The sequence below is a fragment of the Sebastes fasciatus genome, chromosome 23 (genome assembly GCF_043250625.1).
Source record: "Sebastes fasciatus isolate fSebFas1 chromosome 23, fSebFas1.pri, whole genome shotgun sequence".
Taxonomy (NCBI): domain Eukaryota; kingdom Metazoa; phylum Chordata; class Actinopteri; order Perciformes; family Sebastidae; genus Sebastes; species Sebastes fasciatus.
The window spans coordinates 17055870-17187935 of record NC_133817.1 but is presented as its reverse complement, the minus strand read 5'-3'; the positions used below and the strand labels follow the sequence as shown (position 1 = coordinate 17187935).

Genomic DNA, 132066 nt, shown 5'->3' with positions numbered 1-132066 from the left:
TAAAAGAAGTCAGATTGTATAGAAGTCTATGAGAAAATGAGCCTACTTCTCACTTCATTTATTACCTCAGTAAACATTGTAAACATGAGTTTATGGTCTCAATCGCTAGTTTCAAGTCTTCTTCAATACAGCATGATGTTCATTTAGTAAATTATGGTCCCATTTAGAGTCAAATAGACCATAAAGCAGGGGATGCTTTAGGGCGTGGCTACCTTGTGATTGACAGGTCGCTACCACGGCTTTGTCTGGTCTGGGAGTTGTCCGCGTTTTCGTTTTACAACTTTAACCCTTTCACAGTGTGTTTTCAGTTCATGAAAGTTAATTATAACCTTTAATCACCTGAAAATGTCTTATTCAGCGTTCGGTTGTACTTAGCTCCACCCTCTCGTGTCACTTTCGGTTGCAAAAATCCCAAGATGCTGATGGCCAAAATGCTGAACTCCACAAACCAATGGGTGACGTCGTACGTTCTCTCCATATATAAAGGTTATGAGCTTGACCTCACAGGGGTTCACTGTCTTAGCAAAGGACTTCAACAGCGAGGATATCGCTGTTATGGGACCTCTACCACTAATTACTTGTTATATGACTTTGGGAATCCAGTTTGACTTGGTATAACACTAAATTAATTAATCGTTACGACCTGTAAAAAAAAATCCATAATCTGTGTCTCAGCTAGAACACCGGACATTTTCTGCTTCTGACAAGTGAGACTTCCTCATGAAATCCAGCCAATGGATTATTCTCTTAAAAGGAAATCTACCTGGAAATTGGAGTTTGGAGACACTGGAAAGCAATTTCAATTTCCCCCTCACTGCTGTCCGAGCTGTCATTGAAAACATAAGAAGTGATTCTGATAGGAGAGAGTGAAAGGAATTACTCTGGGATCCGGGATATCCAAGGTGAACACGGCCGGCTGTATTACTGTAATATGTGAATGTCCTGTTTTATCACACTTTAATTTCCTCAAGGGACTTTTACTTTACACCTTGTAGCCTTGGCTTAAATGAATTTATATTCCCCTGAGTGCTTCCTAGGTTCAGAATTCCTTTAAAAATATATCCTGGGTGGGGTTTTGCTGGCTGCTTTTTTCAGCCCTGAGCTTCAAATTCATGCAGACATTCGCTCAGTGCAGCCACAGTCTGATGCTGTTGGCTGCTGAGCAGCTCCACTGGAGCGATCTGGGGTTTAAGTGGCCTCCTCAAGGGCACCACAGTGGTGTTTGTTGAGGGAGCTGAGAGTGTTGCTCATTCATTTTCCACACCTAGATCTCCCCGAGATTAACTGTCCTGAAATCTTAACATCGCGAGTTCAAGTAAGAAGAATAATTCCTCTCCTCGCTTTCTGTGATTATATGAGTCCAACCAGTCCAGTGTGTGCGTGTGTTTGTGTGTGTGTGTGTGCGTGTGTGTGTGTGTGTGTGTGTGTGTGTGTGTGTGTGTGTGTGTGTATGTGCATGTTTCTCGTCTCCCTTTGTTCTCACACTCCCGTCTTACAGTCTGTCTTGTGTGTCCCACTTCATCCTGCCGTATAATGGAAGTGGGTGACAGCCACATCTGAAGTCAAGAGATGAAAGACATCATTTACAAGTCGGTGTCTGCTCTCCCTCTGTGTGTCTTTCTCACACACACACACGCACACACGCATGCACGCACGCACACACACACACACACGCGCGATATGACACAGTGCACACAGCAATGGACCATCACTAATCTAACAAAAAGCACGGCTATAATAATGTTGTTTCTTTCTTTGAAACCTGTCTTTTATGTCAATATAATATTTTGTAAACCTTAATTTTCAGCTGCATGAATTTACATTGCACTGGATTTGAGATTGGAACACCTGTTACAATAAATGCATAAATCATAATGTACTGTAAATATTCACCGTCTACCGGAAAATGCTATAAATGGATGTCACCAGTTAACTCAAAGATAGCACACGTTATGATTTACCTGTTAACACGACAAGTAGTCCATGCTGACATTAAATGGGTTGGTGCAGACGTGTATTGAACAGAACCTTCTGTTTTTTTTAAAGCATTATTAAATCTATACTGCTCTTTTGTAACCTTTGAGGGCACATTCGTTATAGGTTTGAGATGACATTTCACTTTTTAGCTTACTGAGGAAAAGGGCTTCATAATTGGGAAAGTAGTAGATGTAATATGATGGTAACACTTTATTTTCTGGGTCAGTCATTTCCTGAAGAATCCTAATGAGGTTCAAGTTTCCTCAAATAAACTACTGTATATTTGGTACTACTTATAGAGGAAATAAACATAATGTGCAATTGGTATGATTCTAATAAAATAATTCTGATTGTATAGAAGTCTATGAGAAAATGAGTCTACTTCTCACTTGATTTATCTCAGTAAATATTTTAAACATGAGTTTATGGTCTCAATCGCTAGTTTCAAGTCTTCTTCAATACAGCATGATGTTCATTTAGTAAATTATGGTCCCATTTAGGGTCAGATAGACCATAAAGCAGGGTATGCTTTAGAGCGTGAATACCTTGTGATTGACAGAGCGCTACCATGGCGTTGTCCGGTCTGGGAGTTGTCCGTGTTTTCATTTTAGACTTAGACTTTAACCCTTTCACAGTGTGTTTTCAGTTCATGAAAGTTAATTATAACCATTTTGGTTACCTAAAAATGTCCTATGCAGCATTCGGTTGTACTTAGCTCCACCCTCTTGTGTCACTTCTGGTTGCAAAAATGCAGATATCGAGGCTTCAAAACGGCAGTCCACAAAACAATGGGTGACGTCACGGTGACTACGTTCACTTCTTATATACAGTCTATGCCCAAACCCCAATACTTGTTGGAACTTGTCTTGTTGGATTAGGTAACTCACTGCAGGCCAGTTAAATGGACAAAAATGTGAAATGTGTCAAAAGGCATGCAAACAATTCCACATATATGAAAATGTATAGTTTCCAATAATACACAAAAATAAAGAATGAATATGTACTTAAAATCAATAAAGCTTTTATTTAAGGAAATTCCTATTTACCACCAAATTACATCATGTCTTTCCAGGAAACTTCCTTGGACTTATTAGCAAATTATTAGGAAATTATGGACCGCAATATTTAAAAAGTAAAAGTAGATGATTTGGTGTTCCATACTGCACACATACAGTATTTTGACCCGTTTGCAGTTATCATCATCATGTATAGGGGAATAGACTGCAAGCCGATATTCTAGGTGAGGTCTATTTCTTTAAGAAGACACACACAACCACTGACAGTGACACAAGCTTGTCATCCACCTCCTGCTTCTCCCTTTGTTTCGAGGTTTCACTCCCAAGCAAAAGAAAAAGTCTCTTTCTTCCAATTACGACAGACATAACCTGCCAGGTCTGATTGTGTTTCCGTAATCTCTGCCGTTCCTTGTCTCTGCATCCTACTGTACCCTCTGGCGTGCACAAGCGCCACGAGGGGTTAGAGTACAACCTGCACTGGCGTCAACCCTCTGCACCTTGTCTTGATGCCCTTGAGCGGTAATTGGTTGAATCCCTCCAGAATCTGACTTGAGGGCACAGAAATCCACAGCTCCCCAATCAGCCGGCTGTCAATCATTCTGCCAACTAAACTAAAGCCGGGGATAACTAACAGGCTGAGATTGGAATTTAGAGTTAGAGAGACATAAATCTTTCAGACAAGTTTGTACTCGGCCAGGTAGTAGGCTACTCTTATAGGCAGGCAATCACCAAATTGGATGATAGGGATGTTGCCAACATGGTGGTTATGGGGAAGCCCAACATCCAATTTGGCTTTCTCAGAGAGACAGGATGTGCAATTTTCTTGCTCCAAATATGTAAAAGTGACACCACTGAGACAGCCCTAATAAGAATACTGAAGAGATGTTTATCTCTGGTTCATATACAAATCTAAACATATGGGATTTAGAGTCAAATCTGTGTCTCTTATTGCAGTATTTCTAGCTAAAAAGGCACAAAATGACATCATATTTAACCCTTTAATGGTCCTCTAAACTGTTAAGAGCACATTTTGATTTGGGATATCTTAAATCAATGTGATGCCATCTCCGGCACTCAGTTCAAGTATGTTAGACCTCAAAAAAATCTCCAGGATGCACTTTAGTTTTCGGAAACAGACCGTTTCAGGGGTCGTGTCTAGCTGGTACCCAACAATTTGCAAAACTCTCGCATGATGGTTACGGTTGACCTTGAATAGTTACGGTTAGGATAGATTGTCGGGCAGCAAGTGTTGCGAGAGTTTTTGCAGGTTTTTGCAATTTGTAGGTTACCCGCTAGACACAACCCCTTTCAGTTGGCTTCCTTACAGGAAGTAAGCAGCAGATAAATCACTCTTGGAATCCTGTTTATGGTGGAGTTTTTTATACGTTTTTTCTTTTTTTTAATTTAGTTTAGTTTTAGAGGGCTTACTGAACAGAATGATGTAATTGAATACTACCAAAATGTCTGACTTTGTAATAGATTTTCACAAACATGTTCTACCAAACAATAGAGATGTCCATTTAATGTATGGTAAAAGGAAGTGTTGCAACTTTTTTTTTTCATAATAATGAATATTTCCGTGGAATACAAAGTCTGGTCGAAAACTGTTGTCAATATGATAAATATGATTTATTTCTTGAAATTATTATATCAGTATCAACCATTTTTAAAGAAGATTTCAATACACAGTCAGTAATCAAGTAAGTCTGGAAACTGACTTAGGTCCACCATAAGCTACTGTTCATACCAGACCAAGCAAGACTGTATTAGCAAATCCCCAGAGTGAATTGAATTTATTAAAGGTGGTGAAGTTATAGATTCACTTTAAGCACCAAAACAGTTGAAGACATTGGCCACCTCCCTCTGATCATTAGATCATTGACACCTCTGACCACTAAAGTGTGAAGGAAATACTTTATTTTATCTATTAATCTTTTAAAAATGCTTAATGTTTTATTTCTCCATTTTGACGCATTGCATAAAAAGATATGTAGGCTTAAAATAATTCCTTTATTTCACTTTAATAGAGAAAAATGTATGCAGATTATTGAAAATGCACTGTTGCTGTAAATGTGTATCTCTACCTTTCGGTAAATGCTCATAATTAAAAAAAAAAGACGAAAAACAAGAGAAAGAAATTGCTCTTTGTTATTTGTGCCCAAAGGAACTAAGAAATGCGAAAAAATAAAGATACATAATTTTTTCCAAATAAAAAGCAATTTATTTTGGTGGAGGTATGACTGTATCTTTCCTCGTTTCTCGTTTCCTTGAGCACAACAACAGCAGAGAAGCCTTGTGGTCAGAGAAACCATCTTATAAGCCCCAAAGTCCCACATTCGATCCTCGTGACCCCCGGTGTCCACCCTGGAGAAGTGTCCTTTTAATCACAACTCCAAATCTGTACCGGGTCCACGAGTGGCTGACCCCGCCATCTGACCTTCCTGGTGGAGGGAGGCAGGCGGCAACACAACAGCTCGGGGAGGATCGATAGAGAATTAGAAAGTTCACCGGACATTCTGCTGCCGTTCGTTGATCACACAAGAAGAAGAACAGCAGTCGACGGTAATCCCATTCAATGGTGATCAATGCAGCAAAATAATGATCTGTACAACGCAATCATTCTGATGCCTAATAGGGACCTCACTGTTATTTTTTTAAAGTAAGTGATGGTGGCACAAATTTAACCTTTATTTGTTATAATAGATTTATTGAACATACTGACTGCTTTACAAATGCCTCACAGTGAGCCACGTCCAGGAAGACCAGCTGCTCTATTTCAATAGGAAATTATCAGCATGAAGGAATGCATCCAGTGTGTTGTGTTATATAATTCATCATCCCAGAGTAAAGTGTGCTGCTGTATTTCCTAGCATAATTTGGTTCCCCTCTTCCAGCCATCGGGCGGTGGAGCCGCGGTATCGAGGTCACCGCCCGAACCAATCGTGACCCTGAGCACGGCCGCTGCTTGTCAGCGAGAGACTCACAGCTGCCAATCATGATGTCTAATCCCCTTTTTATAGCATCAAATAACTAAAAATAATAATTAAAACGAAGTATTAACACTTTCTACTACCTAAAATGACAGAAACCATCTTTGGGAAAAATATACTTGACGTGTACTTTGACTTTTTAGTTTGGTCCGATCCGCTAACATGGAGGGGGCGGGGATTTATGACCTATACTGCAGCCAGCCACCAGGGGGCGATCAAGATGTTTTGGCTTCACTTTTGGGGAGCCGTCATGTCATCCATCTTTATATACAGTCTATGCTTCCAGCAACAGTAAGAGTCCAAACCACACGACACAACTGTGTTTTGGGCAAAATGCTAAAACGCTGTAGGAATCATCGTCTCAGGAACATAAATGTCAGTACAAAATGTCATGGCTATACACCCAAAAGATGTCTGGATCAAAGTGGTGGACTGACCGACCCTGGAGACAAAAGCAGAATGGCTTAACTATCACATTTGGTCCAAACGCTGTACATTACTTTGTTACACCGCCTGGCATCATGCGGTAGACTCACGCTGAGCACGCCTCACATTAAAATTCAGATTGATCAACTCTATCCCATCATTCATTTCTGCTCTGGTGGGAGCATTGTCACACGGCACAAGTGGCCTTCCAGTTGTTTGATGAGCGTGATAATTATTTCAACCATATGTTTCCAAAGCCGAACCCAACATCGGGCGGAGATGGACCGGAGCCGAAGACACCGACAAACAGTCTTTATTGATATTCTCTTTATTCATTATTTGCTCCTTTATCTCTCGCTGTTTGCCCTTTTTTTTCCTCCCATCATCCTGGCCATTCCTTCAACCACACTCCCAGTTGCCTCTCTCTCGCCCCCAACCCCCACCCCTATCCCGCTCACTTGATTATGTGGAGCCAGAATCGGGGAAAGTGTCACTATGGAAACAGGGGCAGAGGCAGTGGAGGGCTCTCTATTATGGGAGAGAGGGGGAAAGAGACGGAGAGAGGAAAAGACCGAGAACTGGCCAGTGCTGAGGAATCCACGAGTGGTCATCTGGCTCCAAAAAGCCAGGTAATAAATTAATCTTATACACCTGTCAGTGGTGGGAGCACACATCTGGGCGATATAATGTTATCCAAAGCCCTTTCCTGAGCCACAAGCCTCTTTTTTTCTTTTTTTTTTCTGTGTTCGTAAATCCTCACATTTCTTTTCATTGAGTGAGAAAGCTGTAACGCACCAGATGTGATGAGATACGATCAGTGAATGTACAAAACATGAGCAACAGCCTTTTGATATTGAGTTTCAGCCCCATACTGTCTGAATTATCTTAAAAATAACTCACTAGCTCATCTGCGTATCTTTATCTACATCTCTTCTTCTGAGATTTGTATCATTTTAATAAGGGAAATCAATAAAGGATGGTGCTTTTTGCCTGAATTTCAATGCCGAACCATCATTTAAGTCCACAATAGAGCTGGAACGATTAGTCGATTATTCAATCGAAGCAAAAAAAAACAGGAAAATATGTGACACATTTCCCGGTTCTAGTTTGTTCAAATGTGAATTTGCTGCTTTTCTTTATCGTATATGACAGTAAACTGAATATCTTTAGGTTTTGGACTGTTGATGTGAGTACGTCAAGTTGGACTTAGAAATCATAATGTGCATCTTTCCCTTTTTTCTGACCTTTTATCTACAAAACAATTCATTTGTTGATTGGAAAAAATAATCAGATAATGAAAATAATTGTTAATTGCAGCTTTAGTCCACATCATGTAATGTCATCACACAGATTTGGCTTTTTTTCTGAACCATGAAACACAGAAAATGTATGATGTTTTAGCAAAACAACAAGCATATTCTGTGTAAAAAACTAATGATAAACGCCTTGATTCCCTTTGTCACCCTTGGAGTTTGAGGAGGAGGAGGAGGAGGATGGTGAAGGAGAGACGAGAGACAGGAGGGAGCAGGTTATAGGAAAGGAGGAGGAGTAAAAAAGGAGGAGGGGGAGCAGCATTGGAGGGAGGTATAGTGATAGTGAGAGGGGCTGAGACAGTAGCAGAGCGAGCCAGAGGCAGGGAGGAGGCAGCCGAAGGAGCAGCTCTCCTCCTGAGTCCTCCATCCCGGAGAAGAAGAAGACAGAAGACCGGGAGAAGTCGACAGTCCACAGCCTCACTGCTGCATCACAGCAGTTCCTCAAGTTAAAAACCAAGACGTCTGCTGTGAGGTACGTTAACACTGTCTTCTTTTGTGCCTTTTATCTCTCTGCTCGTCCTTTATCAGGACTGTGGACCAGCAGCAGTCAGGCGCTGGGGGTGTTATAATAAGTAGTGTGTGTGTGTGTGTGAGTGCAAAGATCCTGCTGAGGCTTTTCAGCAGCAGGTTGCTCTCTCTCTGTGTGTGTGGATATCTGTGTGTGATGGAGCAAAATAGGGTCTGATTTATCAAAATGTCAGCAGAGATGTAGCTTTCTTTGACATTTTGAAAGACTGATAACATTTCGTGCAATCAGTCATTCTCAGCACAGTGTGACCTGATGTTACAAAGGACACTGAAATCCCCCCTCAGAAACTTGATGTTGTTTTCTATTCTTCTCAACCTTTTACTCACAGTTGGTGTGCAGGACAGAGACTCTGAATCACAGAGACTCTAAAGAATGACTCACTCGCAATGTGCAGATTGTACCAAAAGCTTGTTGTAACTCCCATATGTTGTTAGATGTGAGATTTCACAGTGAATAATTGATCATTTTTGCACAAATTCACACCTACTTTTTGATCAGTTCCTTTTGGATTTTCTCCATTTGCTCCATAAAAGCTGCTCATCTATCGTAGCAAATGAACTATATCTTTTAAGATGTCTTGTACCATCCCTTAAGTGTTAAGAAATAATGAATGAACACAGTTTACAACGCAACTACGGTCATTAAAATACATTTTAAAATGTGACAATCACCCGTTTTATGGCTCTGCGGCTAACAGACTGTTTCTTTCTCTGACCCAAGTCTCCCTGAGTATCTGTCAACCACTCTCTTCATTAGTGCCATTAAGGACGGTCTAATGTTATCAGGCACACTGGCCGTATTGATCTGCTAACCTGTTCCCAGGGGGGCAATAGCCCAGACAAGTCTTCATTTTTAACTGTGCTCTTCACACATTCAGCAGATAGCATTTGAGAACAGAGTGGGGAATTATTGAGTGGACTAGCGCATAGAGGGACTGTCTTTGTGCAGATGTCATGATGTCATACTAACTGGACCCTCTCCGTCCTGGTTGCACAGTAGAAAAAGGTCTTAACATTATAGAGAGGAAGTGAACTGTCCTGTGATAACAAAGAACTGAAGTGTGGTGGTAATTTGTGCTTTATTTTTGCGGATAATTTCAAGTAAAATTCCAAAAACTGAGAAGAGCCTTTGTTTTTCAGTGGTATTGTGGTTGTGCTTTGGCTGCATAAACAAATGATGTCATGTCCTTTTTGGGTGCTTTTTCAGCAAATTAATGTTCACAAAGAGAATGTTATATTATATAACATGCATTTAAAAACACAGAATGCATTTGACTCTGTTGAATATTTGTGGGATTGATCACAATATTTAGTAAGTAATTCTGTAATTTCCATAATTTCCACAGAAGAGCTTTTTTTCAAGAGCTTTTTGCCGCTTTGTTCCTTGCAGTATAATTCAGTATTAGCATTCCTATCTTGTTAGAGAAAGTGCCTCATTATTAATTTTCAGTGTGAATCATTCGTTGTGTAATCTTACCTCAAACAGTGTTTATTTGCTTGTTTTCGTCTGTGATTATCAGGGATTGTGTGTTTTGCATAATACCTGTTGATAAGACCATTAACTACAAGACTATCCTACTACATGTCTTGATTGAGACGACGTATAATTGTGATATTCAGCCCGTCATTTTGCAGATTACAGACATTATCCTGCTACTTGTTAATCCTATGATTGAGGATTAACACACACTGTTTTAATATATATTACTAGGGCTGCAGTTTAGCAATTACTATTAGGCTATTTTCATTATCGTTTAATCTGAAGATTATTTTCTTGATTAATTGATTCATATTTTAGTCTATAAAATGTCAGAAAAAGTGAAAAATGTCCTTTACAAGTTTCCAGAGCTCAAGGTGATGTCTGACCAACCCTCCCAAACCAACAGATGATAAAAAAACAGCCAATATTGACACTTGAGAAGCACTGATTTTTAGGCACTTTTGCTTAGAAAATGACCTCATAAGTAATCGATTATCAAAAAAGCTGTTAATTAATTTTCTGTCCGTCAACTAATGGATTAATCAACGTCTTGTTTCAGCTCTGTTTTTTGCATTGCATACTACAAAGCATGGTACACTTGCAATTGTTGCAGTGGTGAGGTCAGACTGTACTAAGTAGTCCTACAGTAGATGCATGTATTCATGTGCCTGTGGGCAGCATCTGTGTATGTGTGGATGGCAAAGAAAGTATATGGAGATCAATGCAAGCAGCTGTTCTCTCTGCACTTCAAACGGCGCTCTGTTGTTGGCGCATCAATGCTCCGACAGGCCTCGCGCAAGGGGATCAAAGGCTAATGAGACAGCCATCGCACAAACGCACCCGGCAGACCCATGAATATTGATACGGCTCAGGAGAGAGATGGAGGCAGGGTGTCTTCACTCGCTCAACAGCAGCCTGAAAAATTAAAGAGGGGCAGGGGGGGTGAGACTGTACGCTGGAAGGACTTTAAAATATCGGCAGAATGTGTGGTCACTGCTAAACAGGCTGTCAGATCTCACTTAGAAACCTTAAAGGTGTTTCAAATAGCTTGTCTATCTATATTTAACATTTAAGATGCTTTAAGTACCGTAGCTCAACTCGACTTACTGTTCAGTGAGTGCAACTCTACAATATGTCCAAACTCCTACAACAACTCCCACACACCCATGTCCAAAAACTGATATTGAGATTTCTGTCAATTATCAAAATAGTTAGCTAGTTATTAATGTTTTGTCATTTTTAAAGCCCTTGAAAATTTGGAGTCAAATCTTAAAGGGGACAGTGTGTAGGATCTGGCGCCATCTAGTAGTGAGGTTGCAGATTGCAACCAACTGAAACTTATCCTGCGTGTAGGAGAACTACGGTGGCCGACGTGAAAACGTGAATGTCCCTATCTAGAGCCAGTGTTTGGTTTGTCTGTTTTGTGCTACTGTAGAAACATGGCAGCCGGCTCCGTGAAGAGGACCCGCTCCGTATGTAGATATAAACGACTCATTCTAAACTAACGAAAACATAACGATTCTTATTTCCAGGTGATTATACACTAAAGAAAACATACTTATTAATATTATATTCCATTTCTGTCAGTAGATCCCCCTAAATGTTACACACTGGTCCTTTAAGTATTTCTCTGACCTTAAATACTGAAACAATTAAAGTTAGTTTTTCTTAATTCTTAAATATTATTTATTAGGAGTTTAACACTTAAAAATGTATCTTATCTGCTTCATCTGGACTTTATTGGTGTGATTGTGATCAGATTTGACTGACAGCAACCAAACAACCATCAAATTCAGATTCATATGTTGATAAATCCTGATTGGTGCTCTGAAATACGTGACATCACCTTTTTCCAGCTGAGCCCCGCCCACATATAAACCAGTAAGACATTTTTTTTTTACAAATTTTAAATCCCCAAAATCTCTCATGTGAAACAATCACAACTGTTTTCATGTCTCACCCCATTACTGGTAAGAAGCTGATTGGAAAATGGAACAAAAAATGGTATTCAGGGCCTTTAAATTGTTTATATCATTGTTAATTGAATATCTTTGGACAGTGTGTGGATTAATGGGGATTTTTAGCGATTTAATAAACCAAGCGATTAATCAAAAAAATAATTGGCGGATTAATTGATAATGAAAATATTTCTATCTTTATGCAATATTTCTCTTTATACATGAAAACAGTTGAAATAAGAGGACAAAATCCTCATCTAAATGTCCCGCTGGCTCACTTTCATAAGCAAACATGTTTTCAGTAAACGTCACAGCAGTTGGTAACCGACACGAACCGACAATATTTGTCTTCTCCTCTCTTTATAATGTCTGCTGCGACAGATACCGCTGAGTGTATACGATCGCCTGAAGGTGATATGTCCCCCACAAAATAATGCATAGTGTTTCTTACCTCAGGGTGGTTGTATCGTCTGGCAGCACATGCAGTTAACCTCCTGAATGTCACCGGTTTGTTTCTCCCAGTGGTCGACGGCTACATGACATGTTGAAATTAGCACTCTCTCTTCCATTATCTATCTAAACATTGACAAGCACCACCCACCTTTTCTGGCTAAGTGTGTACAAAAATACAAGCCAAAGGTGTTATTTAGGATTTCACTATCCGATAGATCCAGCTGGAGGTAAAGAACAGAATGACATGTTTTTCTGGGTGTTATGTCATTTCAGCCCATTTCAGCTGTCAACAGGCAGGCAAATAGACACTGGGAGGAGGACAAGTACAGCGGCAGGCAGGCAGGCTGGGAGAGGGAGACTGATGCGGCAGGAAGGCCGTCCACAGTACGTGGGCGACTGTGCCTCTATCTTGACTCGGGCTCGTAAATCAAGCCTCCCCTCCGGGGGCCTATCTTCCATCCTCAGACCTTCACAACAGCTTGTTCTCCAGCCTGTGACGAGAGGGGCTGTTGTCACAGTAGCTATCGATCGTGTGGGATGAGTTTGTCGGGCCGGGGGATTTCACCCATCTGAGCGTGGTCACTGAAGTGTCCCGTCTCGTCTCTGTGTCTGTCTGTCTGTGGGCTACATGTTCTGTCTTTTACGCCAAGTCACTACGACTGTCAGCTGCATCTCACTGAGTTTCTTTCTTAAAGAAAATCTCGGAGAGATTCCAAATGAGTGATTCACAAACTTAAAACAAGTACTGGAGGCTGTTTGGATGAAATTATAACATTTATAGACTGGATCCTTTCAATTTAATGAACTGCTGGCGACTCATCCAAGGTGTTTCCCTGCCTTTCATCCAGTGCATTCTGGGATTGGTTCCAGACTCAAGTGGTACCAAACAGAAATAAGTTGATATAGAAATGTAAATTTAAAGGAACAGATTGGGAAAATGGGAGAAGATTGATGCCACTCTCATATTGTAGGCTACAGTCGTAGACTGTAAGGAGTGGACGTAGTCACCGTGACATCACCCATTGGTTTATGGACTGCCATTTTGAAGCCTCGAGTTTGGCATTTTGGCCGTCGCCATCTTGGTTATTTGCAACCAGAGGTGAAACGAGAGGGTGGAGCTAAGTATAACCGCACTCTGAACAAGACATTTTTAGGCAAATTAACCAATTAATCAATTAACTTTCATGAACTGAAAACACATAAAAGCATCCCCTGCTTTATGTTCTATTTGACTCTAAATGGGACCATAATTTACTAAATGAACATCATGCTGTATTGAAGAAGACTTGAAACTAGCGATTGAGACCATAAACTCATGTTTACAATGTTTACTGAAGTAATAAATCAAGTGAGAAGTAGGCTCTTTTTCTCATTGACTTCTATACAATCAGACTTCTTTTTGCAACCAGATGAGTCGCCCCCTGCTGGCTGTTAGAAAGAATGGAAGTTTAAGGCATTTCGGCTTTTCAGACCCGGAGGTTGCCCGGGAGTGGTATCAATCTTCTCATCTTAATTGTGGGAAGAAAGCAAATAAGCATATTTCAAGTTCAAGCACATTAAAAGCACATTATAGTTAAGTAAAACTGGATATTTTTTTATTGCTGATAATGTAAACAAAATTAACACAATGGCAAAAAACTGACAACAGAACAAACACACCTACAATATGTTTGTGGTAACAGGCTCATTAATCATGTTGCATTATTCACTTAAGAGATTATTTGTAGTTTAATCTCTCTGGGTCTGTTGTTTACTTTGCCACACTACAGTGCATATGCAAATGTATTTTGGATGATGTTCAGATACCAGGGAATGTGTTTACACGGTGTGCTACAACATTAGTGCGAATCAAAGTAACCCCTATGCAGAGAGGTGAATAATTCTCATTATTTGCAGATTCTTTGATCCGTTTGACCTATAAAACAAACACACAAAAAAAAAACTTAAACACAATAATATGGTATTTTTAATTCCTTGGTTTTGCCCCTGTTGCTTCTGGGTTCATACATGACTAGACTGACAAGATGTTTTAATGACTTCCTGGATGAGAAACTAAATTTAAATCAAATGCAAATTTCTGGATAGTGGCTCTAAAAAAAGCAAAGTTTAACCCTGCACAGTAATGGATTTCCAATAGTATTCACCCCAAAGTCAGACTACGTTAAAACCAAGTAGTTTCATTATTCAGCAGCGCTCACTCCACCCTTTAAAAGCCAATTAGGTGAACGTTTCATGGAAATCAGGGACGGCGTTTTATCTCCTGATGTCATTTTGAATTCAAGAGGGAATAAATTACACAAATTTGACAGTTCCAAAATTAAAGACCCCAATCCATCTGACACTCCTGTCAGGTGAATACTTAACAAGATAAAACCCACAATTATGGGATTTTATTTTCTTTATTTATTTTCCACGAGCATATCTTTCCTCTGCTTCTTTTTCATACAGCGAGATGCGACACATATTTAAATGCTGATATCTGATTTATGGCGTGGAAAGGTGTAGTTTAATTATAAAAGACAGCTATGTCAAAGTAAGGTTTAGTGTCTCATAAAAAAAAGTTTTTATACACGGCTATCTAAACTCCTTTAATCACTGAGAGTTACTGAAAAAGAATCAGTTCTGAGACAGAAATGAATTTCACCTCACCAGTCTCAGGAATGAAAATGTATTGAAAATGATAATAGCGGTAATATTGCGCCACCGTGTCACCAGTGCCTCCTCGTTCTTTGTCCTCAGGCGGTTTCAAAGCATTTCTTCATCTTGTTTCCTCACCCTGAAAGCCTAGTTTGTGAAACTCCACACAAGAGCACTCCCACTCAACCTCCCAGCCAGCTGAGAGCACTTGAAAGCAATTTTCTTTTAATCAAGTTCACTATAAAGGCCCCTCTGATGCCAACCTCAGCAACACTACCATTTTGTTTTTTTCAGCGCCGTCTCTCTCTACATTATATTGATTTCTTCATGAGCGGTATGAAACTCTGTTTACTGACATAATGAGAATTCTCTTTGAGTTTATTGCTCTTTCAGGACAGATACAAATATAGGAGCGCTTTTAAGTGGAGGCCTCATTTTTCTAATATCCGCATCTACTTCTGGGCAACAAAATGGTTTTCAACATAATCAGTGTTGCTGCACTGCAGGTCCATGATCCTCATCTGGACATGGTTTCTTACATTCCTTAAACCCAGGAGTGAAGAAGTATTCAGACCTATACTTAAGTACCAATACATGTAAAAATATATAATAAGTACAGTAAAAGTTATGCATTCAAAATCTTACTAAAAGAACAGAAGTATCATCAGCAAAATGTACTTTTAGTTTGAAAAACTACTCATTATTAGGGCCGCAATTTAAGATTCTTTTCATCATCAATTAATCTGCCAATTATCTTTTGGACTAATTGATTAATCATTTAATCTATGAAATGATGAAGGTAGTGAAACACGCCCATGAAAATGTCCCACAGCCCAAAGTTACGTCTTAAAAGTGCTCCATTTGTCAGACTATCAGTCCAAAACTGGAAAAATAAAAGATATTTCATTAACTATCCAACCCGATACCACGCCAAAGCGTGTAATAGACGCACCTGTCCACCAGAGAGCAACGTGTCAGTGTCACGTTTTGTGTCACCGAGGCGTGAATATTACACGTGTGTATGAAGGTACAGTACCAGCAGGGGGTTACAAAGGGGCAACGAAACCACTCGCTTAGGTTTAGGAAAAACATCATGGTTGGCCTTAAAATAAGTACGTATAATACATCAGTATGGAAAACACGTCACAAACGTCACTACAAAACATATGTCAAACGTCACTAACGTAATCCACCTCCCTGCCCGCCATAAGCACTCCTACTCACTTTTTATTCTACGTCACTAGCTCTGCATATTTATTCAGATGCAGTTAGTACAGACTAAATGGCCTACAAATGACATGCCTATAAAGCAAGAACGCTGTGTCAGTCATACGCCTTTTTGAAGAAACAGCATCAAATCCTCACATCTGAGAGGCTAAAAACAGCTTTTTTGTTTGGCATTAATTGCTTGACTGAAATGATTCATCAGCTATTAAAATAGTTGCTGATTCATTTTCTTTCCATCGACTAATTGAATAATTGTTGCAGCTATACTCATTATATTATTGTAGCTGATTGAATTGGAGCTAGTATTAACTACTTTATATAAGGTTAATCTTTAACAATGCATTGCATTTTATGAGGTGTGTTTTAAATGAATTGTAATTGTAATGTAAAGTAACTAGTAACTAAAGCTGTCAGATAAATGTCATCAAATAAAAAGTACATATCTCCCTCTGAAATGTGGAGTAGTATAAAGTAGCATAAAAGGAAATAATCAAAGTACTCCAAATTATACTTAAGTAAATTTAGGTTCATTCCACCACTTGCTTAAACCTCATTCTTTTGAAGACAGGTAGTTTTTTTTTTTAGTCAACTCATGCACTGCCTTCTATCCCTGATGTGCTCAGGCAAAGACGTTTCTTCTGTATCATATTAGTGACGAACATATTTCATAACCATTTAACAGTCACTGACCTTGAGAGTGATGCTCTGAATGGGATATGCATGTAACCCTGCTGCATTGTTAATTCAGGGAACGTCTCAACAAGAGCACCTTGTTTGATACACCTTGACTGCAGACATGTACTGTAGCTAACATAACAATGCTGCAGTGCGGCGTTAAAATACATGTTGCTAAATGTTCAATTCGTTTTTGAGTTTAGCATGCAGGTCAATGACTGTTAAAGGGACTGTTTGTAAGAATCAGAAATTGGTTGTAACAGCGACACCTATGGCCGTTAAGTCAAAGAAAGTCATTGTCCTGTTGCTCGCGCTCGCCCGTGTGCACGCACAACATGAATGTGAGCAAGCATCCGTCAAAACACTCTAAATCTCACCTTCTTGGCAGTAATGTTAGCTGCTCATTAAGTTGTGACTTTATTCTCGTAATATTACGCCTTTTTTTCTTGTAAAGTTGTGACTTTATTCTCGTAATATTACGACTTATTTTCTCATAAAGTTATGATTTTATTCTCGTAATATTATGTCTTTTTTTCTCATAAAGTTAGGACTTTATTCTTGTAATATTACGCCTTATTTTCTCGTAAAGTTATGAATTTATTCTCATAATATTACGACTTTTTATCGTAATGTTATGACTTTATTCTGTAAATCTCAGATGTTTTTTTCCTCAATGTGGCCCTAATACTCCTTCGTACATTTGCACTTTGGCTCACACTGCATTAGAATTATATACTATATACTTAGACTATAATCTGTGTTACCTTCATCACAATGATCAAATGTTTTGTGGCTCCAGACAGATTTATTTATTTATTTTTTGCCTAAAATGTCTCTATTGATAGTAAAGATTGCTGACCCCTGGGTTAAGCCAATCAGAGGCAGCGTAGGGCGGGTCATACCTTGTGTTGCCATGGTGTTACTATGGTGATATGTCGAGTACTGTTTCCTGTCGCTATGGCTTCCCCGCTAACTACCAACCGACAATGACTTTCAGCATCATTAATTAGCCATGTGCTTCTGCTCGTTTAGAGAATTGGCGTTTGTTTTCGAGTTAATGGTCTTAGCTTTTCGTCCAACGGGACATTTTGCGGACTATTGCGTTAACAACGGGACGGTGACTTTGATATGGTTAACTTGGTAGCAAACAGTTTACACTCCCAGCGACACGGAGCAACATGAGCATTCATTAGGAATCGTGTTTCTTGCCACATGGTGAATGTAAGTCTAATATTCACTCGCCTTTTAGCTCCGTTTGTTGTTTCCACCAACTTCTGAAAACAATATATGTGACTCTTTGGCTGCAGAATGCCATGTTTACCAGCCAGCTAGTAAACATGGCTATTAAACATAGCTAGTAAAGCTAGCTGCTGTTTTGGTCTGCTGCAACCAAATATTATAGTATGAGAGAGGTGTGTGTGTGAGCGAGCCAAAACAGTAAACATGTCTACCCAAACATGTCATTGCATTAGGGACAAATGTTTGTTCAACCTCTGAAACTCCAGCCTTGCACATATTTCACCTCCAGGCTGAAAACATCAGTTTGGTTTGGCTGGAATGAGATGAATCAATCAATCAATCAATCAATCAATCAATCAATCAATACTTTTATTGCCATGTCAACCCACAGTTGATTGGAATTTGTTTTGGTGCAGTGCTCATTAAAAACAGACAAAAGACAAAAGCACACACATAGTGTACATAGGAGACAACCATCTACATTTATACAATCATTCAGACCAATAAAATCAACCTAAAATACTGTGAAGAGCCTTGTGCTATTGCAACTTCCCCTAAAGTGTCTAGTGCAAAACATCCCTAAGTGTGTGTTGGCTGGAGCACAATTTCCTTCTGCAAAGAGCCTATGCATTTGAGTTTAGGTGCCTTATAGCATCAGGGTACGTGCTGTTCCTGAAGTGGGATGTCCTACACCTCAGACTCTTCCATCTAGAAGAGATAACTAGCAGGGTGGGAGAGGTCAGCAATCACCTTTTGCGCCCTGTGGCTGATCCGTGTGGCATAGATGGAGGCCACAGATGGGAGTTCACATCCTAGGATTTTAGAGGCAGTTCGCACCACTCTCTCTAACTGTCTCCTCTCCAATGATCCCACAACACTGAATTTCTTGCTGTTTTCCTTTTGTACATCTTCCAGGTCAAGAGGACATGATGAGCTATGAAGACTGTAAGCTGTGACTGAATCTCAGAAGACTGAACACAGAGGTGAGCCTCACTAGCTACTCTACACTGTTTCCTGTCAAACATTAATAACAAAGGTCCTTGAAATGATGGATGGTAGCCCAAAGTTTAGATCAGCCATTATGAAGTGTGAGCAGTATTTGATCTGTTAGAGATGACAAGACAAGTGACCCCTCAGTGTATTTATGGTCTTTCATAACAGTATAGTGTTCTGGTTATGGCCTCAAGGTTTCAATTTAGTAGTCACTTGAACATGATCTTCTGCAGATAAAAACAGAATGAAGATTTAAAAGACTAAAAGATTTCAGTCCTAGTTGAGGTAGCGACAGCAAGTGTGATTTCACACTACAGAAATACAACAGAAAAGCAGCTGCTGTATCTGCTTACAGTGCAGCCAAACAAACTTGTGTTGTTTTAATAAAGAGGTCAGTCAATAAAAGCTGCAACCACAATCTGATTTCATGCTGCACACAGCGGATGTAGCAGGACGCAGTAAACTTGGTTACCTTGCTGAGGATTTGGATGTTCACTGTGTCTGCTACTCCTTTCATTACTCCCTGAAATATATCAAACTGACGTGCTGACAAAAAGATGCAGAAAATGTCTTGTTTTGTAGACACATTTTTGATTAATGTTTGCGGTTAGCACTAGACGCGTTGACAAACACAATGCGTTTCCCTTAACTGCTTCACAATCAGCCGCCAGCAGGGGCCAACTCCTGGTTGGACAAAGAACTCTGATTGTATCAAAGTCTATGAAAAAATTACCATACTTCTCACTTCAAGATTCAAGATTCAAGATGTTTATTGTCACGCCGGTTGTACAGGTACAAACGTGTGAAATACTTTTCGCTAGGAAGCTCCATTAAATAATAAATTATATTACATTTACATTACAATTATAAAAGGAAATACTTTATACAAGGGCATATTAAGAACATATGTATTAACAATATATACAGTATATACAGTATAAGAAATATTTTTGTGTAAGAATGTGTCAAATTAATTATAGATTTAAAAGTCTGATGGCCTGGGGGAAAAAACTGTTCCTCAGTCTGCTGGTGAGAGTCCTGGGGGTCCTGTATCTTCTACCAGAGGGCAGGAGGGAGAACAGGCTGTTGTGGGGGTGTGTCGTGTCCTTAATGACCCTCAGGGACTTCCTGAGGCACCGCTGGGTGTAAAGCTTGATTTATTACCTCAGTAAACATTGTAAACATGTGGTCTCAATCGCTAGTTTCAAGTCTTCTTTAATACAGCATGATATTCATTTGCTAAATTATGGTCCCGTTTACAGTAAAATAGACCATAAAACAGGTTTTGCTTCAGGACGTGTCTACCTTGTGATTGAAAACTCAAAACGGCAATCCACAAACCAATAGGTGACGTCACAGTGACTACGTCCACTAATTATATACAGTCTATGTTCACAATAAAAAGCCACCATGTGTTTAGCCAGTTGAACACCTTAAATGTGAAGCAGCAGCAGTTAATGTTCAGTTTGCATTAGCAGTAACTTCAAACATCGATACACAGAGATGTCTCTTAAAAACAGTACTGCTGGATTACATGCTGCACTCACCGTTTCTTATGAATCGTGGGCAGGTAGGCAATTTGAATCCAGTGCGGAAATGGCGGACTTTGCCACTAAAGCCCCTTTCCCTCTGGACAAAAAACCCACTAACACCCACTAACATCTGGCTTTTGTCTTCAGTGGGAAAGGTTACAATCTGCATTCATTCCCCGGACAAATGAGTGCAGTAGTCACTTGATTTCATGAAATGTATAACTTTAAGATTAATAATGCATTCACTATTCATTGAATTTATCTGTAGATGTGGAAATACTAGAGTGTATGGATGATTGGGAAAAAGTACGCCAACCAAGTGGAAAAGGTCAGAAACTAAGAGAATGGCGATCAATACTCCACAACTATAATCCTCACCCAGCTGGACTTAGCTGGACTGTTCTTTCTATGAATTTTAAAGTGGTTACACATGTAACCATCAGAGAGGCTGCACATTTCACTTCCTTCTTTCACTCCCCTGCTGCTGCATCGATCCCCAAGAGGAAACCCTGTAGTGCCCATACAGGGTTGTAGTCAGATTTCTACACTGAGAGCTTCAGCAAAGTAGAAGCAAAGTGCCTGCAGAGACTCAGACTCCAGCAATAATGACTGTTTCCTTCAGTGTACAGCCTTTACAGACCAAGTAGACATTTACATTTAAAGCATAAAACAAAATGTGGTTAATTCAGAATCAACAAACAATAATGTGGCTTTTAAACTAAAAAATATAAACTGCAATAGAAAGAACACGTTCACTTGATTAAATGTGCAAAAACATTAAAGTAAATTATAACACTCACATGAATAGTACTGTTTTTAAAAAAAAAAAGCTTATAAAGAAAATGGTTAAAATTGCTAAGCAATGTATATCTACTAATCAAGAGGTAATAGTTTAAGCAGAACTATTGTCCCATAGAAGTATGGAAATTACATCCTACCCTGCTGCCTAATGTGTTTTAATGAAACCTCCAAAAGAACCACTTTAAACTGGCGGCAAAGAAGGCACTTTAATAAAAACAAAAAATGAATAAAGCCCTGAAACATCTAATAGATATTAAAGTGCATTCCATGTGGAGCAGAACTTTTTGAAAATGTGAGTCTAAGTGAAAACAGAATAAAAGCTTAGACGCTAATAGCTACATTTCCTTGACTTTTCCTATTTTCTGCTCCAATCTTCTGTTTCAATTTCCTATTTTCCATGGCCCAGTTTATATTTAGGGGGAAAACTGCAGCGCTGCAAAAACCCGAGGTGATTACTTTCACTATCTGTTTGCATCTACCTGTTGTAATGATGATGATATGCTGAGCTCAAGTTGTGCAACAATAATGCCGAGTTGTGCAGAGTTCACCTTCCAATCTGCGTTAATGAGAAGCCTATAAATACTATTACAGTGTGCATTCAGACATCATCTGCATCTATAGAGGCACACAGTATAGAGGTGTATGAGTGTCCAGCAGTGCACTGGGCCGTCCACCTTGAGGTAGTTATACAGGAAAGGATGATGTGACTAGAATGGAATATTTGCATTTCAGGACACAAGCTTAACTCCTGTGTTTTGTCCCGGTTTTAATGATGGTACCCTCACTAAGCTCAGGTTGCATCGTATCAGTGCTGACCCTCGTGGGCTGAAGTCTGGTGACACCTTCCAATCCGTGTTAATGAGCTGACTCCACTCCGTCTACGGGTCACGGTGATATTTACAGAAACCGTTGTAGCGGCAGATATCCACGCCTCCCCGTGGCGCTCCCTCGCCTCATTTGCATAGCTTTCAGACTTCCCTTTTCTCTCTCTCCCTCTTTCACCGCTCTCGTTGTGCTCCTCCGTGATCGACAGGCTCCTTCGCACTTCTCTTCAGTTTGTGTCGCACATGTTAATTAAAGCCTCTAATTAGCTTTCCCCACTAAAAGGCCGCATTAAATCAGAGTTGGAATGGCAAATGATTCCTGGCATTAGCATAATTGTGTTTTTGAAGTGTAAAGATTTGGGCATTAGGGATGCTAGCACGCGTTTTTGTTTCAGTGATTTGTTGTGTTTTGGGGCTCAGGGCCCGAGGGGCCACTGGAGGTTGGCTGTGTGGGTTTAGGGGCCCCAGGACCTTACAGGGGCCACACACTAATGAGGCCTGCTCCTCTCTGATGGAGCGCATACAGGAAAAACAAACCTGTGATGTGGTACCCTCGGGTGGTCCTGAGAGACCGGCAGAGCGGAACAGGACGCTGGTGGAGAGTGTGTGTGTATGATAGAGAGAGGAGACAAAAGGGAGATAAAGTTATTACTATTTTTATTATTATTGCCAGAGATTGGCGTTTACCCTGGCTTTTGCCCAATGCATGCTGGGATTGGCTAAATGCCCCAGTGACACATACAAATATGGAAAATAGCTTGATGTAATGATCAATGTGCATATTTTCACATAGGACTGCATGAAAATCATTGAATACACAGGTGGTATAATAATGAATGAAAGAAACACTTGTATAGTACCTTTTCACAGTAAAATATGAATGTGTTGTAGCTGACTCCTACAGGACATAACAAAGCTTTTAGCTTCACATAAGATATTTTATAATTGACTATTCTGGTATGTGGTGTTCAGGATGATACAGTAGTCCAAAATTGTATTTCCACACAAGAAATGATGCCGTTCCCCCCCACTCCCCCGGTCATCTGAAGTGCAACAGATTGTTATTGTTCTGACTAATTGTGCCAAGTAATCACGTAGAGCTTTTCATGTAGTTGTTGCATCTTTAAAATTATTCTGATGGGATAGGATTTCTTTTGTTTTTAGAAAAATGAGACCATCCAGGTGAAAATTGGTTTGGATTCATGTGGGAAGGGGGAATTGGTGTAAACCACATTGTCTTTTTTTAAGACAGTCAATTTTCAAATCCACCCACAGGCGCTACAAATTGTGATTAATAAAACACTAACAAACGATTCTACAAAGTACAAGTATGATGCATTGATGACATTTTGAGATTTGGGGAAGTGTTACCTACAGTTATCCGGGGTCCTCCCCCAGAAAATTTTAGTTTCAGAGACTTTGTTTCCTGCATTCTGGTGACTAGAAAATAAAAAAAATAATAAGTACACTGCAACAGCATTTTTGGTTAAATAGGTCTACTTTTAATTTTACTTTTAATTCTCAGGAGAGAAAACTGAATAATTCACCCCTGTGGTTTGAACTTTTTTGAATCTCTGGTATAAACTAACTCAGTTTTCATTCATTCATTAATCTTTTTCCCCTGCTTGAGTATTTCTTTCTCTTAGTACTCTCCATTTCTCTCTCCGTCTCTCACTCACTGAAGGTCCTTTCAGACACAATGCGACAACGGCACCACTGCGCTCTGAAACCCGTTATTTCCAATGGCTTGCGCCACGCCGGCTTTGCTGTGATGTGTGGCGAGCGCGGCTCAAACCGTGCCGCCGTGTTGCGAGCAGCTCTCCTCCGCCGGGAAAAGACATTTGGTGTAGCTCTATTGCCGTCACGCAGGCAGTGTGGCCCAGATGTAATACCAGCCTAAATAACCTTATATGTGTCCATCAGCTGTATTGAGACGTTTCCATCCAGGTGGAACGATTATTTCAAAATGGACCTCCTTGTTAGTGTTTGTGAACACACAGAGACTCTCATGCCCCGGGTCATGTCCTCTATTACAGTGTGATATACCTGGAGTTACTAGTGATTAGTGCCATGCACATCCTCAGCCATCAAACATGACTGAAACTGTCACCATCCCATGAATCGTGCCTCGGGGTAGACATGATGTACTTTTCAGGAACTTCCTCTGGGCGAACTCACTCGCTGACTGCTGTGGCTAAATTATTCAGGGTGAACTTGTCTACCCAAAGGCACAGTGGTGGAACAGTGACAGTTTGGGGGTTGTGTGATAGCTGAAAGTGTTGTCATATGAGTTATTATTGAAGCGGCCACATATGCAGCAGATTCCCGCTCCAGCCTTGAATCTGCTCAAGGCATGAAAACCCATTAAGATGCACTGGAGGAAGCAGAGTTGAAGGAATGATGTGAGGCGGAAGAGGCTGCAGACTGAATTATCACCACTTCTACCCAAGCCGACTTTGAATTTGATTAATTCTAATTAAATGATTTCCGTGTCAGCAGTCGAATCAGTTCTGTTTCTTTAAAAGACTACAGTTGATTGCATAAGGGCATACTGCCATGTTCCTGAAGTGACACATGAAATTATGTGGAATGATTTTTAATGGAACAAAAGCGCTGCAATGTGTGTTTTTACATGTGAGAGAGGAAGACGGAGGCAGAAAAGCCGAGCAAGAAAACACAAAAGAAACAGAGAAAGAAAAAGAGGAGGAGGAGGAAGGAGAGAAACGAACAAGTGAGAGAAATATGGAGACTGCAAGCAGCGCCAGACACAGTTTGGAAGTCTAACATTCATTATGTCTGTTTCACTGGTGCTGGTAGTCTAAACGCAGTAGGAGATCTCAGCCAGTCAGCAGGGAAACCAAGGGCACTGCCAGAGGCTTGATTTAGCCTACAAAAAGACATTTCACCCTATGAGTCCAGGAGAAGACTTTCTTATTTTTGTTCGTCGAAGTTTTGCCAAGTTTATGTAACTACTGCTGCAAAAAGGGAATATTCCTGTTGTACGAGCTGGGATTGTTGTCCGTTGTGCCCCCTCTCCATACGCCTACGCTATCCAACTTGTTATTGTCAGCAGGTGTAAAGTTATGAGCTTAAAGTTGCAGTGAGAAGCAGAGGTCTGATGTATTTCTCGAAAAAAAAAGAAGTGTTGCTTGGTGTTGTGAAAAGCAGAAAATCACTATAAGTTCAACTGAATAATTGCTTTTATAAACAGTAATAAAAGTTGTTATGAAATACAGAACAGCAGCAGTTTAAAATGTAAATATAATAATTTAGAAATAACATTTTAGCGCCCGACATGCAACATGTAGGGATGGGGGGAAAAATTGATACAGCATAGTATTGCGATATTTTGTGTGACAATATTGTATCGATACACTGACGTCAAGTATCGATCTTTTATTATATAAACTTAAAACTTTTAAAACTTTAAAATTACTTATAAACACTCCGCCGGCCTGCCACCTGGCCGCTATTCTGTCCTTCAAAGGTTGCAGCAGGCTCAGCCTTAAAGCCAGTGAGGATACTGGTATCATATGAAACTAGAAAACGGAATCAACTGATACCAAAGTTGCGCTAAATTTTGGCGAGGAAAAACTGGCATGGCCATTTTCAAAGGGGTCCCTTAACCTCTGACCTCAATATATGTGAATGAAAACTCTGAAATGAACATAGTGAAAACTGTATCCTATTAGATAAAACAGATGTTGACAAACTGCATAATTTACAGTTAAAAAATGTACTAAATTGCAATATATTGCAAATATATCTTATCACAATACTCAGCATATCGCAAAATGTTTAAAATCACAATAAGATTGTCTCGTACGTATCGTGATAATATCGTATCATGGGCCCTCTGGTGATTCCCACCCCCTCTAACAAGCTGATGTTTAGCAGGTATAATGTTTATGTTAGTGTTTACTATCTTACTTTGGCGTATTAGCATGTTAACCTTCGCTAATTGGCACTAAACGCAAAGTACAGCTGAGGCTGATGGCATTGTCATTAGTTTTTTAGGTATTTGGACATAAATGAGAAATTCTGAATTGGACCTGATGATGGCGTCAGATGAAAAGTCAGAGGATCACCAAAGTTTTTGCAATTCATCCTGAGGGGAACATGAATGCTTGTAGCAAATGTCATGGCAATCCATCCAATAGTTGGTAAGGCATTTCACTTAAAACCACAAATGTCAACCTGCTGGTAGCACTAGAGAAAAAGTCACCAAAGTCAGATGGAGTCTTCCTCTGGGGGCCATGAATGTCTATACAAAATTGCATAGCAATTTAAGTATGTTTTTTAATATTCAATAAATGCATGATTTGCTATAAGAACTTTCATATTCTGCTGTACTTCTCTGACAGACAGGTGGTGGTTAAAGTACGAGTGTTAACAGTCACAGGTCTGTGTTTCAACATTAGATCATTAGACTTTAAATGAACCGTGGTGTGCTTACAGGTGTGCGTTTATTAGCCGTTTTACAGCAGCTCGGAAAGTGACTCAGCAAACCGGAACCGAGGACAGAAGCAATCTGTTCAGTAACCGGAGTAAAAAAAAAAAAACTTCATCGCAAGTCTGAGCCTGGGCTCTACTTTTGAGAGAAATTTAACCTATACGACAAAAGAAAAAACTCATTAGCTGAAGTTCACCATATAGGTCGTCTCTGATTATAAATGATCATTTTATCAATCAAGGACTACTGGCCTTTAAAGGTGCTCGCATTCATTTTGTGCTACTAATTCTATATTGACTATTGAGCAAATGAGGCCTATTTCTCAGTTTAACAGAGCTGATTATACGGTCCTAAAAGATGAAAAATAACAAGCAGATATTGGAGAGTGAAGTGTTTACCTTTTAAGAGCCAGTGACAGACAAGCTCGATGGAAACAAGCCGATGACAAGATGACAGGAGCAAGAATAAACTGATATTTTCATTAAAAAAATCCCGGGGCGTCATTTAAGATAGGGAGGGAGAGGCAGGGGGGCTCCAAATATCACGGCACAGATATGACAGGTAAACATACGCACACACACAGTGACACACACACACACGCTCTGCAGCCCTGATTGAGTGTAAGTGTCTGCGTCGGCGGTCAAGGTCAGCTGATAATGGGAGAGATTGAGGACAGGGTGAGGCGGCGGGGGGGTCGGCAGCAGTCTCAGGTAATGAGATTTACGACCCTGAGCTCTCACTGCGCCCCCCCTCCCCCTCACTACATCCCCCTCCCAGAGCCCCCCCACTCCCCACCCCTCGCCTAACATGATTTATAGATCTAATAGACGTCAGCGCTCCCGCCTAAGATAGAGGCTTCACATTATCACTGAGGGAAAGTCATCCGTTCAACAGGGCAAGAATACAGAGACAACTCTACTAAGATGTCCCTGTGTGTGTGTAGGCATGCCACAAACACATCAGTATGTGTATGTGCTGGCATTAATGATCTTAATTATTTAGATTCTTTACAATATTTTGCCCTAGTGCTGGGGAAAGTTACTTTTAAAAGTAATTTAATACAAACAAATGCAAATGTTTTGATACTGATTAAAGCTGCACCAGTGGGCAACCTCCGGGTCTGAAAAGTGAAGCCAACGCGGAAGTGCTTTTAACTTGCATTCTTTCTAACAGCCAGCAGGGGGAGACTCCTCTGGTTGCAAAAAGAAGTCTGATTGTATAGAAGTCTATGAGAAAATGAGCCTACTACTCACCTGATTTATTACCTCAGTAAACATTTTAAACATGACTTTATGGTCTCAATCGCTAGTTTCAAGTCTTCTTCGATACAGCATGATGTTCATTTAGTAAATTATGGTCCCATTTAGAGGCAAATAGACCATAAAGCAGGGGATGCTTTAGGGCGTGGCTACCTTGTGATTGACATGTCTCTACCACGCCGTTGTCCGGTCTGGGAGTTGTCCGTGTTATCGTCTTACAACTTTAATCCTTTCACACAGTGTGTTTTCAGTTCATGAAAGTTAATTGTAACATTAAAAAGGTCTTAATCAGCGTTCGTTGTACTTAGCTCCACCCTCTCGGGTCACTTCTGGTTGCAAAATAACAAGATGGTGACGGACAAAATGCGTAACTTAAGGCTTTAAAACAGTAGTCCACAAACCAATGGATGACGTCACGGTGACGACCTCCACTTCTTTTATGCAGTCTATGAGCTGCATGAAATGACTATGTGTTATGTGAAAGGGATAGTTTGTAGTGAATAACAGAAAATGATAATTTTTCCTCTCGGCTCTACAGAGCTCTTAAGCCTGTTGTTTTGGGTTCACCACCCGCAACTTTACCGTTTTGGTTCACTATCACCGCTTTTATCAGTAATGTTTCCAATAAAAAGCTCTAATAACTAGGCCGTACACTACCTGCTCAGCCCCAAACAGTAGACAGCCAAAGTTTTCAACTAACTGAATATAATGGAACATGTAGCAGCTTCCCCCAAATGGCCAAAAAGTCAAATTTTGATTAAACAACACAAAACTTTTAGCCAACACTCCCACCAGTGCTGCTTTGGGAGCTAAAAATATATATTTTAAGTAACAAGTTGTCTTGTGCCGCCCACTGTGCTGGACCATAGCCAAGATTGTAGAAATACTGTGGTAAAATCCGCCCATATAACGTATAATAATAATAAGTTTTGACCACCAATCAAACTCAGTATCAAAAATCACTCAATTTGAGATTTTATTAGTTTAACTGTTCAATTATGTTTTCTTTAAATGTAATCCCTTTACATTATTATCTGATGCCAGCTGTATGTAAAATAAGCCTTAAAATCCATATAATATCTATATCCTAGTCATGCCATTATTAACTATACAATAGATCCAAAGATCCAAAGCAAGATGATTGGTCCCTATAAGTTACATGTTTGCAGAACACACCACAGGTGTTTTCTTTGTTTTATCTTCCCATGTCCTGATGTTGTTATCTTAACTGAATACTGAGCAGTCTCTCGTCATAAAGATATTTGTTTGCTAAGTGTAACAAATGTAAGGAAAACTGAGGCAATTACAGTCCAATTTAAAAAAACGTAACTAAAAACAGATTGCAGGAATTTAAAAAAAGGAACATAGAGGGTGATTAGCTGCCTCCCAGAAGTAATGGGATTACTCTAACATGCCACCCTCCACGCTGCTCTGCTCATTGTGCTAACACTCTAAACAAAATGACATTCAACTGAAACAACACACGCCATTGTTCCAGTGCGCTGCACAAGCCAGCCGAGGCACAGCGGCAGTAAAGACGGAAGCCATTGAACTTGCTGCTCATTACCAGTACAACCTCTCCTGGAGCAGCAAAACAACATTCAGTGTCTGTTCAGCTCTGTTTACTGAAAAAAAAAAGCCCAACAATATGGTGACAGCCAGATTGCCTCCCAATAGATGTCGTGCTAATATTTGCACTAGGCCTGCTGTACGTGTCGGAAAAGATGGTAGATTGGATTTCGAGCACAAACCTACACACATAAACACATACGAACACCCCCTTCAGTTGTTTGTTCTTATGCAGTCTCCCATCTCGGTGTATTTTGAGAATTAAACCAATAAGCCCCCCTGCTAAGCCCGGCCCAGCAGTTATTGATGTGCTGCCTTTTTATTGTCTGGAAGCTTTTTCTGTTCATATTCACTGTGTCTGCCTTTGTGCCAAGAAGCCGTTACTTTAAACAGACTGACACTGAGGGGCTCCGAGAGCAGCTGTGGAATTTGAGGCAGTAAATATGCTGCAGATATCACATTAATACTCTGATATCTGTTTAGCACTCGAGTATTTTCCGAAATTCTTCGATTGCTTTAAAAGCTAGAACATGAATTTTTCTCAAGGACAAAAAATTTAAGGATATTTTCAGATTGCAAAACCTTTTAAAGACACATTACAACCACTGACAAACGTTTCAAGCTAAAAGAGACTCAAAGCCAGTCTAAAGGGCATTTATACAACCATATTTCAGCTTTATCCAACCCCAGCACACATCTCACGTCTTCTGTGTGCATTTTTTTTAAATCTTCTCCATAAATTCATAAGCCACACTTCTTTCTTTTAAACAATGTGTGCAGAGGAATATTTGCAGCTCATTTGAATGAAAAGAGAAATATACTAGCACAGGAAATGCAGTTTAAAACTTAGACTCCTTCCATTTTAATATCTAATTTTAAAACAAATTTCTGTATATTACTTGTAGCCTAAATATGAGTCACACTTTTTAAAACGGGAGGCCAGGAAATCATTATACTGACTCTGAAACGCCTCTTCATTTTCAGCAGCGAAGTACAGTTTTATTTGAACAGTTGAGCGTTGACTGCAAGACTATTTTGTGTGATGATTAAAACTTATATTGTAACAATAGCATTGCTTCAGTACTGTCTTACCGTACAGGCAGACATTTAAACTGCATTATATTACATTGGTGAAATGAACAACTGTTGACTTTCATCTGAATTTTAAACATATCACGAGGCTCTGACTTGCATTCCTGCTTGTGGCTGGAAATAGAAATATATGTCTTCTTGCTGTTGTGTTGTGGCGATGCAGCTGGCCTTATCACAGCCTAATCTGATATAAAAGAGCATGTTGTGTTTGAAATGTTAAATCCAGGGTGCCCTGATGGACTAAAGGCATAAGACGCTGACCACGTAAATACAACATTCCTGGTTTGAGCCCAACCTTTGCTGCCTCCTCTCTCTTACCTCATTTCCCGTCACCTTTATACTGCACAGTTATCTCTCTCGATAAAGAAAATGAAAGTGAAAGTTGGGGCGTCTTGGTAGTTTAGTGGTTTAAGATGTTGACCATATGTGCAATGTCCCAGGTACCTTTGATTGTATGCCATCCATCTTTACTCTCCCCTCATTTCTTGTCACCTCTATCCATCTAAATAAAGCAAAAAAAGAAAGAAAGAAAGAAATTATTATGAAGTATTAAGCCACAGTGGTGGCGGTCTGTTGCAAATGTCGCTAATAGAAACATATTTTTCTTGAACTTTCCATAAGCAAACTTGTTTAACCAGACAGGAGTATAGGTCGTCTATGCAAGCAGCCTGTTACGACCCATATTTGCGTTTATTGTTAGGTGCCGACCTCTAGGAGGAAGTCAGATGACGTAGTATAAAGAGCGACAAAGTCCGTGTAGGCAGGAAGTCGGAGTGGATGGATAGGTCAAACAAACACAGGTCTTTGACCCAGGAGAGCGCTTTTCGTCATGTCCAAGCCTCCCAGGAAGAACCGTGGAATTACAACTTCCGGGTCTGTAAATCAACTTCCCAGTACAAACCCTTGAATAGCCCTAATTTAGTTAATTTGGTGCTAAAAGTTGTAAAATGCACTAATGGCTGAATCCAGAGTTATTTTTGTGCTGCCATTCATGTGAATGAGCCCGAGACCGAGTGGCTGGGAGGTGGGTGTTAGAGGAAACGCTAGTACGCTCATGGTCCCCATGGATGCAGAAGATCGACAAACTGTTTTTGCTTCATGCGCCACTGAGCCACTTTCATAGGAATGAACAGGGCCCTGCCTTCAACGCTGTATCCAGTTGTCTTTATATATCTATATCCGCGTCCCGTTTTTGAAGTTACGTAGGCAAGTTCATTTACATACCAACAACAACAAACGTACTAATTTGAATCCAAACCATGATCTTTTCCAAAACCCAACCAAGTAGTTTTGTTTCAGTTTCAAATCACAACGTTAACCATGTGTTTAGACCTGCGACCGTTTCACAGCCTGCGCCTGTCAGTGGCCATATACTGTATGTCATTTTGAGAGTCATTGGCAAACGACCTATTCTGTCGTTTAGGTATGAGGACGTCTTGTGTTTAACACACATTTTACTGTAACTGTGGCTACTTTCATTAATTATTTAAGATTCAATTTATACGCACAGAGTAACAGCTTAATTAGAGAGGTGTCAGAAAAATAAGGCTTACTACATTTTCAAAAATATCCCCCGGAGGAAGCATAAATCGCCCACACACTAACATTTCTAGGAAACTGCCCTTTTAGAGATTATTTTGATGGCATTTGTACTTTATTACATATATGAGAGAAAGAGCCGATGTAAAAACAAAAAAGTTCTGCTTTTAAGACTGCATTTACATAGTAGACGCCTCAGTAGCCTGAGTCACCTGGAGCTGCTTCCCCCTGTGTGCCTCTGAAATCATATTGTATCGTCTCTCCCATCTCATTTTATCTCATCACACCCAGTGTTTCTGTGTGGGTGCGTGTCGGTGCTCAAACCCAAAGGGAAGTCACTTTGATAACAGGTGGGATAAGAAGTGCAGCCAGGCAACGGAACAAAACAGCCACTAAACCACAAAGTTTTAAACTCTCCTTCATTTCTTCCGAGATCTCAATAACAGTGTTATTTAAAGCAGCACAGAAAGGGTACCGATGCTCTTATTAATTTTGTTTATTTGTCCGCTGCTCAGCTCTTTTCACCTGAGGTAACGTTCTCGGCTGCGAGGACAATAATTGGTCCCGTTCAAGTGCCTCCACAATTTTCAGCTCAATAGGGAAAATGCACTGTTGATTTCTCTGTGGTGTCTCGGCTGCTTTATTAGCACAGAACGAAAACGGGGCATTTTTTTCCCTCGTTTTGTACCTCTGTTAGTGAAAAAACAGTCTCCTGAGCTCAACGCAGAGTACGACTATCTGGAGGTTACAGAAGTAATTAACATGCAGCCCAGAAGGGAGGAAAATAATAAACTTTAAGGTGATGCCGAGGACAGCTTTCTATTCTGGCTTTACAATACAGCATAATACTGCATTTTCTGATCATTTTCTTCTCTCCTACATCAGCCAATCTCCAAATGTAAATTTCTCTACGAGGCTAAATCTTTTGTAAATGTCACACTGATTTCCTCTACTACATGCCAGAATTTCACTTTTGATATGCAGACAGATTAATAGACACGCTCTCTAAAAAACACAGCCAGCTGCTTTCAACAAATGCATTCAAAACAAGTACAGTAGCAGCACTTCAATGCTAAAACATTACAGCTTTGTTTCAACACAGAGGAGGGCGAGTGTTGCCAGAGAGAGCTTAAAATGGCTGCTGAAAGTCAGAATACTGGAGCTGAACCAAGCCCAGCAGACGGTGGACAGGCTTGCGGTTGGATGGCTGGGTTCGAAGGCAGCAGCTTGTTAGGGTGGAAATGGATTAGCGAGAGGCACAATGGGAGTCTTAGGCGTGTCTGCGGTGTTGTGTTAAAGCCCTGCCTACGTTGCCCGGGCTGCTGGACTCATTTATGCCCAGCGGTGCATGCAGCAGCCAACCCTCACACACAGGGCTTTTCTAATTGCCATGGTTTCTTCTGCGCTTGCAGCGACAGCCTTGATTCGGCATCCATCAAAACCTGCGGCGCCGCACAATTGTTCTGTTTGTCACATGCAGCTGGTAGTGGAATTATTTCTCTAACACTGTTGTGTTATATTGTGGGAGACACTGAGTTTTAAAGTGGGAAAGAGAATTTCTGAATAGTGAGGTTTCCCTCACCTGCAGATACGAAGAGATATTTATTTTTACTGCCTTCAGAATGCTTATTATAACAACATATTTAAAGGGTGACGGGCCCTCACTAGTGAGCTATTTTGAATGGGTTTTGAGCCATGTTAGTAGTGGCATGACTACTAGTGGTCCAGCAGGGAGATTCAGCTCACCTGGTCTGGCTGCAAGACTATATAAACTGGTGGCAGTCCACCAGTTGGCTCGTTCGAGATGAGCCAAGCCTGCGCAGAATATAGCCGGTTAGATTTGTGTCCGACTTCCTCTGACGTCATGCACACGTGGGCAATGATAACCTGATGAGATCGAGGCGGCCGCAGTTTTTAGAGCCAGGCGCCGCAAGTCCGAACTTTCTGTGTGATTGTAATATTTAACACTAGATTGTAGGATATTAAATGAAGGTTTCATCTGTTAAGAAACATATCTTGTGTGGTTTATAATAATTATAATGAAGGTTATTTATATAGCACTAGTGATTCAACTTAGCCTAACATCACCTTTTTCTTACAACATATATGTGTCCATGAAGTGTCTTATATACAAGCAGCAGTTAGTCATTTATTTGCCAAAAATATATATGGAATGAAAAATGTAGCGCCCAAGACTTTTTTGCTAGAAATTCTACAACGCAATGCTGCACTTTATGATAAAAATGGCATTATGTGACACTGTACCTGTCAATGTTGAAGCAAAGGGAGGGACGGGTATACCATGCAACACAGCCCTTGTAGTTGGCACAGAAACATACACAATAAACCTTGGACAAGTCCCCAGTCTCTCACAGGACTGACACGCATAGACAAGCAACCATCGGCCTTTTCTCAGAGGCAGAAAGGACATTCTGATACGTCACATTAGTTGTAAATAATAATTAGTGATGGCTGGATTCACTTTAACACTTGAATAGAACAGAGCGATCATTAATGTCATTAGTAGCACCTGTGCTTTCCCTATTATGACAAGTTAAAAATGTCTGCTCACATTCACACTCACATTCACACCTGTAAGCAATTAACCTAATCTGCATGTCTTTGGACTGCGGGAGAAAACCGGGAGGAAAGCTAGCAGGAAAACTCCACACAGAAAGTTCATCAAAGGGGAATCCACAGAGAAAGACAACACAGTAGTGGAGGCACTGTGTGACTGACAGGTGAACTCTGGGAAATGCAGTAAAAAGACACCACAACAAAGATATCGCAACAAAGAAAAACGCTGGATGTTGCTCAGCTTAATGGTCCCAAAAATACACTCCAGCGACATTTTCTAAAGCCAGCAAATGTATTCAATACTTGGATGTGAACAATACTTGACATTCTATATTGTTGTTATTGTCAACAAAACTCATAAAAAGACCAAAACTAACAGTGAATTAATTCTACTAACAAGTATATTCTGTGTATCACAGCCTCTGTGCCATAGACTTCCATTCTGGTCCAAAAACACAACAATAGGCAACATATCCTCATACAACGGTTCGTATATCTTGGAAAAGTTATTCCTCATTTTTCGTGCATTTTTCTACAACTGACATTTACGCTCGTAACATGCATGCAATCTTTTCAAAATAAACTTCTGTCTTCACAGGAAACAACTTAGTTAGGTTTAGGCAATAAAACTACTTAGTTAGGTTTAAGAAAAGATTGCGGTTTGGATAAAAATAGCTACTGAAGTGGCGTCACTTAAGTACCGAAGTAAATAAATCAACGCTGACTTCTGGTTTTTCACGCGAGATGGGAACAGCGGTCTCCTGGATAAAAGTCGTTTGTGGATTTTGTTGCTCTTTACACTTCCTAGTTCACGATTACGTGGATTATATACAAAATTATTTTGTGGCATACTGTATATATGAATGATGGTGAACTACTTTTCGTAGGTATAACTATGAAAGGTGTATGAGAACAGCCTGCAATAAGTCACAATGTTGCAATGGGTGACCGCTTCCTTCATTAAAATGAATTTTCAACATACAACGTCCTGATGCTATAAATACTCTCTAGCGCATCAAATGCGTATTAATCCTCTGCTGAAAATAGTCCCCTACAAAATGCACTATTTCCTCCAGTTTGAGCAACGTTTGCTAAAAACAGATACAGTGCCCCGCTGTTTTAGGAGATTATGTAGACTTTTTTAAAGATAAAATTATACATTTGTCATCCATTTTTAAAGATTTACATCTTCAGTAGAAATTAATATGCTTCGGGCTGAGTCAGAAAGTACTGAGAGACAGATTAACACATTGTTGGTTTTGGGATTTCTTTAAATCTCTTAATCAGAATACCTTTCTCTACCTTTCAACACATCACCACGAGGAAAACCACAGGAAAAGTCTGAATAGTTTTCGGTAAAAAAAATCCCAATCAGGCACATTTTTGTACTAAAATCAGCCAACGCCAAATGTGTGTGTGGTCACGGCTCTAGTTTTGTGCAAGTGCAGCCTGGGTAAATGAGGATTGACAGGCCCTTAATGCCCTCTGCAGCGAATAAATGGATAATCGAGAATCCTGTTGTGACGCCCCCCCGTCCTGTGTCTGAGATGAGACACATAGCCATCTGAGCACTCCGACGACACAGCCAGAGATTGATTTTGCGCGTGTGTGTTTGTGTGTGTGAGAGTATGACAGAAAGATGAATTTATTCTCTGACTTTCATAGTATCAGTCACGCTATTTACATATTCATTCCTCATATCATAATGCGGTGACAGTGATGTTATTCTGTTGCTGCCTCCATGGTGTCAGTTTCGCATTTGTGCTTCTTGCATTGACGGTGGACCTCTAAAGAATATGCAGAGACGATTTGAATCGAACGTAAACCCTTCACATTTTGTCATCTCTGCTCTCTTACCCACTCGGAAATAAATTGATATGCTGAGAGGGACAAACTTAGAGAGCTGCAATAATTATTTTCATTATAGTCTGTTGATTATTTTAACAAGAAGTTCTTAAATTGCTCAGAAAAATTGAAGATTATGTGATACAAACGAAAGCTCCTGATGAGCTACTGAATATACTTTGTGGTGCAATGGTTTTATCAACTTCTTAAAAATAGTTCAATCCATAAAATGTATAACAAAAAAATCTGTGGAAATGTCATTTACAAGTTCCTAGAGCCTAAGCTGACATCTTTATATTGCTTGTTTTGTCCAACCATCAACCCTAAAATATTCATTTTACAATTATATGAAACATTTCTCACATTTGAGATTAAGAAATAACATAAATGACTATGTTTCTGTTAATTGGTTGATAGATTAATCGTTTAAATCCTAAAATTGAGAATACAAAACATACAGTTGGAACGATTTCTTCTGTGTATGAGCATTGCTATACTGTATTCTATTATGTTTTTCATTTATATTTTTTGGAGCAACGGGTAGGGAAGATGAAAATAAAAATGATAAATATTTAATCAATCTGTAGAAAAGCAACAACACTAATAGAAATGAATCTGATTAAAGGAAGGAAAGGAACAGCTTGTCCTCCATACATTGAATAACAGTCTAAATGAATAATTGACCAAGTTCTCTCTAAACATATGAAAAGTACAGCAGGTCTCAGTGGTTTCTACAGAGCTGACAGCTTGGAAATCAATCTTTAGGCATTCTCAGTTACCATATAGACGCCCAAATATGATGAAATAAGAAAGGTTTGTTCTTCAGAGATGAAGAGAGAGTCTCAAATGGAATAATACGTGTTGCAGTTTGCAGCCATTGATCCAAAAACGGTGCTTTATGCGTAATCCAGACACTAAATATAGATTTTTGGGTGCAATGCAATAGAATAGAATATAAATGCAAAAATGTCTGTGGTAACTCATAGGGCTGCAGCTAACAATTACTTTCATTATCAATTAATCTGACGATTATTTTCTAGATTAAACGATTAATTGTTTGATTCACAAAATGTCCCAAACCCAAAGATATTCAGTTTAATATGATATAAAACAGAAGAAAACAGGAAATATCCATATTTGAGAGTCTGAAAACAGCATTTTTTTTTCGTGATAAATTACTTTAACGATTAATCAAATACCAAAATAGTAGATTTTTCTGTCGATCGACTAATCAAAAAGTCGACTAATCGTTGCAGCTCATCACTACAGAGCTCAGACGTGTTAGCCGCTGCAGTCACCTTTTTAAGTTTTATACATTTGTCTGCCTATAAATTGCAGAATACAGTTGAATAAAATTAAATTCTTCCAACGGCAACACACAGCCAATACTAACGAGGGTCAAAGCAACAACACGGAGACAACAGATTAAACAACCTGCAGTTGTTGGATGAAAAACAGACGTTTTCCAAATCAAGAAAAGGATGTTTACTTTCTCCGTGCTGTGATCGGGAACGATAGAGAAGTGCAATGAAATAAAAGCCAGGCAGGAGGAGATAGACTGCTGGGCCAGTCACGTCCGTCTGCAATGCACTTATCAGGTGGGGATTTTCTGGAAGTGTCAGTCGGTATAGGAAGCCTTCAAGGCTCTCGGGGAAAGGGGATGCTGCGGTAGTGACAGGGCTATCTGCCTCTGACAGCCCAAAGACCTAAAACCGGATGGCTGGGAGAGATAAGGCTCTGTCGGCACTGGACACACACAAACAGACAGGACACACACACACACACACACGCAAACACACAGCCAAACACTGGCATTCACTTTGCATTAACAAATTCCCTATTGCCTGACCACTCGCTCATTCATTCACTCATGTGCACTGACACATACGCACACACACGCACACACATGCCGGCTCCCTGTCTGCCAGCCAGCGAGGCTTCCCATTAGCTGTGGTGCAGTGTGCTGGGTGAGGAGCGCTGGGGCGAGAGACATCAATTTGCTTCCTCTAATGCGCTCGCTGCCCCCACAAGACATATTGATTATTTCTTCCCCGCAAAGCGACAAATAGCAATTTCGGGGGCATAATGGAGATAGATGGTTGGTTTATAAGAAGCCCCCAAAGAAAAGTTGTAAGGGGGTGGGGGGCTGAGGGGGCGAGGAGGAGGCAGGGGGATGGGGACGCTCTTCCTCCTCCCACTTCCTCGTCTCCGTCTCTATCTCTTGAGTTTTAACTTTCTACCACCTCCGCCTTTTTTTCGCCGTCGCTTTCACACACGAGAAAATGCGGTTAAAATAAAAATGAACTAATAAAGAAGAAGCAGGGTGAAAAAAAAGAAATGTAGTGATAGATGGGTGTATCTACAAGAAGGTGAAGGTATGGCGGGGCTTTGGGGTGCACAGATGTTGAGGCGCGCCACCAATGCACATTCATTATGCGCCTCCTCCTCGCAGCGTCGCCTCCTCCCGTCTTAATGGTTGTACTGCAGAGAGCAGCTGCTGCCGCAGTGTTTGCTCTGCCTCACCCTCCGTCTGTTACATCTACTTCATATCCCCCTTGTTAGCATCAGTGTGACTGATCCGTAGGTTGCTCTTATGGCGAGATCATGAATATTTGATTCTCGGTATGCTGCGGGTCGACTCCCTACATGTTTGAAGTTCATTTCAAGTTTTTGCACGAGTATGTGGATCGTTATTGTCTTTTATAGTTAAAGAGGATGTTGTGTTATCTTTACTGGTCCACAGGCCTTTCTTACTGCATCATTTGGTCAGATAAAGAAGAAGAATTCTTGAAATGAAGGCTGTTTTTCATGTTTATTCGCTTCTGTCTTGACAAGAAGGCGTCTGCTTTTAAATCTTCAGACAGCCGAGACCTATAGATTTTGTAAATGTAGACATCAGTGTCATCATGTAGTCTGTTTGCTTTGAAAAATGGGCTTTAGAGCCGACAAGAGATTCTAAATAAGCCATAAAATATGTGTTGTTAACATCCGAGTTGAGCGTTGAGTTTGTGCATCCATATCTGCCTTCATTTATTTCCAGAAATGTTCTCGCCACTTTATCCACCTGCTACTCTTGACAGACTTCCACTGGAAACTGGAATGTGTCTTCTCCTCCAGACAGCTCGTGGTGTTCACACCGTTATATAACGTGCTGGCTGATTTGAGGTAGCTGATAGCTGCCAGCTGTAGAAGTCAGTGTTGCTGTGGACTCCAGGCGGTAAATGAGGTAATACATGTGTGCGGCTCATCAAAGGATGGACTGATGGGAAATGTTGCTCAATAGTTCAGCTGCAGACAACTTTTCCTTTCCAAAGATGATGTCTACTTGTGATAAATAAATCCATGATCTAGTCCAGGCTGTAAAAAATGATGAATAGACTTTTTCAGATTGGTAGAAACCGTTCTGACCTTGCTGGTACAGACACACTCGTGCACGGCTTCTAAAAGTGTCACCTAAAATTGTCTACAGCACCGAGTGTGTGATATGATAGCATGAGCCTCGGTTATGTGAACAGATGGTTTAAGTTCAGGCGCAAACACCCTGAGGGAGTAAGTAAGTAAATATTTGACAGTTGGTACTCTGGATGAAAATCAACTTATTTAGACTCAGCTCTGGCACAGTCTGTACGTGGGTGTAATACTGTTTAAACAAGTGTTACATTATTTCTAATATAACCTTAATCTGCCAATCAATTATTACCATATGGTTCACAGGGAACGTCCAATTTTACAAGAAAACAAGAGTCTACATCCACGCTAGCTGCCCTGTGAGGCTGTACTTTAGGCAGCTTACCATATTTTAACATGTTGATGTTAATGCCGCGCTCACGTCATATTATTCAGACCATAATTATTAGCAGCCGAGTCGGAAAACTGTCTACCTCAGCCTCCGACAGTTAACATATCTCCTAGTTGGTGAAAAATCTACAGACGTGTCAACAAACCTGTGACAAAATGACTATAAAGTCACCATTTCTAGCAATTACATTTTCATGAAATCCAATATTAACAATAATCAGCCTGTTCTCATACACTGTTGTAGCTATACCTATGAAAAGTAATGCACTGTAATTCTTATATATCCCACAAAGTCAATTTCTATGTAATCCACGTGATCGTGAATCAGGAAGTATAAAGAGCGTCAAACGCCGCATAGGGAGGAGTAAAGATCTTTTAGTAAAGATATCATACAAACGGTTGTATGAGGATACAATGCAATAATACAATTGATTCAGCAAATGTAAATTGATGCAGCACCCCTCTGAGCTGAGTTTCAGCTCATTGTTTAGCTGTCTGTCCTGCAACTGCTGGTTCACTCTCACCACTCTCGCAACATTTTCGGCTGCAACAGGTAGCTGTTTTCCACGAAAAAGCTGTAACCCACTGTACAATTGGCACCAAACAGTAGGCAGACACAGTTAGTAACTAGCTGGTGAACACAATGGAGCATTTAACAGCGACTCAGGAGTTGGTGGAGACCAAAAACAGAGCTATTAAAGAGTGAATATCGGACATTTAGCTGTCTCAGTTTCAAGGTCGTTTTATACAACAGAGCAATCATCAAAATATTCAGGTGGCAAATTGAAAAAATGTGCTTTCAGGCTGACAAACAGTTTTAAGTTTGAGTGATAAAAAACACATCTTAACTACAAGTATTGTGACTCATGGGTTCATGATCTAGATTCAAACCACATGAAGATTGACATTTACTACATTTGCTAAAGTGTCAAATTTTTCAATTGGGTGATCTCTATTCTCTGTTGTGGCTGTTGCACAGTACATCAACACCAATTTCTGCAAATGCATTGTGCTTGGTGAGCAGTGATCTTGATTCAGGCCACAGGAATGTTTTGCACTCTGAATGTGTGAAATATTGCAGGGGAGGTTCGCTGTCTTTGATCTCAGATTTTTCTCAGAGAGCTGTCGTCCTCCTTTTGCTCGAGTCTCACTTTATCACAGTTCCCTTGAATATTTCATGCATCTTATTTCCCCCCCCCTTTCAAACCACTGTCATTGTTTAGTCACCAGAAAATCTTGCAAATCACAAATCAAGACCTTGTTTAAAGCTTAATTATTAATTATTCAGCGTGTTGTGACTGAAGAGAAAAGTGAAGTCGTTGCTTGCCTGCTCTGTATGATGCAGACATGAAGTGAGCACTTTCACATTTTGTAATAGTTCATAATGCATATGCAGTATAATATGCTGTCACATTAAAAAACAACTTTTGTGGGTTTAACCTTGTGAACTCTGCAATAGAAATGGTCCGCCAGCGCCTATATTGGTATTTTTGCTTATTGTGATGTAACTTTAACTCTTTTCAAATGCTTCATATCCCTAAAATCTGTATAACCTAAGCTAAAATGTTATATAAGTCAATAAACCATAATAATCGGCAAAAGTAATGAAATTGTCATGAATTAAAAAATTATAAAAATCTGACATGTTTTTACATAACATATTAGTAAATAGACACATAAAACATATTGTTCCAAAAGATTTATAAATATAGAAACATGAACAAAATATTTCTAACACTATTTCTTGAACTATGCACATATTTTTGTTTTTGAGATATGCAAATTTCTTGAGAGTTTCGTTACATTCCGCTCTTTGTAAAGTAATGACATCATCGCAAGCGTACAACATGATGATGCAGACTGACAGAAGCCTTAGCTTTCCACTACGGATGTCACAGTGAGGAAATTCTCTCACCGGTTACTAAACTTGTGACAACACCAGTTACCGATTACACCGGACATTTTTACAAGAAAAGATGGCGCTCAATATATTTATTACACGGATGTGTTGAATACTCCATTCGGATTGGTCAATCACTGCGTTCTATGGTCTGTTATTTCTTTATAGCAGACCGTTGCTATGTATAGCAGACTGTTGCTATGTAAAGTAGCCCGTTGCTATGGGCGCAGTTCTGATGTCGGACTCTGGCGGACCGTTTTTGTGTCAAATTATTGATTTCTTAAGTAAGTAGCCGTGTAATAAGCGGGATAATGTACAGCTAGCAGGTCATTGTTGCCCCTTCAGGGCGATGAGAGACCCCTCCGCTGGGCCTCGCCCTGTCTTGGTTTCTTTCACAGCAATGACCGGCTCACTGTACATTATCCCTTACGTGGAGCGCTTACTTTGATTTTTACTGTCGGATGGTGGTGTCTGGCTTCTCCGCTTCAGCTTTCGCTGTTTTTAAACAGGATCATGCAAACAACGATCTCCACAGCCGCCCTGGGGGAGGTCCATTTTTAAAGGATTAAAGCCTAAAATGTGAATTTGAATGGCCTTTTAAGTTAACAGTATTGCACATGGGTCATTGAAACATGTTTCAAAGTTGCTAAATATGCTTGTAAATAACAAAAATAACAAAAGTCCAAATTTAAAAAAGCTTTTTGCAGGTTATAGTCCAACAACAGAGATTAGGGGGGCTCACTTCAAATATTTCATGAATGTGAATAAAGCAAGCATGACAGGCCATTTTGTTGTTTTCAGCGATAATGGATCACACCTTTAATTGTATGCAACAAGCCCGCAGTGGGCCATTAACCACAATAAATTATTTTCCAAGGCTAGTATGAAGAATTGTAAAAACGTTGACCGTTCCAGCTGCTTTTATAGCCCACCGCTGGCAGCCAGTATCAATTTAGAGTGTTAAATGAAGGTAATGCAGCCATTACAAAGTGTAACAGCAGCAACTTACTCTGCTTGCATGTAAACCGACACCCTTAACAAATGGAATTTTTAAACACCCCAGCCAATCCTCAGCAGACTAATAACGCCTCCTTCCCCAGAGAGGCGGCAGACCTAAATTATAGGAAGCAGCCCAGACAGACAGAAGTGACACAGAACCGCATGCAAAATGAGCTTATTATCCCTGTTACTGTCAATGCAGCACGGCCAAGCTGTCAGTGAACACAACAGACATGTTATATACGACAGCGGTATTACAGGAGCCGTGCCGGATAAGAGGAATGATCCACAGATGTGATGAAAACAGACAGGTGAGGTGGAGGGGAAAGAGGGGATGGAGTGGAGGACACAGGGGTGATGCGAGGATATGGGGTTGGATGGAGGGAGTAGAAAGAAGAGGAGAACGAGTGGATGTAGAAACAGCACGACGAATGGATGAGTTGTGGTATGAAAGGGGGGGATGGATGGAGGGATAGTGGGACGGAGGAGGGAGTGATGGAAGAGTGAGGGCGCTGGCTATTATCCTGCATCGATTTACTCCAGTCAGGGATGGCTGGACGCGTAATGAAGTGTGGGATCTAGGGGTTGCCGCACGCGCTTGTCTGCGCCTTATAGCTTTTCGGATGTATTGTGGGATGATGTGTCACCTGCGTGTGTGTGTGTTACATGCAGATGGTAAGGTCTAATCTGCTGTGGTTAAACAAGAAATTAGGTCTTTGTCTCCAGGATGCTTCGCTTGAATGCGTAATTGATTGACTATAAGAGACATCCCGACAAAAACCTACCTGGATGGATTATCACATTTACACACCCCTATAACCTTGAATTATGTTGGAGATATTCATAATAGTTTAGCAACCTAGTCTTGTATCTTAACCTCAAAGAACATTTTTAATTTGAATGACGCGCATTAATAAGTAAAAACCCCAAAGTCCTGTTTTAAATTCAGATCAAACCCTCTTAACACCAAAGCTTACTAATTTAAATGTAGAGTATCAGGTTGCTGAAAAAAAAAACTCATTCTGTAGTCAGGTTCAACATTAAAAGGAATTAATTTGTAATCATTATCTGCCCACTACTGAATTACATCAAATTTTAGGCATTTATAGTAAGTGAAAGAGTTGAATGAGCTCAAATGTATTAATCTGCTGCATTATAGTAGTCTTTCAAGTAAATAGTACTAGAGCTAAAACGATTAGCCGATTGGTAGTTGAAATTTTATCAGCAACTATTTTGATAATTGCTTAATTGTTTAAAGTAATTTTTAAAGCTAAAATGCCCAAAAATTCACCAGATACACCTTTTGTTCTGGTTCCAATTGTGAATATTCGCTAGTTTTCTTAATTTTCTGTGATAATAAACTGAATATATTTGGGTTTTGGACTTTTGGTCGGACAAATCAAGACTTTTGAAGACGTCACCTTGGACTGATTAATAGAGAAAATGATGGGTAGATGAATCGATAATGAAAATAATCAGTAGTTGCAGCCCTAAATGTTACAAAGTGTAATTGTTAAGCACCTTTAGACAACGTTTCTGTTGAATATTTAGCTATAATGAGCAAAAAAATAAGAAGCACAGCAGACATTTTAGGTGTGACAGGATGTAAATCACAAAGAGGAAGGAAATAAATTCAAATTATGTTCGACAAAGGGCAAAAAGTTGCCCTAAATAAAACGCCCTGTTCTCTTGTCATTCTTTCACGCCTCCTTTTATAGGTCAGTACATCTTCTTCCTTTGCACAATGTCAGCCGTCCTCATGTGGTGCACAAATCAAAACAAGCAGCGTCCACTGCAGACAGCCGAATAAAGAAAAGGATACCACTTTCCCTCATGAGGTTTTTCATGTAACATTATGAATGTTTAGACAAAAAAGAACAAAGGAGGTTTTGTAAATGCAAAACAGGAGTTTCATCAGGTTCGAGTATAGCAGAGGGGGAAATCAACAATGTAGCTGTGAAAGAAGAAAGAAGTTGTCCCTCCTTTCTTCCACTTTGTACATCCCTCACGTTCACTCTCCTCCCGCATCCCTTTTTCCTTGATTTCCCTCCCCCGGAGCCCCACACTTCCTCTCCCGGTCTAATCCGCTACTCGACATGCTCCCTCTTTGTTCTGCGACCCTGACAAGTCGTCTCGTTCCCCTGCTCCGAGGACAGCCCCGGTGTGCTGGGGATAATGGAATGAATGCTGGAATGATAAACCCCCGAGGATGCTGGGAGAAAACACAGGAGTGTGTCAACTAGGGTGATAACACTCTATTCTCCCGTGCATCTGTCGGAGGAGCAGGGATTATGGTTTTACAGGCAGGCTTTGGCGATTTGCAGCCCCTTTCTGCAGGCTGAGATGTTTACACTGGAAGGTATCGTGGGTGTCGGGGCGCCGGAGGAATATTCTCACATCTGCCTCGCACAAAGGTCTTCATTAGTTTCGAGCATTGCTTCTTGTTGTGCAATCATATCTTAGTGGACAGGTAATTTAAAGTCACCCTATCAAAGCTTACCGCACTCCTAGGACACAGAAATCCTGAGGAAATGTCACCGTATTCAAGGCTGTAGTTATAATTTGTTTTGTCCAGTAACTCAAAGGTGCACAACTACTTCACAGACAGAATTTGAAATGCTATAATTGGCAAATGTCAACAAATCCCAGGAAAAACACAACCAACAATGAATTTATCCTGCTAACAAGTATTGTCTGTGTATTCAAAGCCTGATACAGCTTATTCCTCTGTGCCAAAGAGCTCCTCTGTTGTCCAAAAACACATCAATGAGCCACACTGTTTCACTAGCTGACATTTCCCTTTATTATGATGAACGTGGGCACTGTAGTTTATTTCGAGTCGGTGTCAAATACGCTGTCTCGCTGCTGTAAATACTCACTATAGCTTAAATAAGTCTGCAGCTGAAAGTAGTCCCCAACAAATTCACTATTTTACTCCTGTTTGAGAAATGTTTGCTAAAAAGTGCCCAGCTGTTTTAAGAAATTATTTAGCCTTTTTATTAATTTTTTTAAATGAAAGTATACTGTATGTTCATGACTCGTATTTATTTATCGAGATTTACATCTTGAATAGGAACAGGAAGTGCCTGGGGCCTGAGTGCCACAGACAGGGTGGAGAAGTCGTATAGTATAGAGAGACAGACTAATACATTGTTGGTTTTGGTGTTTTTATGGGGATTTTTTGACAAGAACAACAATATAGACAGGAACTCTGGTCTTTTTTATAAAAGTATGATGGGCTACAAGCAAGGCTTGGGCGATAGTTAGATAGATATTCTCGCTGCCGTAATTTCAGCTGGGAGATCAGCTGTTCTAGCAGCGGGGCATCGTAAAACACACTCGACTCACCAAAACCGTCTTAGTTTGTCTGGTCGAAATAACCCCATTATTTCACCGAGTTAGAATGTGAAAATATGCTCCCTCTACACGCCGTCTCTCTTCCTACCTGCAGAGCAGCTGCTGAGCGGCTCTCGTTCTTCAGAGGTAGACCATTAAATTAGCAAAGTTATATTACAAACATCACCCAAAGAATCGCCCCAAAAAAAAGAACAGCGATGTACTCAGCCAATTGCTGAAAGCCGATATATTCTTCCAGTCGCCCAACCCTACTACACTCCCATCCACCACCCCGACCTCCACTAATTCCAAAGGATACTGGACAGATAAAACCAAGTTGCATTTTAATTGTTTAGGAGAGGTGAACAACTGTCGTATATAGTTATGATGCTGTTAAGTGTGCAGCTTTTTTACATGAGATTTGAATGGTGCATAATCAACAATCTAACCTTGAATTCAATCAGAAACATGAAATTACTGAAGTTCAAATGCTAAAGGTGACTGGACTTCACTGGACTTTGGAGTTACAGCAGAGATTGAATATTTTTTTGATGAGTTTTTTTTACCACTACTGGCTCAGGTTGACTTCCAGTCCAGTTAGGACTTTGAGGTTTTCAGTTATAGTTTCACATTTTCTGACAGTGAAACATTTTCATGCCTGAGACGTGGGCAGTGCTGGCCTCTGGGCAGCTCCTCTGCCTCAATCTTGATTACCCTGACAGTAATTGCTAGTGAAGAGTAGAGCCATTGAAATACTCACTCTCCATGCTGCAGATTATGATTGGAATGAAGTGTATTTTATATGTTATACCTCCACCACTGCATGCAGAGAGAATATTGAAAACTACTTTCTGTAGCTCTGGTGCGGTCGTCCTGGTCATTATCGGACGTGAAATAGGATTCAGAAGATGTCCAGGCTTTGAGTTAGGTTTTTTTTGGTACAGTGAGACGAGGGATCAATAAAAACTGATAGGTAAGCCTGTTTTGTTGCTGCAAAACAATTATCAGAGTCTGCGGCTCTTGGTAAAGATCAAGAGATGAAACTTAGCCTTTTCTAGCAACCATTCTGTCTTGTGCTATTACACCGCCGTCCAACTACTCTTGACCCCAATCTCCCAGATAGCCACACCGGCAAGGAAGGTGGACATGTTCCCTCTCTTCAATCCAACCCGCCACATACCCTTTTGACTTAGCCTCAGCCCATTTAACAATCAAACTATTCTTTAAACTGACCTTGACCACAGAAAAGGAAAAAAGATCGATGTAGTGGGGGAGGGCGCCTCATAGAAAACCCACCCTAAAAATAGAAAAGGTGGCAATTAAGTACCAATCTAATCATCCCTCTGGTAAACGAGCCCTGAAGATTCCGCCCTCACATCCCCAAGGCTTTTTTTCACACCACTTCCTCATCATCGCCGGCTATCGGCTTAATTACGCCCCCGCCATCCCCAGATAAGAGAGTGATAGCCTTATCACCACGGCTCATTTCCAAATCCATGAAATTAATAAAGTCTACCTCCCGTCTCAGTGCTGGGGCCAAACTTATATTAGCTGTCACGTACGAGAACTCGGTGAAGTAATAATTTGCGTGTTCTTACAGTTGGCGAAGAGGAAATCATCCTCTTGGAGATTAAAGACAAGGAGGGGATGGTTTTTTTGTGTTTTGGGCAAATGATATTTGGGCTGTAGTTTTTCTCCCTGATGAGGGTTATGTCTGTGTGTTAGTTTTATGATTCTTCTGGATTCATTTATCATCAGCACAGTGGCTGGATTGTCCATTTGATTCAGCTGACTACTTAATTTCCCTTAATCTCCACCTTGGGAGAACTGCTAAATTGTTTTGTTTCCCTCTGCAGTGGACTTTGTGGGAAATATCAATTAGTAGGAATATGTTGGAATAAAAGCGCTACCTGCAGACAGCCCATAAAACTCCCAGCTTGTTGTGAGATAGAGTTTCTTTATCTGCAGATCATCAATAAACCTCTAATCAAATAAAGTGGAGCTTGAGCTGCCATCCAGTCGGATCCACCTCGAGTCTATGAGCTCTCCAGCTCTCCGTGTTGGCTGCTGTAATCAGTTGGGAGACAGCTGGTTTCACCACGCTGTTCCACCTGCCCGCTCCCCTGAGTAAAGGGCTGTGCTTCACCGACCAAATCCACTCCAAGTCTCTCTCCTAGGCACTCTCCAGCATGACTGGCAGGGGTCTCACACATCGATTTCAGGGAAAAGGGAAGGTTGGGCGGACCCGTCACCGCACCGGCGCAGGCAGCGGAATGAGACGGGCTCCCACCAGGTTTGGGCCTGTCATTTATTTCTAAACGACGGCAGATGGTGGGCTTGGCGCTTGCACCATCCTCTCCATCTCCCAAGGTGCACTTCTGTGATGGATGTGGCGAATGGGAGCGCTGCAGAGAAGGCTGAGGCACATCTGCGCGGGCCGATAACGGGGGGCAAAGTATGTCTGGGCTTTCTAGCCGGCGTCGACTCGCTTTCACATATTACTCATTCCCTCACAGACCTCTTGAGGACTCACATCTTTCTGGGTTTATTTGCCTTTCACTTTCATAGCTTTGCTTTTTGCCGCTCTTATCAGCGGGGCACCTTTCTGTTTACCGTGCAGGTTTACTTTCAGTTTGACATTGCTACCTGGCTGGAAAAATCTATACAAAATTTCCTTCCAACATGAGATATACCCCATTTAAAAAAAACAAAAAAACAAAAACTGCTGGTACGATAGTTAATCATCACAGAATTATATTAACCGTAGCTATCATGAGGTCTTCAGGCTACCTACAAAGTCTGTACTTGCACAGAAAGTTTCACAGAAAGTTATCCAGAACTGGCCAATAACTTTTAACAAAGTGACATTGTATGTAGGAATGCAACTTGACTTAACTGGCTTTCATTTTGTTATCCTCATTAGATATCTATTAGGTCTCTCACAGCACTGTATTTCATTATACTGTTTTGATCAAGCTTAATTATAAAGATACCCAAGCTGCATGCACAACAATGACTTTTTACGGAAGTAACTAATTACAAGCAGCCAGTTAGCAGCTGCTACAGCCAGGAAAGAAGACACACTCAGACAGCACGTACGTGCTAGCTAACCACTACAATCAAAATGAAATTAGTTTTTCCGTGATCAAGTTTTGAGCCAGTAGCTCTGACAACATTATTAAGTCGTTTATGAAAACTAGGGCTGTGTATTGGCGATAATCTGGCGACACGATATGTATCGTGATACAAAGTATATTGCGATACTGTAAGCAAGGCCATTTATCACGTTCTCTGTAACATCCAACATTATAGCACTACGTTTTGTGCAGTCAGATCCAGTTTGCTACTAATCTTTGCATGTAAACGATTAATTACAAATCCATAGTGTTTTTGAGAATCAATACAGTATCACAAAACATGATATCGCGATACTCAAATGTACCGATATTTTCTTACACTGCTAATGAAAACCCAGAAATAGTTTTTTAAATACCTATTTCTACTTTGCTAGGTTTGCTAGCTAGCAAAGTAGTATGTCTGCTAAAATATTAAGTACTTAATTTGAAGACATATTTTTAGAAAAAAGTTAAGTCTTTAACATTGCTTTGACAATACAAGTACAATAAATGTCACATACGTTTTACTTATATTAATGACAGCTTCTTAGTTTTTGTTTGAAGAGTCATGCTTGCATGGAGACTGCTGTTTAACCATTTATGTCGGCCTTTGTTAGCTAGTAGGCTATACACTGTATATTGATCTCTTTGTTGTTGTTAAAATAGATTTTGGGGTTGCAACAGTCTGTATTTTCTTGATTACTTGTTTGGTCTGAGAAAAATGAACATCACAATATCCCAGAGCGTAAACTTGTTTTGTTTGTTTTTGTCAAACCAACAGTCCAAACCCCAAAAATATTCAGTTTACTATAATTGAAGAGGAAGAAGCTGGCACCATGCAGAATGTTTGGCATTTAGTTTTAGAAATGACTTCAACGATTAATCAATCACCTCAGTAGTTGCTGATTGCTTGACTTGAGTGAAAAATATTGGTCCCCTTTCCACCTCTGACGTCTTCAAGATCCACCGAATCGAGCTTTTACTGAAACAGTTTACAAACACACGCGCGTGTCCTACACACCATATGACACAGTGGATCCGAAGACACATTAAAGTGAGCAATCACCACATAACAACACCCTTGCAAAGGTCACTTCAGCTTCATCATCCTAATCATCGAACACCATCACTTTCCAGGATTTAGGGTTGCAGTAAAAGCATCGTAACCCGTCCAACCACATCCCTGCCCATAGACGTATCCATGGCAACAGAGACGTCGGGCTGCCCTCCGACGATGCATCTCTGGGATTCTCTGTGCGTCGCTGCAGGGTGACAAGTCAGGCGTAAAGAGTCGATTTAGCTGCGGCATTGGGGAGGTTCGCACATTAGCAGAGAGGAAATAGGAGCCAGCAAATACTTAGTGGGTGATTGGCTCCGCAATAACAGAACACCCCCTTTGGCAGCTCGTCAAGCGGTGCTATACGGATGCCATTACAAACGGGGCCATTAGCAGGCACCGAGGCTTTGTGAGGCATGTCGCTGCTTCACTTCTTTAACCCCCAGGGCTCCTTTTAGATGTGTACGATCGGCTGTACACTGCTCATCCTTTGTGTTTGTCTTTTATTACCTTTTATTTATAAGATGGATGTATAGATAGATGGATAGACAGATAGTGTTGGCATTTAGGAAACCTGAGCTTTTCATCCAACTGCAACAAGACCTAGCACTTTAAGAACATTTCATGTAACAAGTTAAAACATCTAGTACAGATTCCTCCAAAGGCCTAGTTACATCAATCCCCTTTGCAAAAAGAAGCAATTTGGGTCAAAACATGGCACACTGTGTATACACAACGCCTCAGAGGATCAGACCCAGATCTGACTCAGAAACAAACCTTTGTGAAGAGAGACTGCTCTTTCATTTTTCATATAGAGGTTCATATTATAGGTTTAATATCACCTAATAGCAGCTATTTAGAGCATTTTTAAACAGATACACACATCCTAAAAGCTTATTTTTTAGCTGTAGGCAGCACTAGAGACTAGAACTGCATTATAATGACTTCCTCACTGTAGGAAAATGTGCTTTATGATTTTTATGCCTCATGCTGTGTTGAGGAACAGTACGCACTGTGTGTAAGTAGCTGGATCTGCACAGAAGCGCTATTAATATGCAGTAAAAAGCTAACTTAACCAGTGGTGGCATTAATATTTTATCACCATAGGGTGCATTGATGCTTCCCCCATATTTCTTTTTATTGTGAGCTGTCAAAGGCCATCTAAGATGTTATAATTTTTTAAACTCGCCACTGAAACCAATGGTTGATGTTGTTGTTGATGCTGTGGAATGCACCAAATAATAATTCCATATTCTCATAGTTTTTATTTATCACCTCTACTGTAGTTATATTCTATTATAAATGACTAAATTGTTCTTGATAACTGAACTAATTAGCAGCTGCTATTCACAGATCACTTGGCTTTGAATGAATGTTAAGAATGAAGTTAACTACAACTCCCAAGGTGCTTTTTGGCAAGAAATATTCAATCACAGAGCTTGAAATTCTGTTAACAGAAGGCAAACACTGCACTGTTGAGAAAATATATTCACAATCTGCAGCTAAAATCAATTCACTTTCGGATTTTGGGTCAATTTTGGTCGAATTTAGCAATTACGACACCGCATTCAACAACAAAGCCTTTTGAATTCGCTACTGCTCCGATTCACCATAACAACGACAGCCGAGGCTCATGGGTAGTGTAGTATTTAGAGCCAGCCTGTTCGTTCAAAAAGGCGTATGAATGCCACGATAATGCGCAAGGCATTTAGCGTGCAATAAGAACGCCTTTCTTGCTTTTGGCGTGTCAATTGTACGCCATGTAGTCCGTACCGAATCCATTGTAAACGCATCCACGTAAATATGCTACGCTCAGAGCTAGTGATGTAGAATAAAAAGCGAGAAATACCGCTTATGGCGGGCGGGAGGGGAGGTGAGTTGGTCCAACACACACAGAACTTTTATCCAGGAGGCCAGTGTTCGAGACCAGTGTTGTGTTTTGTAAGTGACATTAGTGACGTTTGTCACGAGTTTTTTAGTGACGTTTGTCACGTGTTTTTTGTAATTGTTACGTTGTTTCCGTACATATTTAACTTAGTTTATGTACTTATTGTAAGCCCAAGCATGACGTTTTCCTAAACTTTTATTGCCTCAGCCTAACTGCGGACTTTACTGTAGTTTTGTTACGTATAATACAAATAACACGCGAAAAGCAGGGTATAAATGAGGCAAAAATGCGTTCTCATGACATGTCCATGTAATGTCATGCTATTTTTAAAGTGTTCCCGTGAGACCAGGTTGTTAGAGCTGCCTGTCATGCCAAACTGATGCAAAAAAACATTATTTCTCAGAAATACAGTTGAAATAATGAAAACAGACAGCCATAACAGAAATGTGATTGTTACATTGTCCTGGAGACTCTCGTGTTTCTACATTATGTTACACTGAAGATATCGTTTAAAGACAGTTTTGCAATAGAAATTCAGACCAGCAGCTCTATTGACTCTTTTCTGTGCTTACAGCTGCTGCATCCGCTGCCATTTTGACCATTCAGTGAATAAGTGTGTCTCCTGTGTAGCTAAAGCTCTAGCAAAGCAGGGGTTGGGGTTACAATACCATCTGTGGCTACTCATGCTAAACATGTATGCATTCATGGTAGAGTACCACGATTTGAATGAAAGCGTCCGCCAAATAGTGTGCGTTATGTAAAATGAGTTGCCTGCCCTGCCCCGTCCAGGCCGGCTGTGTGCACTTCAATAGTCTCCTCTACCACCCATGAGGTGGTGCACAAACACCCCGGGAGGTTTTTCTTTCTTTTTTTTTCACTTTCACAGTCCCGCAGGCGCCCTCACTGACTGGCATCTCATTAGGAGAGCAGAGCACCGTGCTCGTGTGTTCGCCGCCAGACAGGCCACGCCACAGGCTGCATGCTAATTGCAGAGGCGTAGCCAGCATGAGACGACCTTGTATGGTAAAAGAGGAAGGAGGCAGAGAAGTGGTTTAGTTTAGCGTCTGGTGGGCAGGGGGCTCTCCTCCACAAAACCGCTTTCGTCCCGACCTTGGGCAGCAAAGTCAGCCAAGTCTGATCACTCGCTGGAGTACGATCATAAAGGGAAAGTCTCATTAGGAAATAAAAAGCAGCACAGTGTGTAATGTAGGTAGTAAGCACTTTACTTATCACACTGTGTTGAGTAAAGCATCTTAGTGTGTGACATTATTCTGACATTAATTTGCTGCTTATCATAACTTTACAACAATTTCAAAGCCTTTACTTGTTCTTTTGCTTGACAACTCATTAGGTTCGAGGCTTCAAGTGAAAGTCACATTCAAAAACACACTGATAGTAATTTAGCACATCTTGGCAGTAATATTTCACCTTTTGTGACATTAATTTACAACATGTCTCGGCTGTATTACAGTTTTGAGGCTCGGGTCATCCTCACAAAGGGCGAGTAATTTGCATTGAACATGAGAAGCTACTTTGTAAACCCTGAATGTCAGTGCAGATGACACGGAAGGCTTTTTCTTTCCTTTGGCGAGTAGATTCTCGTGACTTGTGTATTTCAAACGCTAAACCCTGTCTGGCTCTGTAATTTCATCATAACCTCTCCAGTCCAATAACACAACCTTTTGGCAGCGTACTCCATCTCAGCACTCACATCTGACGGGTTTTCTAGAGCAGATAAACTGTAAAGTCCTCCGATTAAATTCCAATCAATGACAAAACACGTAAACACTTGGATGGAGAGGGAGCTGGAGCGTGTAACTGTCCAAAAAAGGATAAATACAGTTTCCTCAGTAATAGTGATAGGTGGCCTTGTGGAGGAAACATAGACTATAAGACGTGGACGTAGTCACTGTGACGTCACCCATTGGTTTGTGGACTAACGGTTTTGTATCCTCGAGTTCAACATTTTGGCCGTCGCCATCATGTTTTTTTGCAACCAGAAGTGACACGAGAGGGTGGAGCTAAGTATAACCGAACGCTGAATAAACCATTTTTAGGTGACCAAAATGTTTCAATTACCTTTCATGAACTGAAAACACACCGTGAAAGGGTTAAAGTTGTAAGACAAATACGTCAACAACTTCCAGACCGTCCGTTGTAGCGACTAGAGGTGTTCTGATACCATTTTTTCCTTCCCGATACCGATTCCGATACCTGAGCTTGCGGTATCAGCCAATACAGAGTACCGATGCGATACCAGCGTGATTAAAAAATATATGTATAGTTATAATTATTATTTAACAGTTGTTTGCTACTGACCATGTATGGATAGTGGACAGTAGTTGCCAATGGCTAGGTTTCCTAAAATCAGATCGGTGCATAGACTGGCGTACTCGCCGATATCCGATCCCGAATTTTGGGCAGTATGGACGCATTTCCGTTACTGGTATTGGCGATCAGCAATTGAGACCATAAACTCATGTTTACAATGTTTACTGAGGTAATAAATCAAGTAAGAAGTAGAGTCATTTTCTCATAGACTTCTATACAATCAGACTTCTTATAGCAACCAGAGGAGTCGCCCCCTGCTGGCTGTTAGAAAGAATTCAAGTTTAAGGCACTTCCGCTTTGGCTTTACTTTTCAGACCCGGTTGGGAGGAAACAATGGCTTGTATCTTTCTAATACTTGAATCCTGGCTAACTTTAATTTAGTTCCTGCAAATGAAGAATATAATATAAAGTATGTGTTGTGTGTGTGTGAGAGAGACTTTAGCTGCCTGTCTGTTTTAGTGCCATTAGTTCCTCCCTGCCACTCATTGATAAAGAGGCGCTGCCATCAGCCAAACCAGCCATCTCCTTCAGTCCTCATTAAAATGTCGTCATATTAAAAAATAATTTCAGGCCTCCGCTGATGAGCGTTTTATTGCCTTCATGAAAATGTTCTCACTTCAGAGTCGACGGGAGAGAGAAAAACCCTCAATGAGTAATGAAAGTGGGAGAGAAAGAGAAAGGACGGAGTGGATAAGGGTGATTTGTTGCATACTTGAGAGGATGGTCTTGATTTTTAGACCATTAGTAATTTCTTCATTTAGCCGCCCTACATAAACATCCTCTCTTTACAGTAAAGAACGTACACTGGAGAGAATAAAGTGAGTCTTTATCCTGCTCAGTGACCTGAACATAAGCTCAGAGCTCAAGAATTCCTTTATAATCTATATAATATGAATGCAGCATTAAGAGACTACATGAATTTCTTCACCTCAGAAGCTAAGTTGAAGTTACTGCCAGTTTTAATACCACACACTCTATGCCTTAGGTTCTACAGACAACATTACAATTCTCTTATGACATTTTATCCAACATTTCAGTTTGTTTTATTTATTTTGGACAGGGACAATGCACACTGATCAATATTACTGCCGCTGTAAATGTTGCAGTGTTAGCCAAAAGGCAAATTTCCAACACTTCTGCCACGGCCAGATGTTAAGCTGGCCATTAAAACAACAATAAAAACAAACAAAATGTAAAATCGTGACAGGAGGTAGCAATTCAGGCTTCATTTGCTTGATTTTTTTAAAATTAAGTTCTGGGAGGTTTGATGTTTTACATCACCGTTAAGGCCTTTGTAAACGGTGTTTGAACACTAACTAGTGTTAGTTACATCAATGCAACACAATATACAGTTTTCAAATGAGCAATAATAACTCAATCCAATTAGCTGTCAACGCTGCTGCTAACACCTACGTTTAGGAATACAAAAACAAACCGTTCAATAATGTACAAACTGAAAAAATACAAGCCTGCTAATTATTTGATGAGTTGCCATAAACATAGAAGAGGGAATTTTCTGAATATAGGCCTACTTTACCATTAAGAAGCCTGCCTTTTTCATGTATAAAATTATATATATTCTTCTATATTCTTAGGGCTGTCAAAGTTAACGTGTTATCGCATATTCATTTTAACGTCACTAATTTCTTCAACTCTTTAAGGCCATGATTTTTAGGTGGTAACAGGCTGTTTTAAAGCTAGAGTGAAGATATGGCTATCGTATGAAACTACAAAACCCGAGGAATCCATTGGTACCAACCATGTTATACTAGCTTGTTACGACGGAGGCCAAATAACGCTCCAAACTTACGCTAAATTTTGGCGAGGAAAAATTGGCATAGCCATTTTCAAATGGGGGTCAATATAGGGGTCAGCTCCACCCCTTATGTGCAAAAAAACCCAAACCCAAACCGTGACCCAAAAACCGCAATATAATTCAAACCATCGGCTTCATGACCCGTTGCACCACTACCTACGTTCCCAATAAAGGACGTCTTACAAAGTAGTGCAACACATTAACAACACCTTTCACCTTTGTAGGTCAGTCAGATGTTGCACTCGAACAGGGGATCTGGAGTTAATCTCCTACTCGCTTACAAAATGCTTCCACAAGCACTTTTTATCGTAGAGACACATGAAATGGAAAAAGCAATTTTCTAATACCACTGCAGTGGAAAAAAAAAAAACAGCAGCAGCAGAAACTTGGAGGCCATCAGCGGGAGTATAAAGGTTACTGGAGAGGGAATTTCACACATTCACACTTTAACAATGGCCTAATGAAAAGCCTGGTGTACTAATGACACCACAACCTGTATATGTTGTGCATATAAAGCTCAATAAAGACTGCTGTTGTAGAAGCAGGTTGTCTAATGAAAGTCCTTGAAACATCCAAGGCACATAAAGGATGAGGTTTAAATGGACATAATCTAACACCTATTCATCCCCATGGAGTTATTATCTGAGGTAGCACTTCTGCTCTTATTGTTTGGACTTATTATTATTATTATTATTCGCAGCTTTTCAGCATTTCCATTTTGCTGATTTGTCGCTCAGATAATGAAAAGCCACGCAACAGCATCCTGCATATACACACACACACACACACACACACACACACACACACACACACACACACACACACACACACATATTGTAAAACGGATGGGTTGATGTACAGACGCTCTGGCTGCACATCACTCCATGATGTAAATTTAATGCCACCATATGCTGATGTTTCCAGGTACCGGTGTTGATTAAATGAGCTGGTTGTATCTGATGAAGAAGTAAAGTTTTGCATCATTTGTTTATGTCGCGGCACGCTATCTCTCTCCTCCTGATAATCGCGTTTCTATTCAAAGTGGAGCAAATATAATAACATTAGTGTAGATACTGTATTCTTTCCCTGAGCTGTGTGTTTTGTTTATGAGCTATTTTAATTGTAAATAGAAAACACGAGTGCACCAGAATCAATCTATTAATGTGGGAAACCATGAATTATGAGAGGAAATTAAACTACTTTCACACACACACACACACAGAAACATGGAGAACACAAACACACGGTTCGTAGGAGTACATTAAAGTCCCAGCAGAATACACACATAACTACTTGATTGGCCTCAAGAGATGTAATATCTACGCTTTAATTTCAGATAGCAAGTAAGCATATCCTGTTACAAGCCATTACAAGAGTTTAATGCCAGGCGCAGTGTTTGTTATGCTCTCATTTTATATCCTCACTTCTTGGGATTTAGCTCTGTTTGAGATGAGATGAAAAGATTTCTGCTATTTGGGTTACAGCTAGAGTTTCTTGTCTTGCAAAATTTACTCACATGATTAAAAAATATTCATTTGAAAATAACTTCCCTGCGTCTTCCTCCTCTGTTAAGGGCTGACTCAGAAGAAGCAGTAAAAAGTTATAGAGACGTAAAGTAGATGTGTTACATCTACTTTACGTTTACTAATTGCTTCTCCCCTCTGGGTCTGGTGTGTAATACACTTTATGTTGGATGTGATTTCTTTTTAGGATGTGCACACCACTGTGGCTGCTGGACAGAAGCATTTGTTTCTTGCCTTGGCTCCGGGCTCATCTTCATATACTCTAGCCAGTCAGAGAGTTGCTCGTGGCTCCGTTTTTTTTTTGTTTTTTTTGGGTGGTAATACAGACAGAAGATGCCAAAACAGTGTTAGGTCATTACTCATCCCACAACCTGCTGAGAACTGGGCAGAAATAGAAAGCGAGCAGAAATGTGCCAGGCAAGAGAAGCCAGAAGTACCCAGACTTTAAGGGAGCTTTCACAAGCCGTAGTCCGTTTGGCTAGTCCAAATCAGAGTGAAATTGATACTTTTGGTTTATTTTGTATTTAGTCTGGTTAAAAAATAATTTGCTGAGGGGCGTGTACGAAGGGGAAAATTTATCTTTTTCATCTCAAGAGGTGCCACTTATATGAGAATCGCAGATTTGAAATATTTATGTTGAAGTATTTTCATTTCAACTCGGCACTGATCTACTGTGTGCACGAATCCCTTCTCCTCCAGTTTATGACTTTATAAACATTTACATGCAAACTATTTTTGTGGACTTATTTAGCATATCTTGTATGTTCTCTTCGGCCCAGATGTCAAGCAAACATCCGACTTCTGCAGAAGTCCAAGTCAGTCTTGGTCAGTCTCATTTACTTGTGACCATCTCAACAAATGCCCGCGCAGGAAGCCCGTAATGCCCTGCATTTTGGTTCACCTCTTGCTATTGGGTCGGATTATGTTCTCATGGCCATTGAACCGCCCTAGAGTTCACTTGGAAACGGTCCGAGACCGCCTCTTGCAAGCAGTCTCGGACCGGTTGTTTTGGTCCACACCAGAGTGCAATTACTGCGTACACAATAGCCCAAACGAACCAAACCAGAGTTTTATTAAAACGGACTAAATGTTGGCTTGTGAAAGTGCCCAAGTACCAATAAAAAAATATAAAGATACTCAACTACTTTAGTGTTACCAGCTAAAAGTACTCAAAGTTTTAAAAAGTAAAAGTGCCTGTGACTGATTATTCTATATTACGTTATTAGACTGTTGCTGATATATTAATTAAGTGTAAGTGTTAGTAACATTTTAATGTTTTAGCCGGTCTAGGGTAGAGCTAGTTTTACTACTTTATATACAGTTAGGTAGTTTAGTCCGGTGGTTCCTCATCTAGGGGTCGGACCCCTCCAAAGGGTCACAAAGTAAATCTGAGAGGTCGTGAGATGATTGATGCGGGAGGAAAGAAGAAGAAAACAAAGTTCTGCTACAGAAATCTGTATTTATGTTTTGGACTTTTCTCTAATCTTTGCTTTTTTGTGCCATTTTATTTTACCTCTTTGGACCTCGGAGAGTTATTTAAATGAAACCATCTGAGAAGTTTAGAGGGGGATTCACTCCTTGGTGCTTCAATTTGTCATCCTAAGAAGAACGACGGCATCAGTCATTTCAGTTAGCGCCTCAAAACGTGACACATGTGACAAAGCCCTCAAGTATCTATAGTAATCACGACAGGTGCAAAAGGGGGGAGTCAGGTGGCATCATTAAAGTCTGTGTAGAGAGGACGTCGGGGTGGATGGATAGTTCAAAAACCAACTGACAGCCAACATTTGTCTTTTTTAAGCATGAGCACGATCCCACGATCACAATCCATAAGTGTTTATTATTGTAGCCATTACGACAAAGCTCCCATAACCTTAACAAAGTACTTTTCACTGCAGAGATAAGCATCACTATTTCAGTTATATGTTACTCAAGCCACTGGAAGAACATAGAAAAAGTAAAGACAGCCAGTAGCTTTCTAAAAACATGTTTTTGGGGTGTAATATCGGCTGATAAATACCACGTTCTGGGGGGGATGATGTTCATTTGTGACATCCTCATTTCATATTCTCGCCAGTTGGGCATGCCTCAGTTTTGAGGTGTAATATAGGCCTGCCAAATCAGCGGTAGCCCCATTACTCATCCCCCTCTGTGCAGTCTCCTGGCTTGTGCTCCGCCGCTAATGCAGATTACAGGGATATATGAGGGCTATTTTGTTCGCTGCAGGGTGGAAACGATCACAGGCAACCCCATCCCTCTCTGATGCACGATTCTACATCTGTTCCCCCCACGAAAGCCTATCTGGAGATCCATCAGCGCCAAGCCCTTATCAGATCTGAGGCTGCTACAGCTATCGCACATCAATTATAGATGCTATGTGTAAAAAATTGGGTCACTATATCAACACGCGCTTTCGATCCTCAGAGACATTGTTTGGTTAAGTGATTAGTGGCTTGACTTTAGATACAGTCTGTGCGTGTTATAAGTGTTAAATCATCCATTTATGATACATGAGTATATAGACACAACGGCCTCCAGTGAAGGAGAATAATGTGCAACTATTGTCATAATGATAATGTGGCTCAAACTTTCTTTGTGCACAAGTTAAAAGTAGAATTAATCAAATTTTTTCATGATCTTTGAGGACCCTTGGTGGCTTTTGTTTGTGGGATTTGTGCAGGTGGAAATCCGCACAGGTATGAAGAGTATTATCATGATCGATAAACACATTTTTTTTCCCCCGCTGCAAGACAATCCGAGGTGATAAACGAGCCAAGCGGCATTATTCGCGGGGGAAAATCACCCGCGACTTAAATTCATTTCCAACTTGCTCCCTGACAGAGAACACAGGGAGATTATTTAAATTTCTATCTGTTCTGTGACCAGGACACGTCCAAAACCACACATTTAATCTTTATGCAAGTCTCTCCTCATCTGTTGGGTAAATAGACCATTCATCATATTATTGGGCTTTTACAGCTTGGCTGTTTGAGTGATCTGTCTCTCAAACAGCTTCTCTTGCTGGCAGCCCAATCAATCATTTTTCAATGAAGATGTCACAGCTCATTGTGTGGAGTGTTATCCCAAACAATTTCCACAGTCTTTTTAGATGATAAATTTAGAGCTAAACTTTTTTTTTTTGTGCACGAGGACGGTCGGCTCCTCTCAGCAAATTGTGTAGGTGCAGTATTTTTAGAGTATTTACCATATGCTTCATAGTTATAATCCTGAATTCACCCACTGTCAACACATTTCACCTCAGCGGAGACGTTAGCAGGTGCAGGAATATGCTCACTATTAACTTTTCATTAGGCATTGTAAACCGCGCTAGTCATCAAGAAGTAGTTGCTGCTCAACAAGGGACATAATTGGTTTGTGGTTAATGGCTGTTTGAAGCTGTAAGTTGTGGGTGTGTCTGTGAAATCGCAGTATGAGCTCTTTAAGACTTCATACTTGCTCAGGAAGAAGGGGAAAAAGTTTTAAAGTTTGACAGCTGAAACTCTCAGAAACGTCTTCCAGGGTGTTTGTTATCGGAGGCACTCGGCAAACAAAACATAATGATCCTTAATTCAATAACGAAGCCCTAAGATTGACTCATTAAATAACCAAACAGCCGCTGTGGAGTAATAAGGTTTTCACTCTCATTCAAGTTCTTCTTCTGTGAACACAACTCACGTCTCCTCTCCTCTGTTTTCTGTCGCAGGATCCTTCAGGAGTTGACGCGGAGACCTGCGGCGACACCGGGAGCCTGAACACCGCCGTCCACGCTCACCTGACACCGAGGATGTGTTTCAGATAACACAATGTGCAGATAAAAACACACACTAACACGAACCCTCGCTCATCATACTTCCTTCTCTTTAACCAACTAAAATCTTTTCCCATCACTTTTCTGTTTGACAAGCCTCTTATCTCCTTAGCGCTGAGTCATAGTATCACCAGATAATATGTTTGGTATCTAAAATCTTGATTTTCAAAGTATCTTGTGCAGCTTATACAATAGCTGGCAGATAAATGTAGTGGAATAAAAAGAGCAATATATTGCTCTGAAATGTAGTGAACTGTAAGTGGAAAGTATCATATAATGAAAGTACAAGTACCCAGTGGTGGTAGGAGTATTCAGATCTTTTGATTAAGTAAAAGTGGCAATATTGTAATATAAAAGTCATGCATTATATATCCTACTTAGGTGCAGACGTATTCTCAGCTAAATACTGTTCATGATCCATAATCAACCTATAATAATGCATCATAATTTAAAACATAACAGTGGTGGAGAAAGTATTCAAGTCCTTTACTGAAATAAAAGTAGTAATGCCAGACAAATACTACTTAAAGTATCAAAAGTAAAAGTACTAATACCTTATACTATAATACATTATTTAATTGAATTATTATTACAGATGCATTCACATGTATGCAGCATTTTAATGTTGCACCTGGCTGAAGTGAAGCAAATTGTATCTGCTTTATATACTATGGGGTAGATTAGTTTATAAGAGAGCATCATATTTTATAAGATGTAATATCTAAACAGTAATTACAGCTGCCAAATAACTGTTTTGGAGCCAAAAAGTACAATATTCTTCCCTGAAATGTAGTGCAGTAGAAGGAGATTGTACTTAAAATGAGTCTACTTAGTTACCTTCCATCACTGATGCTATTTTGGCTTCATAATCTGCTTCTTTTTCCTACTAAAATTTTGTGAATATACATAGAATAGAAATCACCTACTGTAATTGCGTTGAATTCTTATTTGTAGGTTAATATTTGACCAGTAACAGCCATTGAAATTATGTTGAATGTGTTGAATACACAACAAAATTGTCTATTTTTTCAAGAGCAACTGCAACCTTGCATGGAAATCCAACCCTTTTTGCAGTCTAATTAGTAAGATTAAATGTAACCTGTTACCTCACTACTCACGCCTCGCCTCATGAGGCCTCACGGAGGATTTGTGAGGATCTGCAGGTCCTTCCTTCGGTGCGTCAGCCCCCCCACCACCTCCTCCTCCTCCTCCTCCTCCTCCTCCACCTTCCCATCCCTCAGTGCACCGGAGTTGCATTATTAAACTTGTATAAGGTCATTAGCATACAAAGCAGGAAAACCTACCGCGGTGGAGTCATACATATTTATCTGGACGTGCCTGACTTGTGCGTGCATACACTCATACTGTAACCCCCGTACACACAGGCGTGACTTCCTTTCTTTCGGCTGCGGGAAAAGCTGTGAACAGACACTATGAAGTGGATGTTACTAGAAGCACGTTCACTTTTTTTAAGGGGTAGTTATTTATTCCTGCAACATCTGAAGAAAGACGAGCTGGCATTTGCCTTGAACTTCACATTAAAACATGAGAAGAAGAGAAAATGTGTGTATTTGGAAACAGAACAGATGGAGTTTGGTTAGGTTCATCAGAGCAGTTTGCTTCAAGCATATCAAATATAGTTTACACACAAAGGAATTTCAGTCGAGTAATGCCTGCAATACATATTCATATGCTGCACTCAGAAGCACATAATCAAACAGAGAGAAAGACAAACAGAGGGCATGGTCTTGCTTGTATCACCTGTGGGTTACCTCTGACTTTTGAATGTGAAATCAGCTTCCTTTCTCTCTCCTTCCCTTGTTCCCTTCCTCTTCAAATCCGCTTTTTCCTCAACCATTCTGCCTAACTGATGAGAGCACGACCCCTCCTTTCTTTTTGACGACTTGGAGTTAATATTCCTTCCTCCTTCCTTCTTCTTTTTCCTTTTCCTCCTGTGAGATTGCTGTTGTGTCTTATGGCTTTTTATTCCTACGTGATGGTAGATGGGTTCATGTAGGAGTAGAAGCCACTAAACACGCGGTGAGTTCTCAACGCGCTGGCCAACACACGCAGCGAGCTTCCTGTGGATATGACAGCTGCCACGTTCACATCAATGGTCCTGCCCATTGTCAAGAATATGCACACAGTAAAAATAGTACCGGGTAATCACTGCAGGGAGTGGCTACTGTTTCAGGTTATCTCTTCAGACCAGATTTGTAATGTGAAAAATGTTAAATTACTTAATTAGGTGGTTATTATACTTAATTGCTCTATTGTAAAAAATGGTTTTAATACAATAGAGCAGAACGGTGCTGTACTGTACGTGTGGGCCGACAAATCAATCCGAGTAAATCTGAAGTTGTGAAGAGACCTACTTTTTCCACAAAGACTTCCCACCTGCATGCTGGCTGCACGTGCCCTGAATTTCAAACTCATTCCCTGCATTCCTCTGCCCCGAGGTCGCTGTGCAAAACTGGAGCTGGATAGTTCTCAAAATAGAGATCAGGAGGAGTGGATGCCACAATTAAAATGAAACAACTAGCAGAGGTAGGTCATCTATGTTGTTTAATAATGTACAGAATCTGAAGGGACTGTCTCTTATTCTATGAAGAGAAGGTGAGAACATACAGAAACCTGTTACAGGATACTGCATGGCATTTTCATGACCTACAGAAGTGTGAAAATAAACCCTCTTTTAGAACCATAAATCATTTCACACCAAAAAATGACATTTTTGACATATTTGGAAATATTTCAAAATACAAATATCAGTTTCACTTGCTGTTACTGTCCTGTGAAAGCCATGCATCTCCAAGACAACTACTTTTTATGAGCTAAGCTTTGACGATGTATTTTTCAGAAACTCTTCATCAGTTTAAACCTGTATTAACTGTTTTTGGCCACTTGATGGCAGCAGAAAAAAAGCTCCACCTTCAACCCTGTCTCCTACAAAATTACCGTCCCATACAATTAAACTGCATTCTCAATTACGTTATGAGGGAAACGTATTTCCTCCCAGATTACAGTCGCAGTTTTAAAAATGTGGTTAATGTACATTGAGACAAAACAAAAAACTAAGGCTGTTAATCGATTAAAATATTTAATCGCGATTATTCTTATGATTGTCCAAAATTAATCGCAAATTAATCACACATTTTTTATCTGTACAAGATGTACCTTAAAGGGAGATTTGTTAAGTACTTAATACTCTTATCAACATGGGAATAGGCAAATATGCTTGCTTTATGCAAATGTATGTATATATTTATTATTTGAAATCCATTAACAACACAAAACAATGACAAATATTGTCCAGAAACCCTCACAGGTACATTAGAGAATTAAAGAAATTAGTGGCGTTAAAACAAATTTGCGTTATTATCGTGTTAACTTTGGCAGCCCTACAAAAAATGCAAACAACACTTTTAGCTCTGTTTTGGTCTCCACCATCTAAATGCTAAACTATTTTCACCAGTCAGTTTTTAGAGCTCTTTGGCTGACAAATTTAGAGATTTGTGGTTTTCACTGGATAGCAACTATATCATTATTTTGCTTTTTATAAATTCACCTATACATATACATATCTATATACTTGGGGGTTTTTTTTGGTCATCTATTTCACATATGCTCTTTGTTAGGGCTCTCTTCTTAAGCAGACCAACACTGTTCCTGCAAAGCTTTTAGCTTCCTTAAAAGTGTAACTCCGCTCAGTGCAAACCCTTAAAACTTCCGTCCACTCATAAATTAGTTCCAGGACATTTTGGCCAGCTCAAAATGGCTAATAATGGTATTTATCAGCCGTGACTTTCCGCCTGAGCTGAACTCGGTGTCAACCAATTAAGCGAGATATTCAAATGATCCTGCTCCTGTTGGGTCCAGTTGGGTGCTGTGGGGTTTGGGTTTAAATGTCAACCTTCTGTTTGTATTTTGCTGTAAAATGAGCTCCTCGCTCGCTCCTCCTGAGCAGAATCTGAATAAAGCCTAAATGGGTTGTTGTCGGAAACCAGAAACTGAATTATTAATCCCTGGATATTACTAGAATTTGACACATGCTTGCAATTGTGTGACATTACTTCTCCGTCGATATGAGGTGGATAATTATTCAAGATGAAATTGCAGTAGATCTGGTCTACTGAGGTTTAATGATTTATTCAAGGCTCTAAGTTGTTGTGATCTAATATTCAGCGGGGTGGGATGTGAAGTTTCTTTTGCTTGCATTATCAGTTTAATTTATTTTGCAGGTTCTCACTCCAGTTCTTTATAGAGACATGAGGAGGTCTGAGAGAATAGTAGAGCAGGAAAGACACATAAGAGGAGGCTGAGAGGATTCGATTCTGGACCAGCGGGAGTCCGTGGGAATCTAAAGGTGGGAATCAACCATCGTGGCATCTATGGGAAAGAGCCTGCATTATTTAAAACAGCTCTGGCATATTAAGGGAAGTTGTGTTTGAATAGATTGTTGCTATCCTCAGTTTCGCCCAAGGGCGTGTACGCCTTTTCCCTGCGTTCCCCCCGTTATGATCTGTCAGTGCTGTAAACCTCATATTTCCAAAATGTCAAAAAACTTTCGCCGAAATAAGACTCATTTTCACTTTGACAGCTGTGCCTTTTTTTTTTAAATTATGCAATGGAGTCCTCAGGTTATGAAACTTGATTGAGTTATGCAAGGTCACATAATCCTCAAGTTCAGGTAAAAACATGAAAATCATCAGAATTGGAGTAATGGGATTTTTCATCTGACAGCTGCAATAACGCAGCGGGTTTGTGTACAGTAATGTATGAGTGTCGGAGCTACTGTATCCACCTCCCTCAGGCTACACTTTCTTTCTGTAATAAATAATGCTCTTTTGTGTTCTCTGCTTCATTTGTTCCCTGTTGTAACGTCAGTGCTGCTCAATAAATTATGAATCACGTCTGTCACATGAATATCTCGTGTTTCATTTGTCTGTCAAACTCTTTTTTTGTGTGTGTGTTTCGAAGGCCACACGCAGGCACAAAATGTACACACATGAGGTCTCCAAGAGGCCTTTTCTTGTAAGTCGGGCTGTTTAACTAAAATCTCTCACTGGATTTGATAAAAACTCAGGGCAGACTGGTTTATGAGCACATCATGTAGCAAAGTAAAGAGTACAAACAGTGATAAAGCAGTAGGATTACAGCTGTAAAATGTGTTAAATTATTAGCAGCCTATGATAAATAAGTGCAATTCAAACTGACATAATTGCTCATGTTGAGTGTATGTTAATTCTCCTATAAGCCATGAAATTGCCATACATAACGACACAATTGCACGCTGAAAAATAAAGACGTCCTTCTGGCTGCACCATGTTATCCCACAAAGTTGTCTAACGGCGGGTGAGCTGAAGGATTGTTTAGGGGATGAATTGCAGAGGCGCAGCGTGATTCTTTCACTTTCTTTTCTCAGAGAATTTGGGCAGCAAAGCTCGCCTACACACACACCAGCTGTTGTCTGGGGGAATCGCCTCAGCCATCTTTTTTCTGATGAAATCAGAGGAAATCCGCAAGCAGCCCAAGGCAGACCACATATCCTCTTTTTTTTTTCTACTCCTTCTCTATTCAATAATTCTCAGTGATAGGCCTCTCCTTTGAGCACTGGCACCACTCCTCATTCCAATTAGTGAAAGGCAAAGAGGCCCCCTTGTTTGTCGGCACGCAAGCGGTAATTGGATAATCCCTGAAATTTGGGCGAGTGCACAAAAGGGAATCTGTAATTAAACCAGAAAGTCTGTCAAATATTGACACAGATGAGTCCTGCAAAGTACAGATACAGAGGATGAGTCAACATTATTGTGCAGGTTTTTAAAATTCCACAAAGTTTTGTGCACAAGGGCATATTATGAAGTTTTTTGTCCTAAAGTTTAGTTTATAATAAAAATAGATGAAAAATCAAATCCTTCCTGATATTAATACGAACATCATTTTGCATAATCCCTTTGTTTAATTAGCTTTAAATCCACCTTTAACTTGTCTCCTCATGTCTCCTCATTCATTGACGTCTCTCTTCATGAGCACGGTGGATTTACCATGTGAGGGAGGCTTAGCTTTCAGACAGACTCACCAGGTTGTTGAGAAAAGGATTGCAGTGTGTCACTATCTGCACATGATAAAATTAAATTTCCACTATGAATTTAGGAGACAGCTGCTCCTAGAAAACAAATATTACCCTATTAGAAAATAAGAACCTACAGCAACGCTAGCAGCTCTTTGAGGATGTACTTAGACACTAAATGCTTGCAAAGAGTGACAATGTCAAAGCTGATGTTTACCAGATATACAGTTTATCATGTTGAACATCTTAGCTCAGCGTGTTAACATGCTAACATTTGCTACTAAACCGAAAGCACAGCTGCAGTTGATGGGAATAGTCTATCATTTGGTCATAAACCAAAGTATTGGACATATTCATTTTGACATGATGAAGGCTACAAGAAAAACCTAAATGTCTGTACCAAATGTCAGCAATCCATCCATTAGTTGTTGAGACATTTCACTCAAAACCCAGCCCATTCTCATTCCCAGGGCGTCAAATACATAGGCTTTGACACCGCCGTCGGCGTGATACCGCACAAGGCACCCTTTAGCACCAGTATGAGATGAACCAGGCTTTCCATTAACTTCAATGTAAACCCACCCCCGCAGCAGTAAACGCTCGGAGAAAGTGCGCTAGGAGTGACGTAGTTTAAAGAGCAATCAATCCACTGTTTTTTCGGTCCCATGTCCACAACATTCAGTTTCATTTTCACTTCACAAACGTAGTAGTTTTAAGCCCAACCATGTTGTTTTTTCCTAAACCTAACTAAGTAGTTTTGTTGCAAGTGAAGCCAAGGGGCTTGCCAAAGCTCCCTTATGTGATGAGTTGGGATGAAAACGTGTTGCAAAACCCAAAATGTCAATGTCATGATGGCACTAGAAGAAAAAACATTATCATCCGGGCATCATTGATATCAAAATACCAAATTTCAAGGCAATCCATTGAATAGTTCTCGAGACATGTGTGCAAGAGAAAAAGTCAGTGGATCACCAAAGTGAACAGGATTCCTTGTCTGGGACCATGAATGTCTGTGCCGTTGCAATTCATCCTGTAGTTCATATTTCAGTCTGGACCAAAGTGATGGACCGACCGACATTGCCATCCATGGAACCATGCTTGCTAAAAAACCTGAGTCCATGTTTTTGCAACCTCTGAATGATGAAAGTTCAGATGCCTCAACAGAAGCCTACACGGCGTTTTGGAAACAATCTCTGCTCACAGTGTGACCTGTGGACGTCCCATTGTGACGACGGTGTGCTGAGTTGCACAGATTTTTCTCGCATCTCACTAAAAGCCATCGCAACGAGACGTCTCCACTCTCAGAGTCCACTTAATGAGAGTGTATCGTCAGCGTTCTGGCTGCAATTACAGTGCTTAGGACTCTTTAATGATATGTTAATGGCTTGGCTGTATTACCTCTCAGCTGCCCAAACAACATTAAATACCCTGCGGCTGATTAATCCGGCATCCACAAAAACACCCAATTAGAGGGAAAATGTTTGAATCGAGTTCTGCCAACAACAGAATAGAGGAGCGATAAAAGAAACAAACTGAAAACACATGATTATATCTTAGATATTAGGATGGTGCTGTAATGCAGTATGACTTAAGATAATAGAGTTACTTTGCTCAAGACTGAAAACGCACAGCTGTTGCTGAACACTGGGTGTCATGGGGGTCAAACGTGTGACCTCTCTGTTACATAACGCTCTCTCTAACCAGCAGGCCGCCCTTCCTGTTCGCTGCTGCTGTGTCTGCATCAAAGTCAGAGATGGAGAAGCTGTTAAAACATCTAATATGACTTGCACTAATTAAGTGCATGTCTCTTTTTGTTCTACTTTAAACCATGAAAAGGAGCTCAAGATGATTGTGAGTTGTTGTCAAATTAGTAAGATGACTCCAGGCAGAGGACAGCTTAAAAGAAAATAACGTCAAAGCAATGACTACAGTTTCTAAAAACTAACGATCTGAATTTCAAATTGTAAAAGACAAAACATTTCTCACTCCTCGACATCGCCGTCGTGTCAGACACGATTAATCGATGATGCATTTCCAACAACTCCCAGCACAACTTCACTCTCATGATTGCTGTCGACGCAGAACTCGCAGGGCAATCGTGATTATTAATGTGCAACATCTGAAGTTAAGCTCGCGAGGGGGGTGGAATTAATTTTCCTGGAGTTCCTAACGTAGACTGAACGGTGACAAAGTACCGTCGAGTCCGTAGAGGAAACAAATCGAGAAAACAGACAGGGAAGTACAAGCGGAGGAGGAGGAGAAACAATAGTCAGGTGCTGATAAGTACATTTTGTCTTGTACTGTGCTCAATCAATGTTCTGCATTGCTGACACCTGGGTATGCTATTTGGGTATTTTCTACTCCAGTATATACAGATAGGTGATAAATTAAAGGGAAAAAACAACATAAGGTGTCTCCACAACAGCTCCGATGCTCCTTGGTATATACTCTACAAATCTCTCAAACTTTACTGGTGGAATAAAACACAATTCTTCCTTAAAAATGTGGTGTTTTCATGATAGTGGAGGAGGACACTGTGGGACCAAATTCTCCCTTAGGTGTTCCTAGGGTCTTCTGGATAACACAACAAAAATACTCAAATGTTGGTCGCACTACTGACTTGTTTTTAAATATATTATGCTATATTTTCCTAGAGTTGTAAATCCAAGGTGGGATTCAAAGACCCCATGTTCACTGTATGTCAGTTACTTGCACATTTGTTGGTGAATTTGCACCACTAAAGTAGAATGTCACCTTGCTCCTGCCTCATTTAATCATATGGCTTTATCTTGAAGACGGGACCTGCGTCAAAATCTATTTGTACCACCATTGTTTCGGTTGATAATGTTCTCACAAGGTGTATTTTCCGAAATAAAGTTTCATCAAATTACCACAAACTAACTGAAAACCTGAGGCCAGGTAGTATTTCAGTATGAGAATACTTCTGCTCTCTATAATAAAGCTACCCTCTATAGTGTGCTGTGTTTACTGTGCGTGATGGGAACAGCAAGGGCCTAACAGCAAACCTTTGCCCTGATGCCCCTAAGCAGGTTACAGTGCTGTTGTCATGGAAATAATGTTCAAATTTCCATACTTTTAAAAACATCTTCACATCCTGAAAGAGCTGGCACTTTTTTTTACTTTCATACCCAAGTACATTTTACTCTCATAACCAATTACTAATTCTTCTACTGAAGATAAATAATATGTGTTCCAGTTATTATTTATATTTTTGTCGATGAAAGACTTAAAACTTCTCTGCATGTTTTCAAAAGCATTAATATAGCAGCAAACTACTATTTGCTATGTAAAGAGTAGTAATGTCTACCTAAGCAGAGAGTGAAGTCACTCTCCCTCTGTGTGTGGTTATCCGACCTTCTCTGTGCTTTATTGACATAGCCGCATCAGTTGCGGATGCCTTTTAGTGCATGTGAGCGTGCCCCAATGGCAAGCTCATGGCCGCCGCTCTGCACTGCGCTCATACATCGGTTACAGCTAATAACACCGTCCCAACCGATGGCGCCATTGCAGAAGCGTAGCACCCACCTTCCGGTTCCCCCTCAGGTTAGCACTGTTAGCGCTGTTAGCAGTTTTGCCATTGTTTGCACTGTTAGCGCTGTTAGCACCGTTAGCTGGGAGCCGGAAGCTCAGCTGTCGCCATGTTGAGAGCCGCGCGAAGGCAATAGAAATGCTCCCAAACTCGCATTTAGCCACCTTTAAGTAAAGGTAGTCATAGTATATAATTGGTAGTGGTAGCAGAAGTACCAGTGGTAATAGTACTACTTCTGATGAAAGCAACAATTTAAATGCAATCATGTCTTTGACTAATAATATTGCAACCCGTACGGCTCTTGTAATAGCGCTAACAATCGTCATTTTCTCCACCGTGAAAGCCTCTTACAGAGTGTCAGGCAGGTCTATGCTTTTAGCTCCATCTCGTCTGTCTCTTATCACCTCTCATCAGCAGGGGTGGAGGAGGAGGTTTGAAGAGGGGGGGGTGCTGCTCATCCGAGGCGAAGAGGAGAGCCAAAAGAAGGCAGCATCCTTATCAAAGGCCTGGGTGCTGAGCCTCGGTTAAAAATAGAAACCGAGGGAGATTGGCATCGATTTCTGCAGGCGTTGACGGCCCGATTGACAGCAGCACAGCGGCGTCGGGCTGTTGAGCCATCGAGGGAATCCGCCAGACTGCCTATGATGAGATGAGATGGGAAGATAACTTCTGACAAGCCCTCCACCCGCTACCCATCTCTAATCACCCCGTCTGCACACACACACATACACACTCACACATGCACACACACAGAGAAAAAGTAATTACCACATGCATGCACGCGCACACACACGCTCAGGGACGTACACACTTGCTGCCCCCTGAGCAAGTAATGGGACTTTGGCTGGCTGAGCATCCACCTGTCCGGTGTCTCCTGCCAAGCCAAAGCTCATGTGCTCACACACATACAAAATACCTCTGGATGTCCCTCCACAGCCACCAGCCACCGTCCTTAAGGGTTATCTCACTAAATTATCCTCCGTCAGTAAATAGTGCCTAATATCCATGAGACTCTCCGAACGGAAATGTCAGTGACCTTTGTTTTACTGCTGTAAATGAACTCCACTAAGTGATTACTGTTATTACACTGTCTGCTTTACTGCGCTTGGATGTTGTTCATCTCCCCGAAGTATGAGCAGTAATTCAGTCAAGCAAGTGTGCCTGGCATGTTAATATCAATATTTCTGGGATGTTGGGATGAAAATATCAGGTCTTCATCACAGGTTATCATCTTCCTGGAGTCGTTGAAGGAATAGTTTGACAATTTAAGAAATACGCTTATTCGCTTTCTTGCTGAGAGTTGGATGAAAAGATTGCTAGCACTCTCGTATCTGTCTGTAACTGTTTACCCACTGGTTCCACTCTTTATGCTAAGCTAATTGCCTCCTGGCTCCAGCTTCATATGGAACAGACCAATATGAGTGGGATCTTCTCATCTAACTCTTGGAAAGAAAGCGAACACAATTCCCAAAATGTCTAACCTTTCCTTAAACATGAAGTGCATACTCAAATGTAAAATAATTTACAGTCAGAGCCAGGATTTGGAAATATTAAAGTCAAACTCCCCACAAGTTCTCTCTGGAAACCACAAACTGCTTAAGTCAAATAACTTAACTATTAGAATAACTAAAATAAGTTCTCCCTGTAATTAGTACATTAAAGGTGCTATTGATAACATTCAGCCACTAGATGTCACATTCTCCCTCCCCCGTTCCATTGCATTTACTTCACAACAAGTCATTGCCAGGCACTTACCGCCAGTCTTAGCCATTTATCTGTTTTTTCTACACTAACTGACGACCCAGAAATACCACGTGACACCAACTTCCTTTTGCTATTGGCTCACAGGCCTTGTTAGAAGTGGGAAAATTATGGGCCTGTAAGATAAAATGTTTTATTTCTCAATATACATAAAGTTCTGGTGGGGAGATACTGAATTCTGTTTTTATTTATTTTGGGCCTAAAAGTAATGAAATTTCAATATACTGACTCTAAACAGTCAACACTACAGGCTCCAACTGATACACCATTGTAAAATCCTAATAAGTCTTTCTAATGCGCTGGTTTCTTTTGGATCATTTGCTGCACAGAACAACATAAAAACACATTAGTTTCACAAATTGCCTCTATAATGTAGACTACATTATTTAGGAATATGCAAGCAATCATTAAGGAAAAGTAAGACTTAATGTATCAATGCTGTGCAAAAATTCCATAGTCTTTTAGAGTTACTGTAACATTTGGACTTCAAACTAAACATATGGAGTATCATTATGAAACAACTACAAATGCAAAGTCTTAAAAATTCATATATAAAAAAGTATATAAATAAAAATATAGATGAAAATGACAGATTCATGGATGGGACATTTGTCACACACTCTCTCCCATCCTCGATTGTAAAATGATCCAATAAAGCCCAAATAATAATCATTAAAAGCCAAAAGTTTGACTTCTTATAATTAGGTGATTTGCGGCAATCTGCCACAAGGACTCTGTCAATCTGTCAGCGTGATCCTCCTCCTGCTAGAACCGCCTCAGAGACAATTACTGTGGGCTCCTCCTAATTAGAAACTCATTGAAATTTATGAGTGCCTGTTATGAATTATTGAGTTCTGTTTCCTGGAAGGGACGCCATTAGGGAAGTTTAAGCAAGTGAATTTCTTACAAGCCCCTTTGTCGGTGTGTTTGCCCACGTTTGGTTGGAATATATCAAGGTGTGTGTCTCCCTCTGGTGGTGCAAAGGAGAAATTGTACATTGAAGTGGTGAATGTTCACCTGTCAGGCGTGTTACAAAAAACAAAGTTTATTATGAAATATAAATACTTGGTATGGATGTGTTCACCTTAGCCCTTGTTACAGCTCCATTTCCAAGACACACATTAACAGCTTGTCCTGAATAAGACACAAACTAGGCTTTAATCTGTTCAGACTATAAGACTTAAGTGCTCATGAAGTGTGGACTTTGACATGTTGGATTTCTTTAGAAAACATCTTGTGACAATAGACTGGTGGCATTTCGCTCCTCTGAAGAGAGGTTTGGTTTTGTGGTGAATGGGGCAGACACGTCACCACTGGATCACATCCGCACATTCAATGGCTCTTTGTTTCTCCTCAGATCCAGATGTTCCTTCACTTCAGCTTTCGGAGCATCTGGGTGGCTAGAAGACAGCTTAACCAGCTGTTTCTGCCAACAGGAGAGTTAGGGATGAACTCGTTCAACAGAATCTATATGCCAAGAGAAGATTGTGTCCCTGCTATGCTTTCAAGAAAGACACAGTAATGCTAAAACAATAAGAAACATTGTATCAGAACAATTTTTAATAATTTATTTATTTAAGTCATTTATCAAGCACAAAATGACAAATGTTCACAAGTTGCAGCTTCTCAAATGTTTTGTATCACTGTAAATAGAATATCATAGAGATTTCGACTGTTGGTCAGCAAAACGAGCAATTTGAAGACTGTTTACACCAAACATGGGCATTGGATGAGAGTCAGAGAGTCCGTCAGATAAATGTGTGACAATTGCACTTTGATTGAAGAATTAGACTGAAAAAGGTTGGATTTTAAAGAAATATTTTTAATTTTGTCCCCCTTCAGTTTGAGAGGGGAAAAATATAGCATATAGTATTAAAAAATAAGTCAGTATAAGTGCTACCGCTGAGTATTTTGTAAATTACTGGTTATTTTGTTGTGTTATACAGAAAGTCATGTACAATGAGACAGATGGTGACCACCATCACCTGCTGCGAGAGCTTCTTCAGGACACTGAGAGGAAATGAAAATAGTCAGGATTCGATTCCCCGTCAGGGAATGCTGAGGTGATGTGAAATACTAGTACTTTGCTTTAACAGGCTTATTTTGGACTGGGGTAATACTTGGTTAATTTAGATTTGTGTCATCCTTTCTCATCACCATGGCTCTCTGATTGTCTAGTGGCTAGGATTCGGCGCTCTCACCGCCGCGGCCCGGGTACGATTCCCGGTAAGGGAATGCTTTGGTGATGTAATTCACCTAAACAAGCCAATTTTGGAACAAGGTATTAATTGATAAGTTTACATTCCTATCATTCTCCCACATTATCATGGCTCCCTGATGGTCTAGTGGCTAGGATTCGGCGCTTTCACCGCCGCGGCCCGGGTTCGATTCCCGGTCAGGGAATACTGAGGTGACGTGAAATACTAGTAATTTACCTAAACAAGCCAATTTTGGAACAAGGTATTAATTGATAAATTTACATTCCTATCATTCTCCCACATTCTCATGGCTCCCTGATGGTCTAGTAGCTAGGATTCGGCGCTTTGGTGATGTAATTTACCTAAACAAGCCAATTTTGGAACAAGGTATCAATTGATAAATTTACATTCCTATCATTCTCCCACATTATCATGGCTCCCTGATTGTCTAGTGGCTAGGATTCGGCGCTTTCACCGCCGCGGCCTGGGTTCGATTCCCGGTCAGGGAATGCTTTGGTGATGTAATTCACCTGAACAAGCCAATTTTGGAACACGGTATTAATTGATATATTTACATTGCTATCATTCTCCCACATTCTCATGGCTCCCTGATGGTCTAGTGGCTAGGATTCGGCGCTTTCACCGCCGCGGCCCGGGTTCGATTCCCGGTCAGGGAATACTGAGGTGACGTGAAATACTAGTAATTTACCTAAACAAGCCAATTTTGGAACAAGGTATCAATTGATAAATTTACATTCCTATCATTCTCCCACATTCTCATGGCTCCCTGATGGTCTAGTGGCTAGGATTCGGCGCTCTCACCGCCGCGGCCCGGGTTCGATTCCCGGTCAGGGAATGCTTTGGTGATGTAATTCACCTAAACAAGCCAATTTTGGAACAAGGTATTAATTGATAAATTTACATTCCTATCATTCTCCCACATCATCATGGCTCCCTGATTGTCTAGTGGCTAGGATTCGGCGCTTTCACCGCCGCGGCCCGGGTTCGATTCCCGGTCAGGGAATGCTTTGGTGATGTAATTTACCTAAACAAGCCAGTTTTGGAACCAGGTATCAATTGATAAATTTACATTCCTATCATTCTCCCACATTATCATGGCTCCCTGATGGTCTAGTGGCTAGGATTCGGGGCTTTGGTGATGTAATTCACCTGAACAAGCCAATTTTGGAACAAGGTATTAATTGATATATTTAGATTGCTATCATTCTCCCACATTCTCATGGCTCCCTGATGGTCTAGTGGCTAGGATTCGGCGCTCTCACCGCCGCGGCCCGGGTTCGATTCCCGGTCAGGGAATGCTTTGGTGATGTAATTTACCTAAACAAGCCAATTTTGGAACAAGGTATCAATTGATAAATTTACATTCCTATCATTCTCCCACATTATCATGGCTCCCTGATGGTCTAGTAGCTAGGATTTGGCGCTTTCACTGCCGCGGCCCGGGTTCGATTCCCGGTCAGGGAATGCTTTGGTGATGTAATTCACCTGAACAAGCCAATTTTGGAACAAGGTATTAATTGATATATTTACATTGCTATCATTCTCCCACATCATCATGGCTCCCTGATTGTCTAGTGGCTAGGATTCGGCGCTTTCACCGCCGCGGCCCGGGTTCGATTCCCGGTCAGGGAATACTGAGGTGATGTGAAATACTAGTAATTTACCTAAACAAGCCAATTTTGGAACAAGGTATCAATTGATAAATTTACATTCCTATCATTCTCCCACATTCTCATGGCTCCCTGATGGTCTAGTGGCTAGGATTCGGCGCTCTCACCGCCGCGGCCCGGGTTCGATTCCCGGTCAGGGAATGCTTTGGTGATGTAATTCACCTGAACAAGCCAATTTTGAAACAAGGTATTAATTGATATATTTACATTGCTATCATTCTCCCACATTCTCATGGCTCCCTGATGGTCTAGTGGCTAGGATTCGGCGCTCTCACCGCCGCGGCCCGGGTTCGATTCCCGGTCAGGGAATGCTTTGGTGATGTAATTTACCTAAACAAGCCAGTTTTGGAACAAGGTATCAATTGATAAATTTACATTCCTATCATTCTCCCACATTCTCATGGCTCCCTGATGGTCTAGTGGCTAGGATTCGGCGCTTTGGTGATGTAATTTACCTAAACAAGCCAATTTTGGAACAAGGTATCAATTGATAAATTTACATTCCTATCATTCTCCCACATTATCATGGCTCCCTGATGGTCTAGTAGCTAGGATTTGGCGCTTTCACTGCCGCGGCCCGGGTTCGATTCCCGGTCAGGGAATACTTAGGTGACGTGAAATACTAGTAATTTACCTAAACAAGCCAATTTTGGAACAAGGTATCAATTGATAAATTTACATTCCTATCATTCTCCCACATTCTCATGGCTCCCTGATGGTCTAGTGGCTAGGATTCGGCGCTCTCACCGCCGCGGCCCGGGTTCGATTCCCGGTCAGGGAATACTGAGGTGACGTGAAATACTAGTAATTTACCTAAACAAACCAATTTTGGAACACGGTATCAATTGATAAATTTACATTCCTATCATTCTCCCACATTATCATGGCTCCCTGATGGTCTAGTGGCTAGGATTCGGCGCTTTCACCGCCGCGGCCCGGGTTCGATTCCCGGTCAGGGAATACTGAGGTGACGTGAAATACTAGTAATTTACCTAAACAAGCCAATTTTGGAACAAGGTATTAATTGATAAATTTACATTCCTATCATTCTCCCACATTCTCATGGCTCCCTGATGGTCTAGTGGCTAGGATTCGGCGCTCTCACCGCCGCGGCCCGGGTTCGATTCCCGGTCAGGGAATGCTTTGGTGATGTAATTCACCTAAACAAGCCAATTTTGGAACAAGGTATTAATTGATAAATTTACATTCCTATCATTCTCCCACATCATCATGGCTCCCTGATTGTCTAGTGGCTAGGATTCGGCGCTTTCACCGCCGCGGCCCGGGTTCGATTCCCGGTCAGGGAATGCTTTGGTGATGTAATTTACCTAAACAAGCCAGTTTTGGAACCAGGTATCAATTGATAAATTTACATTCCTATCATTCTCCCACATTATCATGGCTCCCTGATGGTCTAGTGGCTAGGATTCGGGGCTTTGGTGATGTAATTCACCTGAACAAGCCAATTTTGGAACAAGGTATTAATTGATATATTTAGATTGCTATCATTCTCCCACATTCTCATGGCTCCCTGATGGTCTAGTGGCTAGGATTCGGCGCTCTCACCGCCGCGGCCCGGGTTCGATTCCCGGTCAGGGAATGCTTTGGTGATGTAATTTACCTAAACAAGCCAATTTTGGAACAAGGTATCAATTGATAAATTTACATTCCTATCATTCTCCCACATTATCATGGCTCCCTGATGGTCTAGTAGCTAGGATTTGGCGCTTTCACTGCCGCGGCCCGGGTTCGATTCCCGGTCAGGGAATGCTTTGGTGATGTAATTCACCTGAACAAGCCAATTTTGGAACAAGGTATTAATTGATATATTTACATTGCTATCATTCTCCCACATCATCATGGCTCCCTGATTGTCTAGTGGCTAGGATTCGGCGCTTTCACCGCCGCGGCCCGGGTTCGATTCCCGGTCAGGGAATACTGAGGTGATGTGAAATACTAGTAATTTACCTAAACAAGCCAATTTTGGAACAAGGTATCAATTGATAAATTTACATTCCTATCATTCTCCCACATTCTCATGGCTCCCTGATGGTCTAGTGGCTAGGATTCGGCGCTCTCACCGCCGCGGCCCGGGTTCGATTCCCGGTCAGGGAATGCTTTGGTGATGTAATTCACCTGAACAAGCCAATTTTGAAACAAGGTATTAATTGATATATTTACATTGCTATCATTCTCCCACATTCTCATGGCTCCCTGATGGTCTAGTGGCTAGGATTCGGCGCTCTCACCGCCGCGGCCCGGGTTCGATTCCCGGTCAGGGAATGCTTTGGTGATGTAATTTACCTAAACAAGCCAGTTTTGGAACAAGGTATCAATTGATAAATTTACATTCCTATCATTCTCCCACATTCTCATGGCTCCCTGATGGTCTAGTGGCTAGGATTCGGCGCTTTGGTGATGTAATTTACCTAAACAAGCCAATTTTGGAACAAGGTATCAATTGATAAATTTACATTCCTATCATTCTCCCACATTATCATGGCTCCCTGATGGTCTAGTAGCTAGGATTTGGCGCTTTCACTGCCGCGGCCCGGGTTCGATTCCCGGTCAGGGAATACTTAGGTGACGTGAAATACTAGTAATTTACCTAAACAAGCCAATTTTGGAACAAGGTATCAATTGATAAATTTACATTCCTATCATTCTCCCACATTCTCATGGCTCCCTGATGGTCTAGTGGCTAGGATTCGGCGCTCTCACCGCCGCGGCCCGGGTTCGATTCCCGGTCAGGGAATGCTTTGGTGATGTAATTCACCTAAACAAGCCAATTTTGGAACAAGGTATTAATTGATAAATTTACATTCCTATCATTCTCCCACATTATCATGGCTCCCTGATGGTCTAGTGGCTAGGATTCGGCGCTCTCACCGCCGCGGCCCGGGTTCAATTCCCGGTCAGGGAATACTGAGGTGACGTGAAATACTAGTAATTTACCTAAACAAACCAATTTTGGAACACGGTATCAATTGATAAATTTACATTCCTATCATTCTCCCACATTATCATGGCTCCCTGATGGTCTAGTGGCTAGGATTCGGCGCTTTCACCGCCGCGGCCCGGGTTCGATTCCCGGTCAGGGAATACTGAGGTGACGTGAAATACTAGTAATTTACCTAAACAAGCCAATTTTGGAACAAGGTATTAATTGATAAATTTACATTCCTATCATTCTCCCACATTCTCATGGCTCCCTGATGGTCTAGTGGCTAGGATTCGGCGCTTTGGTGATGTAATTTACCTAAACAAGCCAATTTTGGAACAAGGTATCAATTGATAAATTTACATTCCTATCATTCTCCCACATTCTCATGGCTCCCTGATGGTCTAGTGGCTAGGATTCGGCGCTTTGGTGATGTAATTCACCTAAACAAGCCAATTTTGGAACAAGGTATTAATTGATATATTTAGATTGCTATCATTCTCCCACATTCTCATGGCTCCCTGATGGTCTAGTGGCTAGGATTCGGCGCTCTCACCGCCGCGGCCCGGGTTCGATTCCCGGTCAGGGAATGCTTTGGTGATGTAATTTACCTAAACAAGCCAGTTTTGGAACAAGGTATCAATTGATAAATTTACATTCCTATCATTCTCCCACATTATCATGGCTCCCTGATGGTCTAGTGGCTAGGATTCGGCGCTTTGGTGATGTAATTCACCTAAACAAGCCAATTTTGGAACAAGGTATTAATTGATATATTTAGATTGCTATCATTCTCCCACATTCTCATGGCTCCCTGATGGTCTAGTGGCTAGGATTCGGCGCTCTCACCGCCGCGGCCCGGGTTCGATTGCCGGTCAGGGAATGCTTTGGTGATGTAATTTACCTAAACAAGCCAGTTTTGGAACAAGGTATCAATTGATAAATTTACATTCCTATCATTCTCCCACATTCTCATGGCTCCCTGATGGTCTAGTGGCTAGGATTCGGCGCTTTGGTGATGTAATTTACCTAAACAAGCCAATTTTGGAACAAGGTATCAATTGATAAATTTACATTCCTATCATTCTCCCACATTATCATGGCTCCCTGATGGTCTAGTAGCTAGGATTTGGCGCTTTCACTGCCGCGGCCCGGGTTCGATTCCCGGTCAGGGAATACTGAGGTGACGTGAAATACTAGTAATTTACCTAAACAAGCCAATTTTGGAACAAGGTATTAATTGATAAATTTACATTCCTATCATTCTTCCACATTCTCATGGCTCCCTGATTGTCTAGTGGCTAGGATTCGGCGCTCTCACCGCCGCGGCCCGGGTTCGATTCCCGGTCAGGGAATGCTTTGGTGATGTAATTCACCTAAACAAGCCAATTTTGGAACAAGGTATTAATTGATAAATTTACATTCCTATCATTCTCCCACATCATCGTGGCTCCCTGATTGTCTAGTGGCTAGGATTCGGCGCTTTGGTGATGTTATTCACCTAAACAAGCCAATTTTGGAACAAGGTATTAATTGATATATTTACATTGCTATCATTCTCCCACATTCTCATGGCTCCCTGATGGTCTAGTGGCTAGGATTCGGCGCTCTCACTGCCGCGGCCCGGGTTCGATTCCCGGTCAGGGAATGCTTTGGTGATGTAATTCACCTAAACAAGCCAATTTTGGAACAAGGTATTAATTGATAAATTTACATTCCTATCATTCTCCCACATCATCATGGCTCCCTGATTGTCTAGTGGCTAGGATTCGGCGCTTTCACCGCCACGGCCCGGGTACGATTCCCGGTCAGGGAATGCTTTGGTGATGTAATTTACCTAAACAAGCCAGTTTTGGAACAAGGTATCAATTGATAAATTTACATTCCTATCATTCTCCCACATTCTCATGGCTCCCTGATGGTCTAGTGGCTAGGATTCGGCGCTTTGGTGATGTAATTCACCTAAACAAGCCAATTTTGGAACAAGGTACTAATTGATATATTTAGATTGCTATCATTCTCCCACATTCTCATGGCTCCCTGATGGTCTAGTGGCTAGGATTCGGCGCTCTCACCGCCGCGGCCCGGGTTCGATTCCCGGTCAGGGAATGCTTTGGTGATGTAATTTACCTAAACAAGCCAATTTTGGAACAAGGTATTAATTGATATATTTACATTGCTATCATTCTCCCACATCATCATGGCTCCCTGATGGTCTAGTGGCTAGGATTCGGCGCTTTGGTGATGTAATTTACCTAAACAAGCCAATTTTGGAACAAGGTATCAATTGATAAATTTACATTCCTATCATTCTCCCACATTATCATGGCTCCCTGATGGTCTAGTAGCTAGGATTTGGCGCTTTCACTGCCGCGGCCCGGGTTCGATTCCCGGTCAGGGAATACTGATGTGAGGTGACGTGAAATACTAGTAATTTACCTAAACAAGCCAATTTTGGAACAAGGTATTACTTGATAAGTTTACATTCCTATCATTCTCCCACATTATCATGGCTCCCTGATGGTCTAGTGGCTAGGATTCGGCGCTTTCACCGCCGCGGCCCGGGTTCGATTCCCGGTCAGGGAATACTGAGGTGACGTGAAATACTAGTAATTTACCTAAACAAGCCAATTTTGGAACAAGGTATCAATTGATAAATTTACATTCCTATCATTCTCCCACATTCTCATGGCTCCCTGATGGTCTAGTGGCTAGGATTCGGCGCTTTGGTGATGTAATTCACCTAAACAAGCCAATTTTGGAACAAGGTATTAATTGATAAATTTACATTCCTATCATTCTCCCACATTCTCATGGCTCCCTGATGGTCTAGTGGCTAGGATTCGGCGCTCTCACCGCCGCGGCCCGGGTTCGATTCCCGGTCAGGGAATGCTTTGGTGATGTAATTTACCTAAACAAGCCAATTTTGGAACAAGGTATCAATTGATAAATTTACATTCCTATCATTCTCCCACATTCTCATGGCTCCCTGATGGTCTAGTGGCTAGGATTCGGCGCTTTGGTGATGTAATTCACCTAAACAAGCCAATTTTGGAACAAGGTATTAATTGATATATTTAGATTGCTATCACTCTCCCACATTCTCATGGCTCCCTGATGGTCTAGTGGCTAGGATTCGGCGCTCTCACCGCCGCGGCCCGGGTTCGATTCCCGGTCAGGGAATGCTTTGGTGATGTAATTTACCTAAACAAGCCAATTTTGGAACAAGGTATCAATTGATAAATTTACATTCCTATCATTCTCCCACATTCTCATGGCTCCCTGATGGTCTAGTAGCTAGGATTTGGCGCTTTCACTGCCGCGGCCCGGGTTCGATTCCCGGTCAGGGAATACTGAGGTGAGGTGACGTGAAATACTAGTAATTTACCTAAACAAGCCAATTTTGGAACAAGGTATTAATTGATAAATTTACATTCCTATCATTCTTCCACATTATCATAGCTCCCTGATTGTCTAGTGGCTAGGATTCGGCGCTCTCACCGCCGCGGCCCGGGTTCGATTCCCGGTCAGGGAATGCTTTGGTGATGTAATTCACCTAAACAAGCCAATTTTGGAACAAGGTATTAATTGATAAATTTACATTCCTATCATTCTCCCACATCATCATGGCTCCCTGATTGTCTAGTGGCTAGGATTCGGCGCTTTGGTGATGTTATTCACCTAAACAAGCCAATTTTGGAACAAGGTATTAATTGATATATTTAGATTGCTATCATTCTCCTACATTCTCATGGCTCCCTGATGGTCTAGTGGCTAGGATTCGGTGCTTTCACCGCCGCGGCCGGGGTTCGATTCCCGGTCAGGGAATACTGAGGTGACGTGAAATACTAGTAATTTACCTAAACAAGCCAATTTTGGAACAAGGTATCAATTGATAAATTTACATTCCTATCATTCTCCCACATTCTCATGGCTCCCTGATGGTCTAGTGGCTAGGATTCGGCGCTCTCACCGCCGCGGCCCGGGTTCGATTCCCGGTCAGGGAATGCTTTGGTGATGTAATTCACCTAAACAAGCCAATTTTGGAACAAGGTATTAATTGATTAATTTACATTCCTATCATTCTCCCACATCATCATGGCTCCCTGATTGTCTAGTGGCTAGGATTCGGCGCTTTCACCGCCACGGCCCGGGTTCGATTCCCGGTCAGGGAATGCTTTGGTGATGTAATTTACCTAAACAAGCCAATTTTGGAACAAGGTATTAATTGATATATTTACATTGCTATCATTCTCCCACATTCTCATGGCTCCCTGATGGTCTAGTGGCTAGGATTCGGCGCTTTGGTGATGTAATTCACCTAAACAAGCCAATTTTGGAACAAGGTATTAATTGATATATTTAGATTGCTATCATTCTCCCACATTCTCATGGCTCCCTGATGGTCTAGTGGCTAGGATTCGGCGCTCTCACCGCAGCGGCCCGGGTTCGATTCCCGGTCAGGGAATGCTTTGGTGATGTAATTTACCTAAACAAGCCAGTTTTGGAACAAGGTATCAATTGATAAATTTACATTCCTATCATTCTCCCACATTATCATGGCTCCCTGATGGTCTAGTGGCTAGGATTCGGGGCTTTGGTGATGTAATTCACCTGAACAAGCCAATTTTGGAACAAGGTATTAATTGATATATTTAGATTGCTATCATTCTCCCACATTCTCATGGCTCCCTGATGGTCTAGTGGCTAGGATTCGGCGCTCTCACCGCCGCGGCCCGGGTTCGATTCCCGGTCAGGGAATGCTTTGGTGATGTAATTTACCTAAACAAGCCAATTTTGGAACAAGGTATCAATTGATAAATTTACATTCCTATCATTCTCCCACATTATCATGGCTCCCTGATGGTCTAGTAGCTAGGATTTGGCGCTTTCACTGCCGCGGCCCGGGTTCGATTCCCGGTCAGGGAATGCTTTGGTGATGTAATTCACCTGAACAAGCCAATTTTGGAACAAGGTATTAATTGATATATTTACATTGCTATCATTCTCCCACATCATCATGGCTCCCTGATTGTCTAGTGGCTAGGATTCGGCGCTTTCACCGCCGCGGCCCGGGTTCGATTCCCGGTCAGGGAATACTGAGGTGATGTGAAATACTAGTAATTTACCTAAACAATCCAATTTTGGAACAAGGTATCAATTGATAAATTTACATTCCTATCATTCTCCCACATTCTCATGGCTCCCTGATGGTCTAGTGGCTAGGATTCGGCGCTCTCACCGCCGCGGCCCGGGTTCGATTCCCGGTCAGGGAATGCTTTGGTGATGTAATTCACCTGAACAAGCCAATTTTGAAACAAGGTATTAATTGATATATTTACATTGCTATCATTCTCCCACATTCTCATGGCTCCCTGATGGTCTAGTGGCTAGGATTCGGCGCTCTCACCGCCGCGGCCCGGGTTCGATTCCCGGTCAGGGAATGCTTTGGTGATGTAATTTACCTAAACAAGCCAGTTTTGGAACAAGGTATCAATTGATAAATTTACATTCCTATCATTCTCCCACATTCTCATGGCTCCCTGATGGTCTAGTGGCTAGGATTCGGCGCTTTGGTGATGTAATTTACCTAAACAAGCCAATTTTGGAACAAGGTATCAATTGATAAATTTACATTCCTATCATTCTCCCACATTATCATGGCTCCCTGATGGTCTAGTAGCTAGGATTTGGCGCTTTCACTGCCGCGGCCCGGGTTCGATTCCCGGTCAGGGAATACTTAGGTGACGTGAAATACTAGTAATTTACCTAAACAAGCCAATTTTGGAACAAGGTATCAATTGATAAATTTACATTCCTATCATTCTCCCACATTCTCATGGCTCCCTGATGGTCTAGTGGCTAGGATTCGGCGCTCTCACCGCCGCGGCCCGGGTTCGATTCCCGGTCAGGGAATGCTTTGGTGATGTAATTCACCTAAACAAGCCAATTTTGGAACAAGGTATTAATTGATAAATTTACATTCCTATCATTCTCCCACATTATCATGGCTCCCTGATGGTCTAGTGGCTAGGATTCGGCGCTCTCACCGCCGCGGCCCGGGTTCAATTCCCGGTCAGGGAATACTGAGGTGACGTGAAATACTAGTAATTTACCTAAACAAACCAATTTTGGAACACGGTATCAATTGATAAATTTACATTCCTATCATTCTCCCACATTATCATGGCTCCCTGATGGTCTAGTGGCTAGGATTCGGCGCTTTCACCGCCGCGGCCCGGGTTCGATTCCCGGTCAGGGAATACTGAGGTGACGTGAAATACTAGTAATTTACCTAAACAAGCCAATTTTGGAACAAGGTATTAATTGATAAATTTACATTCCTATCATTCTCCCACATTCTCATGGCTCCCTGATGGTCTAGTGGCTAGGATTCGGCGCTTTGGTGATGTAATTTACCTAAACAAGCCAATTTTGGAACAAGGTATCAATTGATAAATTTACATTCCTATCATTCTCCCACATTCTCATGGCTCCCTGATGGTCTAGTGGCTAGGATTCGGCGCTTTGGTGATGTAATTCACCTAAACAAGCCAATTTTGGAACAAGGTATTAATTGATATATTTAGATTGCTATCATTCTCCCACATTCTCATGGCTCCCTGATGGTCTAGTGGCTAGGATTCGGCGCTCTCACCGCCGCGGCCCGGGTTCGATTCCCGGTCAGGGAATGCTTTGGTGATGTAATTTACCTAAACAAGCCAGTTTTGGAACAAGGTATCAATTGATAAATTTACATTCCTATCATTCTCCCACATTATCATGGCTCCCTGATGGTCTAGTGGCTAGGATTCGGCGCTTTGGTGATGTAATTCACCTAAACAAGCCAATTTTGGAACAAGGTATTAATTGATATATTTAGATTGCTATCATTCTCCCACATTCTCATGGCTCCCTGATGGTCTAGTGGCTAGGATTCGGCGCTCTCACCGCCGCGGCCCGGGTTCGATTGCCGGTCAGGGAATGCTTTGGTGATGTAATTTACCTAAACAAGCCAGTTTTGGAACAAGGTATCAATTGATAAATTTACATTCCTATCATTCTCCCACATTCTCATGGCTCCCTGATGGTCTAGTGGCTAGGATTCGGCGCTTTGGTGATGTAATTTACCTAAACAAGCCAATTTTGGAACAAGGTATCAATTGATAAATTTACATTCCTATCATTCTCCCACATTATCATGGCTCCCTGATGGTCTAGTAGCTAGGATTTGGCGCTTTCACTGCCGCGGCCCGGGTTCGATTCCCGGTCAGGGAATACTGAGGTGACGTGAAATACTAGTAATTTACCTAAACAAGCCAATTTTGGAACAAGGTATTAATTGATAAATTTACATTCCTATCATTCTTCCACATTCTCATGGCTCCCTGATTGTCTAGTGGCTAGGATTCGGCGCTCTCACCGCCGCGGCCCGGGTTCGATTCCCGGTCAGGGAATGCTTTGGTGATGTAATTCACCTAAACAAGCCAATTTTGGAACAAGGTATTAATTGATAAATTTACATTCCTATCATTCTCCCACATCATCGTGGCTCCCTGATTGTCTAGTGGCTAGGATTCGGCGCTTTGGTGATGTTATTCACCTAAACAAGCCAATTTTGGAACAAGGTATTAATTGATATATTTACATTGCTATCATTCTCCCACATTCTCATGGCTCCCTGATGGTCTAGTGGCTAGGATTCGGCGCTCTCACTGCCGCGGCCCGGGTTCGATTCCCGGTCAGGGAATGCTTTGGTGATGTAATTCACCTAAACAAGCCAATTTTGGAACAAGGTATTAATTGATAAATTTACATTCCTATCATTCTCCCACATCATCATGGCTCCCTGATTGTCTAGTGGCTAGGATTCGGCGCTTTCACCGCCACGGCCCGGGTACGATTCCCGGTCAGGGAATGCTTTGGTGATGTAATTTACCTAAACAAGCCAGTTTTGGAACAAGGTATCAATTGATAAATTTACATTCCTATCATTCTCCCACATTCTCATGGCTCCCTGATGGTCTAGTGGCTAGGATTCGGCGCTTTGGTGATGTAATTCACCTAAACAAGCCAATTTTGGAACAAGGTACTAATTGATATATTTAGATTGCTATCATTCTCCCACATTCTCATGGCTCCCTGATGGTCTAGTGGCTAGGATTCGGCGCTCTCACCGCCGCGGCCCGGGTTCGATTCCCGGTCAGGGAATGCTTTGGTGATGTAATTTACCTAAACAAGCCAATTTTGGAACAAGGTATTAATTGATATATTTACATTGCTATCATTCTCCCACATCATCATGGCTCCCTGATGGTCTAGTGGCTAGGATTCGGCGCTTTGGTGATGTAATTTACCTAAACAAGCCAATTTTGGAACAAGGTATCAATTGATAAATTTACATTCCTATCATTCTCCCACATTATCATGGCTCCCTGATGGTCTAGTAGCTAGGATTTGGCGCTTTCACTGCCGCGGCCCGGGTTCGATTCCCGGTCAGGGAATACTGATGTGAGGTGACGTGAAATACTAGTAATTTACCTAAACAAGCCAATTTTGGAACAAGGTATTACTTGATAAGTTTACATTCCTATCATTCTCCCACATTATCATGGCTCCCTGATGGTCTAGTGGCTAGGATTCGGCGCTTTCACCGCCGCGGCCCGGGTTCGATTCCCGGTCAGGGAATACTGAGGTGACGTGAAATACTAGTAATTTACCTAAACAAGCCAATTTTGGAACAAGGTATCAATTGATAAATTTACATTCCTATCATTCTCCCACATTCTCATGGCTCCCTGATGGTCTAGTGGCTAGGATTCGGCGCTTTGGTGATGTAATTCACCTAAACAAGCCAATTTTGGAACAAGGTATTAATTGATAAATTTACATTCCTATCATTCTCCCACATTCTCATGGCTCCCTGATGGTCTAGTGGCTAGGATTCGGCGCTCTCACCGCCGCGGCCCGGGTTCGATTCCCGGTCAGGGAATGCTTTGGTGATGTAATTTACCTAAACAAGCCAATTTTGGAACAAGGTATCAATTGATAAATTTACATTCCTATCATTCTCCCACATTCTCATGGCTCCCTGATGGTCTAGTGGCTAGGATTCGGCGCTTTGGTGATGTAATTCACCTAAACAAGCCAATTTTGGAACAAGGTATTAATTGATATATTTAGATTGCTATCACTCTCCCACATTCTCATGGCTCCCTGATGGTCTAGTGGCTAGGATTCGGCGCTCTCACCGCCGCGGCCCGGGTTCGATTCCCGGTCAGGGAATGCTTTGGTGATGTAATTTACCTAAACAAGCCAATTTTGGAACAAGGTATCAATTGATAAATTTACATTCCTATCATTCTCCCACATTCTCATGGCTCCCTGATGGTCTAGTAGCTAGGATTTGGCGCTTTCACTGCCGCGGCCCGGGTTCGATTCCCGGTCAGGGAATACTGAGGTGAGGTGACGTGAAATACTAGTAATTTACCTAAACAAGCCAATTTTGGAACAAGGTATTAATTGATAAATTTACATTCCTATCATTCTTCCACATTATCATAGCTCCCTGATTGTCTAGTGGCTAGGATTCGGCGCTCTCACCGCCGCGGCCCGGGTTCGATTCCCGGTCAGGGAATGCTTTGGTGATGTAATTCACCTAAACAAGCCAATTTTGGAACAAGGTATTAATTGATAAATTTACATTCCTATCATTCTCCCACATCATCATGGCTCCCTGATTGTCTAGTGGCTAGGATTCGGCGCTTTGGTGATGTTATTCACCTAAACAAGCCAATTTTGGAACAAGGTATTAATTGATATATTTAGATTGCTATCATTCTCCTACATTCTCATGGCTCCCTGATGGTCTAGTGGCTAGGATTCGGTGCTTTCACCGCCGCGGCCGGGGTTCGATTCCCGGTCAGGGAATACTGAGGTGACGTGAAATACTAGTAATTTACCTAAACAAGCCAATTTTGGAACAAGGTATCAATTGATAAATTTACATTCCTATCATTCTCCCACATTCTCATGGCTCCCTGATGGTCTAGTGGCTAGGATTCGGCGCTCTCACCGCCGCGGCCCGGGTTCGATTCCCGGTCAGGGAATGCTTTGGTGATGTAATTCACCTAAACAAGCCAATTTTGGAACAAGGTATTAATTGATTAATTTACATTCCTATCATTCTCCCACATCATCATGGCTCCCTGATTGTCTAGTGGCTAGGATTCGGCGCTTTCACCGCCACGGCCCGGGTTCGATTCCCGGTCAGGGAATGCTTTGGTGATGTAATTTACCTAAACAAGCCAATTTTGGAACAAGGTATTAATTGATATATTTACATTGCTATCATTCTCCCACATTCTCATGGCTCCCTGATGGTCTAGTGGCTAGGATTCGGCGCTTTGGTGATGTAATTCACCTAAACAAGCCAATTTTGGAACAAGGTATTAATTGATATATTTAGATTGCTATCATTCTCCCACATTCTCATGGCTCCCTGATGGTCTAGTGGCTAGGATTCGGCGCTCTCACCGCAGCGGCCCGGGTTCGATTCCCGGTCAGGGAATGCTTTGGTGATGTAATTTACCTAAACAAGCCAATTTTGGAACAAGGTATCAATTGATAAATTTACATTCCTATCATTCTCCCACATTATCATGGCTCCCTGATGGTCTAGTAGCTAGGATTTGGCGCTTTCACTGCCGCGGCCCGGGTTCGATTCCCGGTCAGGGAATACTGAGGTGACGTGAAATACTAGTAATTTACCTAAACAAGCCAATTTTGGAACAAGGTATCAATTGATAAATTTACATTCCTATCATTCTCCCACATTCTCATGGCTCCCTGATGGTCTAGTGGCTAGGATTCGGCGCTCTCACCGCCGCGGCCCGGGTTCGATTCCCGGTCAGGGAATGCTTTGGTGATGTAATTCACCTGAACAAGCCAATTTTGGAACAAGGTATTAATTGATATATTTACATTGCTATCATTCTCCCACATCATCATGGCTCCCTGATTGTCTAGTGGCTAGGATTCGGCGCTTTCACCGCCGCGGCCCGGGTTCGATTCCCGGTCAGGGAATACTGAGGTGACGTGAAATACTAGTAATTTACCTAAACAAGCCAATTTTGGAACAAGGTATCAATTGATAAATTTACATTCCTATCATTCTCCCACATTCTCATGGCTCCCTGATGGTCTAGTGGCTAGGATTCGGCGCTCTCACCGCCGCGGCCCGGGTTCGATTCCCGGTCAGGGAATGCTTTGGTGATGTAATTCACCTGAACAAGGTATTAATTGATATATTTACATTGCTATCATTCTCCCACATTCTCATGGCTCCCTGATGGTCTAGTGGCTAGGATTCGGCGCTTTGGTGATGTAATTTACCTAAACAAGCCAATTTTGGAACAAGGTATCAATTGATAAATTTACATTCCTATCATTCTCCCACATCATCATGGCTCCCTGATTGTCTAGTGGCTAGTATTCGGCGCTTTCACCGCCGCGGCCTGGGTTCGATTCCCGGTCAGGGAATGCTTTGGTGATGTAATTCACCTAAACAAGCCAATTTTGGAACAAGGTATCAATTGATCAATTTACAATCCTATCATTCTCCCACATTATCATGGCTCCCTGATGGTCTAGTGGCTAGGATTCGGCGCTCTCATCGCCGCGGCCCGGGTTCGATTACCGGTCAGGGAATGCTTTGGTGATGTAATTCACCTAAACAAGCCAATTTTGGAACAAGATATTAATTGATAAATTTATATTCCTATCATTCTCCCAGATTGTCATGGCTCCCTGATGGTCTAGTAGCTAGGATTTGGCGCTTTCACTGCCGCGGCCCGGGTTCGATTCCCGGTCAGGGAATACTGAGGTGACGTGAAATACTAGTAATTCACCTAAACAAGCCAATTTTGGAACAAGGTATCAATTGATCAATTTACAATCCTATCATTCTCCCACATTATCATGGCTCCCTGATGGTCTAGTGGCTAGGATTCGGCGCTCTCACCGCCGCGGCCCGGGTTCGATTCCCGGTCAGGGAATGCTTTGGTGATGTAATTCACCTAAACAAGCCAATTTTGGAACAAGGTACTACTTGATAAGTTTACATTCCTATCATTCTCCCACATTATCATGGCTCCCTGATGGTCTAGTGGCTAGGATTCGGCGCTTTCACCGCCGGGGCCCGGGTTCGATTCCCGGTCAGGGAATACTGAGGTGACGTGAAATACTAGTAATTTACCTAAACAAGCCAATTTTGGAACAAGGTACTACTTGATAAGTTTACATTCCTATCATTCTCCCACATTATCATGGCTCCCTGATGGTCTAGTGGCTAGGATTCGGCGCTTTCACCGCCGCGGCCCGGGTTCGATTCCCGGTCAGGGAATACTGAGGTGACGTGAAATACTAGTAATTTACCTAAACAAGCCAATTTTGGAACAAGGTATCAATTGATAAATTTACATTCCTATCATTCTCCCACATTCTCATGGCTCCCTGATGGTCTAGTGGCTAGGATTCGGCGCTTTGGTGATGTAATTCACCTAAACAAGCCAATTTTGGAACAAGGTATTAATTGATAAATTTACATTCCTATCATTCTCCCACATTCTCATGGCTCCCTGATGGTCTAGTGGCTAGGATTCGGCGCTCTCACCGCCGCGGCCCGGGTTCGATTCCCGGTCAGGGAATGCTTTGGTGATGTAATTTACCTAAACAAGCCAGTTTTGGAACAAGGTATCAATTGATAAATTTACATTCCTATCATTCTCCCACATTATCATGGCTCCCTGATGGTCTAGTGGCTAGGATTCGGCGCTTTGGTGATGTAATTCACCTAAACAAGCCAATTTTGGAACAAGGTATTAATTGATATATTTAGATTGCTATCATTCTCCCACATTCTCATGGCTCCCTGATGGTCTAGTGGCTAGGATTCGGCGCTCTCACCGCCGCGGCCCGGGTTCGATTCCCGGTCAGGGAATGCTTTGGTGATGTAATTTACCTAAACAAGCCAATTTTGGAACAAGGTATCAATTGATAAATTTACATTCCTATCATTCTCCCACATTCTCATGGCTCCCTGATGGTCTAGTAGCTAGGATTTGGCGCTTTCACTGCCGCGGCCCGGGTTCGATTCCCGGTCAGGGAATACTGAGGTGAGGTGACGTGAAATACTAGTAATTTACCTAAACAAGCCAATTTTGGAACAAGGTATTAATTGATAAATTTACATTCCTATCATTCTTCCACATTATCATAGCTCCCTGATTGTCTAGTGGCTAGGATTCGGCGCTCTCACCGCCACGGCCCGGGTTCGATTCCCGGTCAGGGAATGCTTTGGTGATGTAATTCACCTAAACAAGCCAATTTTGGAACAAGGTATTAATTGATATATTTACATTCCTATCATTCTCCCACATCATCATGGCTCCCTGATGGTCTAGTGGCTAGGATTCGGCGCTTTGGTGATGTAATTCACCTAAACAAGCCAATTTTGGAACAAGGTATTAATTGATATATTTAGATTGCTATCATTCTCCCACATTCTCATGGCTCCCTGATGGTCTAGTGGATAGGATTCGGCGCTCTCACCGCCGCGGCCCGGGTTCGATTCCCGGTCAGGGAATGCTTTGGTGATGTAATTTACCTAAACAAGCCAATTTTGGAACAAGGTATCAATTGATAAATTTACATTCCTATCATTCTCCCACATTATCATGGCTCCCTGATGGTCTAGTAGCTAGGATTTGGCGCTTTCACTGCCGCGGCCCGGGTTCGATTCCCGGTCAGGGAATACTGATGTGAGGTGACGTGAAATACTAGTAATTTACCTAAACAAGCCAATTTTGGAACAAGGTATTACTTGATAAGTTTACATTCCTATCATTCTCCCACATTATCATGGCTCCCTGATGGTCTAGTGGCTAGGATTCGGCGCTTTCACCGCCGCGGCCCGGGTTCGATTCCCGGTCAGGGAATACTGAGGTGACGTGAAATACTAGTAATTTACCTAAACAAGCCAATTTTGGAACAAGGTATCAATTGATAAATTTACATTCCTATCATTCTCCCACATTCTCATGGCTCCCTGATGGTCTAGTGGCTAGGATTCGGCGCTTTGGTGATGTAATTCACCTAAACAAGCCAATTTTGGAACAAGGTATTAATTGATAAATTTACATTCCTATCATTCTCCCACATTCTCATGGCTCCCTGATGGTCTAGTGGCTAGGATTCGGCGCTCTCATCGCCGCGGCCCGGGTTCGATTCCCGGTCAGGGAATGCTTTGGTGATGTAATTCACCTAAACAAGCCAATTTTGGAACAAGGTATCAATTGATCAATTTACAATCCTATCATTCTCCCACATTATCATGGCTCCCTGATGGTCTAGTGGCTAGGATTCGGCGCTCTCATCGCCGCGCCCCGGGTTCGATTCCCGGTCAGGGAATGCTTTGGTGATGTAATTCACCTAAACAAGCCAATTTTGGAACAAGATATTAATTGATAAATTTATATTCCTATCATTCTCCCAGATTGTCATGGCTCCCTGATGGTCTAGTAGCTAGGATTTGGCGCTTTCACTGCCGCGGCCCGGGTTCGATTCCCGGTCAGGGAATACTGAGGTGACGTGAAATACTAGTAATTCACCTAAACAAGCCAATTTTGGAACAAGGTATCAATTGATCAATTTACAATCCTATCATTCTCCCACATTATCATGGCTCCCTGATGGTCTAGTGGCTAGGATTCGGCGCTCTCACCGCCGCGGCCCGGGTTCGATTCCCGGTCAGGGAATGCTTTGGTGATGTAATTCACCTAAACAAGCCAATTTTGGAACAAGGTACTACTTGATAAGTTTACATTCCTATCATTCTCCCACATTATCATGGCTCCCTGATGGTCTAGTGGCTAGGATTCGGCGCTTTCACCGCCGCGGCCCGGGTTCAATTCCCGGTCAGGGAATACTGAGGTGACGTGAAATACTAGTAATTTACCTAAACAAGCCAATTTTGTAACAAGGTATCAATTGATAAATTTACATTCCCATCATTCTCCCACATTCTCATGGCTCCCTGATGGTCTAGTGGCTAGGATTCGGCGCTCTCACCGCCGCGGCCCGGGTTCGATTCCCGGTCAGGGAATGCTTTGGTGATGTAATTTACCTAAACAAGCCAGTTTTGGAACAAGGTATCAATTGATAAATTTACATTCCTATCATTCTCCCACATTATCATGGCTCCCTGATGGTCTAGTGGCTAGGATTCGGCGCTTTGGTGATGTAATTCACCTAAACAAGCCAATTTTGGAACAAGGTATTAATTGATAAATTTACATTCCTATCATTCTCCCACATCATCATGGCTCCCTGATTGTCTAGTGGCTAGGATTCGGCGCTTCCACCGCCGCGGCCCGGGTTCGATTCCCGGTCAGGGAATGCTTTGGTGATGTAATTCACCTGAACAAGCCAATTTTGGAACAAGGTATTAATTGATATATTTACATTGCTATCATTCTCCCACATTCTCATGGCTCCCTGATGGTCTAGTGGCTAGGATTCGGCGCTCTCACCGCCGCGGCCCGGGTTCGATTCCCGGTCAGGGAATGCTTTGGTGATGTAATTTACCTAAACAAGCCAGTTTTGGAACAAGGTATCAATTGATAAATTTACATTCCTATCATTCTCCCACATTATCATGGCTCCCTGATGGTCTAGTGGCTAGGATTCGGCGCTTTGGTGATGTAATTCACCTAAACAAGCCAATTTTGGAACAAGGTATCAATTGATAAATTTACATTCCTATCATTCTCCCACATTATCATGGCTCCCTGATGGTCTAGTAGCTAGGATTTGGCGCTTTCACTGCCGCGGCCCGGGTTCGATTCCCGGTCAGGGAATACTGAGGTGACGTGAAATACTAGTAATTTACCTAAACAAGCCAATTTTGGAACAAGGTATCAATTGATAAATTTACATTCCTATCATTCTCCCACATTCTCATGGCTCCCTGATGGTCTAGTGGCTAGGATTCGGCGCTCTCACCGCCGCGGCCCGGGTTCGATTCCCGGTCAGGGAATACTTTGGTGATGTAATTCACCTAAACAAGCCAATTTTGGAACAAGGTATTAATTGATAAATTTACATTCCTATCATTCTCCCACATCATCATGGCTCCCTGATTGTCTAGTGGCTAGGATTCGGCGCTTTCACCGCCGCGGCCCGGGTTCGATTCCCGGTCAGGGAATACTGAGGTGACGTGAAATACTAGTAATTTACCTAAACAAGCCAATTTTGGAACACGGTATCAATTGATAAATTTACATTCCTATCATTCTCCCACATTATCGTAGCTCCCTGATTGTCTAGTGGCTAGAATTCGGCGCTTTCACCGCCGCGGCCGGGGTTCGATTCCCGGTCAGGGAATACTGAGGTGGCGTGAAATACTAGTGATTTACCTAAACAAGCCAATTTTGGAACAAGGTATTAATTGATAAATTTACATTCCTATCATTCTCCCACATATTCATGGCTCCCTGATGGTCTAGTGGCTAGGATTCGGCGCTTTGGTGATGTAATTTACCTAAACAAGCCAATTTTGGAACAAGGTATCAATTGATAAATTTACATTCCTATCATTCTCCCACATCATCATGGCTCCCTGATTGTCTAGTGGCTAGGATTCGGCGCTCTCACCGCCGCGGCCCGGGTTCGATTCCCGGTCAGGGAATGCTTTGGTGATGTAATTCACCTAAACAAGCCAAATTTGGAACAAGGTATCAATTGATAAATTTACATTCCTATCATTCTCCCACATCATCATGGCTCCCTGATGGTCTAGTGGCTAGGATTCGGCGCTTTCACCGCCGCGGCCGGGGTTCGATTCCCGGTCAGGGAATACTGAGGTGACGTGAAATACTAGTGATTTACCTAAACAAGCCAATTTTGGAACAAGGTATTAATTGATAAATTTACATTCCTATCATTCTCCCACATATTCATGGCTCCCTGATGGTCTAGTGGCTAGGATTCGGCGCTCTCACCGCCGCGGCCCGGGTTCGATTCCCGGTCAGGGAATGCTTTGGTGATGTAATTCACCTAAACAAGCTAATTTTGGAACAAGGTATTAATTGATAAATTTACATTCCTATCATTCTCCCACATCATCATGGCTCCCTGATTGTCTAGTGGCTAGGATTCGGCGCTTTGGTGATGTAATTTACCTAAACAAGCCAATTTTGGAACAAGGTATCAATTGATAAATTTACATTCCTATCATTCTCCCACATCATCATAGCTCCCTGATTGTCTAGTGGCTAGGATTCGGCGCTCTCACCGCCGCGGCCCGGGTTCGATTCCCGGTCAGGGAATGCTTTGGTGATGTAATTCACCTAAACAAGTTAATTTTGGAACAAGGTATTAATTGATAAATTTACATTCCTATCATTCTCCCACATCATCATGGCTCCCTGATTGTCTAGTGGCTAGGATTCGGCGCTTTCACCGCCGCGGCCCGGGTTCGATTCCCGGTCAGGGAATGCTTTGGTGATGTAATTCACCTGAACAAGCCAATTTTGGAACAAGGTATTACTTGATAAGTTTACATTCCTATCATTCTCCCACATTATCATGGCTCCCTGATGGTCTAGTGGCTAGGATTCGGCGCTTTCACCGCCGCGGCCGGGGTTCGATTCCCGGTCAGGGAATACTGAGGTGACGTGAAATACTAGTAGTTTACCTAAACAAGCCAATTTTGGAACAAGGTATCAATTGATAAATTTACATTCCTATCATTCTCCCACATTCTCATGGCTCCCTGATGGTCTAGTGGCTAGGATTCGGCGCTCTCACCGCCGCGGCCCGGGTTCGATTCCCGGTCAGGGAATGCTTTGGTGATGTAATTTACCTAAACAAGCCAATTTTGGAACAAGGTATCAATTGATAAATTTACATTCCTATCATTCTCCCACATTATCATGGCTCCCTGATTGTCTAGTGGCTAGGATTCGGCGCTTTCACTGCCGTGGCCCGGGTTCGATTCCAGGTCAGGGAATACTGAGGTGACGTGAAATACTAGTAATTTACCTAAACAAGCCAATTTTGGAACAAGGTATCAATTGATACATTTACATTCCTATCATTCTCCCACATCATCATGGCTCCCTGATTGTCTAGTGGCTAGGATTCGGCGCTTTCACCGCCGCGGCCCGGGTTCGATTCCCGGTCAGGGAATGCTTTGGTGATGTAATTCACCTGAACAAGCCAATTTTGGAACAAGGTATCAATTGATAAATTTACATTCCTATCATTCTTCCACATTATCATAGCTCCCTGATTGTCTAGTGGCTAGGATTCGGCGCTCTCACCGCCGCGGCCTGGGTTCGATTCCCGGTCAGGGAATGCTTTGGTGATGTAATTCACCTAAACAAGCCAATTTTGGAACAAGGTATTAATTGATATATTTACATTGCTATCATTCTCCCACATTCTCATGGCTCCCTGATGGTCTAGTGGCTAGGATTCGGCGCTCTCACCGCCGCGGCCCGGGTTCGATTCCCGGTCAGGGAATGCTTTGGTGATGTAATTCACCTAAACAAGCCAATTTTGGAACAAGGTATTAATTGATATATTTACATTGCTATCATTCTCCCACATTCTCATGGCTCCCTGATGGTCTAGTGGCTAGGATTCGGCGCTTTCACCGCCGCGGCCAGGGTTCGAGTCCCGGTTAGGGAATGCTTTGGTGATGTAATTCACCTGAACAAGCCAATTTTGGAACAAGGTATCAATTGATAAATTTACATTCCTATCATTCTTCCACATTATCATAGCTCCCTGATTGTGTAGTGGCTAGGATTCGGCGCTTTCACTGCCGCGGCCCGGGTTCGATTCCCGGTCAGGGAATACTGAGGTGATGTGAAATACTAGTAATTTACCTAAACAAGCCAATTTTGGAAAAAAGTATTACTTGATAAGTTTACATTCCTATCATTCTCCCACAATATCATAGCTCCCTGATTGTCTAGTGGCTAGGATTCGGCGCTCTCACCGCCGCGGCTCTGGTTGGATTTCTGGTCAGGGAATACTGAGGTAACATGAAATACTAGTAATTTACCTAAACAAGCCAATTTTCAAACAAGGTATTAATTGATAAATTTACATTCCTATCATTCTCCCACATTATCATGGCTGCCTGATTGTCTAGTGGCTAGGATTTGGCGCTTTCATCGTTGTGGTCCGGGATCAATTCCTGGTCAGGGAATGCTGTGGTGACTTGAAATACTAGTAATTTACCTAAACAAGCCAATTTTGGAACAAGGTATTAATTGATTGATTTACATTCCAATTATTTTTCCACATTGTGAGAAATCCCCTTCAAGAGGTCACATGATCACACCTGAGGCAGGGAGGACAGCACAAGCGCTCCTACATGGACAGGACACACCCCCTTCAGGTGCAATCACTTCATCCAAACGAGAGGCTATACTGCTTTGTTCCTTTTGTGACCTCAGCCATGGTGTGCAGTTCCTGTAAGTGAATTTCCTTATTTCATGTTTGATTAAATGTTAATGATTTTGTTTTTGCTTTGCAGAGCTTAAACCACACACACACACATTTATAAAGAAATCTACAAAGAAATTAAAACCTCCCTGCATTTTGAACCTTGGACTGCTGCCTCATCTATGGGTCTCTCAAACACACTCAGCCTTCTAGCCAGTAGATTTATAATCTGACAAAATAACGCAGTGTTTATAATCGTTGGTATTGGTACACATATTCATTATGCGTTATATATACAGTATAAACCCTACGGATATAAATTCACTGTAAATAATATTTGGTACAGATAAAGGAGTTACTTAGTACGCTGATTTTAACCCTCTGAGCTAGAGCCCAACAAATAAATCAACCAGGCCAATATTAGCAGATATTAGCTCATTGCAGATATATCGGTATTAGTGTATATGTCAGCAATAAATGGCAAGAAAGTGAAGTACAGAAATGCCAAAGATCTTTTGATATGGTGTCACCATTCTATAGTTTGCCCACCAGAGAGTAATGTCAAGTTTATTTTTCAGCTGTAAAACATTGTTTCTTGGCTGCTATTTTAAAGCAGAGACGTGTAAAGGAATCTTACAAAAAATGTTTGTTATGGGTTGTGTAAAGTAAAGATGTGGCCATAAACACGCCCGCTCATTCATGTTCTTACAGTACAAAGGATCACTATTTCTCAGTCACACGCGTCGGTTAATATCTCACACATCGCCGTCTTTAATGTCTGCATATCTTGTCAGCACATTTTATTGAGATTACCTTAAAATAACACTAAAATCGAGTCTTTAATTTAAAATAATCTTAACATTATGCTCTTTAATAATGGTCTCTTAAAACATGAAGCACATTTATGTACAAATTACACACAATGTAATATTTGAGTGTCTCAAGTTCATATTTACATTAAAGGTGCACCAAACAGCTTGTCCTGACATGGGAATGAACCAGACTACATCTATCATCTATCACTAAAGATATATTCTCCAAAAGCTCCCACAACAGTATGCTAGATGTTCATGTGGACTTTGAGGTGTACTCTCATGTTGGATTTTTCAGAAAATGTCTTGTGACATGTTAAACACTTGTAAGGTTTCTCTCCTGTGTGTGTCCTCATGTGTTTCTTCAGTCCTGAGCTACAGTGGAACGATTTGTCACACCGTGAACAAGAATACGGCCTCTCTCCTGTGTGGAATCTCCGATGTACCGTCAGTCGTGCAGCTGTGGCAAAACGTTTTCCACATAAGTCACATGGATTAGGCCGCTCCCCTGAGTGAGTGCGTGAATGCACCAGCAATCCCCCAGAGCTGCAAAAGGACATGCCGCATGTGCTGCACAGGTACGGCTTCTCTTTCTTATGTATCCTGACGTGCACGGTGCGCATATACGACTGTATGAATGTCTTGTCGCAAAAAGTACAGGCGTACGGGCGCTCGCCAGTGTGAATGCGCACATGGGCCTTCAAGGTTGCATTTGTCTGGAACCTCTTGCCGCAGTACGAGCAGGCAAACGGCCTCTCTCCGCTGTGACGACGCAGATGAGCTCCAAGCGAAGCCCGAGAACTAAATCTCTTCTCACAAAGGCTGCAAGCTAAGGACAGGCCGTTAGGGTTAGAGTGAATGAGGAAATGACGATTCAGGTCGTAACGGGTTTTAAATGCCTTGTCGCACTGAGGGCACTTGAATGGCCGTAGCGAAGAGTGAACAGCGTGATGACTTTTCAAAGACAAATGAGATGCAAAAGTCTTGCCACACTCCAGGCAGATGTTTTCATTGGCTCTTATGGGGTCCTCACTCTTGTTTCTCCACAGATCCAGATGTTCCTTCACTCCTTCCACTGAGCATCTGGGTGGCTGGATGGCAGCTTCACCAGCTGTTCCTGCCAACAGGAAACAAGAGAATTAGTGATATATTCACTCATCAGAATCTACGTGCCAAGTGAAGATTTTGCCCCGATGTGACTTCACAACCAATCGATGCTAAACGTAAGAATATTTTTTCAAATTATTCAGAAAATCATTTACGATGCAAGAGATGCTCACCGTCATCACCTCCCTCACCAGCTTCTTCAGAACATGGAGAGGAAGTGAGTGGTGAGAGCCCGTACTCATAGAGCTGAGAGTTTGGATCAGTTTCAATAGAACTGTCGTCAGTCTCTTCGTCATCCTCACAAATGTCTTCTGCGCTCCAGCTGTTTTCTTGCTTCAGTGTCTTCTGTTCTGCCTTTTCTTGATTTCTTCCCCGTGATTTCACTGTGTCTTGTTTGCCATCTCCGCCTCCCCCATCCATTTTCGGATCAACATGATTTTCAGATGCCACTGAAGTCTGTTTAGATGCGAGCGCGGAGAGGATAGTGTCTGACGTGAAGGTGAATGCACCTGAGAAACAGATAACATTCATGTTAGAGGCACTAAAGTGGTGCCGGTTGTCGGGCAGCAATGCAGCACTAGCCGGACCAGAATAAATGGAATGGTATTGTAAAACATTAAAAAGGGGTTGCAGTGCATCTTGACTGTAATTGGGAGAAATAGAATACCAAATTGATTGTTACTTTTAGTCAACTTTTGCCGCTTCTGTTGGTGCTGCAAAATCCTCTTCAGATCTTCAGGCTCAGAGACAAACTGCTCAAACTCATAGTCAAGAGAAGGAAAGTCCACCATGGAGACTATCTGGCAAAGAAGAAAGAGCAGATTTTAAACACAGACTGCTGCTCCTTCTTCCATTATTTGCTATGTGGATCTACATTTATAATCTGTGTTGTGTAAGAACTGATCCTGAAGAAAAAGCCATTTTAGCCCCTGCAGTTGTGTGAATCAGAAACATTTTTACTCTACTAGCCATTACTACACAATGGCTAATTACTTAGACATAATTCGTCAGCCAGCATTTAGGGAACGAGTGGATGGATGGGTGGTCAGTTTATCATCTCCCTGCTGCCTACCTCTGAAAAACTTGGTACTGGGAGGAACTCTTCCAGTCGATAGAGGAACTCCCACACCAGGATCTGCAGCGCTGTATCAAAACGAGCTCCATACTGAACTGGGAATACCTCCTTTGACAGGAAAAAGGAGATGACAAACATCATGTATCAAATATACAGAAGATAAACTCAAGTAGATACTTATATGAACAGCTTTAACCATTGAAAAACCTGAAACAAATTGTTAAAGTAAAACTCACCTTGAAAAACTTCTCTTTTTCAGATTGGTCTCTGAGCAATGTTTGAACCAGCTCCACAAATGCTGACTTTGAAATCTCCACCTCTCCATCTTGGTCCTGTCATGAAGCCCAGGTGAAGTTTATTTAAATACATACAGTATTTCCAGGTAAGCAACACCTAAAGACTGTTATCTGTCTTTCTCTGACAGATAGCTCTGTTTGATATCTAAAGCTACTTCAACATTTGACATTGTGTCCTCATATAAAACATCCTGCCATTGACATTGCTCACCTCTTCATGCATTTGGTTTGTTGTCCTCTGTTGGAAACTGTTGAGATGATCCTGTATAAATTTAGAGTCAACCTGATCCATCCTCTTTAAGAATTCAATGATGAGCTGAAAAACACAAAGACAAACCATTATGTTACCTTTCAACACAATACTCATATATTTTGACAGACTAAACAATGGATGTATTATTCTTGTGTTAAAAAAGGAGCTTTACTTTGCACCTTTTTATTTCTTGACTCCACTTTGACTGCTTAATAATAAATGACAAAAGAACAGGAAAAGATGCCCACACACATAATCTAAATACCCACATTCACTCACCCGAGCTCTCAGTCCCAGGATCAGCTGAGTCTTCTGTTTGTAGTTCAGAAGCTCTGGGACCATCTCTGTGACCAACATGATGAATTCGGCCAGTCTGTCATACTGGTCCACATTTCGCTCCCGGGCCACCTGCCACATACAGGCTGACATCAGCCTTAGTGGAGGAACCAGGAGGTGCAGGGACGACAGAGGACGACGAGGATCTAACGGTAGGTACAAGCAGGGAAACAAATAAACACATTATTAATTTGTACAGTCGCAAAACTCAAATTATAGCAATGCACAATAATATTATATTTAGCACTCAGTAGCATCTTAAGTTATATTACATCTTCTGACACATTCAACCACTGCTCTGGAATAAGGAACATCCATTACAATAATTACAGTAAGTAGGTTATAGGGATGCAATTAATTATTTCCATTGTTGATTAGTCTGACCATTATTTTCTCAATTATTTGATTACTCGTTAAGTCTATTAAAGGTCCCATATAATGCTCATTTTCAGGTTCATGTTTGTATTTTGTTTTTCTACTAGAACATGTTTACATGCTGTAATGTTAAAAAAAAAAATTATTTTCCTCATACTGTCTGTCTGAATATCCCTGTATTCACCCTCTGTCTGAAACGCTCCGTTTTAGTGCATTTCAGCGGAATGGTAATGGAATAGCGTTGTTAGGCAACAGTTTGGGTCCATATTTACTTCCTGTCAGCTGATGTCATTCACATACACTGCAACGGGAAATAAACTGGGACACATTTAGAATGTTTACGTTTAAAACTGTGAAATTGGTCTAAATATTGCATATTTGTGACATCACAAATGGACAGAAATCCTGACGGCTTGTTTCAAATGCAGAGTTTCTGAATACAGGCTGTGTGTATTTCTCCGTATATTGAACGTTTCAATACTTTCACAGTATTTATATATCACTTAAACCTGCTTTATACTATAACAGACATGACAATCTCACTTTTTACAATGTGGGACCTTTAAATGTCAGAAAACAGTGAAATATTGCTGTCGCCTGGAACCTTTAAACTGTTTTTGTCCATCCAACAGTCCAAAAGATATTTCATTTACAATGAGAAAAGCAGCAAATCCTCATATCTGAGAAGCTGGAACCAGAAAATGTTTGGTGTTTTTATTAAAAATAATTTCATACAATTATTAAATGACTCTCAAAACAACAACTTGCATATATAATTGTTTTACAGATGAATATATACAGATGAAGCTTTCTTTCAGGCTGTAATAATTTAAGTATAATGGACAACTGGAATCCAAGTATATTATTATGAAGATAATTCATATCATATAAAGATAATTAACTTGTCAAGTAGCACATTTTCTTTGATTTTATTAGACTTTATTAGGATTAATTGGTAGTTTCACTCCGAAGCAGCAGGTGACGCTAATGAGCTAATGAACTGGTTGCCTGGTTACCAACAGAGCCTAATAAACTGGTTGCCTGGTTACCAGCAGGGGTCGCTGTTTGTTGGAGTTGACAGCTGTTAGCTCAACAACTCCTCTCTGAGTTTATCCATCAGTAACGTTACATTTAGACCAAACTGAGCTCTACCGCGGCCAGGCAGCACTAAGAACCGTGTAACGTGACTAAATGTGTCGCTAAAGTCTCTTAAAGAAGCAGAACAACGTTGTTTATCAGCATGTCGTTACTCGGTAGAGTTACATAGCTAGCAGCATCATACAGACCTGTTTCCATGTCCAGAGCGCGTTAGAGAGCTGAGCTCTGATAACAGCTGTACAGTTATTCAGCTGGTAGCAGAGCTGAGAGCTCGTCAGTCAACTTGTATGTTTTATTCCATCAGACTGTTTTACATCCCTCCTAAATGCTTTGAGGATGCTGCACTTCCGGTTCCTTTTTTTTATTTTTTCAAAATAAGAGGTCAGTGAGCTCATCAAAAGTTAACATCTTATTTTGTTGACTTAAAGAATGAAGAGCAAGTAAATTGCCTGGCAATTACTGCCTGCCTCAGGTCTTTTGGGGCGAGTAAACAAATTCTTCTTTTGTTTTTTTTACTTCTGTGATTATGAGTTCTACAGTATTTTTATACTACATGGTACAAGAGTTTGTCCACTACTTTAAAGTTAAAACTGCTCCATCAAATGAAAATCTGCTCAAAGATTGTAGGTCAACCCCTTGAGAAATTCTATGAATCAGCCCATCATAATAACATATTAAGGCTGGCTAACACCATCGTCTCTGACCCCAAACCATGTTTTGAACAGTGAATATCAATTGTTACCATCAAATTGGAGATACAGGGTTCCACGATTTAATAAGGTTAGACTGAAGCACTCTTTTGTACACCAGTCAATCCTAAAACTAAATATGGAGCCTTATCCCAGATCAAATGTACGTTGAAGGGCCCTGAATATCGTCTTCTGTTATTGTAATGTTTAAATGTACGTATCCTTGTTTCTTGTCTTTGTCCTTTCTGTGATGTTGCAAATGGAGCTGTTGTGATGCAAAACAAATTTTAGAACTGTCTGACAATAAAGTATTATCGTCGTATAAGTAATTAACATTTTTGTTAGTTTTATATATGAACACGTGTATACAGTATATGTTTAAACACACACACGCAGATGGGTGACAAATTAAAGAAAAAGTGTAAAGGAAAACTATGTTTAACGTATCTTCAAAGAAATTACATCATGTCATGTCATTCTTCATTGTTGCCATGGCTCCCTGATGGTCTATTGCTAGAATTTGGCAATCTCGCCACCGTGGCCCGGGTTTGACTTTAGCTCAAAAGGTTTACATTAAAATTAAAACATCTATCTTTACTGTCTTTGTAACTAGTGTAAAAAGCAGAATATTAATTCAAACTTACTCTCGTTGTATGTCTAATGTGTGGCGTGTGTTATGTAACAGGTTGCATATAACAGTGTGTTGTGCTCACAGTGGACATACTATAACATATTAGAAATGAAGAACTGGAATAATGGCCTACATGTATTAAAGCACAAGTAATTAATTTTCATGGGTTTAAAATGAAAACAAACGTGCAGTCATCTGATAATTATACATTTGAATCTGCTATTGATTATTTCTTGTTTCTCAGTCGCACACATCCACACAAGTGAGCACTCCTTGATGTCGGTATATCTTGTCAGCACATTTTATTGAGAAAATAAAACTAAAATCAAGTCTTTAACCTAAAACAATCCAAAACATTATGCTCTTTAATAATGGTCTCTTAAAACATGAGGCGCATTTAAGTACATCATTTCGTACATGTTACACACAATGTAATATTTGAGTGTCCCAAGTCCATATTTACATGACATAGAAATGAACCAGGTTTTCATCTATCACTAAAGACACATTCTCCAAAAGCTCCCACAACAGTATGCTAGATGTTCATGTGGACTTTGAGGTGTACTCTCATGTTGGATTTTTCAGAAAATGTCTTGTGACATGTTATACACTTGTAAGGTTTCTCTCCTGTGTGTGTCCTCATGTGTTTCTTCAGTCCTGAACTACAGTGGAACGATTTGTCACACCGTGAACAAGAATACGGCCTCTCTCCTGTGTGGAATCTCCGATGATCCGTCAGTCGTGTAGATGTGGCAAAACTTTTTTCACATAAGTCACATGGATGAGGCCGCTCCCCTGAGTGAGTGCGTGAATGCACCAGCAATCCCCCAGAGCTGCAAAAGGACATGCCGCATGTGCTGCACAGGTACGGCTTCTCTTTCTTATGTCTCCTGATGTGCTCCGTGAGCATATACGACTGTATGAATGTCTTGTCGCACAAAGTACAGGCGTACGGGCGCTCACCAGTGTGAGTGCGCACATGCTCCTTCAAGGTTGGTTTTCTGTGGAACCTCTTGTCGCAGTACGAGCAGGCAAACGGCCTCTCTCCGCTGTGACGACGCAGATGACCTCTAAGCGAATCCCGATTTCTAAATTTCTTCTCACAAAGGCTGCAAGCTAAGGACAGGCCGTTAGGGTTAGTGTGGATAAGGAGATGACGCTTCATGTCTTTTTTCATTTTAAATGCCTTGTCGCAATGAGGGCACTTGAATGCCCGTACCGAAGAGTGAACAGTGTGATGACATTTCAAGTAGAAACGAGATGAATAACTCTTGCCACACTCCAGGCAGATGTTTTCATTGGCTCTTATGGAGTCCTCACTCTTGTTTATCCTCAGATTCGGATGTTCCTTCACTCCTTCCACTGAGCATCTGGGTGGCTGGATGGCAGCTTCACCAGCTGTTTCTGCCAACAGGAAACAAGAGAATTAGTGATATATTCACTCATCAGAATCTACGTGCCAAGTGAAGATTTTGCCCCGATGTGACTTCACAACCAATCGATGCTAAACGTAAGAATACTTTTTCAGATTATCCAGAAAATAATTTACGATGCAAGAGATGCTCACCGCCGTCACCTCCCTCACCAGCTTCTTCAGAACATGGAGAGGAAGAGAGTGGTGAGAGCCCGTACTCATGCAGCTGAGGGTTTGGATCAGTTTCAATAGAACTGTCGTCAGTCTCTTCGTCATCCTCACAAATGTCTTCTGCGCTCCAGCTGTTTTCTTGCTTCAGTGTCTTCTGTTCTGCCATTTCTTGATTTCTTCCCCGTGATTTCACCGTGTCTTGTTTGCCATCTCCGCCTCCCCCATCCATTTTTGGATCAACATGATCTTCAGATGCCACTGAAGTCTGTTTAGATGCGAGCGTGGAGAGGATAGTGTCTGACGTGAAGGTGAATGCACCTGAGAAACAGATAACATTCATGTTAAGCTAAGTTCACACTACACGACTTTCAAACTCGTCAGATCGCAGTACTGTTCAGACTACACAACTTGAGGTCTTGTAATCGTAAGTCTTAAAGTCGTTGTGGTTTTCACACTACATGACTGATCGGAAACACGAGGTCACACACTACAAGATCCTTTACCAGAAGAAATCCCCGATGAGGTTCCCAAACTACGTTTTGTCACACGCAAGAAATACACGGTAAATGACGTGATACCATACGCGAGACACATTGCTGATGTTGTTGTTGGCACGTTCACAAAATAGCCTCCTTCCCCAGGTTTCCCCTCAACCCGTGTCTTGCGCTCTCATTGGCTGTAGCTCGTGGCCGTAGTCCCCGATAGGTCCAGATATTTAGCATGCTAGATATCTGGAATGTGTCTGTGAGGCATCAGCGAGCGTCGTTGAGCCTCTCGGCTCGGGGAGTGGAAATCAGAGCTAAAGTTGTGTAGTGTGAACTAGGCATTAGAGGCACTAGAGTGGTGCTGGTTGTCGGGCAGGAATGCAGCCCTATCAGTACCTGAATAAATTGAGATTACAGAATGGTAATTGTAGTAGATTAAAAGGTGGTTTCAGTGCACTTTGACTATAATTGGGAGAAATGAAATACCAAATGTTAACAGATTGTTACTTTTAGTCAACTTTTGCCGCTTCTGTTGGTGCTGCAAAATCCTCTTCAGGTCTTCAGGCTCAGAGACAAACTGCTCATACTGATAGTCAAGGGAAGAATCATCCACCATGAAGAATATCTGGAAAAGACGAATGGGCGGATTTTAAACACAAACTTCTGCTCATTCTTCCATTATTTGCTATGTGGATCTACATTTTTTACGTGTTGTATGTGGTTGTGTAAGAACTCGTAAAAGATGCTGAAGAAAAAGCCATTTTTAACATTTTTACTCTACTAGCCATTACTACACAATGGCTGATTACTTAGGCTACATAATTTGTCAGCCAGCATTTAGGGAACAAGTGGATGGATGGGTGGTCAGTTCATCATCACCCTGCTGCCTACCTCTGAAAAACTTGGTACTGGGAGAAACTCTTCCAGCCGGTAGCAGAACTCCCACACCAGGATCTGCAGCGTTGTATCAAAACAAGCTCCATACTGAACTGGGAATACCTCCTTTGACAGAAAAAAGGAGATGATATAAAGGAGATAAACTCATAAGGTAGATGCATATATAAACGGCTTTAAAATTGTTCGAGTAAAACTCACCTTGAAAAACTTCTCTTTTTCAGATTGGTCTCTGAGCAATGTTTGAACCAGCTCCACAAATGCTGACTTTGAAATCTCCACCTCTCCATCTTGGTCCTGTCATGAAGCCCAGGTGAAGTTTATTTACATACATTAATTATCAGTTTTACATTCAAATGTATCCTCTACTTACAATAAACAGCGTATGAATTTCTGCACCAACAGCTGATAGTAAAAATACATACAGTATTTCCGGGTAAGCAACACCTAAAGACTGTTATCTGTCTTTCTCTGACAGATAGCTCTGTTTGATATACTGTATAAAGCTACTTCAACATTTGACATTGTGTCCTCATATAAAACATCCTGCCATTGACATTGCTCACCTCTTCATGCATTTGGTTTGTTGTCCTCTCTTGGAAACTGTTGAGATGATCCTGGATAAATTTAAAGTCAACCTGATCCATCCTCTTTAAGAATTCAAGGATGAGCTGAAAAACACAAAGACAAACCGTTATGTTACCTTTTAACACAATACTCAAAATGTTGACAGACTAAACAATGGATGCATTATTCTTGTGTTAAAAAAGGAGCTTTACTTTGCACCTCTTTATTTCTTGACTCCACTTTGACTGCTTAATAATAAATGACAAAAGAACAGGAAAAGATGCCCATACATAATCTAAATACCCACATTCACTCACCCGAGCTCTCAGTCCCAGGATCAGCTGAGTCTTCTGTTTGTAGTTCAGAAGCTCTGGGACCATCTCTGTGACCAACATGATGAATTCGGCCACTTTGTCATACTGGTCTACATTTCGCTCCCGGGCCACCTGCCACATACAGGCTGACATCAGCCTTAGTGGAGGAACCAGGAGGTGCAGGGAGGACAGAGGACGACGAGGATCTAACGGTAGATACAAGCAGGGAAACTAATAAACACATTATTAACTTGTAAAGTCGCAAAATTCAAATTATAGCGATGCACAATAATATTATATTTAGCACTCAGTAGCATCTTCAGTTATATTACATCTTCTGACACATTCAACCACTGCTCTGGAATAAGGGACATCCATTACAATAACTACAGTAAATATAGGTTATAGGGATGCAATTAATCATTATTTCCATTGTTGATTAGTCTGATCATTATTTTCTCAATTATTTGATTACTCTTTAAGTCTATTAAGTGTCAGAAAATAGTGAAATATTGCAGTTGCCTGGAACCTTAATTGTTTGTTTTGTCCACCCAACAGTCCAAAAACCCAAAGATATTTAATTTAAAATGAGAGAAGCAGCAAATCCTCACATCTGAGGAGCTGGAGCCAGAAAATGTTTGGTGTTTTTACTCAATAAAGTCATTAAATTATTAAATGATAATCAAAACTTGCATATTCATTTTTGTTTGTCCAAATACAGATGAAGCTTTCTTTCAGGCTGTAATAATTCAAGTATGATGGACAAATAATAATAATACATTTATTTATATAGCACTTCTCAAAGTGCTTCACAACACAATAAAAGCAGATAAATAAAGTAAAAGATATGGTAACTGCTAAAACAGAACACAGAAAATATCAATAATAGAAGTGGTAAAATGGTAGGACAAGTTGATAAAACAAATATACAGTATATATGGACGTAGTATATTATTATGAAGATAATTAATATAATATAACGATGATTAACGTGTCAGGTAGTGCATGCAGTATAATTTTCTTTGATTTTATTAGACTTTATTATGATGAATTGGTAGTTTCACTCCGAAGCAGCAGGTGGCGCTAATGAGCCTAATGAACTGGTTGCCTGGTTACCAGCAGGGGTCGCTGTTTGTTGGAGTTGGCAGCTGTTAGCTCAACAACTCCTCTCCTGAGTTTACCTCTCAGTAACGTGACATTTAGACCAAACTGAGCTCTACCGCGGCCAGGCAGCACTAAGAACCGTGTAACGTGACTAAATGTGTCGCTAAAGTCTCTTAAAGAAGCAGAACAACGTTGTTTATCAGCATGTCGTTACTCGGTAGAGTTACATAGCTAGCAGCGACATACAGACCTGTTTCCATGTCCAGAGCGCGTTAGAGAGCTGAGCTCTGATAACAGCTGTACACAGTTATTCAGCTGGTAGCAGAGCTGAGAGCTTCTCACTCAACTTGTGCGTTTTATTTAATAAAACTTAATATACTACCCTCCCAAATGCTTCGAGGATGCTGCACCCGAGCTAACGTTTTAGGCAAGAAGAGCGTTTAGGTAGCACTTCCGGTTCGCTTTTTTTCAAAATAAGAGGTCAGAGCGCTCATCAACATCTCATCTTGTTGACTTGGAGAGAATGAAGAGCAAGGAAATGACTGGCAAGTAGTTAATAACATTGTGTTATATCTTTATATATGCACACATAACTTCATGTGTTTCTGTGTATTGAATGATCTAGAATCATTTATGTCTGATAAAAGTGATTATTTTATTTATTCATAGTATAACACTTTGAATAGGGCCATTCTGCATAACCAATACTTTTACTTGAGGTCCCATATTATATGTTTTTTTTATTATGAAGCAGGCTTAAGTCCTATATAAATACTGTGAAAGTATCGAAACGCTCAATCCACAGGGAAATACACACAGCCCGTATTCAGAAACTCTGCATTTAAAACAAGCTGTCAGGATTTTTGTCCATTAGTGATGTCACAAATATACAATATTTAGACCCTTTACACAGATTTAAACGTAAACATTCTAAATGTGTCCCGGTTTATTTCCTGTTGCAGTGTATGTGAATGTCATCAGCTGACAGGAAGTACACATGGACCCAAGCTGTTGCCTAGCAACGCAATTATGTTGCAATTCCGTAAAAAGGCGCTAAAACGGAGCGTTTCAGACAGAGGGTAAAAACAGGCGTATTCAGGCTGACAGTATGAGGAAAATAAAGTTTTTTTTTTAACATTACAGTATGTAAACATGTTCTAGTAGAAACACAAAATATAAGTATGAACCTGGAAATTAGCATAATATGGGACCTAAGTACTTGTACCGTACTGTACTTAGCAAAAGAACATTTGCAGATTAAGATTTCCCACATACACATATGATCAACCTATAAAGCATGGTGTATTATAAATTGGAGATACAACAATATAAAAATCAGTTATGATCATTTTTACTCCTGTAAAGTGTCTTTGGGTTTCATGAAAAGCGCTCTATAAATATGTTATTATTATTAATATTGTTAAAGGCTGAATAAATCAGTATTAATAATTGAATTATAGATATTTTTATTTATATATTTATTTATGTTTTTAAATATGTATATATTAATATTTATATATGTATATATTATATTTATGTATATTTATTTATGTTTTTATATATGTATATATATTAATACTTATATATGTAGATATTATATATATTTAGATATTTTTAATTTTTTTAAGTGGTCATTCTAGCGAGTACATTTACTTTAGATTATTTTGCAGTTTATTATATTATTTGCAGTAAATTCTATTGAAGTTTAATTTTTAATGCAGGACCTTTACATGTCATGTTTTAAATGTTGATATTGCTACTTTTCCTTCAGTAAAATCTGTGCATACTTCTCACCTATACAAACAAACATCCACCTCTCTTTAAACTGGTCAGAGACCTTTTGCTGGATGAAGGAGTCAATGGCGCCATCTAGTCTGAGAACCTGAACTGCCTGGTTGATCCGGTCTTCGTCAGCCAACCAGGAAAGAGGGCTTGCCGTGATCTGGACTGAGGCGGATGAGACCAGAAACCTTTGTTCTGTCTCTCCTCCCGAAACGAGATTTAAAAACAAGAGCCTGTCCATGCGTCCTGCAAAAAACTGCGCTTCTGTTTCTGTGGGTTGGCGATCGCTGATGGATGTTTTATTAATCCGAAATTAGCAGAATTTATTCATTAGGTTTTCTAATATTTTTTCTGATCGCTACAACCCTGAGGGGAGGGAGACGTCAGCTCGGTTTTTCTCTCTCTCTGTCAGCTGCTAAATGGAAATAAAACGTGGAACTGAAAGTGGAAACAGTCGAGGTGCGTGCAATGAAAAAATCAGGTTTTATAACAATCCCTGATCTCTGTTAGTTTACAGTGACCTTTAACGCACTGCTCATATCCTGTGTGTGATATCCCTGCAGGAACAACTTGATCCACAATGACTGTAGCATCTCAAGTGCTGACTCCATCATTGGTTGTTTGCGTTTACTATTGATCCTATAGCTTCCTATATCAGACATTCAATAGGCTGCTTTGCTTGTGCAGCATTCAACAAGATGTGACTTTGTTTTGAGTTTGATGGATGCTGTTGTCATTGCACCTGAGAGCAACACACTGTCATGTCTTTATTACAGCAGGCACTTTGCCACTATAAATCAAAGTCCATGTCTAAATAGTGTGCTCCTGGCCAGCATGGTTAAGTGTCAGTTGGATGTTGTTGACACTGATTGCTTGTTGAACTACATGTACTGTTAAGTAAGTAAACTGCCACTGCTGTTTGGCACTTTCTGCCTGAAGTGGATCATTTTTCCTTGTCTAAACAACAAAATTCAGCTTAGTGGATTGAGAAACTATACCAGGCAGACTGTGGTCCAGCAGGTCAATTTTGCAGATATTATTAATAGAGAATAATAATCATAGCAAAAATCTGAAAAATCCATTACTGCACGTAGGGTTGCACAATTTGGGGGGGGGAAATCAATTTATTCTGACTGATATAGCAATTGCGATATGATTTGTGATATAAGAGGGTATGATAATTTTTACGTCATTATTCTCATTTTCACTGAAAAACATTAAAATGATTATGGTGTGATTTTTGCAGGGATCTGTACCAAAACAAAGATGTTCTCTTGAGTCTGTAGAATATGATGTGTCGACCAGGACATCTAAATAGTCATCATAAAATAGTATTTTGACACACACTTTTCGATTTCCTGGCCATATTGCAATTTCGATAACATTTTGATTAATTGTACAATCTGCAATAGAAGCTACATCATGTAGCCATCCCCCTTTATGTGAGGACCATCAGAATTAATATTTTGTTTTATTTGTCACATTGAAATATTTCCCTTTCACAAGTAGGAGTGGACAGTCTAGATCAAATCCTGTTATAGTATATGTAATTTTATTTTGTGATATTATAATCAAATTTCTGCTCCATTAGTGGCTTTCGATCTTATCGCACAATTTTCCTCAGCAGATGGAGTTTGATGTATAACAGTTAGAGAAATTGTTAATACATAGAATAACCAGATAATCATGTTTAATTTTTGCCTTTTGCATGATAAAAACACTTTGTCACACTGATGCAAATGTTATATTAAAATCCAATGTTGCCAATTTTCTACAAATGGTGTGGCTAAATTATATTATATCATATCATCAATCATCATATTGCCCAACCTTATTGACATGATTCCTCAACTGATTGGGAAAAGACCTCTGATGAAGGAATATGAACCATAAAACTGTAATGCAACCAAGAGAGCTTGTGCAGGTGTTTCATGTTACCTGGTTATTGGGTTACCTGTCTTGGGTTGTTTACTTCTTCTCTTGTGGGTAATTTGAAACACTCACTGTTGCCCGTTGACGCACAGTTATCCTCTCTGGGTAATAACGGAGCTGGATTCAAATAGTTTCAAATTGTCAGTTACATGAAATGTTGACACATCTTTTCACTTTTCTCTTCCTTCCACTTCAGGTAATGGTCCTCCAGTCCACCATCTACGCCTCCTGGCCCCGCCCTTGCAGCTGTTATCAGCCGCAGTGTGGCAAGTAGTGCAGCAGGGACTTGTGGACCACTACGGGATGCTGGAGGAGTTTGTTACCATGGTGACGGAACTGGTCCCAGAGCTGATGAGCTACAGTCAGAGGGCTCAGCTCATCCTGGGACTCAGGGCCAGGGTCAGTAATATAATCACTGTTTAATCATACTGAGGTGACGCCTGTGCTTATTTTAGATATTCGTTAACAAAAACCCGAGTTAAAGAGGCTAATTTCATTGTAAACAATATTTCATAGCTAATGACTCGATGATAAGTGACGTGAGTATTCTCTCTCTCACTTTTATCTGTGTTTATTTCATTTCTTCTCCTATAAATCAAGTGGGCAAAGTTCTTCAGTAGCTGTAGTGTCTAAGTGTCCAGTGTTACTCCAGGAGGTTTATAAACCAGGACTACTGTTTGTTTGTGTGTGTGTGTGTGTGTACATTCAGCTGGCTCTGGAGATGTGTCGAGGCGAGCACCCGGTGGACGTGCAGACCATTCAGCCACATCTGGACAGAATTAAAGCTCCCGTCAGCACTGCCAAGGATCACCATGTAAGTAAACTGTCGCTGGCAAACACACACAGCTGTTTTTCTTTCTGGTGTGGAAGGTTACTGGCCCAGTTGTGACTGATTTAGTCTCAGGACTGTTGAGACATTCATGAGACATTAAAAAACCTGCATTTAATGTCAAGAGTAGACAGTTGCTTTCTTGAATTTGTATTCAGCTAAAAATGTGGAGTACAACATAGTTGCAGGGTGGATTGGTTCAAACAAAGTGGATCTGGGGAATTAAGTGTAAGATAATCAAATGCAAGTCCTAATAATATTCATACAAAAAGAAAGTCAACAAAAAACACCACTTTTCAGGGATTCAGCTAAGGATCCACCAAACAAATCAACAAATGATCTTCATTTTGTCAGGTCGAGTCTAAAGTCATCATATTTGTGACTCGAATGTGACCCGAGTCCAAGTGATCTGACTCGAGTCCACACCCCTGGTGATCATCAAGTGTTGTTTGTTTTCCGTTCGCTTGATTTGAGTGTTTCTGTGTTCATATTGTGTGTGTTTGTATAACAGGTAACCATAAACCAGGTGGAGGAATCGGAGGTGAACTTTGTGGAGTTGGTGCATTCCTTACTAGAGGATCCCTTGGAAAGAAAATATTTTTTCCAAGTGAGACAATATGCATTCCTTATTGTGGTGTTTTGCTGTTACTCTACCGGATCTGTCTGATCCTAATTCAAAATTGTCCTGTATACATTACACATACTAAACGTATCTATCTCTCTCTTAATCTGTCTGTCTGTCTTTCTCATTTGAAGGAAATCTTCCCTGTATATTTTGGGCCAAAGTACGATGCTGCACTTGAGATGCTGGTGTGGGAGTTCATATCAAGACTGGAGGAGCTGCTGCCAGCTCCAGACTTCACACAGGTGCCATGTTTCTTTTGAGCTCTAGCTTTGCATGCGTTATCAGCCAATTATCTAATAATAAGGGGGGGATTGCAGGTCAACAGTAGATGTCACATAGAAGTGGTGTACATCATCTGGAAGCTGGGAACCTGAAGATTAATTTGAGATGCAGCTCAGCACTGTGTGTCAAGTTGTTCTAGTCATAAATCCAAAATAACAATGAATGAAGAATTAGGATAAATTGTCAAAATGTATAAGGGCTAAGAACATTATCATGGAAGTATATGACGGCCATCCCCATGCTCTAGTATGTCTCATAAGTTGTTGCCGCAATTTCTGGGTTGATAACATTTGTAACACAGATTTGGTGCTAAATTTAACCATTTTTTACCACTCGAGAATTGATAAAAATGATCGATAATCCCTCCAAAATACAACATTAAGACCCAAAGACCTTGAGGAACACCATAGAAAAAGCCATGCTGTGATTTGAAATCAAAAACTTTTGACATTTTGAGATTTCTGCAGGAACTGCATTTTTCGTTGATTGGATGGCGAGCACTTCTGTTCTGGAAACTGCTCAGAAACCCCCTTAGTGTCAATCTAGCTAGGAAAGCCATCCATCCTCTGAATGCCCTAGATCTCTAGTTTGTGGCTGTAAAGTTTCACGAGGCTGTGATTATCCTAGAGGTCACCACAGGTCATTTTATACAGTGAGGTCAAGTTTGAAAAAATGGTCTCACTACAATGAATTGGCTACTATGGGGACTAACATCATCACACAAGAATACAACTGGGCTCATTTGATCCACAAGAGCCTCAGCTTTCCAGTCATACCCAATTTATGCAATTCCTAGTGGTACCAATAAATTCCTAAGTTTTCTAGTTTCATATGATACCAGTATTTTTAATCTTCAGCCCACTACAGCTTCTTAAAGACAGTAATGTCGGTCAGGATCACCGGCGATCTCGCGGGTCTCACTGGAAGCAACTTGTGATAATTCAAATGTCTTAATTGGTCTTAGTTATCCCCACTATTTATTTGTTTGATTGTCACCAACATATGTGATAAACTAACGGCTGAACGGCATGAAATATGCCGTGTACATTAAACACTCACAGATTTTAGTGACCCTACAACCTTTTCTCCAGTGCTACTATCAAGTCCTTTATTTAGCCACACTCCTGCTGACGATCTCGCTTCTGTATCAGGTCATATTTTGGCTACGGTTACCTCCCTACTGTGTTACCTGCCCCCTCCTGTGTTGATGTGAAGCTACCTGGGGGAGGTTATCAGGCCCAGTGGGAGGTCTGCACTGCTTATTTTGCCTCAGCGTTTTATTCCCCCATCGGAATAAAATAAATGCAACACACAGAAGTGTATCTCCAGGAAAGAGCTCTGGCATTATTCCAAAATGAATCGCTGTTTTTTCAAGGCTGACTGAAGCACACAGTCTCAGTGCAGGGGCTTGCTCATCTGTCTGCACCACTGACCCAGAGACAGCTATAGAGGAGGGTTAACTGGATACAGGTGCAACACCGTGTCCCAGTGGACTGCTTCCTCCTCTCCCTTTTCTGTACCCAGCAGAGCAGCAATATAATATGTATATGCTACAATATATGGCATATCACATGCTACAATAGTCAGATTAGTAGCAGTTACATACTAGAAAACAAAAAAATGCTCATTAGTCAGTCATGCTAATTATCTCTTATGTGGGTCAGCAAGGCTGCATGAGGTTCAAATACAACGCTCCTCGTATTCCTGGCAGTAACACAAGATTATAGGAACATAAAGGGATGTATGCATGTCAGGAAAATCTGAATTAATGTGTTTTTCATTTGAGTCATTTGGCAGTATAAAAATGAATGAATGCAGGCTTACTAAAGCTAGTAACTTGTGCTCAGTTGGCAGCTTTGCTTGGAGACACTCCGTCAGTCCTGGGCGAATGTTTACAATCCTTTTTCCCGCCAGAGGACATGAAGGCTGTACTCGAGCACCACAGAAACCTCGGCCATTTTGAAGAGAAAGGTACTGTAGTCCCCACGGTTGTGTACTGTAATTGCGCAGTCGATACTGAAACAGAAAGAGATGTAATAGCAGTTTAGAAGATCAATCTGGAACAAGTCTGTTTGTCGTCTTGTCAAATCTTCCACCCAGTCCTCGTTGGACAAATGCTTAGGATTGTTTTTATACTTAAAGGAGTAGTGCTGTTTTTTTTTTGAGGTGGGGTTGTATGAGGTACTTATCCATAGTCAGTGTATTACCTACAGTAGATGACGGTCGGCACGCCCCCAGTTTGGAGAAATAGACAGGAGTTACCACACTGAATTAAAGCAATGTACTGCTGTGGACGAGGCTGGCAGCAAAACGTATGTACGCTATATTTAGAATATTTTCAACGCTTTACCTTGCCGTCAGACAGCCTTTTTGTGACTTTTGGTCACACAATAACACCAACAAACCGATCGAGGCATTGGTAAACCGATCGAGGCATTGGTAGACCAGCAACATCCGTGTTCTGCGAGGTTAAATTACTGTTTTTTTCAATGGAGTCTGGTGGCTTTGGTGAGAGCATTGATAACGGCTTCAGTTCCCCATCAGAAACATAGACTATAGCTGTGTCACGGCAAGATAAACCGGCGAAAACATTCAAAATATAGCGTACACTTAAACTGATATTGATTTATTTTAGGTGAGCCTTTCTTTTAGGTGGCTAAAATACATTTTACTGCTGCCTCCGTCCACAGCAGTACATTGCTTTGCTCCTGTGCAGTAACTCCTGTCTGCTTCTCCAAACTGGTGGCGTGCCGACTGTCATCTACTGTAGGTAATACACTGACTATGGATAAGTACCTCATACAACCTCACTTCAAAACACCAAAACTATCCCTTTAATTTCCTAAATAATGAGTCCCTAAGCAAATATTTTTTACTGTAGGTTGTTTGATCAGACAACAGAGAAAACTCAGAAGTAATTGCTTTTAAAAGGTTTTGACAGAGAGACTGAAGATGCACTGAAAACAACCATTTTTGTTTTTGCATCTTGCTAAATTTGACAGTTTTTCTTGTCAGTTGATAAATGTTTGAACCAAGCTGGGGTCTAATTAACCATATTTTTTCCCCAATTGTAGATCCTAGATTATTACCGATGGATGACTGCATCCTCTCCTCCCTGTCTCTGCCTCCTGGGACCAAACCTGTCACGAACACCACCTCACCTGCTCACAAAGATTCAGACCCTCCCGAGCACAAAGAACTCCTCGACCCTCTCTTCGACACAAGCAGCCTGGAGAGGGCGATCAGGAGGAGCTCTGAGACAGCGAGACAAAGCCTGAAGGAGATGAGAGACTCGGGCAGTCGGCAGCTGCGGGTTAGAGGCGGGAACATTTCTCAGGAGGGGAAAGTGCAAAACTCAGTTAGTGCACGGCCACGTGATGGAACCATAGACCTCACTGCGTCTAATGAGACCGCGGGTTCAGCAGCCAATGACAACAGCCAAAGCTTGATAGGAGGGCGGGTTCTCAGGAAGAGGAAGCTGAGCGGAGGCGTGGACATTCCCTCAAAACAGCCGGCGGAGGCGAAAGCTTCCTTGTAAGATTACCAGAAATGTTTTGTTCATTTGTTAAACACAAAGACATGACGCTGGGGTTTCCTATCGGTTCAGTGGGCAAGCATCCCTTTTGTTTCATATTCATCATTCGTGGTTCCATTCGCTTTTTAATCCACATTACCGATGGCACTGTCAGAAAGCACTTTGATTGGATTAGGAAAAAAAAGTGTGTGTCGATTTTAACCTTTTGTGTTTTTCCACCTTTACAGGGATTCGCCAGTGGATGATGAGAATTCAGGTGAATCTCCTCTAATCTCGATATGGGGAGATTATACAGGTTTGTACAGTTTCTGTATTGATCAGTGGATGCTACGGTGGATCAGTCTAAGCTTTGGCCTTTGACTAACTCTCCTTGTTTCATTTTAGACTCTCAGGAAGGTTCTCTCCCAGTTGTGACGGACACAAAGGTTCCCTGGTCGGACGAGGAGACTCTCAATCTGCTCGACATCTGGGGGAAGGACTCGGTGCAGCGGGCTTTAAAGGGCTGCTTGAAAAACCGTCACATATTCACGCAGATCGCTCAGAAGATGGCAGAGAGAGGCTACATGAGAACGGTGGAACAGTGCCAGACCAGGATCAAACGACTGAAGAAATGCTTCCGCAAGAAAAACAGGTGGGGTGTTAAATAAACTGTCGTCCTTCCTCTCTGCTTGTCTTTCTGTCCACTCATTTGAATTTGTCTGGGAACTGTATTTCCCTCCTTAGATGTCATAGCTGTAACTTGTGAAACAATAGAGAAAAAAGTAATTGCCTTTCTCCCTTTTCTACCACCAGAGCGAAATCCAAGCTGGAGTACAAATTTTACGAGCAGCTGAAGCGGGTACTCGGCTCCTCGGCTTCCTCGGCTGTTCCCGAGGTCACCTATGACGTCGAAGAGGCCGTCGATGAAGACAAGTCCCAAGACGGCGATGAGGACTTGCAGTTTCTTGGCCAAACAAGCCAACCAGAAATAGGTACAATCTCAGGTTCAGTTTAGGGCTGCAAAAGAAAATAGTGAAAAACACCTGTTATAATTTCCCACAGCTCAAGGTCATGTATTCATGATTGCTTGTTTTTATTCGACCAACAGTCCAAACCTTAAATATCATCAGTTTACTATCATATATGACAAAGAAAAGCATCAAATCCTCACATTGAAGAAGCTGCAACCAACGACTAATCAGTTATTGAATTGATTGATTAATTGAATAATTGTTGCAGCTCTAGTTTAGTTTATTTAATTTCAAATTTCAAATCAAAGCAGGTATTTTAGATTTTTCTGTTATTTTGTCTATACAACAGCATATTGTAGGTAAAAAAATAAAAATAAAGCCGGAGGAGGGGGGTAATATTCCAAGATAAAACTCAGAATTTCAGAGACAAAAGTAAATTTTCTAAAAACAAAAACCTGATATTCTCTGAGATTAAAGTCGAAAATTTACGAGAGAAAAAATTACAAATTTACGTGAAAAAAAACTTGAATATTCTCTGAGATTATAAAGTAAAAAATTCAGAAATTATGTAATACTGTGGGAATGCCAGCTACCGACTGAATTTTGTTCATTTAAAGTAGTTTTGTTATGGTAAGGATGGCTGAGGCGAAAGGGCCTGAAAGATAGACGCTTTCTTTCATCTGTGTTATTTTATGAACATAATGCTGACATTGGTATGCATTGTACTTTTTCCACATGTTAGATCCGTTGTGCGTTTTATTTTGCCAATGGGTTTAGATCCTAAAGATTGCTGTTCCCTCTCTGACGGACCGCCTCTGAGCGAGGCGACGGTCCTGAAACACGTTTTCTTTCATGTTCTTACTAATGATCTTTTATGAACATAAATGAATACTAATATAATTCATATATTTGCTCTCAGCAGATCACATTTCCGCAGTGTTTAACAGTGGTGTGATGAACATTACACAATTTTTCCGACTTTTTTTCTCGTAACTTTGTGACTTTAATCTCAGAGAATTTGTGTGTCTTTTTTCGCAAATTTATAGCGTTATAATATCAGAGATTATTCAAGTTTTTTCTTGCAAATGTATGACTTTATAATCTCAGAGAATATTCAAGTTTTTTTCTCATAAATTCTTAGTTATTTGTAGAGTTTTTTTCTTGGAATATTATCCTCCTACCCAGGCACTGTAATTTATTTATTTTTTTACCTACAATGGCCCTAATACCACATTGTACATATATGCTTCCCAAAGCACAAAATAAACATTAACCGTAGTATATTGTTTTATTAAAATGACAAATTCCAGTAAAATGATTATACTTGACAAACGATGTGGTTCATATTTTATTGAAGGAACTAGAAGCGTGCCGTGGACAGACTTCGAGTCGTTGGCTCTCATCAACACGTGGGGAGAAGACCAGATGCAGCAGGAGCTGAGAGGAATGCACAGAAACGGACACATTTTCTCCATCATATCCAACAAGATGGCCGCGCAGGGCTTCTCCCGAACACCAGAGCAGTGCCAAACGAGGCTGAAAAGACTGAAATCAAACTTCAGGCAGTGCTACCAAAACATGTATGCATACTCACAGCAAGAAAGAGTGAAAGGAAAAGTCTGTGATATTTGTTGATTTACAGTATATATATCTGCTCTCTTCTTATCCCTCCATGTAGCCTGAAGGGACAGGAGCAAGTCGAGTGCAAGTTCTACAACGAACTGGGATGCATACTAGTGAAGGACTTCCCTTCGGTGCCGCAGCTGGAGGAAATGCCAGAAGAACCTGAAGAGAACGACTTGCCGTCCTTCTCCCATCAGGATATCGGTAAACTCTAATGTTCTCTACTGACAGCGGGAGGGGAAGGGAGCTCAGATAACAAGCTGAGGTGCTTTTAATCACCTAATAATTATATACTGAGTGATCCCTATGAGCAATTCATTCAGCAATATTCTGTAAAAACAAAAATATATGGAAATATAAAAGCTTTCTGACGCCCTAGATGCAGCTAAGTTAGAAATCTGAATTGAATACAAAGTACAAAGCTTCCGATTATACAGTATGCAATCCTGTGTACCCGTACTTTGTGCTTTTACCCTGTGTACAACTCGTTCTTCCTGTCAAATGCAGTTAAAATACTCAATGCATAGTCTCCTAATGCCTTTTTTCTCTCGTTCTCTCTCTTTAAATTTTACACCCAGTCCATATTTTATAATTTTTATGCTTAACTGCATCGATATTTTTTCAAATCAGTTCTGTTCTTGATGTCTTTTTTAACAGTAGCAGTCTTAAACAAGTATAGTTCTGTCAAACTTCACAGAAACATTAAAAAATAATATATTTTAGATGATGAATGCTACTTTGTCAGGTCATCAGACCACAAAACCAAATGAATTGTCATTATTATTATAACTTTTAATGATTCAATAGGACTTTAATCGCATGTACAGTATATTTGAATTGATCTTTATTGTTCAAAAACTTCATCAAACAACATCATGGCATATGGAGAACAGAAATACAACCAGTAGAGAGAGCAGTGTGGCTAATAAAATAAAAATACTAGAGCTGCAACGATTAATTTGTTTAGTTTTCAACTATTGAGTTAATCGCCAACTATAATATTTTAATATATATGTTTGAGTAATTATGAAGTTATTAAATTAAGTGTTTCATTTCTAATTAAATTTAATTAATTCATTATTTTTTTGTGTGTTTCTCTTCAGAGGCTGCTGTGGGCGTTCAGGAGGACAGGAGGAAAGTCCCTTGGTCGGACAAAGAGACCGTCATCCTTCTGGAGATCTGGGGCGACAGCCAGGTAGCGGACAATATCATAATGAACATAGTTACGCCTTTTAACTTTCCTAGTAATCAGGCTGAACTGCCATCTCACTTCACTTCATCAATTCCTTCATTAGAATTGCTGGGGAAAAATCATAAATATGAGCAGCAATATAAAAGTCTAACCTTAATCTTAAGCTTTGATCATGTAGGGTGCTTTTTTCTTCCTGTTCAAAATCTCTTGAGTGTCTCTAGCAGCGGAGAGCTCCAGGAGCACAAGTACCTACATAGTTATAGCTCTCTAGTCTGAGACGACAAAGGGAATAACATGTTTTTAAAGAATGAAAGAGAAATGTCTCCAATCCCCAAATGGAGGCTGCGTGTGCATGATGTCCTCATCAGTGTTATTCTTTTTGAATATTGCCACCTTTACTAAGAATGTCCCCTACATTTAGGTCCAGCGGAGCATGAAACGCTACCCACATAACGGCCACATTTTCACCGAGATATCAGAGAGACTCGGCGTCAACGGCTTCTCCCGCAGCGCAGGGCAGTGCCACACCAGGATCAAACGGCTGAAAGCCAACTATCGTCAGTGTCAGGAAACCATGAGGTAAATGCTGCACATGAATACTCATTTTGTTTACTTCACTGTTGGCAGGACATGTGTGTGTGTGTGTGTGTTAACACGGCTGCCTTTACTGTCTGTAGCTCATCTGGGACCGACAGAGTCGACTTTAAATTCTATGATCTGCTGGAACAAATCCTGGACAAGCAGCCGTCCACATCCTCCACCGTGGTAACGGACTCCATCGAAATATCTGAAGACTCCAACGGTGAATCAGTGACTGAAACAGGTAAGAAAAAATCCCCTCATTGACTCTGTGCTGTGGATAGTAGGGCAGCATTACTCAAGATAACACTCTCTGATTGTGGGTCTACTCATACAGTTTTACACCAGTGTTATGGACATCCGTATGTAGTGTTTCAAATGTTGCGTAAATACAAAAGTACAACTAAAAACAAGCATTTCCTGCAGAAAATGTGTGTGATTACTATATGATAACATGCTGATTAGCCTTATTTTAGTGGTGCAATATTGCTCTTGAGGTTATTCTAGTGTCTCAGAACTGGTGGTGCTCGTTGGCAGGGCTCAACAATAAGGATTGCCCGCTTGCCTGAAGCAAGTAAAATGTCACGTTTGGCTAGTAAATCTAGTAACTCACTCCCCTGATCTAAAAAGAATTGTATACATCATTTTATCCGGAGCTGATGATGGAAGTAGGTAAGGAGTGAGCCGTCTCTCTTCCTTCTTATCTCTGTTGAGAGTTGCACATGCACAGTACCGAAAAAGAGTATAGAAGCAAAGAGAAGAAACGCCGGTGTTTTTTTGACAACAGCCACTGCCGCCATTTTGGACTGAAAACGCTTATTATTGTTCATCACATGCCATTTCAGTAGAATATGAATATAGAATAGAAATCATTTTGTTTTACTTTTGTATGGCACTTTTTAGGCGGACTGAGGATTTTAGAAGAAACGAGAGTCATCATAGCAACCACTTATACAGTATATTTTTATGCTTTTTATTGAAAAAATTATGGGAAAAAAACACTTCTTGGCTGAAACAAGAACAGTAACTTGTGAAATTGTGCATTCGTGCCAAAACCGGCACAGACATTGACACATGCTGTGTTTCTACTATAAGATGGAGACGTCAGCATGTCAACAGAAAAAACGGCACCTGGCTCGTGGTCCGACGAGGAGACCGTGGCGCTTATGGAGATCTGGGGCGACGAAGACGTTCAGAGTGCGATGAAGGGTTTCGTCCACAATGGACACGTTTACGCCGACATTTCGGGGAGACTGCACGAGCTCGGCTACTCGAAGACCTCGGAGCAATGCCGCTGGAAGGTCAAGTCACTGAGGAACAACTTTCGACAGAGCTACGACAAAAAGAAGTGAGACCAATCTTTCTATCAGTTCATCTGTTTCTACATATAATCTAGCATGACTCTAACGATTCACGTCTTTTCACGCCTTCTAGATGTGGAAAAAAAGTAGATTATAGATTCTACTACCAGCTGGAAGAAATTCTCGGACAGGAGGCAGCTTCTATCGATGAGTATGATGAAAAAGACGACCAAGCGGACCAGGATCCAGGTACAGCCCTCTGCATTCATTCACAAAGCAGCAACACCCGATCAGTCTATGTAACCGCTGCATCCACATGAAACAGGTGCAGATGGCGCGAACACGGCGTGGACGGAGCACGAGACAGTCGCCCTCGTTGAGGTGTGGGCCGCAGACGACGTGCAGCACAGCCTGAAAACCTGCGTCCGCAACGGGCACATATTCGCCGACATAGCGGAGAAAATGACCACCATCGGATACCAGAGGACGGCGGAGCAGTGCCACTCCCGGATCAAAAGGTTGAAGAAGAGTTACAGACGTTACTGCAACAGCTGGAGGTAAATAAAATGGCTTTGTAAGACATTGTTTCAAATAATAGTAAAAAAAAAATGAAGACCACAATTTCCACCCCAGCAGACTTTTTCACAGCTTGCATTTGATTTACGTTTTCCAGAAGTGGACGGACCACTGTGTTTCGATACTTCCACCTCCTGGCTCCGGTGCTCGGTGACAACTCTGTGTATGCTGATGTGGACAGTACTGCTGCTGAGGCCGCCGTGCAGCCCCTCATGGACAACGATCCTGACATGTGTAGGTTCAAATCAATTTGTGTCATCACACCCTTTGGACAATTCAGTGTTATTGTGCAGATTCTATGTACATTTCAAAAGATTAAAGCCCAATAATACATACGTTGTCCCTCCCCTTAGACGACGAGCAGCCGTCATCCAGCCACCTGCTGGCCGACCAGAGCAGGAAGATGCCGTGGTCGGACCTGGAGACTCGCACCCTGCTGGAGGTCTGGGGCGAAGACGACGTGCAGCTCACCCTGAGGGGCTGCCTGAAGAACCGCCACGTGTTCGAGTACATCTCTGAGAAGATGAGTGACGGAGGATTCATAAGGACGTCAGAGCAGTGCTACACACGCATTAAGCGCCTTAAACACGGCTTCCTCCATGAAAAGTCAGTGATGATATGAATCTTTTTTTCTTCTAAATACATTCAAAATTGATATTATTGTTATTGTTGTTAACAACCAGCAAGAGGCGGTTGGTTAAATGTCAAACAAACTCCAGACAATATTCTACAAATCCTGTTTTTTCTTTATCGGGCAGTATTCAATGAATATGACACAGTTAACCTTTCTATTACTGTGAAAATTGATGTCAAGATTTTAGGATTTAGGGCCTGGTATCTGAAAGGCCTTCAATGTAATTTACACGTTTTAGTTAAATGATAACAATTTACCAATCTCCCAGCTTTTCCTTTGTAAAATCAGTAGGTTATGTCAATTTATTACACAGCTTTGTTGAATACTCGATTCTGATTGGTCAACGGCGTTCTACAGTCTGTTATTTCTTTATAGCAGACCGTTGCTATGTATAACAGACTGTTGCTATGGGCACAGTTCTGATGTCGGACTCTGGCGGACCATTTTTGTGTAAATTATTGATTTCTTAAGTAAGTATCCGTGTAATAAGCAGGATAATGCACAGCTAGCGGGTCATTGTTGTGAAATAAACCCCGACAGGGCGATGCAGCACCCCGACGCAGAGCCCACGTGATGTCTGACCAATTTCTGTTGTTAAAATTTGCTCTCTGTGTTGTTTGTCGTGGAAAAAGTTTGGGATTTGGATAGGATTAGCATTGCCGGCTAAATCACAGACTGTTTTTCCCCTTTAAATTCAGGGAGGAACATAAATTCTTCAGTGAGATGAATGAAATCTTCAGCAGGGAGCTGAAAGTGGACGGCTCCGTCGCAGACACGCCAGTCACAGAGGAGCCGGATGACAGCCCACCAAAAAAAGGTGAAGCTCTACAAAAAAACAATTACATCTTTCAAAATGTGAAGTGACACCGTTTGATGCCAAGAATACTGGATCAAACTAACTATCATGCATTTATGACAGCAGTTGTGACAGCAGTAACATCAAGTGACAAAAGAGGCAGGCTTCGCTTCATTCATTTAGATTTTATTGTGAAAAGTTGAATCAAAACAGATTATAAGACAAAATAAATTAGGGTTCAGACCAAAATCAAAACACATGACAGATACAGTTTGATATACATATTGCAGAGGAAGTTAACAAATGTACCCTATATTAAAACAAACTACAACATAAGAGCTCCTACTCCAGAAACAAATCCTTTTGATAGTAGAAGCCATCCCCTTTTCTCATTATTTATAATTATGCTTTAATCTGTACAGATTATTTTTTTTTAATTATCATGAGACGTCCACTCTGTTAGCTGCCTCAGGTACTCAGTGGGCGGCCGACAGCTCGAAGCTGGCCTGGAGCGACGGGGAGACCGAGGCCCTCCTGGACATATGGGGGAGCGAGGAGATCCAGGAGACCTTGAGGAGCTGCACCAAGAACAAACACATCTTCATCCAGATCTCTGAGGTCATGATCAGCCAGGGCTACCAGCGCACTCCTGAACAGTGTCAGACCAGAATAAAGAGGCTCAGGGCCAATTTCAGACACTTCCTAGAAGGCAGAAAGTAAGTACTGTTGTTCATTGCTGGGGGTATGTGGTTGCAGAGTTAAAACTCTACATTCTTCATACATTTGTATCCTCTAAGCATGAACCTCATAACATTTGATCCACTAGTGTTGTACACATTCATTTGTGGCAAAACTTTCTGTCTCCTTATAACAAGCTCTGAAATTCTGTTTCCAGAGGAGAGAAACAGGAATGCAAGTTCTTTGAGCAGTTGGTGCAGATATTTGGCAGCAAGTACGTAACGAACTCCGACCCCCTGGCCGACGATGCAGCCGAAGGTAAGAAGTCACATTTAGGTGGGCTAGCTGTTTCCCCTCTGTTTTTATGCTAAGCTAAGCTAACTGGCTCCTGGCTCTATAGCTACCTGGTTAGCACACCACCTTGAGAGATTGATCTTCTCATTTAATTCTAGGCGAGAAAGCAAATAAGTGTATTTCTCAAAATGTCAAACTGTTCGTTTTAACAGTGTGTAGCTTTTAGAAGGGATCTACTGCCAGGAATGGAATATAATATTAATAACTATGTTTTCAGAAGTGTATAATCACCTGAAAATAAGAGTTGTTGTGTTTTCATTACCTTAGAATGAGCCGTTTATAACGCCACCGTAGTTCTCCTACACGCTTGGCACATCTGCAACCTCACCACTAGATGGCGCCAAATCCTACACACTGCACCTTTAAAAATGTCTTTACTATAAAGAATCCAAAGATCACTAACTCAATTGCCAAACCAACCTCATTTGAATTGCTCATTTTGAAAGCGCTGTACAAACAGTTAACCTTATACTAATAGCTTGTAAGTCATATTCACAATTTGATATCTAAAATTTACTTTGTCTGATCCAGAGACCTGAAAACTGTCCGTCATCGTAGAGTCAAAATCACGAGGACGCAGCAGCTGCAGATCGACTGAGGGGCATCCAGAAGGGAAAAAAAGTCATGGACACTCCAGCAGAAACTGACATTAACAGCTGTGATGTACAGTTGTGTACAGATGGCGTTTGCCTCTGTACATACTTCAAATACTTTTACATTCTTCATACACACAGGCTGTAGTGGCGTGTGTATGCGTATGTGTGTTTGTGTGTGTGTTTGCGTCCGTCCACCAGAGTGTCTTTGTGTTATTTACAATAGAGCCATGACAGAACCGTTCAGCTCAGGGCTCGAGGGACAAACATGAATCTCTGACCTGGTGTTTTTGCTAGTATTTCGTTATTTTGTACTTGAACTAAAAGTGAGCGAATCAAAGCACACGCAAAAAAGAAATACACGCAAGGCCTCTTTTAATGTAACCACAGCCTACATTTTGCTTTTTGGTCTTAATTCAGGTCTCACTTGTTAAATCTCCTGTTTTTTTGCACAGTTGAATTCATGAAACTAAATCTTATTTTTTACAGAGTATGAGTTGATGTTGTCCAGAGTTTAATTTATTTAAATTATTGTTTTACATATGTTTTCCAAAGTTTTACAATTTACTTTAAATATGTTTCACTTCAAACTTTATCAAAGCACATTTTTTTCCACAAACGTGTCGAGGTTTTGTCAAACCCATTAAAAAGAAACTTGAAATGTTTGATTGAGGATTTATTTCTGTGATTTGTTGTGTGTTTTGTTTTTTTATTATTTTATTTTATTTTATTTTTGCGTGAAAAGTTCATCCACAAGTGTTAAAGATTGTTACTGCACTAAAACCATAATGGAAACAAAATAATAATAATAAAAGTAAAATAAAAATGCAATCAGAAGGTGAAATTAAAGCGTAACAACCATAAGATTCAATACAAAGTACAGTATATTCATATCTAAAAAATATATTGAATCTACTGTATAGACATTTATTTCTACTACTAATATACTTTTTACACCACAACATTTATCAGCTGTAATTACTAGGTATATTACAGTTTAAGCTTTAACATTCAATACATATGATCATCTAAAAACAAAAACAGTGATACATTATCATACATTAAAGGACCAAAATGTGCATAAAATATTCAAAATTAACTCCATCTCGACCAATGACAAAATTAAAATGCTGCTTACACATGAACGCATTGATAAATCCGATATCCAATAAAATATATATATATAAACTGACTCAGTAATGTCAGTTTTACAGCAATATCTACCTTACCTTTGCTAGCAGGCTATCATTAGCCACTATAAGCCACTGATTATACCAGACCAAGTGAGGCTGTAGCAGCAAAACCTCTGAAGAATGTGTTATTTTGTTCCAGTAAATGTGACCAGTCTCACTTTAAATACCTTTTTTCTGGTAATACTTTTGTACCTATACTTAAGTCAAACATTTGAACACAGGACTTTTACTTGCAAATGAGTATTTTTAACATTGTGGTTTACTACTTTTATTTAAACTTGCAATAACTAATAATGATTTCTTTTGGCCACTAGGGGTCAGCAGAAACAAGTTGTGAACACAACATTGACATCTTTTAAGTTGATGTGGTGAACTTGTTAGCAAACTGTTGCTGATTTACACATATTTTTTATTCACACGATGAATGTAAGACCTATATTCAGTGTCTTTTATCTCAGCTTTGGTCTCCACCAACTCCTGAGGGGAAATATCTATCTCTTTTGCTGCTAAATGCTCCACTATGTTCACCAGCTAGTTGCTAATTTTGTCCATCTGCCATTTGGCGCTGAGCAGATAGTGTACAGTGTTTTTTTTTCTTCTGTGGGTTCTTGAAACTAAATGTAACTAATGTGTTGGAAAGTATGCACAAAATTGTGTTATATTCTGTTACTAGCCTGCAGTGACGAAGTCCATACCGTCTCTCTCTCACCCACACAGGCTCCAATGATGATTTACTGCTGTAACTGCAGTCAGCCAGAGCTTCCTGCTCTGCCTGTATTAGATTAGTTGTACAATGATGGGAAATCAGAGAGGGATTGCTAGGCAACGTCTTCTAAACACGCCAAGGTTTCCCTGTCAAAAGGCCATAAGTTTAACATTGTGTTATTTGTTTGAAACATGACAAAAACTGCTACACTGTAACCATAGTCACACTAATACACCAAAGCAGGAAGGTAGAAGCTTTTCATTTAATTTATTTTGTAGTTTTATGATCTATAAGTTTCCTCTCAGGTTTGCGTCCTGACCAGGAGCTGCTGAAGCTCGGCCGGGTCACGTTTTCAATTGGTGGCAGATGTACGGCCATCGGCCTGACACGTTTCAGCTGACTGCCTTCCTTGATGCTGAAGTCTGGTTTTACAGCTGCACAAGAATGAGAGAAAAATAAGTCAGAAAACTTTGACTAGGTTGACAATGTGGCACCAGAAGGCTAATATATTCTAGTTAAGTACAATGAATGTTGATTAAAACATATGTGCAAAAGCTACTTAAACCTGCAAAATATTTTTA

General features: G+C 41.0%; 3 protein-coding genes, 1 long non-coding RNA gene and 103 other non-coding genes across 118 annotated transcripts; 105 read left to right on the top strand and 2 right to left on the bottom strand.

Moving 5' to 3' along the window:
* The first annotated feature begins 17619 nt into the window (after positions 1-17619).
* On the top strand, positions 17620-62054 carry LOC141761715 (uncharacterized). Its single transcript, XR_012592629.1, has 3 exons — positions 17620-17901; positions 18835-18902; positions 61871-62054. It is a non-coding gene; the product is annotated as an uncharacterized LOC141761715 (long non-coding RNA).
* Positions 62055-75687: 13633 nt separating this feature from the next.
* Positions 75688-75759, top strand: trnae-uuc (transfer RNA glutamic acid (anticodon UUC)). Its single transcript has one exon. It is a non-coding gene; the product is annotated as a tRNA-Glu (tRNA).
* Positions 75760-75991: 232 nt separating this feature from the next.
* trnae-uuc (transfer RNA glutamic acid (anticodon UUC)) lies at positions 75992-76063 on the top strand. Its single transcript has one exon. It is a non-coding gene; the product is annotated as a tRNA-Glu (tRNA).
* Positions 76064-76159: 96 nt separating this feature from the next.
* On the top strand, positions 76160-76231 carry trnae-uuc (transfer RNA glutamic acid (anticodon UUC)). Its single transcript has one exon. It is a non-coding gene; the product is annotated as a tRNA-Glu (tRNA).
* Positions 76232-76338: 107 nt separating this feature from the next.
* trnae-cuc (transfer RNA glutamic acid (anticodon CUC)) lies at positions 76339-76410 on the top strand. Its single transcript has one exon. It is a non-coding gene; the product is annotated as a tRNA-Glu (tRNA).
* Positions 76411-76506: 96 nt separating this feature from the next.
* On the top strand, positions 76507-76578 carry trnae-uuc (transfer RNA glutamic acid (anticodon UUC)). The gene has a single exon. It is a non-coding gene; the product is annotated as a tRNA-Glu (tRNA).
* A 221-nt stretch (positions 76579-76799) lies between these two features.
* Positions 76800-76871, top strand: trnae-cuc (transfer RNA glutamic acid (anticodon CUC)). The gene has a single exon. It is a non-coding gene; the product is annotated as a tRNA-Glu (tRNA).
* A 96-nt stretch (positions 76872-76967) lies between these two features.
* Positions 76968-77039, top strand: trnae-uuc (transfer RNA glutamic acid (anticodon UUC)). The gene has a single exon. It is a non-coding gene; the product is annotated as a tRNA-Glu (tRNA).
* A 96-nt stretch (positions 77040-77135) lies between these two features.
* Positions 77136-77207, top strand: trnae-uuc (transfer RNA glutamic acid (anticodon UUC)). The gene has a single exon. It is a non-coding gene; the product is annotated as a tRNA-Glu (tRNA).
* Positions 77208-77314: 107 nt separating this feature from the next.
* Positions 77315-77386, top strand: trnae-cuc (transfer RNA glutamic acid (anticodon CUC)). Its single transcript has one exon. It is a non-coding gene; the product is annotated as a tRNA-Glu (tRNA).
* A 96-nt stretch (positions 77387-77482) lies between these two features.
* Positions 77483-77554, top strand: trnae-cuc (transfer RNA glutamic acid (anticodon CUC)). The gene has a single exon. It is a non-coding gene; the product is annotated as a tRNA-Glu (tRNA).
* A 221-nt stretch (positions 77555-77775) lies between these two features.
* trnae-uuc (transfer RNA glutamic acid (anticodon UUC)) lies at positions 77776-77847 on the top strand. Its single transcript has one exon. It is a non-coding gene; the product is annotated as a tRNA-Glu (tRNA).
* Positions 77848-77954: 107 nt separating this feature from the next.
* trnae-cuc (transfer RNA glutamic acid (anticodon CUC)) lies at positions 77955-78026 on the top strand. Its single transcript has one exon. It is a non-coding gene; the product is annotated as a tRNA-Glu (tRNA).
* Positions 78027-78133: 107 nt separating this feature from the next.
* On the top strand, positions 78134-78205 carry trnae-uuc (transfer RNA glutamic acid (anticodon UUC)). The gene has a single exon. It is a non-coding gene; the product is annotated as a tRNA-Glu (tRNA).
* Positions 78206-78312: 107 nt separating this feature from the next.
* Positions 78313-78384, top strand: trnae-cuc (transfer RNA glutamic acid (anticodon CUC)). The gene has a single exon. It is a non-coding gene; the product is annotated as a tRNA-Glu (tRNA).
* A 96-nt stretch (positions 78385-78480) lies between these two features.
* Positions 78481-78552, top strand: trnae-uuc (transfer RNA glutamic acid (anticodon UUC)). The gene has a single exon. It is a non-coding gene; the product is annotated as a tRNA-Glu (tRNA).
* A 221-nt stretch (positions 78553-78773) lies between these two features.
* trnae-cuc (transfer RNA glutamic acid (anticodon CUC)) lies at positions 78774-78845 on the top strand. Its single transcript has one exon. It is a non-coding gene; the product is annotated as a tRNA-Glu (tRNA).
* Positions 78846-78941: 96 nt separating this feature from the next.
* Positions 78942-79013, top strand: trnae-uuc (transfer RNA glutamic acid (anticodon UUC)). Its single transcript has one exon. It is a non-coding gene; the product is annotated as a tRNA-Glu (tRNA).
* Positions 79014-79109: 96 nt separating this feature from the next.
* trnae-uuc (transfer RNA glutamic acid (anticodon UUC)) lies at positions 79110-79181 on the top strand. Its single transcript has one exon. It is a non-coding gene; the product is annotated as a tRNA-Glu (tRNA).
* A 107-nt stretch (positions 79182-79288) lies between these two features.
* trnae-cuc (transfer RNA glutamic acid (anticodon CUC)) lies at positions 79289-79360 on the top strand. Its single transcript has one exon. It is a non-coding gene; the product is annotated as a tRNA-Glu (tRNA).
* A 96-nt stretch (positions 79361-79456) lies between these two features.
* Positions 79457-79528, top strand: trnae-cuc (transfer RNA glutamic acid (anticodon CUC)). Its single transcript has one exon. It is a non-coding gene; the product is annotated as a tRNA-Glu (tRNA).
* A 221-nt stretch (positions 79529-79749) lies between these two features.
* Positions 79750-79821, top strand: trnae-uuc (transfer RNA glutamic acid (anticodon UUC)). Its single transcript has one exon. It is a non-coding gene; the product is annotated as a tRNA-Glu (tRNA).
* A 107-nt stretch (positions 79822-79928) lies between these two features.
* On the top strand, positions 79929-80000 carry trnae-cuc (transfer RNA glutamic acid (anticodon CUC)). The gene has a single exon. It is a non-coding gene; the product is annotated as a tRNA-Glu (tRNA).
* A 96-nt stretch (positions 80001-80096) lies between these two features.
* Positions 80097-80168, top strand: trnae-cuc (transfer RNA glutamic acid (anticodon CUC)). The gene has a single exon. It is a non-coding gene; the product is annotated as a tRNA-Glu (tRNA).
* Positions 80169-80275: 107 nt separating this feature from the next.
* trnae-uuc (transfer RNA glutamic acid (anticodon UUC)) lies at positions 80276-80347 on the top strand. The gene has a single exon. It is a non-coding gene; the product is annotated as a tRNA-Glu (tRNA).
* Positions 80348-80704: 357 nt separating this feature from the next.
* Positions 80705-80776, top strand: trnae-cuc (transfer RNA glutamic acid (anticodon CUC)). Its single transcript has one exon. It is a non-coding gene; the product is annotated as a tRNA-Glu (tRNA).
* Positions 80777-80997: 221 nt separating this feature from the next.
* trnae-cuc (transfer RNA glutamic acid (anticodon CUC)) lies at positions 80998-81069 on the top strand. Its single transcript has one exon. It is a non-coding gene; the product is annotated as a tRNA-Glu (tRNA).
* Positions 81070-81290: 221 nt separating this feature from the next.
* Positions 81291-81362, top strand: trnae-uuc (transfer RNA glutamic acid (anticodon UUC)). The gene has a single exon. It is a non-coding gene; the product is annotated as a tRNA-Glu (tRNA).
* A 107-nt stretch (positions 81363-81469) lies between these two features.
* On the top strand, positions 81470-81541 carry trnae-cuc (transfer RNA glutamic acid (anticodon CUC)). The gene has a single exon. It is a non-coding gene; the product is annotated as a tRNA-Glu (tRNA).
* Positions 81542-81762: 221 nt separating this feature from the next.
* On the top strand, positions 81763-81834 carry trnae-cuc (transfer RNA glutamic acid (anticodon CUC)). Its single transcript has one exon. It is a non-coding gene; the product is annotated as a tRNA-Glu (tRNA).
* Positions 81835-82223: 389 nt separating this feature from the next.
* Positions 82224-82295, top strand: trnae-cuc (transfer RNA glutamic acid (anticodon CUC)). The gene has a single exon. It is a non-coding gene; the product is annotated as a tRNA-Glu (tRNA).
* A 221-nt stretch (positions 82296-82516) lies between these two features.
* Positions 82517-82588, top strand: trnae-uuc (transfer RNA glutamic acid (anticodon UUC)). Its single transcript has one exon. It is a non-coding gene; the product is annotated as a tRNA-Glu (tRNA).
* A 112-nt stretch (positions 82589-82700) lies between these two features.
* trnae-uuc (transfer RNA glutamic acid (anticodon UUC)) lies at positions 82701-82772 on the top strand. Its single transcript has one exon. It is a non-coding gene; the product is annotated as a tRNA-Glu (tRNA).
* A 232-nt stretch (positions 82773-83004) lies between these two features.
* On the top strand, positions 83005-83076 carry trnae-cuc (transfer RNA glutamic acid (anticodon CUC)). Its single transcript has one exon. It is a non-coding gene; the product is annotated as a tRNA-Glu (tRNA).
* Positions 83077-83297: 221 nt separating this feature from the next.
* trnae-cuc (transfer RNA glutamic acid (anticodon CUC)) lies at positions 83298-83369 on the top strand. The gene has a single exon. It is a non-coding gene; the product is annotated as a tRNA-Glu (tRNA).
* A 96-nt stretch (positions 83370-83465) lies between these two features.
* Positions 83466-83537, top strand: trnae-uuc (transfer RNA glutamic acid (anticodon UUC)). Its single transcript has one exon. It is a non-coding gene; the product is annotated as a tRNA-Glu (tRNA).
* Positions 83538-83649: 112 nt separating this feature from the next.
* trnae-cuc (transfer RNA glutamic acid (anticodon CUC)) lies at positions 83650-83721 on the top strand. The gene has a single exon. It is a non-coding gene; the product is annotated as a tRNA-Glu (tRNA).
* A 221-nt stretch (positions 83722-83942) lies between these two features.
* On the top strand, positions 83943-84014 carry trnae-uuc (transfer RNA glutamic acid (anticodon UUC)). The gene has a single exon. It is a non-coding gene; the product is annotated as a tRNA-Glu (tRNA).
* Positions 84015-84121: 107 nt separating this feature from the next.
* Positions 84122-84193, top strand: trnae-cuc (transfer RNA glutamic acid (anticodon CUC)). The gene has a single exon. It is a non-coding gene; the product is annotated as a tRNA-Glu (tRNA).
* A 96-nt stretch (positions 84194-84289) lies between these two features.
* On the top strand, positions 84290-84361 carry trnae-uuc (transfer RNA glutamic acid (anticodon UUC)). Its single transcript has one exon. It is a non-coding gene; the product is annotated as a tRNA-Glu (tRNA).
* Positions 84362-84582: 221 nt separating this feature from the next.
* On the top strand, positions 84583-84654 carry trnae-cuc (transfer RNA glutamic acid (anticodon CUC)). The gene has a single exon. It is a non-coding gene; the product is annotated as a tRNA-Glu (tRNA).
* A 221-nt stretch (positions 84655-84875) lies between these two features.
* trnae-cuc (transfer RNA glutamic acid (anticodon CUC)) lies at positions 84876-84947 on the top strand. Its single transcript has one exon. It is a non-coding gene; the product is annotated as a tRNA-Glu (tRNA).
* A 96-nt stretch (positions 84948-85043) lies between these two features.
* Positions 85044-85115, top strand: trnae-uuc (transfer RNA glutamic acid (anticodon UUC)). The gene has a single exon. It is a non-coding gene; the product is annotated as a tRNA-Glu (tRNA).
* A 96-nt stretch (positions 85116-85211) lies between these two features.
* trnae-uuc (transfer RNA glutamic acid (anticodon UUC)) lies at positions 85212-85283 on the top strand. Its single transcript has one exon. It is a non-coding gene; the product is annotated as a tRNA-Glu (tRNA).
* A 107-nt stretch (positions 85284-85390) lies between these two features.
* Positions 85391-85462, top strand: trnae-cuc (transfer RNA glutamic acid (anticodon CUC)). Its single transcript has one exon. It is a non-coding gene; the product is annotated as a tRNA-Glu (tRNA).
* A 96-nt stretch (positions 85463-85558) lies between these two features.
* Positions 85559-85630, top strand: trnae-cuc (transfer RNA glutamic acid (anticodon CUC)). Its single transcript has one exon. It is a non-coding gene; the product is annotated as a tRNA-Glu (tRNA).
* A 221-nt stretch (positions 85631-85851) lies between these two features.
* trnae-uuc (transfer RNA glutamic acid (anticodon UUC)) lies at positions 85852-85923 on the top strand. Its single transcript has one exon. It is a non-coding gene; the product is annotated as a tRNA-Glu (tRNA).
* Positions 85924-86030: 107 nt separating this feature from the next.
* trnae-cuc (transfer RNA glutamic acid (anticodon CUC)) lies at positions 86031-86102 on the top strand. Its single transcript has one exon. It is a non-coding gene; the product is annotated as a tRNA-Glu (tRNA).
* A 96-nt stretch (positions 86103-86198) lies between these two features.
* trnae-cuc (transfer RNA glutamic acid (anticodon CUC)) lies at positions 86199-86270 on the top strand. Its single transcript has one exon. It is a non-coding gene; the product is annotated as a tRNA-Glu (tRNA).
* A 107-nt stretch (positions 86271-86377) lies between these two features.
* trnae-uuc (transfer RNA glutamic acid (anticodon UUC)) lies at positions 86378-86449 on the top strand. The gene has a single exon. It is a non-coding gene; the product is annotated as a tRNA-Glu (tRNA).
* A 357-nt stretch (positions 86450-86806) lies between these two features.
* trnae-cuc (transfer RNA glutamic acid (anticodon CUC)) lies at positions 86807-86878 on the top strand. Its single transcript has one exon. It is a non-coding gene; the product is annotated as a tRNA-Glu (tRNA).
* Positions 86879-87099: 221 nt separating this feature from the next.
* Positions 87100-87171, top strand: trnae-cuc (transfer RNA glutamic acid (anticodon CUC)). Its single transcript has one exon. It is a non-coding gene; the product is annotated as a tRNA-Glu (tRNA).
* Positions 87172-87392: 221 nt separating this feature from the next.
* trnae-uuc (transfer RNA glutamic acid (anticodon UUC)) lies at positions 87393-87464 on the top strand. The gene has a single exon. It is a non-coding gene; the product is annotated as a tRNA-Glu (tRNA).
* A 107-nt stretch (positions 87465-87571) lies between these two features.
* Positions 87572-87643, top strand: trnae-cuc (transfer RNA glutamic acid (anticodon CUC)). Its single transcript has one exon. It is a non-coding gene; the product is annotated as a tRNA-Glu (tRNA).
* Positions 87644-87864: 221 nt separating this feature from the next.
* On the top strand, positions 87865-87936 carry trnae-cuc (transfer RNA glutamic acid (anticodon CUC)). The gene has a single exon. It is a non-coding gene; the product is annotated as a tRNA-Glu (tRNA).
* A 389-nt stretch (positions 87937-88325) lies between these two features.
* Positions 88326-88397, top strand: trnae-cuc (transfer RNA glutamic acid (anticodon CUC)). Its single transcript has one exon. It is a non-coding gene; the product is annotated as a tRNA-Glu (tRNA).
* A 221-nt stretch (positions 88398-88618) lies between these two features.
* On the top strand, positions 88619-88690 carry trnae-uuc (transfer RNA glutamic acid (anticodon UUC)). The gene has a single exon. It is a non-coding gene; the product is annotated as a tRNA-Glu (tRNA).
* A 112-nt stretch (positions 88691-88802) lies between these two features.
* On the top strand, positions 88803-88874 carry trnae-uuc (transfer RNA glutamic acid (anticodon UUC)). The gene has a single exon. It is a non-coding gene; the product is annotated as a tRNA-Glu (tRNA).
* Positions 88875-89106: 232 nt separating this feature from the next.
* Positions 89107-89178, top strand: trnae-cuc (transfer RNA glutamic acid (anticodon CUC)). The gene has a single exon. It is a non-coding gene; the product is annotated as a tRNA-Glu (tRNA).
* A 221-nt stretch (positions 89179-89399) lies between these two features.
* On the top strand, positions 89400-89471 carry trnae-cuc (transfer RNA glutamic acid (anticodon CUC)). Its single transcript has one exon. It is a non-coding gene; the product is annotated as a tRNA-Glu (tRNA).
* A 96-nt stretch (positions 89472-89567) lies between these two features.
* Positions 89568-89639, top strand: trnae-uuc (transfer RNA glutamic acid (anticodon UUC)). Its single transcript has one exon. It is a non-coding gene; the product is annotated as a tRNA-Glu (tRNA).
* A 112-nt stretch (positions 89640-89751) lies between these two features.
* trnae-cuc (transfer RNA glutamic acid (anticodon CUC)) lies at positions 89752-89823 on the top strand. The gene has a single exon. It is a non-coding gene; the product is annotated as a tRNA-Glu (tRNA).
* Positions 89824-90044: 221 nt separating this feature from the next.
* On the top strand, positions 90045-90116 carry trnae-uuc (transfer RNA glutamic acid (anticodon UUC)). The gene has a single exon. It is a non-coding gene; the product is annotated as a tRNA-Glu (tRNA).
* A 107-nt stretch (positions 90117-90223) lies between these two features.
* On the top strand, positions 90224-90295 carry trnae-cuc (transfer RNA glutamic acid (anticodon CUC)). Its single transcript has one exon. It is a non-coding gene; the product is annotated as a tRNA-Glu (tRNA).
* Positions 90296-90391: 96 nt separating this feature from the next.
* trnae-uuc (transfer RNA glutamic acid (anticodon UUC)) lies at positions 90392-90463 on the top strand. Its single transcript has one exon. It is a non-coding gene; the product is annotated as a tRNA-Glu (tRNA).
* Positions 90464-90684: 221 nt separating this feature from the next.
* Positions 90685-90756, top strand: trnae-cuc (transfer RNA glutamic acid (anticodon CUC)). Its single transcript has one exon. It is a non-coding gene; the product is annotated as a tRNA-Glu (tRNA).
* A 96-nt stretch (positions 90757-90852) lies between these two features.
* On the top strand, positions 90853-90924 carry trnae-uuc (transfer RNA glutamic acid (anticodon UUC)). Its single transcript has one exon. It is a non-coding gene; the product is annotated as a tRNA-Glu (tRNA).
* A 107-nt stretch (positions 90925-91031) lies between these two features.
* On the top strand, positions 91032-91103 carry trnae-cuc (transfer RNA glutamic acid (anticodon CUC)). Its single transcript has one exon. It is a non-coding gene; the product is annotated as a tRNA-Glu (tRNA).
* Positions 91104-91199: 96 nt separating this feature from the next.
* trnae-uuc (transfer RNA glutamic acid (anticodon UUC)) lies at positions 91200-91271 on the top strand. Its single transcript has one exon. It is a non-coding gene; the product is annotated as a tRNA-Glu (tRNA).
* A 107-nt stretch (positions 91272-91378) lies between these two features.
* On the top strand, positions 91379-91450 carry trnae-cuc (transfer RNA glutamic acid (anticodon CUC)). Its single transcript has one exon. It is a non-coding gene; the product is annotated as a tRNA-Glu (tRNA).
* An 80-nt stretch (positions 91451-91530) lies between these two features.
* Positions 91531-91727, top strand: trnaq-uug (transfer RNA glutamine (anticodon UUG)). Its single transcript has 2 exons — positions 91531-91567; positions 91693-91727. It is a non-coding gene; the product is annotated as a tRNA-Gln (tRNA).
* Positions 91728-91823: 96 nt separating this feature from the next.
* On the top strand, positions 91824-91895 carry trnae-cuc (transfer RNA glutamic acid (anticodon CUC)). Its single transcript has one exon. It is a non-coding gene; the product is annotated as a tRNA-Glu (tRNA).
* Positions 91896-91991: 96 nt separating this feature from the next.
* Positions 91992-92063, top strand: trnae-uuc (transfer RNA glutamic acid (anticodon UUC)). Its single transcript has one exon. It is a non-coding gene; the product is annotated as a tRNA-Glu (tRNA).
* A 107-nt stretch (positions 92064-92170) lies between these two features.
* Positions 92171-92242, top strand: trnae-cuc (transfer RNA glutamic acid (anticodon CUC)). The gene has a single exon. It is a non-coding gene; the product is annotated as a tRNA-Glu (tRNA).
* A 96-nt stretch (positions 92243-92338) lies between these two features.
* Positions 92339-92410, top strand: trnae-uuc (transfer RNA glutamic acid (anticodon UUC)). The gene has a single exon. It is a non-coding gene; the product is annotated as a tRNA-Glu (tRNA).
* A 107-nt stretch (positions 92411-92517) lies between these two features.
* Positions 92518-92589, top strand: trnae-uuc (transfer RNA glutamic acid (anticodon UUC)). The gene has a single exon. It is a non-coding gene; the product is annotated as a tRNA-Glu (tRNA).
* A 232-nt stretch (positions 92590-92821) lies between these two features.
* Positions 92822-92893, top strand: trnae-cuc (transfer RNA glutamic acid (anticodon CUC)). The gene has a single exon. It is a non-coding gene; the product is annotated as a tRNA-Glu (tRNA).
* A 221-nt stretch (positions 92894-93114) lies between these two features.
* Positions 93115-93186, top strand: trnae-cuc (transfer RNA glutamic acid (anticodon CUC)). The gene has a single exon. It is a non-coding gene; the product is annotated as a tRNA-Glu (tRNA).
* Positions 93187-93282: 96 nt separating this feature from the next.
* trnae-uuc (transfer RNA glutamic acid (anticodon UUC)) lies at positions 93283-93354 on the top strand. Its single transcript has one exon. It is a non-coding gene; the product is annotated as a tRNA-Glu (tRNA).
* A 112-nt stretch (positions 93355-93466) lies between these two features.
* trnae-cuc (transfer RNA glutamic acid (anticodon CUC)) lies at positions 93467-93538 on the top strand. The gene has a single exon. It is a non-coding gene; the product is annotated as a tRNA-Glu (tRNA).
* A 221-nt stretch (positions 93539-93759) lies between these two features.
* trnae-cuc (transfer RNA glutamic acid (anticodon CUC)) lies at positions 93760-93831 on the top strand. The gene has a single exon. It is a non-coding gene; the product is annotated as a tRNA-Glu (tRNA).
* Positions 93832-93927: 96 nt separating this feature from the next.
* Positions 93928-93999, top strand: trnae-uuc (transfer RNA glutamic acid (anticodon UUC)). The gene has a single exon. It is a non-coding gene; the product is annotated as a tRNA-Glu (tRNA).
* Positions 94000-94111: 112 nt separating this feature from the next.
* Positions 94112-94183, top strand: trnae-uuc (transfer RNA glutamic acid (anticodon UUC)). The gene has a single exon. It is a non-coding gene; the product is annotated as a tRNA-Glu (tRNA).
* Positions 94184-94415: 232 nt separating this feature from the next.
* trnae-cuc (transfer RNA glutamic acid (anticodon CUC)) lies at positions 94416-94487 on the top strand. Its single transcript has one exon. It is a non-coding gene; the product is annotated as a tRNA-Glu (tRNA).
* A 96-nt stretch (positions 94488-94583) lies between these two features.
* On the top strand, positions 94584-94655 carry trnae-cuc (transfer RNA glutamic acid (anticodon CUC)). The gene has a single exon. It is a non-coding gene; the product is annotated as a tRNA-Glu (tRNA).
* Positions 94656-94751: 96 nt separating this feature from the next.
* On the top strand, positions 94752-94823 carry trnae-uuc (transfer RNA glutamic acid (anticodon UUC)). Its single transcript has one exon. It is a non-coding gene; the product is annotated as a tRNA-Glu (tRNA).
* Positions 94824-94930: 107 nt separating this feature from the next.
* trnae-cuc (transfer RNA glutamic acid (anticodon CUC)) lies at positions 94931-95002 on the top strand. The gene has a single exon. It is a non-coding gene; the product is annotated as a tRNA-Glu (tRNA).
* A 96-nt stretch (positions 95003-95098) lies between these two features.
* trnae-uuc (transfer RNA glutamic acid (anticodon UUC)) lies at positions 95099-95170 on the top strand. The gene has a single exon. It is a non-coding gene; the product is annotated as a tRNA-Glu (tRNA).
* A 107-nt stretch (positions 95171-95277) lies between these two features.
* On the top strand, positions 95278-95349 carry trnae-cuc (transfer RNA glutamic acid (anticodon CUC)). Its single transcript has one exon. It is a non-coding gene; the product is annotated as a tRNA-Glu (tRNA).
* A 389-nt stretch (positions 95350-95738) lies between these two features.
* trnae-cuc (transfer RNA glutamic acid (anticodon CUC)) lies at positions 95739-95810 on the top strand. The gene has a single exon. It is a non-coding gene; the product is annotated as a tRNA-Glu (tRNA).
* Positions 95811-96031: 221 nt separating this feature from the next.
* On the top strand, positions 96032-96103 carry trnae-uuc (transfer RNA glutamic acid (anticodon UUC)). Its single transcript has one exon. It is a non-coding gene; the product is annotated as a tRNA-Glu (tRNA).
* Positions 96104-96210: 107 nt separating this feature from the next.
* On the top strand, positions 96211-96282 carry trnae-cuc (transfer RNA glutamic acid (anticodon CUC)). The gene has a single exon. It is a non-coding gene; the product is annotated as a tRNA-Glu (tRNA).
* A 96-nt stretch (positions 96283-96378) lies between these two features.
* On the top strand, positions 96379-96450 carry trnae-uuc (transfer RNA glutamic acid (anticodon UUC)). Its single transcript has one exon. It is a non-coding gene; the product is annotated as a tRNA-Glu (tRNA).
* A 411-nt stretch (positions 96451-96861) lies between these two features.
* On the top strand, positions 96862-96933 carry trnae-cuc (transfer RNA glutamic acid (anticodon CUC)). The gene has a single exon. It is a non-coding gene; the product is annotated as a tRNA-Glu (tRNA).
* Positions 96934-97029: 96 nt separating this feature from the next.
* Positions 97030-97101, top strand: trnae-uuc (transfer RNA glutamic acid (anticodon UUC)). The gene has a single exon. It is a non-coding gene; the product is annotated as a tRNA-Glu (tRNA).
* A 107-nt stretch (positions 97102-97208) lies between these two features.
* On the top strand, positions 97209-97280 carry trnae-cuc (transfer RNA glutamic acid (anticodon CUC)). Its single transcript has one exon. It is a non-coding gene; the product is annotated as a tRNA-Glu (tRNA).
* Positions 97281-97501: 221 nt separating this feature from the next.
* trnae-cuc (transfer RNA glutamic acid (anticodon CUC)) lies at positions 97502-97573 on the top strand. The gene has a single exon. It is a non-coding gene; the product is annotated as a tRNA-Glu (tRNA).
* A 96-nt stretch (positions 97574-97669) lies between these two features.
* Positions 97670-97741, top strand: trnae-uuc (transfer RNA glutamic acid (anticodon UUC)). Its single transcript has one exon. It is a non-coding gene; the product is annotated as a tRNA-Glu (tRNA).
* Positions 97742-97837: 96 nt separating this feature from the next.
* trnae-uuc (transfer RNA glutamic acid (anticodon UUC)) lies at positions 97838-97909 on the top strand. Its single transcript has one exon. It is a non-coding gene; the product is annotated as a tRNA-Glu (tRNA).
* Positions 97910-98016: 107 nt separating this feature from the next.
* On the top strand, positions 98017-98088 carry trnae-cuc (transfer RNA glutamic acid (anticodon CUC)). Its single transcript has one exon. It is a non-coding gene; the product is annotated as a tRNA-Glu (tRNA).
* A 275-nt stretch (positions 98089-98363) lies between these two features.
* On the top strand, positions 98364-98435 carry trnae-uuc (transfer RNA glutamic acid (anticodon UUC)). Its single transcript has one exon. It is a non-coding gene; the product is annotated as a tRNA-Glu (tRNA).
* A 96-nt stretch (positions 98436-98531) lies between these two features.
* trnae-cuc (transfer RNA glutamic acid (anticodon CUC)) lies at positions 98532-98603 on the top strand. The gene has a single exon. It is a non-coding gene; the product is annotated as a tRNA-Glu (tRNA).
* Positions 98604-98699: 96 nt separating this feature from the next.
* trnae-cuc (transfer RNA glutamic acid (anticodon CUC)) lies at positions 98700-98771 on the top strand. The gene has a single exon. It is a non-coding gene; the product is annotated as a tRNA-Glu (tRNA).
* Positions 98772-98867: 96 nt separating this feature from the next.
* On the top strand, positions 98868-98939 carry trnae-uuc (transfer RNA glutamic acid (anticodon UUC)). Its single transcript has one exon. It is a non-coding gene; the product is annotated as a tRNA-Glu (tRNA).
* Positions 98940-100538: 1599 nt separating this feature from the next.
* LOC141761514 (uncharacterized) lies at positions 100539-105402 on the bottom strand. Of its 5 annotated transcripts, none has more exons than XM_074624867.1 (8): positions 105245-105402; positions 103527-103729; positions 103206-103310; positions 102935-103030; positions 102696-102806; positions 102306-102423; positions 101779-102132; positions 100539-101633 (listed from the first exon to the last, which is right to left on the bottom strand). In XM_074624867.1, exons 1-8 carry the CDS (start codon positions 105252-105254, stop codon positions 100765-100767), a joined length of 1866 nt encoding a protein of 621 aa, XP_074480968.1. In that variant the 5' UTR covers positions 105255-105402; the 3' UTR covers positions 100539-100764. The 5 variants fall into 5 exon arrangements, with proteins under 5 accessions (XP_074480968.1, XP_074480969.1, XP_074480970.1 ...); XM_074624868.1 differs by having other exon boundaries at positions 101797-102132; XM_074624869.1 differs by having other exon boundaries at positions 100539-101627; positions 101797-102132.
* A 1261-nt stretch (positions 105403-106663) lies between these two features.
* On the bottom strand, positions 106664-111720 carry LOC141761513 (uncharacterized). Of its 5 annotated transcripts, none has more exons than XM_074624862.1 (8): positions 111576-111720; positions 110225-110427; positions 109907-110011; positions 109542-109637; positions 109338-109448; positions 108954-109071; positions 107926-108279; positions 106664-107780 (listed from the first exon to the last, which is right to left on the bottom strand). In XM_074624862.1, the coding sequence occupies exons 1-8, from the start codon at positions 111583-111585 to the stop codon at positions 106912-106914; spliced, it is 1866 nt and encodes a 621-aa protein (XP_074480963.1). In that variant the 5' UTR covers positions 111586-111720; the 3' UTR covers positions 106664-106911. The 5 variants fall into 5 exon arrangements, with proteins under 5 accessions (XP_074480963.1, XP_074480964.1, XP_074480965.1 ...); XM_074624863.1 differs by having other exon boundaries at positions 107944-108279; XM_074624864.1 differs by having other exon boundaries at positions 106664-107774; positions 107944-108279.
* Positions 111721-111728: 8 nt separating this feature from the next.
* Positions 111729-130430, top strand: LOC141761511 (uncharacterized). Of its 4 annotated transcripts, XM_074624860.1 has the most exons (24): positions 113246-113566; positions 115236-115438; positions 115749-115853; positions 116380-116475; positions 116625-116735; positions 118623-118746; positions 119850-120309; positions 120538-120605; positions 120695-120941; positions 121103-121281; positions 122618-122840; positions 122939-123087; positions 123987-124078; positions 124497-124654; positions 124753-124898; positions 125750-126002; positions 126089-126204; positions 126281-126512; positions 126629-126765; positions 126885-127137; positions 127864-127982; positions 128425-128677; positions 128857-128957; positions 129525-130430. In XM_074624860.1, the coding sequence occupies exons 1-24, from the start codon at positions 113527-113529 to the stop codon at positions 129530-129532; spliced, it is 3873 nt and encodes a 1290-aa protein (XP_074480961.1). In that variant the 5' UTR covers positions 113246-113526; the 3' UTR covers positions 129533-130430. The 4 variants fall into 4 exon arrangements, with proteins under 4 accessions (XP_074480960.1, XP_074480961.1, XP_074480959.1 ...); XM_074624859.1 differs by lacking the exon at positions 113246-113566 and adding an exon at positions 111729-111870 and having other exon boundaries at positions 128857-130430; XM_074624858.1 differs by having other exon boundaries at positions 113247-113566; positions 128857-130430.
* The last annotated feature ends 1636 nt before the right edge of the window (positions 130431-132066 follow it).

What these genes read in the sequence shown, in the direction of transcription:
- LOC141761514 (XM_074624867.1), bottom strand. An exon ending in TCCTGGGACTGAGAGCTCGG is followed by an intron (nt 103,311 to 103,526) that starts GTGAGTGAATGT and finishes TGTGTTTTTCAG; the next exon opens with CTCATCATTGAATTCTTAAA. An exon ending in CGGTGAGCATCTCTTGCATC is followed by an intron (nt 101,634 to 101,778) that starts GTAAATGATTTT and finishes TCCTGTTGGCAG; the next exon opens with GAACAGCTGGTGAAGCTGCC.
- LOC141761513 (XM_074624862.1), bottom strand. An exon ending in TCCTGGGACTGAGAGCTCGG is followed by an intron (nt 110,012 to 110,224) that starts GTGAGTGAATGT and finishes TGTGTTTTTCAG; the next exon opens with CTCATCCTTGAATTCTTAAA. An exon ending in CAAACCAAATGCATGAAGAG is followed by an intron (nt 109,638 to 109,906) that starts GTGAGCAATGTC and finishes GCTTCATGACAG; the next exon opens with GACCAAGATGGAGAGGTGGA.
- LOC141761511 (XM_074624858.1), top strand. Translation starts at nt 113,527, where the DNA reads ATGGAAATAAAACGTGGAACTGAAAGTGGAAACAGTCGAG. An exon ending in GCACTGCCAAGGATCACCAT is followed by an intron (nt 115,854 to 116,379) that starts GTAAGTAAACTG and finishes TTTGTATAACAG; the next exon opens with GTAACCATAAACCAGGTGGA. An exon ending in CTTCTCCCATCAGGATATCG is followed by an intron (nt 123,088 to 123,986) that starts GTAAACTCTAAT and finishes GTTTCTCTTCAG; the next exon opens with AGGCTGCTGTGGGCGTTCAG.